Below are 103,382 nucleotides of genomic sequence, written 5' to 3'. Positions count from 1 at the left end.
GTTTAATTTCCTACCCTAAGAACCAGATCAACTAGCCCTAACACATGTTACAATTTGGTATTCTGATAAACAATAACCGCGACAAAAGCGCCGCTCAAATGAGATTGTTCACATTTGGAACTAAAATTTGGCACTGCTACACTTACGCTCCAAAATTGTTGGTATTTGGTATTCTGATACATACCATTTGACATCTCATCTCACTTAAATGTACATTTTGTACATCAAATTAAAAGTTGCTCTTCCCTCGCTGAAATCGTCATTTACCAGTGAGTTAGCCATTTTTAGCGAAGTTAAAACTTGTTTTATGTGAAAATATTCTAACATAGGACAATCTATATGTATCTTGGGGTATGTTTATAAAATAATATTTATAATACAGCATTATTTTACGAAAAAATTATATATATAAACATTAAGCTTCGTGAAATAGAACTTTGTTATTGTTACAGAAGGCCCGTTTCCACTTTAAAAGTTTAAACCTCTATTTCAAGAAATAAATGATGTAAACCACTAAAAAATTCTTAATATAATATCTATAGATGGCGAAGAAAATGTAGGCACGAAACGACCAATTGATTTCTCGGCGTTGGTTACTATCGCTCTTTTCCAATACTCAAGAAATTATATGATGTTGACGAAACCTAGAACATATGCTGCTGAGATGAACGAAGAGTCTAGTAAATAGATGATCTAAGGTAAACATTTTGATTATTTTAGCATTAAAAATATAAAAATCTTGTCTCCAGCAGAGATAAGTCGAACAGAAAACGATAAATATGTTAAGATAGGTAAATTTTGTAATATATTTGTATTTTTCTACTATACTAAAATTATAAATCTAATAATTTCAGAGATCCCCAAATGTTCAAAATTCCTGATAGAAAAATACATTCTGCCTTTGAAGAAGAAGAATATTACATTTGTATCATACAACAAGGCCCCTGGATATAAAAAGACACAATAGTGCAGACATTTTCAAATTATTGAATTTCGACTACTTATCCTTCAATTTATAATAAATGATAACACAGTACAATTTCGGTTCCTATATTTTTATAAAATATATTGATATAACATTAAGGTTTTGGATAAAAACATTATTCTGCTTTACACAAGTATGAAATACCATCATTACATACATGATGGTTTAAGTACTTATTAAGCTTTTTTAAATTTATCGTTCATAACTATTACTTTTTACAAACTAATTAGGAAATATATTAAAATAAATATATTTGTCTACAAAATAAAGTAGATGTTATTGATTAGCTCTATGTGAGGCTGGGTTTGAATTAGTTTTATTAAACTTAAGTTTGTTTTACTGAAAGTTATTTTGTAGTGTGTTAAAAGTTTACTATAATCATTAAATTAAATGTGTAAGTTATTATATTGTTCTTTTATTAACCTATAAAGTAACATGGCTTATATATTTTTCATTTCGGCTTAGCTATGTATTTAACTCGGTTACTACGTTTTCTATAGGCAGTCATTAAATAAGTGGTAGATTTAATTAATCATTTTATTAATATAACAATATTATTAGATACAAAAAAATTATTATGAAGTACACAATTATCTTAAACACGGTAATACAATTTTTCATATAAAAATCATAGTTGTCCAAACTGCATTCAAAATAGATTAATGGTCTCGGTTTAATATCTCTTCCTCTCCCCCCTTGGATGTCTGGCTGACTAGACGTGTTTTACGGCTACACCTTATAAAATTATTTTAAAAATATTTTTAAATTTAATATATTCAAAAATAAGTGATTCGAGTACTAGGCGCACATAACTCCCGAGGATACTCAAGACAAGCTTCGTGCACTGCGAGGTGACTGACGGCTCTCCCACCAAGCTCGGAGGCCACTCAAGTAACGCAGCATAAGAGTGAGTGAGATAATTATATTTGGCGCATCTCGTCGTTACGCATCCCGCAATTCGAGTGGCTAATTAGCAGTAACGCCCACCTGCGTACGAGCAAGTTAAAGGAGGCGTGGCTAGTACTGGGCCCAATAGTGATTTATTAATTATACCATAAGATTAATAGTAAATCGCACATCACTTTAAGTGTTGTCGCCTTTATATTTTTGCACTGACACGGATAGCTTCTTCTGTTTGCGATCACAAAATGATTAGAAGTCCATGTAAACAAGATGTACAGTATGGCTCCGCTCCAAACTTAAACTTAAGTGATACTAGCACTATTGATGACAACATTACTCAACGTTCGAAGCGAAGGCGGTGCGAATGTGGTGGAGTTTCGGAAGAGTCAAAAATCGATAAATTCTTAAACACGATTAATACGTGGCGACAGGAAACTGATGAGAAATTGTCAGAAATAAAAACGTACGTGCAGGATGTTGTGCGACAAAACACAGAAATTCTGGCTACGCAGAGTGAAACAGAAAAATCTATAGAATTTTTGTCGCAAAAGTATGATGACTTGCTGTTACAATTGAGTTCACATCAAAAACAAACACAATCTTTCCTTGAGCGTGTATCTAAGGTTGAAGACACAACAGAGGATATGGACCGTCGTTCTAGGCTGAGCTCCCTGGAAATTCGTAACATCCGGCTGGCAAACAGAACTCTGTCTCAGGATGAGCAGATATCTGTTGTCACTCGGCTTTTCAAGGAGATATCGGTGGAAGTCTCGTTGTCTGAGATATTTGATATCCGCCGTGTCCCGTCAAAGTCTGATAGTATCACTCTGGTATGCACCCTGAATTCAGTTATTACGAGGGGAAGAATTCTGAAGGCTTTCAAAGAACATAACAGAGGCAGTAACAAACTCAACTCCACCATCGTCGGTGGTCCGCAACATCCGATTTACATCGCCGAGCATCTGACGGCACAGGCACGCCGCCTATACTATCTAGCTCGAGAATACGCCAAGACGGAAAAATATAAGTATTGCTGGACTTCCGGAGGCCGAGTGCTGCTGAGGCAGACAGACCACACCAAACTCATTGTTGTTACTAATGAAAGTCAGCTGGTTGGCCCCCAGCCAAAAAACTAGATCCTTGCGACGTATTTCCGTCTTTGTTTATGATTAGATTTAGTTTTTTAATTACTATGATATTAGTACTAGGTAAAATCATTGTTTGTAACTGTGCTATAGTGCCGACGCGCCTTTACATATGTATTATATTATATTTTATATTTCCTCATATAATATACCTATATAATTTAGCATTTCTGATAGTATTTGGTTCCTTAGGCTCAATTTTCAAATATTATTCTAGAGTTGTTACTCACGTAATTAATTTCATACCTCTTTATTCACACACAAATATTGTAGACACTTTTCTCGTATACATAATCTATGACTATCTCACTGATATATACTATTTAAATTGTACTCTAATTCCAATGCGTGCATATATCCTTAAGTTTAGTAAACCTGTGCTTGCACTCATTGACCTTACACTGCTATTCCCATTTAATAACTGTATTGTGCTAGCAAATTGGTTACTTTTAGTTACTCAAGGCTTCAAAATTCGATCGTAATAATAGACAATTATTAAACAACATCGATAATGTATCGGTTGCTTCAAGCCATTGCTGTGATCCACATGAAGTCCGAAACTATTTACCTAAACATAATAAAGTCCTAAATATTATAACGCAAAATATTCGGAGCTTATCGGCAAATTTCGCGAACTTTGAAATTTTACTTACAAATTTTCATACTATCCCGGATATTATCATTCTCACTGAATGTTTTCTAGAAAGCAACCCGGTAATACCAACCATAAAAGGTTTCTCCAGCATCTCTTCCTGTAACCCAGTTAATAAAAATGACGGAGTCCTGGTTTACTATAAAAATTGTATTACAGGCATCTCAATTGAAGAACCCACTGTAGCAGAAGCCAGCGTTCTCTTAATTAAACTTAATATTGATACTGCAATTTTAGGTATTTATCGACCAAGTGCTTTCAAAAATAAAACGAACTTTATTAACTCTCTAAATACCTTGCTAGAATCTTTTAAAAGTTTCAAAAATATAATAATCTTAGGTGACATAAATATTGATATTACTCCAGAGAATCTTAACCAAGAAGCTGAAGATTATCTCAACATGTTGGTTTACCATGGGCTTCTCCCAACTCATACCTTCCCTACTCGTTTTCCTTCTTCTACGTGTCTTGATCACGGTATTCTTAAATCACCTCTTACTGCTCTTACTCTTGTCATCAATTCTTCAATCACTGATCATAGTTCAGTAGTAATGTCCTTAGATATAAAGAAACGCTACTCTGCTCCTACTCGATCAAAAAAGTGGATCATGATAGCCTCTCACAGTCTCTCCTGAATACAGATTTTTCATCTGTTCTCAATAACACTGACTGTGAAGAAGCAACCAACAATTTGATAGAAATTCTTCAATCAGTTATCTCTATGCACACCTCCGTAATGACTCGCTCTCACCGCACTAAAATCATCAAGCCGTGGATGACCCCAGGCTTACTTAAATGTATACGTAATAGAGATAGAATGCATTACAAACTAAAAAAGCAACCTGAAAATGATATTCTGCGTAAAACATACTACAGATACCGGAACTTCTGTAATAGTCTACTGAAGAAATTAAAAAAGAATTATGAAAAAGGTCTACTACTAAATGCAGGAACTAACACCAAAAAACTTTGGACAGCTATAAAAGACGTTAGTAATCTTAATAAAAAACATGATAGACCAAGTGACCTCCTAAAATGTAGAGCGAATCCAAAAGACTCAACAAACCATGTTAACTCTCACTTTGTGGGTATCGGAAAATCGCTTGCCTTAAATATACAATCCAATCATCAACACGACTCTCCACCTCCATTACGGCCAAATCCTCCTTTTCCTCTCCAATCATTCGTCATGCTCGACACTTCTATTGAAGAAGTCGAAATCACTATAAATTCCTTGAAAGAAAGCTGTGCTGCACGTTGGGACAACATCACGTCTGCCATACTTAAACGCAACCTTAAAATATTAGCTACACCAATCGCCCATGTATGTAACTTAAGTATGCGTACGGGAATCTTCCCATCCGCTTTTAAAAAGGCAATAGTGCATCCCATTTTCAAATCCGGCAACCGTGGCAGTGTCGACAACTATCGCCCCATCTCTATTCTGTCAGCACTGTCCAAGATCCTTGAACGCCTAATAAACAAACGTCTCGTTAGTTATCTGGAAGATAAACAATTACTTTCTCCGAACCAATTCGGTTTCAGAGCTAAAAGATCTTCATCGGATGCCATCCATGAATTAACCGATCACATAGTTAGGAACTTGGACAGCCATAGGAAGTGTCTGGGCATATTCTTAGACCTCGCGAAGGCATTCGACACTGTCTCGGCCCAAATCCTTCTATAGAAACTGGAAGCGCTTGGAGTGAGAGGAGTTCAACTTTCCTTATTTAAAAGTTACCTCAGCGGTCGGAGTCAATGTGTAGTGGTAGATGGCCATGTCAGCTCTTACCTTCCAGTGGAATTCGGAGTCCCCCAGGGCAGCATTCTTGGTCCTACGCTGTTCCTAGTGTACATGAATGATCTGTGTTCCCTGAAAATACCTAATTGCAAATTGGTCTCTTACGCCGACGATACTGCTCTTGTTTTCTCTGCAAAAAGCTGGAGGGAAGCTTTCTCTTATGCACAGACCGGATTTGATATCGTTTCGTGTTGGCTGCGCCAAAATTTATTAACTCTTAATATAGAGAAAACTTGCTATCTTACCTTCTCCATATATACTCCTCCCATAGCCTTAATCCCGTATTCCTTAACTGCCCATGCACATTCTTCTGTTCCTTCTGTTCCATGCTCTTGCGCTACATTGAAGAGAGGTTGTACGGTTAAGTATCTTGGCATCACACTAGATAGTCGACTCACGTTTCAGGCCCATCTTATGAATATGTGTGGTAGAGTCCGCAAACTCATGTTTATCTTTAAGAAAATTCGTCATGTTGCCGAGCCTCATATAGTCAGAATGATGTATTTAGCATTATGTCAATCTGTTTTATTATATGCTATCACCACTTGGGGTGGTGCAGCCAAAACCCATCTGCTGTCCCTGGAACGTGCCCAGAGGGCTCTTCTAAAAGTTTGCTTATTCAAACCCATTCTTTTCCCTACTTTCACCCTCTATCAGGAAGCTCAGATGCTTACAGTACGTCAACTGTTCATCCTAAACACAGCCCTCAAACAGCATCACGAACATAAACCTAGTCCTTCTTCCTCTTGATCTGCTCGCCGCCCACCCCCTGTTCACCTTCCTTCTCTCTACACTGCCTTTTCCCACCGCTTCTACTGTTACCTCGGCCCTTTTATTTACAACAAACTAAATCGCAAGCTGAATATTCACTTACTCTTATCCTTCAGTTGTAAAAAGAAGGTCACTGCCTACATACAAGGTCTCAACTATGATGAGACTGAAAACTTAATCCAACCAATGGTCTAACTTACAATTTATAGCTTATTTTTGATTTACTATTTATTTTTATACTTATTTATGTACTGTTATCTATTTATCTAAGTACTAATATATATATATTTATCTAAGTACTAATATATATATATATATAATAATATATATAATAATTAGCACGGATGTTATATCGGCGCGATTGCACACCTACATATTTTAATTAGGTACCTCTTTTCTCCATGTTACATCTGTAAAATGTCCTTATTAATAATTTACTCTTGTTACTGGTTACTTTTTACACCATGTGGGGAGAGGCTGGTGGTCTGAGATACAAGCCCTGCTTAGTTCAGTCACCAGTCTCTCACAATCTTATAATGTTTCCTTGCGACAATATATCTGTTTCTTAATATTTAGTTAATATCAATGTAAGATTGTGGAGAAAAATAAAGATTTTTTTTTTTTTTTTTCTTAACATTTCAATAATTGGTCATTTTCTTCCTCATTCTTGACAACTACCGCTGATGGCTGTAATACAATGGTTATCTGTTAAAATTGTAAATAGGGAGATGTGGTAGGTCACTGTACTGACACAATAATATTGCGTAGCAATTGAATTATTGTAAAGTTAAGGAAAATAATAAAAAAACTTGCATAAAACACACAAAAACTTATATATGGGATATCTTTGTATTTCTAAGTAAAGTATCTTAAAAACATGTTTGATAATATTATAACTAAGCCAAATATTATTAAAAGTTTTATGGTAACAAGGCTTAGTAATTTCGCACACAGTATTTGATTCAGTACTATGAATAAAAAAATCTTGAGCACACCTATATTTAGACTCAAAAATCCAAATCCAAGTACATATGTACTTTAAAAACAATTATTTATTAATGAAACAAATCCAGAACCCATAAAGGCTATGTTTAGTGCTAAAGTGTAGTCAGCAGCAATAACTATCTTTTGATTGCTTCTATGTTTATTAAATAAGTTATGGCAATGTCATTTCCAACATTTAAAATTAACATTGATCACTTGAAATGGTATGAATTTGAGCAACTGAAAGCTTATATATTTGATCCAACATACCTAACATGATTATTTATACTTGTGTTCTGAAATCTGAACAATTAAATTAAATTCAACTTGATCAATTAAAATAAATACTTCTTATATTTCATGAATGGAATTTGAAGTTAGAAAACCTAAAAATATCTTTTATATTTGACATTTTTAACCAACAATTTAATTATTCTTTACAATGTCGCTTCGATTTAACCTATTACATTTGACTTCAAATTTGCCATCAAACAAACAAACTTTGTTAGCTATTTTTCTAGACACTGCTTATTCCTATTTATTTACTATGATAGTTATTATATTTCTAAAATAGTGTTAAACTGAACGCAACCACTTAATATTATGTAGTCTGTATCTGTCAATGTAATCTGTATCTGTCAATGTAGTCTGTTATAATAATTGTATCGCCCCTGTCTTTTCCAAGAAATTGAGCGGTTCGCACCATTGTCTAACTCAGCTGTTTTATTTATTTCTCTTTACTAAATTCCTACTCTAAATTCTAAAATAGTTTGTAACAGGTTATGGGCCCAGACGCCCGGATAGAAATAGGGAAGTAGGATTTATAAAGTGATAGGCATCACGTTGATGCAAATTGATTTCGTGATACGTCGCGACGTCATTAACTTTTCAGCTTACAATGGCGGACCCCCGTTTTGCTCAAATTGATCGTTTGGCGGGCCGTGATAATTATCCTACATGGAGTTTCGCGGTGAAAACCTTTTTAGAGCATGAAGATTTGTGGAAATGTGTCGAGACATCGGGCATGGCTTTTACGAAGACCGAAGATACGAAGGCAAGGTCAAAAATAGTCCTTCTAGTTGACCCTATGAACTATGTTCATATCCAGGATGCCACCACGGCTAAGGAGGTATGGGATAACCTGAGAAAGGCTTTTGATGACTCCGGCTTGTTGAGGAAGGTAGGTCTTCTGCGAGAACTAATTACAACAGATCTGGAAAGTTGTGGTAGTGTTGAGAACTATGTCAACAAAATCATCACATGTGCACACAAGCTTCGTAATATTAAATTCATTGTAGATGATGAGTGGCTCGGCACATTATTATTAGCCGGGTTACCAGAGTCATATAGTCCTATGATTATGGCTATGGAAAGCTCAGGTGTGTCCATCACTGCTGATTTAGTTAAAACAAAGATTTTACAGGATGTAAAGTCTCCGGACAACTCATCTGTTTTTTTTTCAAATTTCCACAAAGGCAAGGCAAAGAATAGTAAATGTTCAGGTTCTAAAGCAAATAGTAAAGGTCCCAGGTGCTTTAGGTGCAATAGGCATGGTCATTTAGCCAAATTTTGTGCCTCAAACAGCTCAAATCAAAAGAATAAGTCTGAAACTATTAATACTTCTTCTAGCTATGTTGCAGCGTTTCCAGCCTCACCAGGCCTAGAGAGTGGATGCTGGTACATTGATTCAGGAGCTGCAATGCACATGACAAACAAGAGAGATTGGCTTTATGACTACGGACCTGCTTTAGTAACAAACATTAAAGTTGCAGACAACAAAATATTAACAGTAAAAGGCTGTGGTAAAGTAAATATAGAAACATATGATGGTGAAAGTGAATTAAAAATTGGTACAATACAAGTAAAAAATGTTTTATATGTGCCAGATTTGGCTGTTAATCTTCTGTCAGTCCGCCAAATGACACAGAATAACTGTCAAGTAAAATTTAGTAAGAATACATGTAATGTTTATAAAGAGTCTAAATTAATTCTCACTGGATATATAAAGAACAATTTATATGTGGTTCATAATGAAACTTATGCTTTGATGTCATCTGTACATCTATGGCATCAAAGGATGGGTCATCTAAATTATAATGATCTTCAGAAACTTAATGAGTCTACAGAAGGAGCAGATATAGAATCAAGTAGAGAGGAGCATGTGGTATGTAATACTTGCTTAAAAGGTAAGCAAACAAGGCAACCATTCAAACATGCTGGCACAAGGGCTTCCGCCCTCCTGGAGTTGGTGCATTCAGACGTATGTGGGCCAATGGAGGAAAAGTCTCTCGGTGGTGCCAGATATTATGTCACTTTTGTCGACGATTGGTCTAGAAAGGTATTTGTTTACTTTATCAGCTCTAAATCACAAGTACTCGAAAAGTTTAAAGATTTTAAGCTACTAGTAGAGAATCAATTAAATGCTAAAATTAAAACACTAAGATCTGACAATGGAAAGGAGTATGTCAATGAAGCATTTGATAAGGTTTGTAGGGATTCTGGTATCAAACGTCAACTCACTATACCCTATACCCCCGAACAGAACGGCATCAGTGAGAGGATGAACCGAACTTTAACAGAACGTGCTAAATGTATGCTTATTAATTCTGGCCTACCTAAGAAGTTTTGGGCTGAGGCAGTAGCCACTGCTGCATATGTTATCAATCGCTCACCAACAAAGTCTTTACAATATAAAACTCCTGAGGAATTATGGTCCGGCATTAAACCTAATATCAGTAACATTAAAGTGTTTGGTTGCAGAGCTATGATGCATGTGCCAAAGGAGAAGAGGTTAAAATGGGACTGTAAGTCAAAAGAGCTTATATTTGTAGGTTATTGTTTAGAGTCCAAGGGTTATAGATTGTTTGACAAAACTGAAGGAAAAGTAATGAGAAGCAGAGATGTAATGTTCCTAGAAGAAAGTGTAAATAAAGATTTTGCTTTTCTACCACTTACTGAATCGCAAGTAGTTATAAATGAAGATAATTTAGATGATACTACTGACATGACTTTAAAGGAAATTGATAGTGCAGTCTGTGCAAGTGATGATGATTATGTCCCGGAGCATTCTATATCCAGGAGTGAATCACCTATAAACAGAATTAATTTAAGGCCTAGAAAACACAGAGCTATGCCTACCTTCCTCTGTCAGAATGAAATTGAGAAATCTATTGAGCCAGATCCTGAAACATTGGAGCAAGCCTTGCAATGTGAAAACTCACAAAAATGGATAAGTGCCATGGATGATGAATACAATTCATTATTGGAAAATAATACATGGACTCTGTCAAAACTCCCTTATGGAAGGGTTGCTATTCCCTGCAGATGGGTATTTAAAACTAAAATAGATGGCGATGGAAACGTCACAAGATATAAGGCGAGGTTGGTTATAAAAGGTTATCAGCAGAAACAATATATAGATTACAATGAAGTCTACGCACCTGTTGTGAGATTAAGTTCCATTAGATACCTGCTTGCAATAGCAGCTAAATATCAGCTCAAGATAGAACAGCTGGATGCTGTCACAGCATTTTTACAGGGTGACATAGATGTGGAGCTATACATGTCACAACCATCCAGATATGATAATGGGACAAAAGAAGTTTGCAAATTGAATAAATCAATATATGGTTTGAAGCAAGCCAGTAGAACTTGGAACAAAAAGCTTGATAATTTTTTGAGTAGTATTGGATTTTCAAAATCGAATGTAGATCCTTGTGTCTACTATAAATATGAAAATGAACATGTTATGTTTATAACTATATATGTTGATGACATTTTGTTGTTTCACAACTGTCAGGAGTCAGCAAACAATATAAAAGTAAAAATGAAGAATAATTTCAAAATGAATGAGCTTGGAATTGCTTATTGTTATATTGGACTTTGTATTTCATACAGTTCAGAAGGAATAGCCATTGATCAAACTAGGTACATAGAAAATACATTAAGACGTTTTGGTATGGAACAATGTAACTCAGTAGGAACTCCAATGGAACCGAATATAAAGTTTTCAAGTTCTGAAAAATTTGAAAGTATACCTTACCAGGAAGCCACTGGCTGCTTATTATACATCTCACAAGGAACAAGGCCAGATATATGCTATGCAGTGCATACATTATGTCGATATAATAGTTCTCATACAGAAGAGCATTGGAATGCTGTTAAGAGGTTATTTCGATACTTACAAGGTACAAAGTATCTACAGCTTGTATACAAAAGTAATGTTGATGAAGAAATTACTGGATACTCAGACTCTGATTGGGCTTCCTGTACTGAAGACAGAAAATCATGTACTGGGTACATTTTTAATTTCCAGGGTGCAGCGATATCTTGGAATTCAAAAAGGCAGCAAACTGTTGCCTTGTCTACTACTGAGGCAGAGTATATGGCGCTCTCAGCTGCTACTCAAGAAGCTATGTGGCTGAGACAGTTGCACTGTGAACTGTGGCCTTCTTTAAAGGTTACACCTATTACTTTGTACTGTGATAATCAAAGTGCTATTAAACTTACAGGTACTTACAGTTATCATGCTAGGAGTAAACACATTGATGTTCGTCACCACTATCTGAGGAACAAAGTTGAATGTGGTGATGTCAAGATTGAATATGTGGGCACTGATTCGATGGTTGCTGACTGCCTCACCAAAGCCCTACCGAAGCCCAAACACCAGCACTTCCTCATCGCTATGGGTTTGCGTTCAAGGGAGGATGTTAAACTGAACGCAACCACTTAATATTATGTAGTCTGTATCTGTCAATGTAATCTGTATCTGTCAATGTAGTCTGTTATAATAATTGTATCGCCCCTGTCTTTTCCAAGAAATTGAGCGGTTCGCACCATTGTCTAACTCAGCTGTTTTATTTATTTCTCTTTACTAAATTCCTACTCTAAATTCTAAAATAGTTTGTAACAAATAGTTTTAATAGAATTCAGTGTTTAAGAGTGTTAGTAAAAACATAGGTAATATTGTTGTTGTGTGTTTGACCTCTGAATCACTTAAAAAGGTTGCAATAGTAGTTTCGTGGCATCTAAAAAGTACCAACACTTGCACTTACACAAATGAATAAATATATAAACACTAATTTTTCTTCTTTATTATTCAACAAAATATTATATGAAAACATTGGTATTCACCTTTAGTAATATTTTGAAAATTGAAGATACCTATCCATCCTGTTTAATTTGAATCCTTAGACCATTTGCTGAGAGAATCACTTTTAGCGAGACATAATAATCTTTTTGTTAAGATAATATTCTTAAATTTTTTACAATATATCCACATGTTAGGTATACCTTGTTTCGTGCTGAAAAATAATTAATGTTTTTAAGTTGCTTTCGCTCATATAGGTACACCACGGCTGGTCAGTTGTCGGGTAAATACGAAGTATAAACTCTTAATTGGAAGTCATAAACAAAATACGTAACTTACGATTTACTAATAAATAAACTCACTACTTACCTTTAAGCGGCCCCATTGCCAGATGGGTTTTAATAATTTTCCTCGCTATTCTATTATTTTCCATCAGATAAATCATTTTTGAGATATTTTCAGTTTATCTTTTTGTTAATATTCTTCATTCGTCGTCAACCATTTTGTTTTATTAAAAATATTTTGTTTATGTATGATGAAAATTTTGACAATTAACTCTTTTATATATAATAAAATGAGTCAATTGTCACGATATTAATAGACAACAACTCACTAGGTTACCTCCCTCCACTTATCAAGACGTAATGTAAAATTTCTTAACAGAATACCATGAGATTCCAAAAATTACGTCAGTGACGAAGGGAGCGCTGTTACTGCGTAGTGGACTCACGGAATAACAGTGAGTTACAGAATCGCAGGGCTGAACACTTTAGGAACTCAAGAAAAGTTTATCAAATATTGAATCAAATGCTAGGACGAAGGACGCTGTCTATCGATGAGGCTATCATGAAAGCTTTCGACTCGCAAGGTATCTCGGTTAAACAACTAGCTGATAACTTTGCCCTACATTTCAGCACTGCTGTTGGAAAAAGTGTCGTTAACTGTGATACAAAATTAGCTATCACGGACATTATGTGTGACCATACGAAACAAAGCATACGATTCAAATTCGCGACCGAAGAACAAATTAATAAAATTATAGAAACTCTAAATGCTCGGAAAACTCCAGGCCTTGATAGCATAAAAGTATCTGACCTAAAGTTAATAAAAAACGAAGTTTCTCCTGCAATAAAAAATTTAATTAACCAAAGTCTTAAATACGGGCTTTATCCTAACGACTTAAAACAAGAGTGTGTAAGACCTGTCTTTAAAAAAGGAAAGAAATATGATTATGCCAACTACCGTCCTATAACGATACTATCTTCTATAAATAAGATAGTAGAGAAATATATTGGGGAACAAATTAAATCTTTTTTTAACAGACATGACATAATATACAAGAACCAATTCGGGTTTCAAGCAGGCAAAAATACCTCGGGGCTGCTATCGCGTTTCACGGACGAAGTAAATAATAACCTTGACCGTAAAAAATATACTCTTGCTTTGTTCATAGATTTTTCCCGCGCTTTTGACACCTTGGATCATAAAGAACTTGAGAATAGACTTAATCATGTAGGAATTCAGGGGCCACTAGGCACTTGGTGTTCAAATTATTTAAAAAATCGTACTTATGTAGTGAAAATAAACAATACACACAGCGAGGTTGTTTCAGTATCAGAAGGCACCGCCCAAGGCTCGGTCCTCGGTCCTCTCCATTTTTTGACTTACGTAAACCAAATGCATAATCAAGTAGAACACTCCACTTGCTACCAGTTCGCAGATGATACGTGTTTGTTAGTTGGAGATAGGGACCCTCATATAGCTATTGAAAGGTTACAATCAGATTTTAACAACATACTAAAGTGGTGCCATGATGCTAAACTAGTACTTAATATTGAAAAGACAAAACTACTTATCATACAATCCAATTCCATAAAAGAAGCTACTGGTATAGCATTGGTGGCTCACGATCACGCTTGTCTCCACAAATCAACAGTGTGCAAGTGCCCTTCTATACAAATAGTCGATAAACAAAAATATCTCGGATTAATTATAGACAAAAATATGCATTGGAATCAACACATAGAATACGTCTGCGATAAACTTCGACAGTTTTTGGCACAAATAACAATACTCAAAAAGCGTATCCCATTTAAAACCAAACTTTCACTTTACAACGCGCTTTGCGAATCAGTCATCAATTACGGTCTAAGTAGCTACGGGAGAACTTATCCAACGTATCTCAGCCGAATACATAACCTCCAAATGCGAATCCTCAAACACGTTGTCTCGAGAAATGTGCTCGACTCATATAAAAATGAAGAAAAAGGAGTTTTCAAACACTGTAAAATATTGCCCGTATCAGAAAAAGTTAATAAATGTCTTCTAGTCGAGCACTTTTTTCGAGATGACTTAAAAAAACGAGTAGAGCATGAAGTACAGACCCGAGCGGTAACGCAAGTCCGGCTCTGTACAACAAGAGCAAACAACGTATATGGCGAGAGAACGTTGAGGTATTTGCTACCGCGGCTAATAAATGGTCTACCAAATCACATATTAGATTGCCTAACGCCAACCAATATAAACAGCAAACTAAAAAACTACTTTTATATGCATTTGTCGCGCTCCTAAACAAGATTGTTATGGTTACATGAATATAAACCACAGCGGTTTGCTAATGTAACTTGTTATGATTGTATTATATTTTTTTTTGTAAAATAAAGAAATTAAAAAAAAAAAAAAAAAAGATGTCATTAAAGTTATCTTCTGTTTTTTTTTATTATTTTTGTAATATTTTTTGACTATTCTCATTTAACTAAATTCGTCACATTTAGTTACTAAGATTTACATTTTTATAAATTACTTGTAATACTAACGAAAAAGAACAGCTTATTCTTTTCAGCCATAAAATGACATCGAATTTCAATAGTTTCGTAAGGATTTGTTGTATAATTGTAAATGTTATATAATTTATCCGAATATTTTTTTTTTATATTTATAGAAATCGATGACGAGTATAATAATTGTTCTAAGTTTTTTGAAGTAATTAATGTTTCCAGCTATGTTTGAGCTAGTTATTTATTTAGTTAGTTATTACATAAAATATGGTTGAATTAAAAAACGAAACTAGTGATTCTTACTGACAACGGCTCATGTTTTAATTATATAGGTACGATATAAACATTAAATAATAAAGTACGTATTTCTGCCTTCTTTGTCTTCTCATTTCAGTCTAAAGTGTGTCTAAGTGGCTTTTATAGTTTTTCCTAAATTACTGTAAACTAGTCTATTTCCATCGACTGTTATTCTCAGTAGACGATGTAATACAAATGTAGGCGAGTGTTATACTTTAAATAGGTAGAGCTAGGGGCGGGCGGTCCATTCATCGATGTAGCGCAGACCGCGGGGCGCAAAGCGCAGGGCGGGCGGGTAAGGTTCCAGATCACTCAGTACCTTCCCCGTTACGGAGAGGATCGCATCAGTCTAAGTGTCCGAATAACTTGGATTCAATTGTTACTAAAAAACAATATTTCAGTGATTCTGAAACTGGAAAACTATTTTGTGATTTTGTGTGGAGAATGTTTTACTTGTGCTATTGTGGCTAAGGGAAAGGTATGTACCGTGGACCCAACATGGACCGACAAGTTTACAACGGAATGATATATCGTTATAAATTATAGACATAGACATATCATTTATTACAAACAAATTGATCTAATTATAATCATAATCATTAATGTCAGAGACTATTTAGATGATCCGAGATAAACTATGAATATTGTATACTTGTAAAAAAATTGTCGGCTGTTAGACCATAATATGTGGGAGTTTCCCAGTGGATAATTCTTAATATTTTTACACGCTTTATATTAGCTTCACCTGTATGTATGTATGTAACCGACTCCTTCGGACTCGATTTTGACCCACTTTAAACGGACAGATTTAATTCAAACTTTGTACACTTATAAAGAATCAGCGACAATATAATAATTTCATAGGTTTATCTCGAAAAAACAATGAAATTTATTTAAGTCCACAAAGCAATACGATTAAAATGAGACAACGCGTATTGCTGCTAGGACTAAAAAGTGGAAAATAAATATAGTTAAAAAAAACTATAAAACACGCTTTTAAAGCACATCAAACTAAAAAGTGAAAAATAATTTCTAATTTAGGCTGCCTAATTTAGCGCTCTGTGCCATATTTTTCGTCTATCGAGCAACCCACGCTTTTTCACAATAAAACCAGTAATTTTTGTTCATTACCATTTTCAGCCTAAATTAGGAATTATTTTTCACTTTTTAGTTTGATGTGCTTTAAATGCGTGTTTTATAGTTTTTTTAAACTATATTTATATTTATACATAATTAATTTTAAAATTGGCGCCGCATAAAATTTTCACGGTCACATCCGTGGGTGGCGGGGTTCGGGTAGCTTAGGTACGGAGAGGAGGGGGATGGACACACGCGCAGCCTCTGAGCCGTATTGATCGACCGGTTTGCTTGTATTTAAATGATGCCATTTCTTATTACATTGTTTCGATATAATAGAATATGAGTTTGCAATTCCAAATTTAGAAAACTATGCAAAAACCTGTTCACCACGTCCTGGTGGACAGAAAAACTGTGTCCAGTTTTTGTTTCCACCACACCAACTTATTTTCTATTTAAGATCATGTATATTATAAATTAATAAAATAAAAAATAAATACCCACAAAAATGTAAATTAACATTTTATTTACGAGATCATATCAATGCTTATTTTATTACGTATAATAAATATAACGTGTATGAGATATCAAATATGAAATATTGCTAAAATACAATATGCTATTTTACTCATTTCCTTGTTTAATCGTATTCTGATACAAATCTAGAATAGACCTTAGACGTGCCCACAAAGACATCATTACCAAAATGTTTTAGACGGTTCGATTCTTGAAGAAGAATGCCCTATACATGTTAATGTTACATTAATGAAAATTTACGTTAATCGACTTTATTTTTACATAGATACATATTATTTCTTATTTACGCCTTGTCAACCCCCGAAAAGAATGTTATGAAGTAAAATTTGTTACGAGCAATTATGATAGGAAGAATAATGTAATCAATTAGAAAAAACGTGAGATAAAAATTTATGGAAATTTGTAAGTTACGGCGTAGAATGCGCAAGGCTGTGCGTAGTGAATGGAATCGGGATCAACAAGTAGTTCGGAGCGCTTATTCCGCGCATGCCCAGTCTCGAGATTCAGACTTTCAATCTTCAAAATGGCTGCTTACATCTTAGGCTTATTATATAAGCATTTTAATTAATCTAAACTACCATTTAAAGTATTTTTGTATTGACCTTCCGTTCTCAGGTACAGTTGAATTTTCTAAAGCTACACTATAGCTACGCTACATTTCATATGCATGTGGATCTACTCAGTTCTAATAACGTATAAATAATAAAAATTTACACAATGCTATATTTCTGCATCTGTTTCTTTGATTATTTTCTTTAAAGGCAAATAAAGAAAGGCTGACTTATTTTGTCCATTTTTGTGTCCAAGTTAGCGCTCTTATTATTATTACCTTCACGACTACTTCACGACAAATTCAAATTTAATGACGTGGAATAAGTGATACATGTATCTTATGTTCCTTAATAAACATATTTTATTTTTTATTTTTATTTTACTGTCTCTCGAGAGAAGAATGTTTAACCGTGAGACTGAAACTGTGATGCTATTTTAATATTTATAATACGAGAAGTCTAACACGATACTAGAAATGAATATCTATCGATTACACATTCAGTCCAACTTTCCCGGCCACCACCTCAATTTACTAATCAAAGGGCGGAACACAAATGTAGGAGGAAAACAAAACATGATTATATTAGTCAAAACCATTCAAAGAATTTCTACGCAGTTCATACTATAATAAATAATATAAAAATGTTTTTTCTTATCAAATTAATACCGACCTTGAAGAAGGTCCATGGGCTGATCTATTTATATGCAATATATATGTCACCGGAATATAACAAAATCCGCAATAAACTTACCGAACTTACGCGTAAAATAATAAATAACTAAAGAAAATTGAAAATTGTATAAGTCACTAACCTAACCTTACCGAATCTAAACGGATTTCCGATAGTTTATAAATTTACCACGAGACATTGCAAATTGACAAATTTGCGAAAATGTGGGCGAAAATAATAAAATTTATTTCTCGTTTAGAATCTTACGACAGTTAAGTATTTGTAAACTTGCGGATTTTGTTATCTTATGATATACATATTATATGCTTACATATACATATATTACTTCTATCTATATCCAAAAAAACGTGTATCAGGTATTACGTATCAATAAAGTAAATCAACCAACGAAACAGGTACGAAAATGTAAGTGCATAATATATACTATGCTAACTCGAAGTAGATTAAGGTGATGAAGGTTCTATGATGGCATCCACTGTATACATACTTTCTATTCAATATATAAGACAATCTCATTATACAAATTGACTTGATATAAATTCAGTTCACCCACACATTGACGTCAGTATCGCTATTATGAATTAAGTTACAAGTTATTTTTGTCTTCGACATCAATTTAGATACGTCGATAAAAATAGAACTATTGTGTAACTAAAAGGATAATGAAAAATACCTTCTTTTAGCCACCTTGGAATTTCATAGTGCTAATTGGATTTTGACTTTAATTATATTAAATTTTTGGTACATTGTTAGGTTTAGTTAAGATACCTTTTATCGTTTATATTTTCGATTTCCTTCCGAAAATTTCCTTAATGTACAAGTAAATTTAAATTTAATTTAAAGGTGTAACATTGGTGTGGCTGCACCTGCGCTGCGCATCTTGGCTGATCATACGAGTTTTTTTTAACGATTAAAATATGAGAAGGGCAATGTCTGATAAGTAGTTTTTCGTTGAGCACAAATGTTATTTTGTGATCGTTATTATAATTTTCCGGCACCGGGGCCAATGAATCCTAGACCTAGAATATTATATTTCAGTAATGAGTATAATATTTTGTATTTTCCAATAGGTGGTCCGAAGCATTGGAATACAGCGAGCCATGTTAGACTCCCCGAGACCTAGATTACACAAAATCGATCACGACTAGGTCACCTAAATGGCGCCCTGTGTAATAGTCGAATTCACAGATTTTACAATGCTGACCCAACGAATGTTAATTCTCAACATAATTGCGATATACGTCCTTCATACCGGTGAGTTCAAATATTTATCATATGTTTTAATTTACCTGGGTTTGATCACCGGCCAAGGTGCTTCGTATCGGAAGGTACAGCTGATGTTCAGGCATCAATGAAGCATACGTAAATATTGCTAAATGCGCCGCATTTTATACACCATTCCATGTTCTCATTATTAACCATGACGGTAAATTTGTTAATTAGGATTTTGTGATGACGCGATACCACACAGTCGTTACACGAATGGATCTTTGGAGCCTCCGGCGCCGGACACTCGTTCGGTGGGGCGTGTGCCACCATACCAACCGCCCATTATTGGAATACCGGGGCCCATGCAGGTCCCTGGAATTAGACCTCACAACCCATATACGCGAGTGGATGCTTGGCACCGTGAGTATGGTTTATCGACGCCGACATAAGAGCATCAATTTAACAACAAGAGTTCTGTAGTCAAGATTCTGAAGCAAGTCGATTTTATTATTATAATAAAAAGTATTTATGCAGCGTAATAATTTGATGTGGTTCTTACGTAGTGGCTGATGATATTGATGATGGAGGTGATGACGGCGGATGCCATGTGCCATGTACCAAAGAATATTTCGCTTGTCAGGTATGTTTTCAGTCCTTATACTAATAATAATAATAAAAAAACTATGTTATGTAATCCTTATACAAAACATTCATGTTTCAAAAATATATCGTATACTTATGTTACGTGTTTATGTATTTTTAATAGTTATTCGTGTTGTTCCCATGAGAATGTAAGTGCGTGCTCCTATTTCGCCATGCCTCCTGCTGATAGAGGAAAAATGTTTTTAATTTATTTAATTTATGAACTATTTTATTATTATTAATTAACTATCAATTTATTATTATTAATACTTAAGAAGTCATGTGGAACATGGTGTAATGGTTGCAGCTCAGTACAAACATTGTGTAAAATAAAAAACTTGGCGATTAAAAATAGTGGCGGAGAGTTTATTGCCAGTTCTTCTCTTCCGTTCTACGTCCTTGATTTGAGAACTGGCAGTAAATGTAATATTATTTGTACATAGTGTTACCTATATGAATAAACGATTTCGGCTTTTGACTTTGACTTTATGCCTGTACTTTATGAAGTACATTTGCAATTATCTCCATATTCTTATACCATGTTAATTTAATTGTGCAAAACTATTCACAAAATATTTTCACTTATAATAGAATTATTGTCGTTTAAATTATCGATACTTAAGTCGTGATGCGATATAAGTTAATGGTAGTTATGACTTGAACAGATGTTTACTGTTCTAGGCATGTTTGTCTTTAAAACGTTGATATACGGTTTATGATGTCAGGCATCCTGTACATGCATCGATCTTGAAAAGTGGTGCGATGGCAATACGGACTGTAAGGACAACGAAGACGAAGCCGACTGCAGCAAGTCATGCGATGAACAGGACAGCCACACGCTCTGCCACGGTACCAATGTCTGCATCTCCTTTGACTGGATCTGCGATGGGGACAATGACTGCGGTGACTTCTCCGATGAGGCTCATTGTGGTGACTTTTATTTACTACTTTTCATTACATAGGTATTAACACTGTCTTCTACAAATAAACTCTTAAGCCGTCGACTTCTTGCATACTTGTACTACCAAGATATATATACGTAAGTATAACTCGCTCGTTATTGAACGTCTTAGATTTTACAAATCCAACTTCAGCTTAATGGTTCTGAATTAGCATATATTGTATCTTAAGCTACCTCTGTACATAATTTATTCATTTGACGATATCTAATTCGAAGACGTTTTTGAACTACTCAAAACAAACAAAACGTAGGACAGTGCTATTTGTTTTGGTTAATATGGGAAGGCAATTGCTGTCCATAAATTTCTATTACCACACCTTCTTTGTCACTGCGTACTTATTGAAATTATAAATGTTTAAATGCTTTTTTACTTACACTAGGTTCTGACTTGAACTGTACCGAAGCGCAGTTCTCGTGTGCCAACGGACTGTGCATTCATAAAGAGTGGATGTGCGATGGAGATAACGACTGCCGCGACAACACTGATGAAATTAACTGCTCAAAAGACAAGTAAGAAAATTATCGGGAATAATAAAGAAAAAAGGTTACCGACCACATCTAATCGCATAAAGGTTTCTTATTAGTGTAGCGAGAGAGAGAGAGAGAGAGACCGCCCTCCTCATAATGTATCGGTTATAATAATAAAAATTCAAGTCCGCGGTGGACTAAAGTCGGAACAACCTCCAGTCTCATGTCAATAAAATTACATGTGGTATAATTTTGTTCACGTTAAAAAGAGTATTTGACACAAATAAATCTTGTGAATACCGTTAACGTATATACTTTGAGTAGCAAAGTCATTAACCGTAAGTGATGAATGCGTAAATATTAATGAAGAATACATTTTATTTCAATGGTTGATGAATACTAAAACTATCCACTGTACTCTGTAGTATGGTAATGGTTGCCGAGATGGAAATAATCCCATTGATGGGGATCTCGTCGACGTCGAGTTACGTCAATAGATTTATTTTGCATACATTACGTGATATCATCCTTCGTCGCCTTCGTGAGTTACGTAACATTATGTAACGAAATTTCACTAAATACATTTTCAATTTCTATTTTAACGGAACGATCTGACCATATTATGATATAATTTAGCCTCTATACCTATATGGAATCAGGTTAAACGTTAAGATTAAATATTATTCTGTACATAAACTGTGTATTGTCTTTTTCTTAGTAAAAAATAATACTCAAATAAAATACTAAAGAAGTTTCAGAATGAGTTCGGTTATTCGCTATAAGGCTGTTGCACTGAGCGACTTATGTGCTTGTACAAATTAATAGTACTCTTTAAGTACGGAATTCGTTTTGAACAAATAGATAAAAAAAGCACGGATTCGAATCCGTCGACACGACAGTCGCAGTTTGGATAAGTGAATAATTGATTTCGTGAAATTAATTAAATATTTTGTTTAAAATAATCAAACTTTACCAGATCTATTAAAGTCTGAATCTGAAGGGTAATAAGATGATTCTGAAACCGTTTGTGAGGTATCGTTAAAATCGAGGCTAGCCTGCACCGGGCGGATCGATATTGTGTCGGGCGGCGAGGGGAGCGCGCCGGGGCGGGCGGGTTTTCCGTCACCATGGCAACGCGCCCACACAAGCCTTGTGCCATCCACGTGCGACCCAATATACCCATTTCCGTGGGCGACCGATGTATTGAAACAAACTGTTTTTAATTATGTTATTTCTTAGCAGCTCTTGACCTTAACGTATTATCCCATTTTAATTGAATAAGTCTTGGTCGGAAATAGAATTTTCTCGACTTAGCAATAAAATTTCTTGACGGTCGCCGAGCATAGTACCACTTATTTTTAGTTAAACAACAAGTAAAAAACTTACTCATATTTACCTACATAAGTCTAACGGTAAACACCTCGTCGAATAAAAGATAATTTAATTCCAAAATTTACACAGCTTCGTACAATTGTTGCAATAGTATTATGCAGTTATATCACAATAACCTTGTTTTAACTTTTTGTAGATTAGGAATGTATTTCCATTTTCTCAATGGCCGCTTTATTCATTTAAATGTCTTTGACGAAGGTCGAAGCCAGAGCGTTAGGACAAGATTATAGTAATCGTTACTTTTGTGTTGTATCTAGATGCAGAGACAATCAGTTCACGTGTATATCAGGCGACTGCATACCTCTTCACTGGCGATGCGATAAGGAGGCCGATTGCCCTGACGGCTCGGACGAGATCCATTGCCGTAAGTGTGAAAAGCAACGCTCATATGTGATAGAAATAAAACAGAACACCACCATTCATACCATCTGTCAAAATGTTTTAATATGTCTATCCCGTTATGGGACTGCGGATCTTAAGAAATGTTTTGATTTAATTAGTATTCGTATCAAGACCGTCTGTAGAAGCATAGATAAACTAGATTTTACTAGGCTTTTTGGTTCGGACATATACTAGCCTACTTCTAAACCGCGATAGTTAGATAGTGGTTTTAAAAGGTTTCTGCGAAACGGACGTAGTTTTCATCTTAATACGTACTAGAATAATTTATAATGAGCACATTTTACCAGTTTAGACGGCATTCCAAGATAATGCTTTGAAAATCAACAAACGCACAGGATGTTTTTGAAGTATAGGGAAAAAGAGTAAATTTTTACGATGCGCGCGCACACCGTCACAAAAAGCCGACACCCGCACACCGTCACAAAAAACCGACACCATGAATATCTGTTCAAACTTCAGTAAAACAGTCTGGGCCGATAGTAGTGAGCGCTTACTCTGTTTTTTCGACAAGTTGCATAGTCTGTCATGGCGTAGAGTTTTTTAGAGTCGTGTTTATTTATACCAAAATAATGATTTCTATACGAGAAAACCCGTTCTAATGTGATAAAAAAGAGTGTTTATTGTAAAATATCATGATAAGTAGGTACATATTATATAGTTTCGATTGACCATTAAAATGGACAAGAAAAATGCAATTCGAAGAGGGAAACGTCCCTCTAAAGTACTCGAAGAAAATTATTACGCCAAAGAAGTATAAATTCTAATGCGTGTACAATCGTGGATTCGTACAATTGTGGATCTGGGTTTATAGGATTTATATAGGGTATCTTAAGACAAGGTTAAGCACGCTTAAATTCCATGATGAAAGACGATGCTGCTCCACCCCATTGAGAGATGCAGTAAGATAATATCGGAGTCAGAAGGAATTCCAAATATGCTCTTAAATTATTCCCAAGTATATGTAATACATTAATTAATGAATATCTACTTTTACGCAGTGTTATTGTAATATGTACAGCTGTCGATCTCTTACGATGCGGCGAAAACGAAATTCAGTGCGACAATGGAAAGTGCGTGCGTAAAGACTTCCGGTGCGACGGTGACAACGATTGTGGTGACTGGACCGACGAGGACTCTTGCCCTCTTCTGCCTGGAAATTGCAAAACCACCGAGTATAAGTAAGTTGACTAATTATTTCTTTAATCTGTTTCACTGATCGTTCGGTGATCAAAGTTTTTTAATTGCATAACACTGTCTTATTCCTTTTTTAAACGTAAAATATGAAATATCAAACATGAGAGACAGAGATTGTCTTACATTAAAATTTACTTTTACAAATAATATAATATAGATGCAACGACGGAAGATGCATTCCTAAGAGTTGGCGATGCAACATGGACAGAGACTGTGACGGTGATGACGAACTCAACTGCGAAGCACTCGGAATACGGAATTGCACTGCAGATGAGTTCACGTGTGAGGACAGGCGTTGCATATTGGTAAGAATTGAAGTATTCCTAAGAAACATTTAAGTATTTCACGACTTAGAATGTAACCAAACACGGCTTTGTAGAAAACCTGGTTATGCGACGGCGTCCGCGACTGCTCCAACGGTGAGGATGAAACAAATTGTGAAGTAAACTGCGAAGAAGACCAATACATGTGCAAATTACAAACAAAGTCAGCATTCCGTAACTGTGTGAATAGAAAACACGTCTGCGATGGCATGAACGACTGTCCTCAGGGTGACGACGAAGAAAAATGTCCAAAGAAGCGAAAATGTTCCGGAAGAGATAAATGTGAGAGGGAGTGTATCACCACACACGATGGAAAACCGGCGTGTTCTTGCCCGATAGGTTATCACCTGAATGACGACGGTTACAGGTATGAAGTTTTTATGGTATTTTTAGCAATTTGGTTTAATCATTTTTTGACGCTTCATTCTTGTATCACTTGTTTGACTCAACCTAAATTACGCTTTATTTTTTTAATTTAATTGTTTAATTCAGAAAACAAGGTTCCATAACAATGTTAGTAAATTACAGCTTAATACCTTAAGACTAAGTGTTAGTATGTTTACATTAATTCATACCGGAATAAATCCGCATGAAATAGAGGAACAGTGATTCATGTATGGGCAATCGACTCGGTCCGCGATAATGCGGAGGATACCGTTACCGCTATCTCTCACCCTCGGCACCAAGGATGCACATCTCTTGCGTATGGTGGCGTAAAAACAATCCACCCGCGCCTCAGCAAACATCCCCGATGCGCTGCAGAATCGAGGCAGCCGCAACAGCACCCTGAACGCATTATTATATTGGATACGGAAAGCGTTGTATGACAATCGAGTATATTTCGACCATAAGGCGCTCGTATAGAATGATGTGCAGAATGCTCTAAACAAGGTTACTTTCACATCAATTGAGCATCGTGCAAACCTGCGGGCGATCATGTTCGCCCTGACACACAACGCTCTCCGTTCCCTATCTATATCAGCATCGTCCCTGAGGTCGGGTGTCAATATGTGTCCAAGATATTTAAATGTTTTTAAAATTTTTAAAGGGACCCCATATAGCGACATGGGGGGTATACTGGACACACCCTTCCAACCGGCCCCAAAGACCATGACTTCACTTTTATTTACATTATATTTCAAACCATGACTAGCCGCATATACCTCACAGAGCTTAAGGAGACGTCTAACCCCGCAAACCGACGCACTCAGCAGCACCATATCGTCTGCGTAGCTGATATTGTTAACGCACACACCGTCCACGTGACAGCCGATACGCTCGCTGCTAAGCGTCTCAATCAAAGCGTTTATATATAAATTAAAGAGAGATGGAGAGCTCAGTCCACCTTGTCTTACTCCACACTGCATCGTATAGGGCTTAGACAAGGCACCCATCCATTTAACATTATTGATTTGGTTACCATACCAAAACTTAAATACGTTAAGAAGTTCTTGAGGAACACTTATATCCTCTAGTTTCTTCCAAAGTAGATCGTAGCAAACCAAATCAAATGCCTTGGAAAGATCAAGGAAACAGGCATACACCGCCGTCCTCCGACGCAGATAGTATGAAACGGTGTGCTTAAGACTCAGTATAGCACCATCTGTAGACAGCTTGGGTCGAAACCCAAACTGGTTATCGTGCAAATGTATATATTTTTAGCAACCAGAAGTGATAATCAAATAAAAGAAAACAATTCGAAATAACGTAAGAAGTGATTTAAATAAAAATAACTTTATCAAAGAACAAAACACGGTATATTCGAAATCACACTAAATCTACCTTAAAATTAATCTTATACAATCAAAACAACACGACTTTGGGTATTTTAAAAACAACCGTTAACCTTAAAACTATTACACAAAAACCACCGAATAAGAATAACATAGAACGATATCACAGTATGCGGCCTCGATACCAACAACCTTACTTGTTTACGTCCGAGCAACCAATGAGCCCGTGGCACATTGAGGCCTTTCCTTTTTAGAAGGCGGGTGGGTATCGAAACTACCCACTGCAATTTCTGCTTATACGGCCTCTCCTGACCGTGCACCGTCCTCGGATGCACTGTTGATCTCTTCTTTGGAAGAACTGGTGGAAGGCACGCCGGTATCTTGGTCGCCATGTTCACCCATATGTAGTTCCAGTGTTGTTGAGGAAGCCGCAGGACTAGTACACGCAGCTGAAGGCTCACCAACGTCATTGGGGTATTCGTCATCGCAATCTGTGCAACAATTATTCTGTTAGTTAATCATGACGACATTACGTTAGTGCCTAGTCTGTCATTCATCCCTCATCCAAGGCCCTGATACAAAAGCACACTTCCACAACTTTAGCTAAAACACTTCGCTTTCAAAAGTATGCATACATCATCTCACAAAACATCTCACACATTCTCATACTTAAACTTGTACAAGTTCCCCCGTTAGCAACGTGAACCAGGACTGCGCCTGAAGTGCGTTCAAAGAACACACCACCCGGGACAGCGCCCGTAACACTCTCAAAAGAGCACCAGCACTAAGGCTGCCAGGACTGCGCCTGAAGTGCGTTCAAAGAACTCACCACCCGGGACAGCGCCCGTAACACTCTCAAAAGAGCACCAGCACTAAGGCTGCCAGGACTGCGCCTGAAGTGCGTTCAAATAACACACCACCCGGGACAGCGCCCGTAACACTCTTAAAAGAGCACCAGCACTAAGGCTGCCAGGACTGCGCCTGATATGTATTCAAAGAACAAATCTTCCGGGACAGCGCCCGCCACGCGCACAGGATGCACGTCAGCCGAGGCCCGCTTCTCAAGGTTGCTGGCCTCAGGAACACACCATGACCGCACCACATTGGCAGTCCGTTTCAACCAGGAAGGCACACACTTGCCTCACACTCGCACGCAAGCCAACATATCACGCGCGCATCTTTAACATAAGGAAATAACACATTAGTAACAAGGTTGAAACTTACTTTCGAAAAATGCGGCACAACTCTCAGACCAAAAATAATAATTAACACAACTAAAGACCGAAACTAATACAGAGAATAACCACTAAAAACCTAAGATAGCCGTTCCTGACAGTGCAGCGTCCTCGACCGCAGCATCACTTGCAACCTGCTCATAATTGTCTAGCGCAGTCTCTGTAAGGGAACTTATAGTAATCTACCTAGCTTCGTGTCATAGCCTGAAGTGTATATCTTGAATTGTAGGGACGAAAAATGACATTTATCTCTATTTCTCCATTACCAGAACCATGTGCGCAAGCGTGCACTCAAGCGCACATAGATAAGGTCTATCAAAAAGCAAATATTACAGAATTAGATAGCTTCAGACTTAACACGAATAAAGATAAAACTCAGTATATTTATTTGCAATACACTGTCACAACGACAGTGGCTCCTAGTGCTCTCCTAAGCGGCAATTTGTTAAAACAGAGACCCATACATTTTGCATGTTCTCTAAGTACACATTACCACCACAAAAATTTGAAACAGAGACCCATAAACTCAAACTCAAAATATCTTTATTCAAGTAGGTAACCAAGTACACTTTTGAATAGTCAAGTTAAATTAATCGTAAATTTACATTTACTACCAGTTCGCAAGTCAAGGGCGTAGAGCGGGTAAGAAGAACTGGCAAGAAACTTTCCGCCACTCTTTTTAATCGCCAAGTATTGTCATACAAATTGTTTGAACTGGAGCAATTCAATCCCAAGGATTAGGATCATTTAAGTAGTCCTCAAATTTATAAAAAGCTTTGTTGATTAATTTTCGTTTAACGAGGACTGGAGGCGCGGGATGTTACTTTATAAAACTTTATACCTATAAGCTAAATATTTGAAGTGGTTATATAGTGGACTGTATTTTTTTCTTATTGATACCTAATATGATTGCTCAATAATGGACAATGGGAAAAAGAAAGAAAGGATGTCGGCACAGTACCTTCAACCTCGTGGCTTCTTCTAGTGGCTTCTTTCCTTTGTTGTACACCAATGAACAATCACTTTCACAAATTATACTTAATCAAGTTAAAGTTAATTGAATTTAAGTATAGTTAAAGTTTATAATAAAAAAGTAAATGTTTAAAAGAAAAAGGAAGCGTTGCGAGCGTGCGGCGAATAATCAACCATAACGCGGGTCATCAAAATTGTCACTAATTAATTCTTATTAGAGACTCATCGTCGTGCGCGCCACCTATAGCCCGTTCCGGAACTAGTACCGTCATAGGATTGGGACATAAAATAGGTGGGTGATGAGACATGCGTCTAGGAATTATTAGGATGGGTATATGTATTGAGCAACCATTATTTAAAATCAAAAATTATTATAAAAATAACAATCCGGCGCAACCATTCCCCCGGGTTTGAAGGGTTGCCTTCAAGAAAAACTAGAAAGTAAATGAATAGCGATATGAAAAGCGATCTAAAGAAAAGTTTATTAAAGTAACTAACTTAACTAACGACTTATACAAATGTAAACTAACTAACCTAACTAATGACCTATACAAATGTAACTATTCGCTAGGTAGGGGACAGAGACGTACTACAGGACGTAGATAGGTACCTGACGCCGTGCGAACGCGGACCACACGTGTAACACCGTTTGAACCAGGGAAAACTTCCTCCACTATTCCTAACGGCCAGTGGAGCGGCGGTGCATTGTCAACAATAACTATTACAACATCGCCGTTAGAAATTGGCTTAGCTGGCGTGTTCCACTTGTTCCGCATTTGCAATGTATGAAGGTAATCAGACTTCCAGCGCTTCCAGAAGGACTGCACTAGCTTGTCAACTAACTCATGACGCGAAAGCAAATGTAATCTATCTTCTTCGATTTCTCTAGCTGGTAGATACTTTAGCGGTGTTAAGTTTAAAAAGTGAGCGGGTGTTAACGCGAGAGGTTCCGATGGATCATTGGATAGCGTGCGACACAGTGGCCGCGAGTTCATCACTGCCTCGATCTGTGCAAGTACAGTGCTGAACTCCTCGAAAGTTAGAATTTGATCACCTATCACCCGGTATAAATGAGCTTTAAGGCTTTTAATATTGGTCTCCCAATTGCCACCAAAATGACTAGCAGCAGGAGTATTTAATGACCAATCAATGCGAGTTTCAGCTAATACGTGACCAAACTCAGAGTTAAAGTGTTTTGAAACTAAGAAGTCGTGTAACTCCGAAAGCGTGCGCTTTGCGCCTACGTAATTAGTGCCGTTATCTGAGTACACGCGAGCCACGGGACCACGGCGTGATAGAAAACGCTTAAAAGCTCCAAGGAAGCTAGCTGTGCTCAAATCACCTGCAACTTCTATGTGAACAGCGCGGGTGGTTAAGCACACAAAAAGACATACGTATGCCTTGAACGAGCGAATTCCGCGTCCACGCGAACTACTCACTTTAAAGGGACCCGCGTAATCAGTGCCAGTATGTACGAAGGGTTTAGCGACTGGTGTAACTCGGCAGGAGCGATGATCGGCCATTTCAGGAAAATTTGGTTTAGCGCGGAGTCGAAAACAGGGTAAACATTTGTGAACCCGGCTTCGAATTAAATTTCGAGCGGACAAAATCCAATATTTTTGACGCAGTATGGACATCAATAGCTCCGGACCTACATGGCAATTCAATTTGTGATAGTAATCCACTATAAGATTCAAAATATGACCTTTCCGAGGAAGTATGAGTGGATGCTTACTATCAAATTTTATATCGGCGTTACTCAACCGTCCTCCGACTCTAAGAAGTTTGTTCTGAAGGAATGGCTTGAGACGCTGAAAAGCAGGGGTACATCGCTTGCCTGTACGTAAGCTAGCGATTTCGTTGAAGAAGTGGGACCGTTGAAGGTCACTCAGTATTAAATTCTCAGCGTAATCTAAATCCGCTGCGATTATAGTACTACGCCGAGGCAATAATTTAACAAAACGACAGATATAAACGACAATGCGTAAAAGCTTTGACCAAGATGAAAAACGATTTGCAAGCGTAATTAAAAAACTTTTCTCAACCTTTTCACAGTCTTCAGCAGTGAAAAGAGTTACATGCTTCTTTACTTCTGGAGGCTGAGACACAGTAGATGGATTAAAATCCGTAACAGGCCAAAAACTTGGATCTGATAGAATCCATTGAGGACCGCAGAACCAAAGCGGATGATCAATGATTTGTGCGGGACTAAGGCCACGAGATAAACAATCAGCGGGGTTTTCATGGCCAGCGATGTGATAAAATGTTCGCGGTGGAAATTCATTCTGAATCTTAGAGACTCTATTAGCAACGAAAGTATCCCAACGATGGGGCGAAGAATGCACCCAACAAAGAGCTACAGTCGAGTCTGAGAATGCGAAAACACGATCTATATTAATGCGATTGTTACAAGTATTAATTACATTAGCAATTAAGTTGCTTAGGACTAATATTGCACAAAGCTCGAGACGTGCTAGCGAAACCACCTTACGAGGTGACACTTTAGATTTAGCGCTTATCAGACTAAATGAGTTTTTGCGAAGACCTTGACTGTCTCTTACATGAAAGTACACAACTCCTCCGTAGGCCCTTTCACTTGCGTCCGCGAAGCCCACAACGGTTACAACATCACCGGACGCGATGCCAACATGTCGTGGAATTTTAATTTTTCCAAGAAGAGGAAGTTCCTCCTTAAAACGGGACCACTGTTGAATGATGTGGTCGGGTGGTATATCATCCCAATCACATTCACACAACCAAAGTTGTTTTATGAGAAGTTTTGCGTATAAGACCACTGGTGCAACAAATCCCATGACGTCCCATATCCTAGCGACACACGACAGAATAGTACGCTTTGTACATGATTCAGCGGTTGTACAGATTTTAAGACTAAAATTATCTGTTGCGGGTGACCAACATAGTCCTAGTACCTTATGCGAATCAGAGTCATCAAACTCCTTTACAGCAGAGAGACGATGCGACGGCGTAATAGAATCCAAGACTCTTTGTGAATTGCTTGTCCATTTAACAAGATCAAATTGTCCGGCTTTCATCAAAGCGATTACTTCCGCAGCGGTGGAAATAGCCTCATCTTCGTTGTCAATGCTGTAGACAAAATCATCCATATACAAACCAGTGTTGACTGTTTGCTGTGCTCGCGGATAAGAAGCACCTTCATCCAAAACTAGTTGCTTTATGGTACGAAGAGCGTGAAACGGGCTAGACTTCAGTCCGAAACAAACGCGGTTAAATTCATAAACCTTCAAGGGTTCTTGCGGCGAAAAGCGATACAGAATGCGTTGGAACCTTCGGTCACATGGCCGAACTCCAATGCAAAGAAACATTTGACGAATGTCAGCGGAGAGAGCGATACGAAATAAGCGAAAATTAACAATAATATGAAATAAGTTTCCTTGCAGATTTTGCCCATTATATAAAATGTCATTAAGCGAGATTTGGGAACTGGACTTTGAACTACCGTCCAGGACGATGCGTAATTTAGAAGTAAGTTTATCTTCTCTTATTATACCATGGTGAGGTATTGTATATGAGGGTAAATTCCGAGTTTCTTCAGTGTCTAGAGGAGCGGGAGAAATATAACCCTTATTTAAATATTCACTAATCACGTTATCATACGCCTCCTTTAATTTAGGTGATGCCTGCATTTTACGTTCTAAACAAAGAAAGCGATTTTTAGATTTCTTAAACGAATCACCTAATGAAAATACATCCCCTTTAAATGGAAGCGCGACCATGTATCGACCATCCGTATCACGGGTAGTCGTGCTGCTATAGATATCTTCACACGCCTTATCATCTGGACTCAATAGTTGCGGGGCGATTACTTCTTCTATCTGCCAGAATTTACGTACAGCAGCGTCAAGCGGGTCTGTAGCACAACAATATGAGACAGACGCGTGATCATCAACTAGAGCAGGAGCAGAGCCGACAATAACATAACCTAACACGGTTTCTAAAGCGAGCGGTGAGAGACAATCAGACTGACCTTGAACTTTACGGGATAAGAGAAGGTGAGGAAAGATTGATGCTCCAATCAACAAATCAATATCTCCAGAGGCAGCGTAGGTATCGTCAGCTAAAGGTAAATTATTAAAATTGATCAACGACGAAATGTCCACAGACACAGTGGGCAAGCGCTCCGTGACCTTGTCGACTACGAGCGAGTCCATGCTAAAACACACACTGAGATCAAAGCGGGAAAAGAATTTCACCGAAACCGAACTTAGAATTGGCTTAGTAGTGCCTCCAATCCCTTTAACCACTGAACATGAGGGTTTCTGGTTTGTCTCTAAACCCAACCGCTGGCATAAGCTGCGACTGGCGAAATTACTTTGCGAGGCACTGTCCAATAAAGCGCGCACATTATGTTCCCTACCTTGCGAATCGAAAACAACAACGCGTGCGGTAGCGAGTAACACCGTAGTAGGTGTGCGGGAAGCATTACAATTAGATAAGGAACACAATGTGACGTCATGGGGTTGCGTGGGTATCACCGAAGTTCGCCCTTTATTAGCGGTACTACTGTCAACCGAAGTGCTGGCAGTGGCAAGGCGCACAGTGGAAGCGGCATTGCGCAGCGTGGCAGCAGGTAAAGTGCGTGAAGTACTGTCACCAGACGTGGTGCCCGTGGCTGCGGCGCTGTTATTGTTATCAAAGTGTAGCATGGTGTGATGTAAATTATTACACCGGCGGCAGCGTGAAGAAGAGTTACAGGCAGTTAATCGGTGCTTCCCTAAGCAGTTCACGCACAGATTATTCGCCTTAACAAATTTAAAACGATCGTGAGCGGTCATGTTATGAAAAGTTGAGCATGTATACAAATGTTCGTGTCGCGTATTACATAGGGAACACACCGGCTGCGTAGGTGCAGTCGCCGTATTTAGGTATGTATGCGTTGGTTTTGAAATTTTGCTTGTCGTATCATATTTACGTTCCAAAGTTTTCTTAGCATCATATTTACCTGAAGTGCGTTGTAATATTTTTAGGTGTTCGCGAATAAAACTTATAAACTCGCTACATGTTGGTATATCTGAACTGCGTTTATACAGTTCGAATAAACGAACTGTTTCAGTATCTATTTTTTTTAAAGCCATATACATAAATATGAAATCGGCTAGGTTATCTAGCTTTAAATGCTCAAGAGCGGCAACTGAAGAAGAAAATGTTTCTAAAAATTGCTCAAGGTTATTTGCGTTTGCTATAGACATCGCCTTAATATCGTAAATTTGATCTAAATACGAGGTTGCGAGATAACGCTTGTCTTCAAATTTATCAATAAGTGTTTTATAAATTATTTCATAATTTGCGGCGCAAGGTGTAAACCCGGCGCAAGCCGATTTTGCTTTGCCTGTTAGTTTTCCTAATAGGTAATATATCTTTTCACCGTCCGTAAGTGATTCATTTTCGTGTATGGTGGTCTTAAAGTTATTATAGAACAAAGGCCAAGACTTAATATCCCCGTCAAAAGATACCAACTCGATAGGAGGCAAATAGGGCTTAAGCCTCCGCGGCGTATCCTTATCAGTTTTATTAGCACTACAGCTGTACAGTGAAACTAAGCGCTTGACGCGGCTGTAAAGCCGCTCGAATGCAATTAAACTTTTAAATTCTGAAGTCGCCTTAGGATTTAAAGATAACAAGCGATTATTATAATCATCTAAGATTTTAATAAAGTCTGAGCGTAACGTTTCAATATTACTACTCGCGTCGAGAAAGTTTTCCCTCATCAAAGGGTCACAATCCGCATCTTTAGATAGGTCAAATACCTCTTGTAAACAAATGAATATTGTATTCCGTTTTTGTTCTAATAATACGAGTTGTATATCTACAGCTAGATCTGTAGATTCCGAAAGCTTATCACTCTTCGGCATTTTTAATTTAAAATAGCGGTAAAATTATAGTTATTCAATATAATAGAATAGAAAAGCAATTAAGAATAATTAGGTATAAAGTTTACTGAAGTGCAAATATGTTGCAGTGACCGACAAACTATGCCAAGGTCACGCGTACGTTTAACAAAGCGATGCAAGTAATGATCGAAATGTTATAAGCATAACATTACAATTGCTTAGCTAAATTATTATACTAAGCGAAAATAAGCGGAGCGTAGGTAAAACTATAAGCTAAGAAATATATCTCGGCTCGTTTGGACCAACTTTTAATGGAGGCGCGGGATGTTACTTTATAAAACTTTATACCTATAAGCTAAATATTTGAAGTGGTTATATAGTGGACTGTATTTTTTTCTTATTGATACCTAATATGATTGCTCAATAATGGACAATGGGAAAAAGAAAGAAAGGATGTCGGCACAGTACCTTCAACCTCGTGGCTTCTTCTAGTGGCTTCTTTCCTTTGTTGTACACCAATGAACAATCACTTTCACAAATTATACTTAATCAAGTTAAAGTTAATTGAATTTAAGTATAGTTAAAGTTTATAATAAAAAAGTAAATGTTTAAAAGAAAAAGGAAGCGTTGCGAGCGTGCGGCGAATAATCAACCATAACGCGGGTCATCAAAATTGTCACTAATTAATTCTTATTAGAGACTCATCGTCGTGCGCGCCACCTATAGCCCGTTCCGGAACTAGTACCGTCATAGGATTGGGACATAAAATAGGTGGGTGATGAGACATGCGTCTAGGAATTATTAGGATGGGTATATGTATTGAGCAACCATTATTTAAAATCAAAAATTATTATAAAAATAACAATCCGGCGCAACCAAGGACTTTGAATTTATTTAGTGATAATTCTCTAATTGCGCTTGGGAGTTTGTTATAAAAACGAATACAATTTCCATATAAAAAGTGGTTTATCTTTTGGAGCCTGGTTGGTCGTACACTCAAATTAGTTCTATTTCGCGTATTATACTGGTGAAAGTCACCATTTGTTTTAAAATCGTTTATATTTTTTTGGACATACAACAAGGCTTCAAGAATATATTGACCAGATAGTGTCATAATATTTAATTCCTTAAACTTATTCCGTACCGACTCCCTCGGAGAAACACAACAAATACCCCGAACAGCCCGCTTCTGCAGCACAAATATGGATTGAACCTCTGCAGCAGCACCCCACAATAAAATGCCGTACGACATAACGCTATGAAAGTAGCTATGATACACAATTTTAGCCGTGTCCTCATCAGTAAACTGTCGGATTTTCTTTACTGCATATGCTGCAGAGCTCAGCCTATTCGAAAGAGTCTCTATGTGTGGGCCCCATTGGAGTTTACTATCTATTGTTATGCCTAGAAAAACAGTTTTGTCAACAAAGTTTAGTTCACTGTCCTTAATTTTCAGGTTACCAATATCTCGCTTTACGCTAGTAGTTGTAAATCTAATACATTTTGTTTTGTTCTCATTAAGCAGTAAGTTATTTACATTAAACCAGTTAACTATACGACAGATAGAATTGTTTACATCGTCCAATAATACGTTATTCCTATTCACTTTAAATAGAAGTGAAGTGTCATCAGCAAACAATACCATCTCATGAACTTCGTTGACAAAGAATGGGAGGTCATTTATGTAAATCAGAAATAAGAAAGGCCCGAGAATCGATCCTTGGGGGACGCCCATTGATACCTGCGAACCCGGAGAGGTGACTCCATTGACATGAACTCTTTGGATCCTTCCCTTTAAATATGAATTCATCAGGCTGGAAGCTTTGCCATCAACGCCATAGTGTTGAAGCTTTCCAACGAGTATATCAGGATGAACACAGTCAAAGGCCTTTGACAGGTCACAAAAGACGCCGACTCCATCATATGATTCTTCCCAGGCGTTAAATATGTTCGAAATCAACTTCACACCGGCATCGATTGTGGAGCGACCCTTAGTGAAACCATACTGTTTATTATGTAAGAGTTTATTTTTATTAAAATGTAAATAAAGCTGGTCTAGCATTATCTTTTCAGAAACTTTGCTCAACGCAGGGAGCACGGAAACAGGTCTGAAGTTTGACGGATCAGACTCACTACCTGCCTTGAACAACGGTGTAATCTTACTTAATTTCATTTCGTCCGGAAAGACTCCACAATCGATACAGCTGTTAAAAATTATAGACAATTCAGAGCTTATTACATTAATAACGGAATTTAAAATGACTGTTGACATACCCCATATATCTTTACTTTTTTTTAAATTAATAAGCTTAAAAGTTTTAACGATATCATTACAAGTTATATGTTTAAACTGAAATTTAATATTACATTCAGGTACACATTTTTCTAGCAATGAGATCGCAGCAGCAGGTGAAGAATCTAGGGACTTGGTCGTATTTAGTGGTACATTTGTAAAGAACTCTTCAAAAGAAGAAGCTACCTCTGGGTCAGATTTTATTAACTTCCCTTTAACTTTTAACATATAATCAGTTCGTTTGTCAGACGTTTTACCTGATTCTTCATTTATTATTTTCCAGGTAGCTTTTACTTTATCCATGCTATTTTTTATTTTTGAACTTAAATATTGAGACTTTGCAGTTTTGCAATCTTTTTTGAAATTATTTGAATACAACCTAACATATTCCCTAAATTCCACACTAGTGTTATATTGCATTTCGTCATAGATTTCATATAATTTTAACCTTTTCCTGTGTAACTCCTCATTTGCCCAGTCACAGAAACTTGTTTTCTCAGAGACCAATAAAGTCTTTTGAGTAAATACTTTCTTGAATTCATCAATAAATGATCCAAAAAAAGTATTGTATAAATTATTAGGGGATGAGTTGCCACACAGAAATGGCATTCTATAGACCAATGCTTCTCTAAATCTGTCCAAACGGTCATTTGTAATAGGAGTGATCACAATTTTCTTCTTTTTACATGTTTTTTGTTTCCTTAATTGGAATTCAAACCATTGACCAGTGTGATCAGATTTAAATCTATTGAAAATACAAACATTCAAAGGGGCTATGTCACTATATATGTTATCTATACAAGTTGCGGTGCTAGCTGTTATTCTTGTGGGTGAATGAAATTGATTTATTAAATTGTATGAACGAAAAAGACTAAGTATGCGTACACTTGAATTAGAATGACAAAGTAAATTGACATTAAAGTCCCCACACACAATTAGCCCTTTATTACACTTTACTAATTTACACAATATCTCCTCTAATACATTTTCAACATTATTATAGACAGCTGATGGAGGACAATATAGACATACAACAATGAATTGCTCCAGTTCCACACAGGAGATTTCAATAGTTAGTTCTACAGAGAGGCTGATAATATCCTTTCTTTCTTTGCATTTAAGTTTTTTACTTATTAGGATTAATGAGCCACCATGAATTGCATTTTCGCTGCAAAACACACTACCAACCCTGTGGTTACAAAAATTAAACAAAACTTCATATTTTTTTAGCCAGTGCTCTGTTATGCACAAAAAGTCTATTTTTTGACTATTCAAGAATAGTTCAATTTCTAATTCTTTATTTTTCATCCCCTGTATATTTTGATGAAAGACAATAATTTTTTGGGAATGAATTTTATCACATAATATACTTACCTTATTATTGCAAGAGTGGTGCTCTGTTGTCCTATTATCTAATTTAAATAAATATTATTTGGAATTTCTTCCAAGGTCTTATAATCTAATGCTTGCTCAATAGAAGCAAGGGGTCTAGCCAAATTCTTGGCTGTCATCTCTATAAAATATGATAGCGAAACAGCTATCTGTCTTTTTAAGAAAGCAGGTAGGTAATAATATCTACCCTTTGTAATAAAAAACTTTTTTGTATACCTATTGGTATCTATGACACAAAATTTATCATTATACATTGCCAATGTATGCAATGTTTGATTAAGAATATATCTTGTGTCATTTTCTTCCTTAGCAAAGCTTTGGCTATAGGGAAATGTAAACATAACAATCCTCTTAGAGTCTAAACAACAAAGTTTTTCATATAATACTAAAAGATCATGTTTATTTACATTTCCCCTGTTCCCTATAAAAATTATTAAATTATTACATTTATCATTGCATGTTCTCTATGTGGCCTAAACACATTAGCACCACAAAAATATGAAACAGAGACCCATACCTTTGCATGTTTTCCAAGTGGTCTAAACACGTTAGGACCACAAAAGTTTAAAACAGAGACCCATACGCTTGTATGTTCTCAAAGTGGTCTAAACACATTAGCACCACAAAGTCAAGTCTCGAAGGAAACTGTGCACGCATCCGGCGTCCACTCGCCTTGCCACAACATCAGGAACCAGCTAGTAGCTCTAACTCATACCGGTGGCACGGTAGCGCGAATAACCTTGTAAGGCCCACGCATGCCGGAGTCCAGTTCACCGGTGATTTGTGCAGTCTTGCTCACAAACACAAAGTCTCCGACAGCAAAGGCGTGCGGCCACCGTCGACTCCCGCTAACGCAGGCATCCCGGCACCATCGACTGGTTGCAAGCAGTTCGGAAGCTCGCCACCTGCGAAGAGTTAAGAGAGCCTCCCGATTGGGATTAGAGTTAGTAATTGCCACATCTCACACTAACGATCTGATGACCAGTAACTCCACAGATCACATATCGATACCGACCAGTAACTGCAGTGGTGAAGTCTGCATGGTACTTTGCTTGGAGATGTTCCTCCAAAGTGAGCTGTAGGTATCCTCCACAGCACGTCGGACCACTGGGAACCTTTGTTGCCTACTTCAACACGTAGCTTGTTGCATTAAAGCTCCTTTTCTATAATCATAAGTAAAACTACAATCTGGTAAATATACCCACCAGCGGGCAACTCGTGGCAGAAGATCCTTCTTACGTTCGGTGGCCTTCAAGGCATTGCAATCGGTGATTATCTTAAAACTTATACCAACCAGGTAATGCCGAAAATGTTGGAAATGTTGCAAATGTTGTGGGGTCTCTCTGCATCTTCTACCGCATTTACCATGGAGAGTGTTCAGAGGAGTTGTTCGGATTAATACCTGCAGCTGAGTTTCGTCATCGGACGTCGAGGCAGAGTACGAAATTCCACCCGTATCACCTCGACGTCCGCCGTTCCACAACTGAGCGTTTTTCAAGGCAGTTTTTGCCGCGCACCACCACTTTGTGGAACCAGCTGCCCATTGAGGTATTTCCGAACCAATTCGACTTAGGCTCCTTCAAGAAAAGAGCGTACCGATTCCTGAAAGGCCGGCAACGCACTCGCGAGCCCTCTGGCATTGAGAGTGTCCATGGGCGGCGGTATCACTTAACATCAGGTGAGCCTCCTGCCCGTTTGCCCCCCGTTCTATAAAAAAAAAAAAAAAAAAAGAGCCTTGACGACCGCCAACGTTTCTAATTCATATGATTGGTACTGGGGCTCCGCAACCTGGGTGGGTTACCCAATACTAAAATAGACTACTACTCGTTTATGGCGTATTAAGGCACCATATCCTGCACTGCTAGCGTCGGTGTGTAGTTCAGTGGGAAGGCTCGGGTCAAAAATCGCAAGTATAGGCTCGCTGGTTAATTGCTTTAAGAGTTCTTGTTGGACTTGATCTTGTTCGGGTCCCCATTCAAATTTGACGTCTTTCTTAGTGAGACGCAATATACATGCGGTCCCGTAGCCTTCAATATAACGCCGGAATTATCTAGCTAAACCTAAAAATTGACGTACCTGCTTAACGTTAGTTGGAGTATATGAATTAACCAACGCTTCAATTTTATGCAGACTCGGCCTAACCTGACCATGACTGATAACACGACCCAAGTACTCTATTTTAGTTGTGAGGAAAGAACACTTTCGCAAATTGACAGAGAATCCAGCTTCTGTCAGTCTTCAAAACATCGCGTATTAGAGAAATACCGTCGTCATTAGACATACTTACAATAAGAACGTCGAACGTCAATGTACATAAGCACACTACCAGCCACCGTAGTCACCGCTGTAGTTGCTGTACCGGATATTAAAAACGAGAGAATTCTTTAATGACAGCCATCAACTTAGCAAACTCCGCACCTTCGAGAGGCGTATATATGCTGTCAAACTCGTTACTCGTTAGCATTCACAGCATTCACTCCTAGTACCCTAACTGGTGTGTGAGTTAGGTATTGTTCACGTTTCGTGCGAATAAACGTGACGCCATCACGATTGAGAACGTCTGTCCCTATTATGATCGGCGTATTCATATACAACGCGGGTACAATGAGAAAATCAACTTCAAGCGAGATATTACGTAGTTCGATAGTTAAAGTCATATATTTGTCGGGCGCCAACTCTTTGTCACCTATTCCCTTCAAAGAACAGTTAATCGGTCTGCGTGGACCAGAAAAGTAGTTTACTACCGCAGATGATATTAAAAAAAACATTAAGTGCTTAGCTAGAATTGAACAATTTCAGGCTATCAGGGTAATGATTATCGAATTTGCGGGTAGACTTAACATACGTGGCTAAAAATGAGACCAGATTTTCTGTCGTTAAGTCGGCGTTAGTTGCTGTGCGCGCACGTGTACATCACTAATACCAAAAATCACCATTTGGACCATAAGTTCTTCGCTTAATCCATTTACAAGGCGAAACAACGAACAACGCGCGTATTCCGCGTATGACAGAAACTTTTCTGACGTCATGTTAATAACTTCGTGGAGAATTTGCGCTTAGTTCACCTTTTGCGGACACAAGAACCTAAACTCTTTAACGAAATTTGACCGTGAACGCTCGTTAGTAGCCTACTCGTTTAACCAGGCTTTTGCGTCACCTCTTAGGCAATTAGCCACACGAGAAAAGCACTCATAGTCGTCCCAAGGGTTCGCCCGTATAGCCCGCTCCATTTCGTCGCACCACACCTCAAAATTATTAACAGCCGGATCAAAATTAGACACATAATAATTGCTAGGTTTAGGTCTCGTTAACATACCTAAAGCTTCATCGAATGCTTGAGTAACGGTAACGTTATTTTTATCAAGCGGAGGTGTGCTACAACGGACGGACGACGGCACGTGCGAATCACTGGCCGTATTCTCCTAAATAGCAGTCAATCGCGACATTATTGACCCTAAAGCGTCTTTTACAGAGGCATCTAGAAGGTTGGATCGAGTTTTACTAGTTCAACGACTTAAACCAACTGAGCGGGACCTCGACCTGTCGCATGAATATTTGTCACCAGAAAGGGAGTGATCTCGGCCCGAACGAGTTATATGCCGCGAACGCGATCTATTACTACGACGCGAATACGAGCTAGACATACCATGGCGCGAATGCGAACGCGACCTAACGCGACGCGAACGTAATCTAACGACGTGAATGCAACCCGTCACGACACTATTGTGACACGAATGAGAACGAGTCCTGCTGCGACGCAAATATAAACGCACTCCATCATGACTTGAACACTGCCTATTGATTCGCACAGACCGCTTTCGACGGCTACCCTTAATATCAGAGCGAGACAGCGGCGTCTTAATTGACCGTTCACGGGAAGCACGCGGCAACTTATTCTAAAATTAACGGTTGTTTACAAGGCTTATTTGTGAGCGAAATCCTATCCCACTTCTGATTTTAGCAACCAGAAGTGATAATCAAATAAAAGAAAACAATTCGAAATAACGTAAGAAGTGATTTAAATAAAAATAACTTTATCAAAGAACAAAACACGGTATATTCGAAATCACACTAAATCTACCTTAAAATTAATCTTATACAATCAAAACAACACGACTTTGGGTATTTTAAAAACAACCGTTAACCTTAAAACTATTACACAAAAACCACCGAATAAGAATAACATAGAACGATATCACAGTATGCGGCCTCGATACCAACAACCTTACTTGTTTACGTCCGAGCAACCAATGAGCCCGTGGCACATTGAGGCCTTTCCTTTTTAGAAGGCGGGTGGGTATCGAAACTACCCACTGCAATTTCTGCTTATAATATTTATTTAACTGAGTATTAAGCAAACCGTCCAACACCCTAGCCATAATAGTCGCCAGCGATATAGGCCTGTAGTTTGAACCATCCGCCCAATCTCCTGTCTTGTTTTTTACAACCGGTATAACTAATGTTCGCATAAGATCATAGGGTACCCGAACTGAGAAAAACGATATCACAGATTGGGGATGAAATTACATTAGAGCAAGTAATCACCGAAACAAATACTCTTGAAGTTGTTAATAAACAATTAGACGAGTTTAAAAACCCACTGAAATCAAATGAGATTCAAGAAGTAAACAGGATGGATAGTTAATTTAAAAGGAACTTTGATAAATTAAAGAATTTTGTAGATGGATTCATGACATGCTGGAAATGGTGCAAAATGCCCAGCAAGGAATAAAGAATGCCTAAAGTGTGGTCTTATGGGGCATTTCAGACAATACTGCCGAACGAAACAGACGTTGAAGCGGAAAGTGGAAATATTATAATAATATAGACGTGAACAAAAGAAAGGTCGTTTCGACAGGAAAAAGAACTTAAACATAGGGATATTATAGAGCCGATAGTGGGTTCTTCTAAATGGGTGTCCCCTGTAGTGCCGGTGCTGAAAGGAAATGGAGCCATTGTACGAGAAAATTACCCATTGCCGACAATGGACAAGTTGCTACCTAACATGAAAAATGCAAAAGTATTAACAAAATTGGATACTAAAGACGCATTTCACCAACTTGAAATAGATCCTGCTTCAAGAAACAACCACCTTTATAACCAGTAAAGGCTTATTCAGATACAAGAGACTCATGTTTGGCATATCATGTAACCGAAAACTGGGGACCAGAACAAAAGGGGTATTTTAAGTCGTTGAAGGAAATCATGACAAATATTCCTAGCTTAGGGTATTATAATGTTAGCGATCGTACGATTGTTGTTCGGGATTGGGATAAATTATTAAGATATTTAAAGATTATTATTTATTTAATTAGCAATGGACTAAACTAGTGGGGTGAGATGAGATTAAGAGTCGCGCCCGGTACGAGGTCTGAATGCCGACTAACTTTAGTGAATATAATAAGATATAATGGAAATGAACATACAAGCAAATCATATTGCATGGTGTCATTTACATTGCAATACCTGTACGGTTGTAAATCGTACATGTTCCCGGGGGAGGAAAAGATGAGGGTTAGTAAAATGGAGGTTGAACTTAAGACTAACAAGGTGATACACAAATTTTAATATTAAATGTTTATATAGTGTTTACTATATGTTATGATTAGTTGTGGGTGAGAAAATGAATTACATTTATCAATCTAGCTACAAAGATTCACTTATATTTTATTTCGTAAGGAATAACACACGAAAGATCGGCGAGGAAGCTCGATCTTGTTTATTTACACTTTCACTTGATTGACTTTTCGAATTTAAATTACTCTTGAAAACACTTTTATTATTATGATAAAAATGCCTTTTTTCCCTAACTTCACACTCACTCACAACACTATCACTTTTCACGGGTTGTGGAGATGGCAGAGATGTGGCTTCTTTTCATCGACCTTCTCATGGTTTAAAGATTGATTACTATTATTTGTAGGTAGAAGGGATAACTTAACGACTGAGCGTTTAATAGAACCGTTCTTGGTTTTAAGCGTGACGACTCTTACCAGCCCGTCACTTCCGGGATGTAGCTCTACAACACGCCTTAAAGCCCATTTACCGGGCGGAAGATTTTCATCTTTTATGATGACTATATCGTTCAAGTAGAGATGTTTTTGAGGTCGTTTCCACTTTGATCTAATAGATAATTGTGAGAAATATTCATTCTTCCATTTGAACCGAATATTATGATAGATTTTCTGAGTTAAGTGCCATCGAGTTCTAAGATCATTTTCTTGTTTTTGTAACCATCGAGGTATTTTAAATTGCGTTCTATAGGATATGTCAGTTTTTATTTTATTCCATTCTAAGACTAATTTATGAGGTATCGGCTGATCCCATCCGAGATCAGACTTCCAAGTTTCTTGAAATAAAATTTTAAGTTTTGTAGTGACTGGTGCCAGCCAGCCCAAGGGGTCATAAAGTTTTGAGATTTCGGCTATTAATTGTCGCCATTTTAAGATAAGTGTTTGAAGGTCTTGTTGTAGATTTGGCCCTCTACACATAAGATCATTGAGGCTAAATCCACTCGAAGTTTTCGAAGAGGCATTAAAAACAACTCGCAATTTCGTAGTTGATGATTCCGCTCGTTGTACACAATGGTGCGATAAGTAGCAACCCGACTCTACGGCGGCGCGTGACACAACGGGTATCATGTGTCCGAGCTCTCTGTACTCCGATATAAATAATTTATAATCACGAGCTAAATAAGGTTTTTTAATAAGTTTATTTTCCAATTGAATAAATTGAGCGATAGACTTTGACTTCGATTCGCCCAATTTTTCCTCGAGATTTTCTTTAAAAGGTATTTTCACAACGTAACTGCCGTCGTCACGTCTTGAGGTTGTATTCTGAAAAAACTCTATACAATTTTGATCTTCCTGTGACATATTTAAGGGTTCATGAATATCTTCCACTTCCCAAAACCTTTGGATATCGTTATTAAGGATTATATTACACTGATAGGTTTTATAATTACCGGCTATTATCCATCCCAACTGCGTTTGTTGCGCAATCGGAAACCTTTCTTGAAATCTACAAATACCGTCCAAGATAATATCAGAATAAACATCAGCGCCGAATAATATATCAATAGGGCTACTTATATAAAATTCTGAATCAGCTAATTTTATATGATTAAGCTCAGGCCAATTTGGTTTTGGCAGGGTATAGCTCGGTAAATTCCTTACAAGTTTTTTCATAATAAATACATCCGTGTTAAAGGTATAATCATTGACTAATGATAAACACTTGATCGAGATTTTGCAATTGCAATTGTTTTCTGTATTTCCTATCCCAGAAATATAACCATTACATTTTTGTCGAGGTATTTTTAATAATTGAGCAGCATTTTCACTGATAATTGAGATTTGTGAGCCCTGATCTAAAAGAGCTCTCATATTTTTATAAGATCCATCCGCTGCCTGTATCTTAATAATTACAGTGGCAAGTAATATTTCGGCAGGGTCACTTGGAAGAGATACTAATGTGTTAATTTCTTGTTGTTGAGGTAAATGTTTCACAACCCGGGGCACGTGTAACCTAGATCGTGAAACGTCCGGTGTCATATTATCTTTTGTAAAACATTCATGTAAAATTGTATTATGATTTTTATTACATTCCTTGCACATTAATTGCGAAAGGCATTTTTTACCTTCATGATAATGTAAACAGTTGATACAAAGGTTCAATTTTGCAATAGCATTTCTTCGTGCGATAGGCTGCATATTCAATAATTTTTGGCATAAATGTATATTGTATACGATGATCGCTTGAATTACACACCGGACACAGCTTGCGTTTTTCAATAATTTTATTACTGGAATGTGTCGGTTGCGAAATAACCTGATTTGTAGAATAAGTATACTTAGGATTATTATAACTTTGTCTAAAGTTATGATTAAAATTTTTCGAAGATGATGATTGATTATTTAAATTTTTTGAAGGTTTATATAGATTGAAGTTTTGATATGATACTTTTGGGGTGTGATTTTCTTGCTTCTTCCGTGAAGTTTCTAGGGTCATAAACTTAGTTTCTAAAAACTGCAAAAAATCTTGTAATACGGGTAATTCTCTCGGCGATTTCAAAGACTGTATATATTCATTGTACGTGTCTGCGTCTAACTTCTGAGACAATATACATACAAGGAAGGGATCCCAGGAAGAAACATTAATTCCAAGATTTTTTATCGCATTTATACTCTCGTTTGTAACATCTTGAATGCGTTTGATATGATTATATGACTGATATTGAATATTAGGAATATTTAAGAGATTGTTAAGGTGAGATGTAAAGATTAGGCGCTTATTATCATATCGATGGCTGAGAATATTCCAGCTAATGAGATAATTATCTGAGCTTACCTGGAGATGTTGAATCAACTTCTCAGGTTCACCCTTTACCTTACTTTTGAGAAATTGTAATTTCTGCGCATTTGATAGAGATGGGTTACTATGAATAGTTTCCGTAAAGAGATCTTTGAAGGAAACCCATTGGTTATAATTTCCCTCGAAGGTTGGTAACTCCATTTTAGGGGTTGTTTTCTCGATGTGTGATACCGACCACATCTTTTTATTGATATCCTTCTTAACTTTAATGTAATAATTTTCGTAATTTGTAAATTGCTCTTCATATTCTCGGTTGGAACCACAAAGTTCATGGTCCAACTCCCAATGTAAGCTATCAATCGCAGTCCAACGGACTTGCAAGGTCTTTAGGATGTCCTCAAACTCCCACTTTTCCGAGATAAGGTCAAGTTCTATACTCGAGGCAGTTCTCAGAAAAGCTTTAAAATTTGTAGTTTGTTTTCTCATGAGCTCTTCTGTTTTACTCATATTAGAGTTATTTTTGAGAGATATTTCCTGAGATTCATTAGAGGTCGATGCGTTAGAGGTAGACGGGGCTTGAAACGTTGGAGGTTGTAATTCAGGGGATTTTGTAATGCTTGCCAATGGCTTATAATTTATTAAGGTTGTCTTAATATTACCATATTTTTTCTTAATTTGCTCGTATTTATTAAAAGTAAAGTTTTCATGAGACTGATCACTAAAAGTTAAAAGTGTCATATGGTTGTTATGAATATCTGTAAAATATTGTTCTAACGTTTCTTAACGACGACGTATATAATCGGGAGTCTTTCGCTCCGCTCCATCCTTCTTAAAGTTGATATAAAGCTTATCCAATGCGTCCACCAACTGTTGTTGGGTTGCTAAAATATCTTCCATTGTGGACATAATTAAAGATTATCAGAGATAACAATATAACCTTACTTGTTCAGCTGATAAGTTGCTCAAGATATCCTCGCAATACCTGCAAGGTTGTACTGAATCCGAGATGTAGTGTGCCTTCCTAAGGCACCGAAGTCACGAGGTAAAGAGATGTAGTGCCTTCCTAGGGCACCGAGGTCACGAAGTGAAGAGATGTAGTGCTTTCCTAAGGCACTTAGGTCACGAGGTGAAGAGATGTAGTGCCTTCCTAAGGCACCGAGGTTACGAGGTGAAGAGATGTAGTGCTTTCCTAAAGCACCGAGGTCATGAAGTGAAAAGATGTAGTGCCCTTCTAAGGCACTGAGGTCACGAGGTGAAGAGATGTAGTGCCTTCCTAAGGCACCGAGGTTACGAGGTGAAGAGATGTAATGCTTTCCTAAGGCACCGAGGTTACGAGGTGAAGAGATGTAGTGCCTTCCTAAGGCACCGAGGTTACGAGGTGAAGAGATGTAGTGCTTTCCTAAAGCACCGAGGTCATGAAGTGAAAAGATGTAGTGCCCTTCTAAGGCACCGAGGTCACGAGGTGAAGAGATGTAGTGCCCTTCTAAGGCACCGAGGTCACGAGGTGAAGAGATGAAGTGCCCTTCTAAGGCACTGAGGTCACGAGGTGAGGAGATGTAGTGCTTTCCTAAGGCACCGAGGTTACGAGGTGAAGAGATGTAGTGCCTTCCTAAGGCACCGAGGTCATGAAGTGAAGAGATGTAGTGCCCTTCTAAGGCACCGAGGTCACGAGGTGAAGAGATGTAGTGCCCTTCTAAGGCACCGAGGTCACGAGGTGTACAAATGTTGAGGTATATTGCCTTTCTAAGGCAATGTGATTAGGATAAAAGAGATGTATCCATAAATCGTAGTTCTAGATGTATTCTTTTGATACGCAGGTATCAGTATAACACACACACTAAGCAAAAAAATATTGCGAAAGCACACGCGCCCTGATCCTGCCAAAAATACGACTAATGGCTCGAAGGACCAATGTTCGGGGTTGGGATAAATTATCAAGATATTTAATGGGATAATTATTTATTTTATGAGCAATGGACTAAACTAGTGGGGTGAGATAAGATTAAGAGTCGCGCCCGGTACGAGGTCTGAATGCCGACTAACTTTAGTGAATATAATAAGATATAATGGAAATGAACACACAAGCAAATCATATTGCATGGTGTCATTTACATTGCAATACCTGTACGGTTGTAAATCGTACAATTGTCATAGCAGATGCTATGGCTCCTGTGGATTTAGGTGGAGTTTTAGTTCAAACTAATTCCAAAGGTGAGCCCAGGATTAGTGGCCATATGCCACAAAACTCTGACTGACTGTGAACTCCGCTATTGCCAGACAGAAAAAGAAGCGTTAATTCTCGTGTGGGCGATGGAACATTTCCAGATATTCCTTTATTGTAAAAGATTTGAACTTATAAGAGATCACAAGCCGTTGAAGGTAATATTTGGTCCTAAATCTAGACCATGTGCAGGGATAGAGAGATGGGTTATGCGCTTACAATCGTACGACTATAAAATAGTTTACCAACCAGGGAAAACCAATATCGCCGACTCATTGTCGAGACAACAAATAAGCAAAAATGCGGAGAAATGGACGATAGGGAAATACTAAACGTGAAAGAGGGTTTATATCGGAACATATGGAACGACGACGTGAAGTTCTATAAAATCTTACAAAATGAACTTTGTTTTCATGAGGGTATATTATTGAGAGGAATGAGAATTGTGGTTCCCTCGGCACTCCGTAAAAGAGTTTTGGATGCGGCTCACGAGGGACATCCCGGTATCGTGTCAATGAAGGCGAGACTTCGTACGAAAGTCTGGTGGCCTAGATGCGACAGAGGATGATAAAATTGTTAAAGCCTGTAAAGGATGTACTCTTGTATCTGCACCATGTCCACCAAACCCTATAAAACGGCGTGAGTTTCCAGAAGTGCTTTGGATTGATATCGCAATTCATTACAAGTGGTGACCAAATATTATAAAGAAGTAAAGATTTGTCGCAAAATTACCTCTACTGAAATTGTAGCCAAACTTAAAGGAATATTCAGTCGATTAGGAAATCAATAACTGCAGATAATAGAAGACAGTTACTCAGCGAAGAGTTTAAATCATTTCTAACAGAAATAAACATTATTCTTTTCAATACAGTACCATATTGGCTGCGACAAAGCGGAGAGGTCGAAAGACAAAACTGTGTCATACTTAAACGTCTTAAAATAAGTATAGCTGAAAATAAAGACTGGAAGGAAAGTTTACTGGAATATTTAACCATGTACAACACATTCTGTTACTGGAAGAACCTCATCAGAACTTTTCTTCAAAATGAAGTTTAGATATAAATTATTACCTATGGTAAACGATACAATAGAGAGGACAGCACAAGACACTGAGGTTAAGGATAGGAAAAAAAAAGAAAACAAATGGGAAAAGAAATCGGATACGATAAACGGAAGGCTGGATAGTGTGATTTAATACCAGCAGACATCTATATATATAATAAAACTAAGTCGATAAAATGTGCGTGCCGATAAAACTTAAAAAGGAGTCCCGACACGATAAAGGGACTTATGTGGTGTGATAGTCCTTTATCCCCCCTCGAACAAGAAAGTTCCCGTTTTAATCTAAAGGGCATGTTTTTAAAGATATAAGGGACTTTCCGACCCTTCAACTTGGAAATTAAGTGCAGTGGCGCCATCTGTTATCGAATATTTGAACTTCATTCAGGATTTGGAGTTAAAGCGACATAATTTTAGTTATCCAAATTAGTTCTCAAAATATTTAAAAATTTAGGTTTTTAAATTTCGCGCCTTTACTACATACGCTACCGCTACAGAAGCTAGAAAGTTCCCGTTTTAATCTAAAGGGCGTGTTTCTAAAGATATAAGGAACTTTCCAACCCTACAACTTGGAAATTAAGTATAGTGGCGCCATCTGTTATCGAATATTTGAACTTCATTCAGGACAACGATTGTTTGGGTTGCATTTCCAAAAGCGTTGCGAGCAATTGTAGCATGTGTAGTAGTGACACGAAATTTAAAATTCCAATTTCAATAAAGTCTTAAATTTAATTTGTTGCTATAATAAAGTTATTAAATTTTGTGTATTTATACGTCATTAGCTAACTTATATTTTGGAGTTAAAGCGACATAATTTTAGTTATCCAAATTAGTTCTCAAAACATTAAAAAATTTAGGTTTTTAAATTTCGCGCCTTTACTACATACGCTACCGCTACAGAAGCTAGAAAGTTCCCGTTTTAATCTAAAGGGCGTGTTTCTAAAGATATAAGGAACAAGAATTGCGAAAAAACTCTGAAATAATGGGAGGAGCTCTACTCATACTCTCAGGAGATTTTCGACAAACACTTCCAGTTATTCCCAAGTCAACATCAGCAGACGAGATCAATGCATGCTTGAAAAAATCACATCTCTGGCCACAAGTACAAATACTGCAATTAACAAAAAACATGAGAGTTGAATTATCAAGAGATGAAACAACAGGACAATTTGCTAAAATACTTTTACAAATCGGCGAAGGTACATATCCTACTGACCAAACGACCGGCCTCATTGAACTTAATAGTGATTTCTGTAATATAGTCACTACTGAAGACGAACTAATCGACAAAATTTATCCAAATATTATTCAGAACTATACTAATGCAGAGTGGTTATTTCAAAGAGCAATTTTGGCCACTAAAAATAATATTGTTGACGATATCAATTTTAATATTCTAAAGAAAATACCTGGTGAAGAGAAAATATATAAATCGATCGACACGAAGGTATCCATTGAAGAAAGTGTCAACTTCCTTACTGAATTTCTAAACTCTTTACAAGGTTACCAGGAATGCCATTACACTGCCTTCGTCTGAAAATTGGAACTCCAATCATACTACTCAGAAATCTCAACTCCCCAAAATTATGTAATGGAACTAGAATGATCGTAAAACAGCTATCGAATAATATCATTGAAGCTGAACTTATTTCTGGAAAGACTAAAGGACAGACAGTATTTATACCTAGAATACCTCTGATCTCTTCGGAATTGCCATTTCAATTTAAAAGACTGCAGTTTCCAATAAAATTAGCCTTTAGTTTTACAATTAACAAAGCGCAAGGACAAACTTTAAAATATTGTGGCATTAACCTCAAAGAATCCTGCTTCTTTCACGGTCAGCTATATGTAGCTTGCTCAAGAGTAGGAAATCCGAAAAATTTATGTATATATTCTCCGGACAATAAAATGAAAAATGTTGTTTATAAACAAGTATTGTAAATAATGAGAAAACGTTTTCAATAAACTTTTTTTTTACTTTTTACGTCATAGTTTATTTTTTTATTTCGACTCTAGCACGTCATCTTATATCAACTCCCGGGCGAAGCCGGGTTTTTTAGCTAGTAGTGTATATAAAAATATGAATAAAGGAAATAAATAAAATAAATAAATCCAGAAACACACACGGTGGAAATCACGAAAGGAGGAGATATCACGGTAAGAAACGATGAAACCGGTCAAACTCGAAGAAGGGACGTTGTATATTTGAAAAGAGTTCAAGGGGAATGGAATGTCTGAAAAGAAATGAAGTTAACGACGAGGAAATCCATGTCGGAACTTAACCCTAGTGTAGCTGCATAAAACTTTAATTTCATTAATTATGTTTGATTCATGTAAAATCCATCACATTACATCCAAGTTACATTAATGAGTAATCAGAGAGATATAATCAATAAAAACAAATAAAACAAAAAAGGGATGTAGTGTATTGACTAAATAAAGTGTTACCTAGTGGTACCTTTTGACATTCAACATCTTTTGTCTTCAGTCACCGTGACCACGCACGCTGTAAAGCACGCGAAACGTCGGATAAATTTAAAATTATGTCAAATAGTTGTAAATTTATAATAATAATACATAACTTTAATCCGGTAAAAAGCGTTTTTCTTTAAAAGTGTTGCTTGGTTGTCTCATGCGCCTACGACACTTGTCAGACTGTCAGTCGTAATCCGACACCCGAACGGAGCGGTTGTGTGTAGGACGTTTGTACAAGTGTTGTGGTGTTGGTGAGCCGTAAAACACTCCAAGAAGCAGGACATTACAGTATCTTTATGTACATTGCTTATAAAAATAGGTATAAACCTTTCCGCCGCCTTGAAATTAACACCGTCACTGGCTTGACCCGTCATTCCTGTAAAACGTTGTTTACATTTTGTTTTACGTCTCGTAACGGTTTGCCACGCACCATCCGTGGGCTCGACATTATCAACTGGAAAAACCGTCTCGATCAGTTGTGCAGAGCTCATTTGTTGAGTTACGCTTGTCTCCGCTGAAGCCACCGCATTCCGTCGCCCCTGTCGTCATGGTATGAGTCATAATACCGGTCCCGGCCGACATAATCGACGAATGCATGTTTTCGCGAACCACACTACCCTCACTGATACTTCGATAAAGTGGGTCTTTATTGTTTGACTCGCAATTGGAGTTAATTGAATTGTGCGAGTCATTTAATGACGAGTTAATGCTCTGCGATGGATCTCTAGGGCCACCATTTCTAGCCCATGCACCACGTCGATTGTTTATATTGTGACAGGACGTGGTAGCTATCGGCGTGTGTTTCAATCTATTAACGTCTTGCTTTAAATCTTCTAAGTGGTTTAGAGTAGCGTAGTTATTTTTAATAGTCTCAATCTCCGCTGATATTGTAGTTAAATCCTTCAATAATTTCGTGCAGTCAAGATGATCAAATGTAATAGGAGGTAGTTTTTCCAGTTGTCTTGCAGCAAATACTGGTAAGATATCAGGTTCTGTAGATTTAAACAAGGAAATGATGTCATCCATATCTCGAGATTCTTTTCCCTTTTTTTTTCGCTGTATTTGTCGGCGATCTGCCGGTAGTGCACTAAACAATAATGATTTCGAGTTACTAATTTCTTCACTCGTAAATGCCGACACACAAATTTTAACTAACGACACTTCATCCATTATCGATATTTTATTTTGGATATACGATAATAGCTCATCTAAAACAATGTTGCAAAAGTTACATTTCACAACGTCCGTCATATTTGTAATAACGAAATTTACGTCGCTGCGATAGCTCCGTAACGAAAAACACAACACACCTCAATGCGCGCACGCGTGAGACTCGATTATGATTAAATATAATAAACAATACTATACTCTGATTTTTAATTCCGTAGAATTCTGACAGCTAGGCCAGGCACATTTTTCAATTTTAGTACGAGTCTGAACATCTGAGTCTATACATACATTTTATTTGTCAGTGAATGTATATATTTTATTAAGTCCGGTGCTCACATTGAAAGTGGTTTTAACGCGAGTGATTATTGCGTCCCTTTTCAAAACAAAGTAAAAAACGCACAAGTAAAGATAACATTTTTTTTAAGGTTTACTAAGCCTGGTATTAGTAGGCAGTCATGCCAGCTAAAGAATAATTTAAGATCATTTGAAATATTGTTGGTGATATTGAAATATTTGTTATTTTTGTATTAGATCACTTGAATAAGTAAATATTTAGATTTACCTTTTTGTAGATAAAACATAAAAATACATAGTATTTTATTTTTTATTGCCCTGAAATGGGTCACATTTGTCCCTTTTTCGGTGGAGAACTCGGTTAGTAGCAACACTAAGGAAATGTCAGAATTCTACGGAATGAAAAATCAGGCTATAAATGTTTATGTTTACAATACAATATATTCAGTTGCCGAGACATCGACGAATGTATGTACGAGCACGACCCAGTTTGCTCCCAGACGTGTTCCAATACTCAAGGCAGCTTCCGTTGTGGATGTATGACAGGCTACGTACTGCGACCGGACGAACGTTCCTGTAAAGCAACCGGAGAATCACCTACATTGCTATTTTCAAACAGTATCGGTGTCCGTAAGGTAAAATACATTAAATATCCCAGATCATTAGAATAACATTAAAATTCAATCTAAAAATTTACGCTTAAAAATAATACCACAAACTTATTTATTGAAAGTATCGAGTAGCTTTTTAGTCAGTTTATTACTGGTTGCGAGTGAATGTATAGAACATTCAAATACACCTAACAGATATAAACGCTAAATTCGGGGTTTAAGTTAATGTAAATATTTCCACTTTTAAAGGTGTGGTTATCCGGAGACAATTACGTGACGGTTCTAAAAGGACTGCACAATGCAGTTGCTTTGGACTACCATTATAAAAAGAAATTACTCTTTTGGACTGAAAACAACATGAAGCTCATTCGAGTGGCGCCCTTAGAGAGCAACAATATGACAGGTAGCTTTACAGAATATTTATCATTTATTTATTTATGTGCAGCGTAATTATGAAATTTTATGTTTGAATGTTCCACAGTGCAAAAGAGGTTTTATTGTCTATTTTTTACTGCAAGTAAGTCATCGGCGTTCTGTACAATCCAACCTGATTCTACCATTAGGATATACGAGATAAAACTAAATAAATCTGACTAATAAAATCTTAATTTTAATTAAATATGAGTAATTCAACAGATGTGATACGATGGGGATTGGAAACACCAAGCGGGGTAGCGGTAGATTGGATTCACGATCTTCTCTTCTGGACGGATTCGGGGACGCGAAGAGTTGAAGTGGCAACGTTGAATGGATTACAGCGGGCGGTTTTAGCGGCCAGTGATTTGGACAAACCCAGGGCCGTCGCTGTACATCCAGGAGATGCTCTAGTATTCTGGACGGATTGGGGTAAGTCGGTATCACCCTGATTTGACTTCTTCTGGACTGGTTGTGGGGGTTTCTTAATATCCATAGGGCTGATGTGCAAGCTCTAAATTGCGTCTCACAAAAAGACAATATTCAACTTGGAATTAAGTGGTACTTCTAAATAAATACTCTCCATTATCAGGGCCAAATCCTAAAATCGAGCGGGCTGATATGGACGGCAGTAGACGTAAGAGCGTCATCGTGGACGAAATCTTTTGGCCCAACGGTCTCACTATTGACTACACGGAGTCCAAGATATATTGGGCAGATGCTAAACACCACGCTATCGAAAAGGCTTCGTTTGATGGCAGAGATAGGAAACTGGTCAGTTTTTATTATTTATAGAAATTAGTTACATTTACCTTTAAGAACACACACTTTCATATATATAATAAGAAATCTACTCTTAGGAATCATTTAATGAACGACTCTAAGTACGGCTTCCGGTATCGTTTAATAAGCACATTGTTCTTGAGTATATCACTTAATGACAATGACATACTTTTATATTAAGATTAATACTTCTGGTTTCTCGTTCCGCACATTAGCTATCTTATAATATAAAATTCCTAATTAAAACACTTTTTATCGCGTAGATAACAAGCAAAGGTGTACCTCATCCCTTCGCACTTACGGTATTCGAAGACGCCATCTACTGGACGGACTGGCACACCAAGAGCATATCGACTATCAATAAGAAAACCGGCATGGGCATGCAGACAATACACGCGAGCTTACAAGTGCCGATGGACATACAGAGGTTAGTACAAACTATAAATCCCCTAAAAAGGCGGACAAACGCGGCTGTAATACGTCTCTTCTATTCCAGTTTCCACCCTTTACGACAGTCGACCACCTACAAGAACCGTTGCGGCTCAAACAACGGCGGCTGTTCACATCTTTGTCTCCCAAACAGTAGCGGCTGCACTTGTCGATGCCCAATCGGTTTTAATCTTAAATCTAACGGGTGCGTTGTTAATAGTATTCCCTGCATTCTTCCTGTTTGGAAATCAAGGCAAAGTGCTGATTCCTTTTTTGTTTCAGTCGCACGTGTGAAGATACGCCTGAAAAATTGTTATTGTTTGCAAGAAGAAAAGATATAAGACTGAAACTTCTCAATCCACGTAAACAGATGGACACTTTGGACATGGTATGAACGGCTTTTTAGCTAAGAACCGAATGTACTTGTCTTTATTATATATACTGGTTTCCCGTGGCAACAATATCAGTAAAAAAATCTCGCTCCTTGCTAACTATTTTACTATCAGTTCCTTAATAATTTTAGGTAATCCCGGTGGATTCGATCAAATCGGCGGTCGCTCTCGACTGGGACCACGCCCGGAATAGAATATTCTGGACGGACGTGGAAAAAGACACCATAAACAGAGCTTACCTTAATGGATCGAATCAGACTGTAGTCGTCAGCACAAATTTAAGTAAGTACGAAGATATCTGGAACATCGTACTTGAAAATTACACGTTCAGATAAAAAACCCGAACTTTTTAACAAAATTATATTATCAAAACGATATATTTCAAAATTAGAAATTGTGCAAATTATTTTTAAGTATTTTTTCACAATGACAAGGAATCCGGAACAAATATTTTCTTCAGAATATTAAGTGGATTGAAATTAGTTTATCGGTAAATAAGTATGTACACTACGTTATGTTTCCGTTGTAGTATCACCGGCCGGATTAGCCTACGATTGGATAACAGACAAGTTGTACTGGACAGATGCAGGCACTAATAGGATAGAGGTTTCCAACTCAAACGGTACCATGAGAAATCTCCTGGCTTGGGAGAACATTGACAAGCCACGAGACATCGTTGTCGATCCTAAAGGTATCTTCCTCATGACAATATAATATTATACGTAAAGTATTACACGACAAAAATGCAGAGCATGGGAAATGGTATTTTTTATAGGAAAACGTAGCGTGACTTTGTAGTCGTTTTCGAAAACGGAACAAAATAGTTTAAAATTAATTTTTGTGTCATTACATTATACTCAATTCGGAATCTGGAATATAAGAATCTGCACGGAATTTGTTTATTTCACTTTACTTTGATCCTAAATTGATTATCTCTCTTTCTAACTATCAACAAGATAATTATATCTGTCATAGATAAAATCATAGCTTTCCATATTATAAAAAAAATATAGTCTTGCTTATTTATAACAAACGATAAATGTTTCATTTTCCCTTCCCTGAAACGAAGCACTTGTTCTAAATGTAAATTCACACTTCTTTTTAAAATTCACAATACACACACGCACTTAACGACCACCTAGATCTTATTCAAATTATTTAATTGGTATACTCGGACCATTGATAGAGTTAAGCGAATTCGTACTGACGATTGATTTTGGTGTCACAAATTAATCGACCTGATTGCGCACGGGCCTCCGCAGGACTAGAGAAAAGGCGGAGGGGGTTGCAGAGGTTCGGGGGCATATTCTTAGATAGAGGAGCACCCAGCGCGCCAATGACGTGAAATCACTAGTCAGATTGATTCAAAGTTCGCGGCTTTCAATAACGTCATTTTCACGAAAGAAGTCGGAATTACTTTTGTCAATTTTGCCTACTTAGTAAGTTACAGTGCAGTATTGCGGGAAGATATTATTTTTTATGGAAACAAAGTAATACGTAGTAACGTTACATGGAATACGGGAATTTCTTGGATTTCAACACAAAGATGTCAGTCTAAAAGAAAATAAATTATTGCGCAATATACATTAAAAAATAAAAGAAGGTAAGTACATTAGAAACGAACCGCACTTTTCAAAAAAGGCCTGTCGTATATTTAGATGAAAGGGTTATCCATAACACTCGAAGAAATGTTTGCAAAGTGGCAACGAGTCTGCTGGGAGTTGATGAATTATTAATTGCTCACGGTCAAGAGACAGCTTCGTTGATGATTCATTATTGATTTTTAAGTCTCAACCCAAATCCTCTGATTACCACGATGAGATTAATTCATGAAATTTCCTCAAGTGGGTGTCGGAAGAGAAGAGGGAGCGATATCGAATTTATCAGAAAATCTCTTGCGATAATAAACAACGCCTCCTACTACTCGAACGAATGAAACTCCAACTATGGCATTTTTTTTTATTTTTTTATTTATTTTTTTTTTTTATAGAACGGGGGGCAAACGGGCAGGAGGCTCACCTGATGTTAAGTGATACCGCCGCCCATGGACACTCTCAATGCCAGAGGGCTCGCGAGTGCGTTGCCGGCCTTTTACGAACGTACGCTCTTTTCTTGAAGGACCCTAAGTCGAATTGGTTCGGAAATACTTCAGTGGGCAGCTGGTTCCACATAGTGGTTGTGCGCGGCAAAAACTGCCTTGAAAAACGCTCAGTTGAGGAACGGCGGACGTCGAGGTGATACGGGTGGAATTTCGTATTCTGTCTCGACGTCCGATGATGAAATTCAGCTGCAGGTATTAATCCGAACAACTCCTCTGAACACTCTCCATGGTAAATGCGGTAGAAGATGCAGAGTGACCCCACATTACGCAACGCCAAAGGATCAAGCCGCTCGGAGAGGGATTGGTCGTCGACGATTCGAACCGCTCTGCGTTGTATACGGTCAAGTGGAAGGAGCTGGATGGATGGAGCTCCATGTGGGGCCGAATTTGCGCTTTATATAGTTGCATGCGGTGGCCCGGAGTGAAGTACCGCCTCGCCTTGCTGAGCACACCAAGCTTTTTGGAGGCTAATTTAGCCTTTCCCTCCAAGTGACCGCGAAACTGAACGTCGTTCGATATGTCAACGCCAAGTATTCCAATGCTGGCTGTGGCTTTAAGAAGAGTGTTTTCGAAAAGAGGAGTAGCGACAAAGGGTGTTTTTTTAGCGGAAAACGCGCAAACTTGTGTCTTCTTGGGGTTAAATTGGACTAGGTTTTGTCTGCCCCAGTCTGAGACTCCACGTAGTAGAGTTTCGACTTCAGACACAAGTTTGTTCCGGTACTCATCAACAACTGCCCGAGAAATACCTGCCCGGCCAGTGTACAGAATATCCCCAGTGCTGTCATCCGCATAGCAGTGAATGTTGCTAAGTTGCAACATATCATTGATATGCAGAAGAAATAGGGTCGGGGATAGAACACAGCCTTGTGGGACCCCAGCGTTCACGGGTTTAAGGTCGGAACATGCTCCGTCGATGACGACCTTGATGCTCCGATCGGCCAGAAAGCTGGAGATCCAATCGCATAATTTCTCGGGAAGCCCATAGGCTGGAAGCTTCGAGAGCAGTGCTCTGTGCCACACCCGATCGAAGGCTTTCGCTATGTCCAAACTTACCGCCAGCGCCTCCCCCTTGGACTCAATTGCCTCTGCCCACCTATGGGTAAGGTATACAAGGAGGTCACCAGCTGAGCGACCACGACGAAAGCCGTACTGAGAATCGCTAATCAACTGGTGGCCTTCTAGATAACTCAAGAGCTGGCAATTAATAATGGTTTCCATTATTTTGGAGAACAAGGAGGTTATACCTATTGGGCGATAGTTGGACGGATCAGAGCGATCGCCTTTTTTTGGGATCGGATGTATCGAAGCGGTCTTCCAGCACTTCGGGACAGTGCCGAGCGAGTACAGGTACCGGTAAAGGCGCGTTAAGACCGGAGCCAACTCAGGAGCACAAGTACGCAGCACAATTGGGGGGATACCATCCGGCCCGCTCGACTTATGAATGTCCAAGGAAGATAGTGCTTTGCGGATAGCACGTTGCCGGAATGTGATTTCCGGCATCGAAGAATCACACCGCGAAATGGTCGGTGGTGATCTCCCTCGGTCATCCAAAGTCGAGTTGGACGCGAAGAGACAGCCCAAAAGATCGGCCTTCTCCTTCGCAGTGTGGGCCAGAGAGTCATCCTCCCTGTGCAGTGGCGGAATGGAGGGCTGACAAAAATTCCCCTGGACAGCTTTGGCGAGAGACCAGAAGGCTCGAGTCCCTGAAGGGAGTTGGGCCAATCTCTCGCCAAATCTGGCAATGTGCTCTGACTTTGCCTTAGTGATTTCCCGTTTGAATGACCTGGAGGCTGAGTTATATGCTGTTTTAAGTTCGCTGGTATTGGCATCACAAGATTTCGCCGCTTCCGCCCATGCCTTAAAGCATTCTCGCTTTCGACGCGAGGCCGCCTTGCAAGAACGTTTAAACCAGGGCTGAGACTTGCCACCGATCGGCACCGCAGAAAATGGAATAAAGAGTTCCATGCCCTGCAGAACCACTTCGGCGACAGAGGCGGCGACGGAATCTGGAGCTTCCGGCGAAAAGCACATAGGCCCCCAAGGGTAGGACGCAAAGAAAGACCGCATCCCGTCCCAATCTGCAGACTTATAGTGCCAAATACGGCGACAACCCATAAAGCGGGGCCGTGAAGGGCGCGTAGATGGCACAGTACTCCGGACCACACAATGATCTGATGAACCCAATGGCGGGTCAACAGAGACTTGATAGTTCTCCGGATGTGAAGTCAGCAGAAGGTCCAACAAAGAGGGTTTATGACCATCCACATCTGGTATTCGCGTAATCGCAGTGACCATTTGTGTCAGGTCGTAGGCTAAAGCAAAGTCGTGAAAGGATCTTCCCGCGTGATCGGTAGTTTCAGAGCCGAGCCAATCGGCGTGGTGGGCGTTAAAATCGCCAAGTATCACGATTTCAGCGGTAGGAACCCTTTCGAGCAGGGAATCTGTAGCCATTTGGATGTGCTCGATGAGTCGGTCAGTTTCGGTATTTCCGCTATGGGACCTATACAGGCATGCGTAGAATCGCGGATGGTCATCGCAGTCTACGCGCAGCCAGAGGTTAGATAGGTCCCTTCCTTCAAGCGTCCCGAGGCGACGAGAACAGATATCCTCTCTGACGTACACGCAGACTCCCGCCCGTGGCACAAATGAATGTTCCAATTTGTACCCCGGGTAGGAGAGGTAGGAAGTATCAGCCGGGGAGGAAATCTGAGTCTCGGTAAGAAAGAGCAAGGCCGGCTTCGCAGTCTCTAAATGGTAGTGGACTGCGTTGATATTGGTGGTATTTTATTTATATTACATTTGCATGCCTATTTATATATGGCTGATTGTGCGGATTTTTCTTGTTGTTCGATCTAATTGTACCACTATCTTGGCAAATAAACGATTTATTTATTTATGAGCAGTTAAAAGCTGAAATGCCCAGTTCTGGTTACGAAAAAATGGCTTATTTATATTTCACACAAATTTCACAAAAAAATACAAACAAAATCTTACTTACTTAATTTACTTAATTTAATTTAATTAATAATAATAAACTTGACAATAAGCTTAAAGCTATGTATTATACTGAGAGACTGGTGCTTGAAAAAGGTTGGGAAAACCTGTTATTACAAGTCACCAGTCCCTCTTGAACATAGTGTTTCAAAAAGTATTGCTAATTGCTAACAAGTCTTTAAAAACGAACGAAAATAAATAATTTATAAAAATATATATAAAAAATAAATAAAAATAAAGAAATAGTAAAAAGTAAAAGCATTTGTGAGTGTGTGTGTGTGAGTGTACGGGTCAGTGTGAGTGCATATGCGTGTGTGTGTGGCTTATTTATATATACGAGTATATTATCATTGGACAAAAGCATTGTTGACTTAATGAAACAAAATAAAGAGCCACCAATGTAGGTACACCTTAAAATTTCACCATTGAGAAGTTTTAAGATTACGTCAAAAAGTTTCCCAAGACCGAAGAGAAAAAGTTTAATTGACGTAAGTTACATTGCAACCAATTACACTAGATAATTGGCAAAATCAACATGTGGAACATCTAGAAATGGACCTGTTCATAATTACCATAATACTTAATGCGACTGCGTATGAAGAAGAGAAGCGAAATGAGTATGATCTACTATACTTACTTGGATTAATCATATTAGTGATTGCAGTACCTCTAGAATACATCCAATTGATCATAATTACGCTTCACTAAACAAAATGGCTAGAATGTGCAATTTGCTGCATATGCAATAAATCAATTGAACTCAAAATATATGTTTTATTTCAACTTTACCTATTACTTTTGAAATTCCATGCATTACTTTATATTATTCTAAGTTCGAGAGTCATCGTTACATTTGCAGAAGAATTTTATATAGTACCTCGCGCAATCATTGTGATTGCTGCGTCTGAGGGACTTCTTTGATCTTTCTCGACGGACGACTTCACAAAGGGCGTTTATGATTCGCGGCTCGGGCGTCGGTTGTTTATTTAAAAATTAATGAAAATCGCTCTAGATAATACGCAAAGTACTACTGTATGTGCAATGTACTATTCAATAAATGATTATTTGCATGAGACACTGTAGTTAATATAAATTTAATAAAGTATGATATGATATGTACGATACAAATAATATAAGAATTGACTTTGACTAATAATGTAAAATTCCTTAAGACAAATTTGCGCGCCATTGTGTGTGGCAGAGTATGCGAACTTACGATTGTACCACCTTACATTTTTGTACAATATTCTTGCAATAAATAATTTAATATAAAGGGTTTTTCAACAAGAACTTTGTTTTCTAAAACAAAATAAAACAAAGAATTTAGAGGAAAATGAATAAAATTTTTATTGTATTACAAAGAGAAAAGTTTGGCAATTATGAATGAAAAATAATATCTGGCAAATGTCCACCACGACCACGCTGACAGATGTTGATTCTTTCATCAAAATTTTTAATCACTTTTTGGCAAAATGGAGGGTCTATTTCGTTAATGACATCACGGATTTTGAGTTTTAAGGCTGCAATCGATTCGATTGGCTCCGTATAGACTCTGTCTTTAACATAGCCCCACAAAAAATAATCCAGTGGTGTTAAATCACACGATCTGGCTGGCCACTTAACAGCTGAACTTCGCGAAATTATGCGCTCGGGAAATTTGGTTTGCAATAAATTGATCGTTTCATTGGCTGTGTGACATGTGGCACCGTCCTGTTGAAACCACATTTCAGTGATATCCATGTCATCAATAATAGGCCAAAATTTAGTGGTTAACATCTCGCGATACCGTGATCCATTGACTGTTACCGCATTTCCAGCCTCATCTTCGAAAAAAAACGGCCCAATCACGCCTCCAGACCACATAGTGCACCACACAGTAACACGTTGAGTATGCAAAGCCTTCTCAATAATTGCTTTAGGATTTTCAGAAGCCCAAATGCGACAATTTTGCTTGTTGACGTACCCTGACAAATGAAAATGGGCTTCGTCTGAAAAAATGATTTTTTCAGAAAAACCAGCAGGTTGTTCCTGAATGAACTGAGCGAATCTGCGGCGATTTGAATGGTCGATCAGCTTTAATTCCTGCACCAGTTGAATCTTGTAAGGCTTCAAAGCCAAATCCTTTCGCAAAATTCGCCATGTTGTGCTTTTGGATAACCCCAATTGTTGAGAACGTCGTGAAATTGACAAATTTTGATCTTCTTCAACACTGTGGCTCACGGCGGCGATGTTTTCTGTTGAACGACCCGGTCGAACACGTGTTGATGTTGGCACATTTTGTACCGAGCCTGTCGACTCAAATTTCGCGACCAAATTCTTAACAGCGGTCTCAGAAGGACGATTATGCTGGCCGAAAATATCACGAATTTTACGAAATGTAACTTTAACAGAACCACCATGTTTATAGTGGATTTGAATTATTTTAATGCGATTTTCGAGCGAAATTGAATTCATTGTAATAATTGCCAAAGCACCTGCTACGAATACCGCCAAAAACTAAATGTCAAAACTATCACGTTCTCGGTGTGGCCACAATTGAAAAACAAAGTTCTTGTTGAAATACCCTTTATTATTATAAAGTCTAGAACGCAATAAGCTAATACGCTAACAAACACGAATTCTTACTTCGTTTAATACATTACATACTTACTTGACATTTAATACATGTAGTTTAAAGGAAACATATCCTGAAAAAACATATTATTATTATAGAGAACAAATGCTTATTTTCCAAAACGATTATAAAGTCTCGGGGTGTACATAATTATTGTTAACTTAGCATTGTGTGTTGAATTAGCACCATATTGCAAAATATAGTTTTGATATTGCAACATCTCTTCTATCTATCTGTTATTTCGTAAGATATAAGAATTAGTTTACACTTTACATTTTTTAAATATTCTGTTAATGTTTAAGCATTAAGATAATATTTTTATAGGTGGCGTGATGTACTGGTCAGATTGGGGTCTAAACCCGTGCATAGAGAAGGCTGACATGGATGGTGGTAATCGAAGGCGCTTGATATTCGGGGATATGACGTGGCCCAACGGCCTGGCTCTGGACTTGGCGAACAATCGAATTTACTGGACTGACGGCAATCGCACCATTGAATACGCAAACCTTGATGGCACCGGCCGTGCTGTATTAATTGGTAAGCCGTTTACTAAGGATAGATTGTACCTAGTATTAACCGACAAACTTAATAGGAACGTTTTTTGTAGGTCAACACCTCCTACATCCCTTTGGACTCGACCTCTACGGTGACGAAGTATTCTGGACGGACTGGGATACGAAGTCAATACAAGCTGCGAATAAGTTCACCGGAAAGAACCGCAGAACGCTGGGTGCAGGCGTCGAAGGACTGATAGACGTTAGGGTGTTCCATAAGGACAGGAAGGGTGGGAGTAACCGGTGAGGACATACTACAAAAACACGTGCGAAAATGTGGTACAATTTTTATTATAACATTAAGCGTTTCTTACAGTTGTAGCAGAAATAATGGTGGATGTTCACATCTCTGCCTTCTGAAACCCAACGGAAGAACGTGTGCGTGTCCTACGGGAGTTAAACTTATGGTAATTTCGTCTTATTGTACTGGAGATTGTGTACTACTAACATCTTTCTATCTTTTTTATTTATTACATTTCCCTTAAAAAAACGTAATTAAAAATAGCTTCGTTTGACAGGAGGACGGTAAAAGATGCGCGGACGGCCCAGTGAATTTCCTGATATTCGCTCATCGCCTCGACATTCGTTTCGTCTCCTTCGATGTCCCGTACCTGGTCGATGTCGTGTTCCCATTCCGAGGACTTAAAAATGTTCTTGGAGTCGATGTCGACCATCAAACTGGTAAGATATTGTTATTACATAATAAAAATGTATTACCAACACTAATATATTGCAAACAAATCTTGCGATTTTTATATTTTTGTTTTTTATTAATCGTTTCGAGGATAACTCAAAAAATATTTTTAGCTAGGAATCAAACCCAGTATCTGGCCGTCCATTACGTGGCGTGCATTTCCTTAATTAAAAAATATTTAATTTTGTAAGCTCTTATTTACTGGACGGATACGGCGGAGCGGGTTATTCGTCGTGGGGATAGATTTGGCTCCCAGATCAAGACTATCATCACCCGAGGACTGCAGACAGCTGAAAGCCTAGCCGTCGACTCTACTGGTAGGAAGGTGAGTGGAAAAGTCAGGGCTTTTATTTGCCTTTAAAGTAGAACACGCCTGATTTGGTCTAACAGAAGATTAAAACACAATATACACTCGCGAGCAAACAAATCGACTCAAGCGCTACTTCTGCATTCAAAGGTTGTTTTAAGTGAAGGTATACAATATTTTAATAAAAATTATATGTCATTTGAAAGCTTGAAACCTAAGCTTTAAAAAAAACATCAACACGAATAAATAAAACGACTTCCAAGATGTCAATTTGCGAAATTAGGGCGTATGGGACAAATTACTCACTACGCTACCAGCCAGTTGCGCTACCCTCTACCCCTATAAAACCCCTGTTACCCTTCAACCTTTATCAGTTGCTTATCAACAGTTGACCGATACACATCTCCGCTACCTGCATTCATTGTTTTCAGGAAACCATGGATACCACACCTCAAGAAGCCGCTCAAGTTTTTGCCTTATTGCAACAAGGACTCAGTCAGCGAGTAGTCGCTTCCCAGCTTCACTTGAGTCAATCTGCTGTATCCCGAGTATACATACGATAGACAAGAGACTGGAGCATTAACTTGGAGACCAACAACCAGCCGCCACTGTTGTACTTCTGAACGAGACGACTGTTTCAGTGTCTCATCCTCCCTGCGAAATCGGCACCTTACGGGTGTCGACGTGCAAAGCGAGCTGGGACGTGTTCGAGGTATAGCTGTCAGCGAGTGGATAGCAAGAAGACGTCTGAAGGAAGCCAACCTGACTCCAAAAAGACCTGCAACGGGCCCCAAATTGACTGCAGGCCACCGGCAAGCTCGGCTACAGTTTGCTCGAAAGCATCTTAACTGGAACATTGGGCAATGGCGGTCGATCCTGTTGACTGACGAGTGCAGGATGTGTCTGCATGGCAGTGACAGGAGAGGCCGGGTCTATAGGCGTCCGGGAGAGCGATTTTCCTAATGCTGATTCGCAGAAATCGTTGCCTATGGTGGCGGTTCTTGCATGATGTGGGCTGGTATCTCGTTGGAGGGTATAACCCAGCTCGTTTTCGGGCCTGGAGTAGGCCGAAGAGCAGGACTGACAGCTAATGGGTACATCACAAATATTCCCCTGGAATATGTTGTGCCCTACGCAGGATTTGTTGACAAAGACTTCATCCTAATGCATGACAATTCTCGATGCCACACAGCGCGCGTTACTCAGCAGTTTCTTCGAGAAGTCGATTTGCGCACAATGGACTGGCCTGCGCTCAGTCCAGACATAAATCCCGTCGAGTATTTATGGGATGAGCTCAAACAAAGGGTACGAGCAAGAAATCCAGCCAATTAGAGCCTTGAAGAATTGAAAGCAGCTTTGTTAGAGGAGTGGGAAGGTATTCCTCGAGACACCGTCAAAAAATGAATAAGGTCAATGAAGAACACAATAATAGGGCTGTAATAAGGGCTAGGGGGCAATACCAATTAGTGAACCAATAAATATTATACTCTTTAAGAAAAAAAAAACGTGTTTTATTTGTCAATTCTGAACACAACTCCTTTACCCAAAATCCCATTTTTCCCCCATTTAAGTTCAGACACCAATAATAAAAAAAAGGAAAGATGGATATTAATAATGATGACATCTCATAAAAGCTGAAGTTTTAAGCTTTCAAATGACATATCATTTTTATTAAAATATTGTATACCTTCACTTAAAACAATCTTTGAATGCAGAGGTAGCGCTTGAGTCGATTTGTTTGCTCGCGAGTGTATATATCGTTTTGTTTGGCTTTATCTTTTACCATCTATATTTTGTTTGTTAGATCTATTGGACTGACGGAGGTCGAAACAGCATTGAAGTAGCAGAACTAGATGGCTCTAATCGGAAAGTGCTCGTGTGGACAGGATTAGGTAAATGATGAAATGTTTTTGAATATGCTGGTACGTAGAAAGGACGAGAAGGAATGGCCTATTATTTTATAGACTAGTAAACGATCCGCAGCCTGTGCCTGACATACTAATAATTCAGAAAGTGCTTATTGCGCACATAGAAATAAATGTACACAGCTAGGATTAAAACGCAGGACCTCGAGCTTGAAAGTGACACGCTCCAATAACTGAGTCAACAACGCTTAAATATATTAACAATATTATATTTCAACTTTTTCATAAAAGAACTGGCTATAATTTTCCCAGATTCTCCTCGCGGCATCGCCTTGCATTACGAACGAGGCTACATGTTCTGGTCTGACTGGGGAACAGAGACTAAGATTGAAAGAGCTGACATGGACGGAACTCATAGGTATGTTAACTCAAAAGCTTCGTAGTGCGTTCATCCGAAAAACAATAAGAATACTAGGTTTCTTTATCAAAATATTACTATCCGGCAAACATTCATATTTAGTTTAAGATCGTAATATTCCATTTCTATTCTGAGTCTACTTCTTCCAGGCATGTTATTGTATCCCAAAGTGTGGAATGGCCCAATGGTCTAGCCGTAGATCGCTTAGAAAACCGAATCTACTGGAACGACGCTAAAGCAAACACTATCGAGAGCGCGGACTTCAATGGATGGGCCCGAAAGACTATTCTTAGTAATGTGCCATATCCGTACGGCATCGTTATTGTGGGACAGTACATCTATTGGACTGACTGGAAAACTAAGGCTCTGCATAGAGCCGATAAGAACAACGTGCAGGACCAAATCATTATACGCGAGAATCTCGAGGGACTGATGGATATTAGAGCGATTCAAGTAATTTTAACTAAGATTTATTAAAACCTAGTTTCCTTAACTTAAAATGTACTACAACCTTTTCTGTTTTATGTATGTATGTATGTTTTGTATATTATATATTATTATATTTCCATAAGCAAATGCATGCGCCGCTAAATTTTCTTTTAGACGCAACGGTAATTATTCAGTGAATGTTTTTTTTATTTTATACCCTGTTTCATTTTGCGACATTGTTTTATTTAAAGAGCGACTACAAGCTAGAAAATGTCTGTGGCACAAACAATGGCGGATGTTCACATCTCTGTCTACGAAACTCTCGAGGGTTCTCCTGCGCATGTCCCACTGGATTGCTCTTTGAGAACGACACGACACCGGAGCCCAAGATGTGCAAGAAGCACCCGGAGAACTTCCTCACGTTCGCCACCCGTACCAGCATGACGATAATTTCCCTCGACACGCCCGAGTTGAAAGATATCAATATTCCCGTACAACACATGGAGAGCTCTATAGCGATCGACTTTCATTGGGATAAGAAACTTATATTCTACACTGATGTTAAGCTTCATGAGATCAGGTGTGTCTAAGTTTCAACAAAGCTTAATCTACATCAGCAATGCATTGTTAATATGAACTATGGGTATTAATTAGATTGTGATATTCGATAAATGTTTACAGGACATTGAATATGGAAAACATGACAGAAAACAAAATGATAGTGAACACGACCCTGGAGACGCCGAACGGTCTCGCCGTCGACTGGATCGCTGACAATTTGTACTGGACCGACAATAAATATAAGGTATGTATTCGTATTACTTAGATTTATTAAAAGTTTCAAAAGATGTTACAATAATTGCTACTCCAGTTAACGTTTGCTGACTTGCTTGTGTGATTTTGCAAAGGTGGTGGAGGTGGCTAAGCTGGACGGAAGTTGTAGAAAAGTCTTAATATCAGGCCTCGATGATCCGCGATCTGTTGCTGTGTTTCCAGCGAAAGGGTTTGTTGTTTGTTATCTTATTAAATATCTGAAGAAAAAATAAACCTATATTTCCTATTTTTATAATTTGCTGAAATCTTCTTTTAGCTACTTATACTGGAGCGATTGGGGAGAGAATCCTAGCATAGAAAGAGCGGCGTTGGACGGAACCACGAGGAAAATTATCGTCAACCATGATCTAGGTTTTCCGAATGGACTAACCATTGACTACGTAGAACGCAGATTATACTGGACTGACGCTTTGAAGAATAGGATCGATACTTCTGACCTGAACGGCCTTCATCGCGTTCAACTTGTGCCAGATGCAAATAACCCTTTCGGAATGACACAGGTAGTCGTCGATTATTAAGTGAAATTTTAGTCGCAGCTATAAGATACATCTACTTACTCAACAAAAATCCCACGACGTCTAGTTTTTAATCCGCCCAAAGAAAAATTATTTATCTACTTCTTAACAATTATTCTTAGTTTTTACTTTTACTATACACCTTTACACAAAACTTCATTACTTACACTGCTAACTTTTACTAATATTATTTTTTTCTACTAAGTATTATTACATTCCTTTTCTTTCTCTTTTTGCGACTGAGGCGCAAACTAGCTGCTGTGGTCTCACGCAGAATGACCAGCGCTGCTCCTCATCATAATTCTGAGCCAGGGCCAATTACAACCACAGCACACACGCATTGAAACGAATCGAATGGGAAAAGGGAAAAAAACATTTTTTTGGATATCTCTCATTATATTTTTTATTTTATTTATTTCTTTGAGTATTGTTATTTTGTGTGTGTGTTTCTTAGTGATAAATGTTATGTCCATTATTTTATCAAACAAGAAAAAAACACATTCATAAAATTTACTCATTCATTTCTGATAAATTATGTTTACGAAGAAGAAACGCAAGACAGAAATCGTAAAAAAGAAATCGTTTACAGTTTGGCGAATTCATCTATTGGACGGATTGGAACAAAAAGGCCGTGATGCGCGCAGAAAAGAACACAGGAAAGAACGTAACAGCAGTTAGCTCAAATTTTGAAATGGCCATGGAGATAAAGGCAGTGTCGCACCAGCGACAGCACGGCTGGAACCCGTGCATGGAGGACAATGGCGGGTGCACACACTTCTGCTTCTTCAAAGGGCACGACTACGTGTGCGCTTGTCCCGACCACTCCGACGCCGTTTGTTCTACAAGTACGTTCAAAATGTTAATAAACCACTGAATTAATAACTTTCAGTTGAGACTAATCAATATTATTAAGGGTAGCTAAAATATTAAAGTGACCATTCACTTCTTAAAATCTAACGTCCGTTGTGTCTCAAATAAATGGGAAAATACATTCTTAAACTACTTGAGACTTAGGTATTATGTATAAGATTTGCTGTTTATCAAATTGAACGTAAAACCGTTATAGGAAATAAACATAAGCATCTGTTACGAGCCATGTTAGCGAAGCATAGACGAGAGTTTCTATAAATGTTACTGATGAGCATACATTTACAGCACCGAAACAGAAGGTGGAACTCCATATGCCCTCCCACTACCCACCTAACTACGATTACATGGACTACGAACATATCGAGTTTTTCGCGTCTGGCTACTCTGGTAGTAGGTTGTAAGAAAACAACCTCTACATTTAATTTTAAAAAATAATAATTTTAAGGGTTTAAATTTAGTTAAATTAGGGTAATATAGTTGGTTAGGTCGTAAGGTCTAGTTTGTATCGTGCCGGCGGATCGTTTAGAGAAACACGTCTTTACTTCATAAATGTATATTGGCAACTAAATTTCATCGTAAAAATAATTGAGACTACTACTATTTAGGTTTAAAATCGCAAAACAGAATCACCAATAGTTAAAAATAAGATTTGTGTATAATATAAAGTGATTGTACAGTGTTTTTTGTCGCGAGAACTTGGCAAAACAGGGATCTAATGGCCGGTTTACATTATTTTAGTGTTTAGGAGAGTATTTTAGTACAAGTTGAAAGGCAAGTTCTTTAGTGCTTTAGTGCGTTGCGAGTGAACGTTTACATTTCTTCCAGTAGAGTATCATTACAGCGCCACAATGAACGCGCAACGACGTCGGCAAATACGCTCTATTCTACGCAAAATACTAACTGTAGTTATGGAACAAATAGAAGACGAGATTTTATTCGAAATAAATAAACTAAATATGAATAATAAATAAAATAGCTTCTTTTAAGGCAGTGTATGCCGAATGCCTAGCCTGTTTAATTTTGTATAAATTGTTTTTAACGTTCCACAAAAATTCGTGAACAACATATTCAGACACAAATTTGATAGTTGTATCTTCCGACCATTTAGCCATCTTTAAAAATCAAAAAACACGGACACGTTTCACGGCACTTGTGCACTCTCCTAAAGATTGTACTAAATTACGTGTTTACACACAACGAGGGAAGATCTCGGGGGTTGCGCGGGCGCGGGAGGGGTATCACTTGAAACAAAAATAAAAAGCGATTCTATTTTGATTCAACTTGAAAGTCAAGTAGAACCGTACTAAAGCAAGTAGCGTTTACATGTTTTAACTAAAGTACTATCCTAAACACTAAGATAATGTAAATCGGCCTTTAAACCGGCTGTCAAATCAACGCCTTAACGGTAACGAAGTTTAAAATATCGTCAAACCTGGGGAGTATTTTGTTCTATTTAAGTTATATTTACTGACTACATAAGATCATAAAATACTGCTCAGTTTTTGGAGCTACGTCCATCACACATTGGCACGGTTTATGTCTAATTTTGCTTGACAACTAGTGGAAGCAAAATTGACGACGAAAACAATCGCCCAGACAATTAATACTACATAATTTACTTGACAAATAAGCCCATTTTGTGTGTATTTAGGTTTCATTAGATATTTATAGGTAATAAATAGTACAACCACCACCACACACATACAAGTTACCTATATATACATACCTTTTTCGCTTGTTCATTGCATACAGTCTCTATTATACAATATGATGACTCGCAGAGTCTTGGCTTTGTAAGAAGAGTCTAAACTTAAATTAGCACTGACCGAATTGCAGTCTTGCAGGGATTTATGTACCCAGTTAACAAGTGAAAGAACATAAAATGAAAAAGAACTCTTAAGTGTGCTGGAAGGCAACAGGTAGCTCAAAAATGAAATGTCCTTGCTTTTTCAAGAAAATAATTCACTTAAAGATCAGTGTGATATGCTTCAGCAGGAATTAAATAAACTTGATAGTTATGGTAATGAGTATGAAGTTGCTTTGCTGCGCATAAGAAGTCTTGAAAAACAGCTATTGGAGGCTCAACAATATATTAATAACCTGGAGGCAGTCTCACAAAGTGTAAAAGATACACACACAAACATTTTATACAATACATTAATTCATGATTCAGGTTCTACACCAACTCATAATGTAAATAGTTTAGGTAAAAACAAAATAAGATATAAGTATATTAAAATTAATAAATACATTAAAAAGACACAAAAGCTAGTAAAACAATATAGAAATGTAAACAGTGTGGATTTAAAACTTCAAAACACACAACTTCAAAATGATCTTGACTTGCATTTAATTGAAACTGAAAATGCTAAATTAAAATATGAAACTGACACATTAGATTTAAAAACAGAAATTTTAAAATTAAAAGAACTTACAAACAGTCTCACTTCTAAATTTGAAGAATAACAATGTATGGTAGAAAAATATTCTTCTGCGATGGAAGATCTGCTTCAAATTTCTAATTACACCGCAGAATGTTATGAGCAGTTGCAGAATAAAACTTATGGTTGCAATTATAAAAGCCAACCCAGTCTCCAATTGAGGAGTGTCCACGCAAAAGGTTATATCTACAAAAATAGAAATATGTTTTTTTTTTTCTTGATTCTGGGTCAGTACATTAAAAAGTACAACCCCGACTAAAAAAAATTGTCCAAAACGCTTTCTTTATTATATAAAATGTGACTTAAAGACAGCATGACTGACCAAAACGCTGTAACTTTTTAACTTTTTTGCAAAAGATTTAAATTTTGACCAAAAAGCTTTTAATTTATATACAAATTCATAAACTCGCAAATAAAACCGTACAAAAGGTTACATTTGTCTAAAAAAACGTATTGCTAAAACACATTCAAACAATATTTATATAACGGTCGTTTTTTTGAGTTTTTTGTACTCATTTCTGATTGAGCTAGACATACCTGACTATGTAAGAACACTCAGATTATTTTGTGATGGCTGTGGGGGCCAGAACAAAAATAGTCATTTAATTCATCTTTTAATGTACTGGCTCATGAATAGTAATAACAACATAAAGGATATTGTCATTGTTTTTCCAGTTAGGGGACACAGTTTTCTTCCAGCTTATAGGGTCTTTGGAAGGTTAGAAAAAGAAATCAGAGAAATACCCATCATCATAAACAAAGAAGAATACTATAAAATATTTGCAAAACATGGAAAGCACATGATCCTGGGAGAAAACTGGTTCCTCTTTGATGTCAAAGGTTTAGAGAGTTATTATAAAAAAACTAACTGGTATACAGTCTCTTAAACGCATACAATTAAAAAAAATTAAGAGTTCCCAGGGTAGAACTCTTGATTGTAAAATAAAACCTTATGAACACTATAGGTTTGAGAGTAATGAAAACTTTTTGTCATTGTGTAAGAAAGCTAAAAGACATTCTACCGCACTAGAAAAACTAAATGTCGGTGATTCTATACTTAATTCTAATAAAAAAAAAGATGTCTCTAATATTTTAACTAAAAAGTTTGGTGATGATTGGATGACTGTACCAGAATTAGAATGGTATAATCGTTTAATCAATGATAGTAGAAGCAATGTCAGAGAAGTTAATGAACATAGGGATGATGATAATGAATCTTGTCATTGTTTGGAACAAGATATAGGTCAATTGTTGGTGCATAGCGCCTGAAACTATCAAGTGGCAACTAGGCGTTAGACGTCGTATCTGCTACATAAGGAACAAGGCGTGCTTTAGTTTGTAGTATTGCTGTCATTCATGTCAATTCATTCCGATTACACCTCTGTTCAAGGAAACATCTTTTTTGATTTATAATCCTTTTTTTCAAGAAAATAAATTATTCTTAACTTTCATACTATCCTGCATTAACATTGGTCCTTCGAGCGCGGATAATAATTGAAATAAGGAATTAATTAATTACTTAAATCAAGGTCAGTGGAGGTAATCAAGAAGAAAAAAGGATTTGTACAGGAGTGTGTCGTGAGTCGGTATAGTTTTTTCTTACGTTATTTAAATGATTTAAAAACCTGATTTAATTATTGTTATGTATAAAAGTGATTTGTTTCAATTATTATAGTTGTATATTATTATTTTTAATAAAATTGTAGGTGTTACGTACTATTTTACATACCACGTTTTGAATACTGCTACCTACTACTTATGTTCAAAAAATATATTTCTTTTAGTTTTTTTGAAGTAGATAATTTAATTCTGTTTTATTTTGGTTGATTGTGTGTGTAAGTTTTTTTTTTTAATTATATACCTTAGAATATTGACGACAGTTCCAGGATTTAACTGCTGGCTCTGCAAACATGTCTGAAAAAACCGAAGTAGCTGAACTTATTAAAAAGCGCAGCAGTTATAAGGGTCAAGTTACCATTTTCAACGGGTTTTTATCTTCATTTGAATCGCCATCACCACCCGATGTAAGGGATTATGAGGAGTTGGAGTTGCGCATTAGGAGGTTTGATGCATTGTATAATAAGTTCGATGAGGTGCAAACACGATTAGAATGTTTACAGGACGATGAGAGTCAGGTGTTTGGGGAGCGTGAGGAATTTGAAAATAGATATTATAAGGCATTAAGTAATGCTCAGAAAATTCTTTCAAATTATAAAAAATCTCACATTCCTCTTCCATCTGATGGCGAAGGTAGTGTCATACATAGTGTTAAACTGAATCCTGTTAAATTGCCCACGATCCAAATACCGAAATTTAATGGTTTAATTAATAATTGGTTGGAGTTTAGGGACACTTTTACGAGTCTTATTCATAGTAATAATGAAATTGATGACATAAATAAATTTCATTATTTGAGGTCATCGTTAGACGGGTGAGCTGCTGTTGTTATTTCGTCGATCGAATTTTCTTCGTATAATTATAACACTTCGCTTCACAACAATTCGCTTGTCTGATGGTCGTTTTTGTGTTAGAATTCCACTAAAAGAAAGTCCCACTATCTTAGGTTTTATTATCTTAGGTTTTAGGTTCCATTTCAGCGAGTGGAACAATGTTTTTACTCATTAGAACGTAGACTTCGGACAAACCCACAACTTTATAATATGTATCGCGATTTCATGACTGAATACGAATCGTTGGGTCATATGACAGAATGTGAGGTAAATTTGAATAAAAATGCATATTTTATCCCACATCACGGGGTATTGCGTGAAAGCAGTACCACCACTAAGTTAAGAGCAGTTTTTAACGCGAGCTAACTTACTTCAAATAATATTAGTTTGAATGATATTCAAATGGTAGGTCCGATGGTACAAGACGATCTTTTGTCTATTCTTTTAAGGTTCAGACAACATAAGTATGTTATCGTCGCTGACATAGAGAAAATGTACCGAAAAATACTTGTTCATCCTGATGATAGATACCTGCAGCATATATTATGGCGTGATAACCCATCTCAATCCCTTAGAGCTTTCCAATTAAATACTGTAACATATGGTACCGCGAGTGCACCATTTCTCGCTACAAGATGTCTGAAACAATTGGGACTCGAATGTCAAGACCACCAGATAGCAGAAGTCATTCTCCATGATTTTCTCGTCGATGATTTGTTGAGTGGGGGGGATGATCTGAGTGTAGTGAGGAATATTCGCGAAAAAGTAATAACCACACTAGGCTCAGCTGGTTTATTCCTACGAAAGTGGAAGTCTAATGAGCCTCAATTAATTTCAGAGTCTGCAACAGAAGCCTCGCATAATCTTAATGTTGGGGGGAATGAGCCAAGTAAGACCTTAGGTTTAGGTTGGCTACCTGTTTGTGATGATCTTTATTTCCCAATTGGGTTCTCTACTGCGGCTAACACAAAACGTACCTTGCTTTCAGTGATCTCACAAATATTTGATCCTTTAGGTCTTCTCTCTCCTGTTGTCATTAAATTTAAGATTATATTACAAAGTTTATGGTTGCAGAATCTATCATGGGATGAACCTCTTCCTTCGCACATCCAAGCACTCTGGATGGATGCTACTAAAAATTTAAATGTGTTAAATAATTTACGGGTATCACGTCATGTAATGATTAACTCGTATGAACAATTAGAAATTCATGTGTTTTCGGACGCTTCTGAAAGGGCATACGGTGCCTGTTTATACATACGTAGTAGTGATCGTAGCGGTAATGTATTAGTACGTTTATTAACAGCTAAGAGTAGGGTAGCACCGATTAAACCAACTACAATACCACGGCTCGAGCTTTGTGGATCTCAAGTGGCTGCAAAACTATATAAAAAGGTTTGTAGTTCGTTAAGAATTAAAGTTACGAAATCATTTTTCTGGACTGACTCTTCCATTGTATTAGGTTGGCTTAAGATGTTGCCAAGTAAATTAAATACGTTTGTAAGGAATCGCGTCGGAGACATTTTAGAAATAACCGGTGATTGTGAATGGCGTCATGTTCCTACCGCTCAAAACCCAGCTGATTATGTTTCTCGAGGAGTTAAAGTCGATGATATTGAATCACTAAACATATGGTGGTCAGGACCAAACTTTTTACAGAAGTCTTATACTGATTGGCCTTCCATTTTAGTACAATGTGAACCATTGCCAGAAATGCGTAATGAGGTATGTTTACTTAACATTGCTCATCCAATAGAATTCATTCAATTTGAACGCTTTTCAAATTTAAACAGACTACGACGTGCTATAGCTTATCTACTTAGGTTTATTGAATCGTGTAAGGGTCGACGTGCTGTAACTAATTACCTTACTGAAACAGAATTAAGTAATTCACTTAACGTTATTATTCGTTCTGCTCAGAGAGAATCTTTTCATATGATAAAAAACATCCTTTACTATTAATGTCCACACATCGATTAACACAATTAATATTTCAACATGAACATTTGAAACTTATGCATGCTGGGCCACAGTTATTGTTATCTTCAATAAGAGAAGTGTATTGGCCTATCGGTGGTAGAAATTTAGCAAAGACTACTTATAGACGATGTATCAGGTGTACACGCATGAAAGGAAAGATTGAAGCTCCTATTATGGGTAATTTACCCCAGCGTCGAGTAACTCCCGGTAACTATCCTTTTGAGTCTGTTGGCGTGGACTATGCAGGTCCTATTGCTTCTGTTAGTCGTCAAGGTCGAGGCTCTCGTATTGTCAAAGTTTATATAGTTATATTTGTATGTTTTACGACTAAAGCATTACATCTGGAATTAGTGGGTGATTTGACAAGTAACAGTTTTATTTCTACTTTTCGTCGATTCAGTGCTCGTCGGGGTAAACCATTGCACTTATATTCAGATAATGGTACTACATTTGTTAGGACTTGTAAAGATTTAGCTAATTTCTTAATGCGTAACTCTGACTCTCTTGCCACTGATCTCATCAATGATGGCATAAACTTTCATTTCATACCTGCTTCTTCACCACATTTTGGTGGGATTTGGGAGGCAGCAGTTAAATCTACGAAATACCATTTATTAAGAGTATTAGGGAACTCTAAATTAACTTTTGAAGAATTGTATACAGTTTTAACGCAAATAGAAGCAATTTTAAACTCTCGACCACTCACTCCCTTATCAACGCACCCTGAAGATCTGACCCCACTGACCCCTGGACATTTTTTGATCGGACGTCCACTCACAGCTATTCCAACTGAAAGTTATGTGGACCACAATTATACTCATCTTTCAAGATTTCGAAGAATTGAACAGCTTCGTCAACATTTCTGGACACGATGGAGCAAGGAGTATATCTCAGAATTCCAAAAACGGACAAAATGGCAAACCCAAGGAAACCCTTTGCAAATTGACTCACTTGTTTTGCTAAAGGAGGAAAATCTGCCACCTATGAAATGGAAGCTGGGTCGCATCGTGGCGCTCTTTCCTGGTGCAGATGATGTTGTTCGTGTCGCAGAAATTCGAACGTCTACTGGAAATGTGAGACGATCATTTTCGAAAATTTGTCCATTGCCGAGTGGATTGGTTGAAGCCAAGCCTTCAACGCCTGGGGGCATGTTGGTGCATAGCGCCTGAAACTATCAAGTGGCAACTAGGCGTTAGACGTCGTATCTGCTACATAAGGAACAAGGCGTGCTTTAGTTTGTAGTATTGCTGTCATTCATGTCAATTCATTCCGATTACACCTTTGTTCAAGGAAACATCTTTTTTGATTTATAATCCTTTTTTCAAGAAAAGAAATTATTCTTAACTTTCATTCTATCCTGCATTAACATCAATTGAGGGTGTAGATTTAAGTATGCTGCCTGCACAGATTCGCTTTTATTCATTTGTAGAAGAATACATTGTACCTATTAAAATAATTTAGAAGGATTTATTAAGTTACCAACTTAGTAGTAATTAGGCTTAGTTTATAATATGTTTAAGTAAATTTCGTTTGATAAGAGAAATAAATACTTATTAAGCTTAAATTAAGCTATATTTACAAATGAGTCCAATTATAAAGTTATATTTACAAATGAGTCCAATCATAAGGTTATATTTACAATTGAGTCCAACCATAAGGTTATATTTTATTAGGTGTCTGACCAAAAGACAATAAATACAAGATACTTTTTTTTATCTCTTAAAATTCTGTGTGTAGAGGGTAAAAAATTGTACTACGGGTAACTTAGTTCCCTGCTTCAAACATAGAGAAAAAAAAACGATTACATTTATAGCTTGGTTCTTTATTTCACTATTCTATTGTTTCCTGAAATTTTACTTAACATGTAGATATAACCTTTTGGGTAGACACTCCTCAATTAATACAGACATCACAACATACTCACAGCCTCACCTACACCACAACAAACACTCAGTTAAAAGAAAAAATTAAGGCAAAAGAAAGGAATTTAATGTATTCCGATGAAATGGGTCAGGACATGGGTTCTATTGTACAATTAAATGATGGCCAAACATTTATAAACAGCTGCTATCCCAATGCCACTTTTAAAAACATTGTGAAAAATCATATTATCAAAAACAATGATAATTGAAAATGACACAAGATATATTCCTAATCAAACATTGCATACATTGGCATTGCATATAGTTTTTTACTACAAAGGGTAGATATTATTACCTACCTGCTTTCTTAAAAAGACAGATAGCTGTTTCGCTATCATATTTTATACAGATGACAGCCAAGAATTTGGCTAGACCCCTTGCTTCTATTAAGCAAGCATTAGATTATAAGACCTTGGAAGAAATTCCAAATAATATTTATTTAAATTAGATAATAGGACAACAGAGCACCACTCTTGCAATAATAAGGTAAGTATATTATGTGATAAAAGTCATTCCCAAAAAATTATTGTGGTACATCAAAATATACAGGGGATGAAAAATAAAGAATTAGAAATTGAACTATTCTTGAATAGTCAAAAAATAGACTTTTTGTGCATAACAGAGCACTGGCTAAAAAAATATGAAGTTTTGTTTAATTTTTGTAACCACAGGGTTGGTAGTGTGTTTTGCAGAGAAAATGCAATTCATGGTGGCTCATTAATCCTAATTAGTAAAAAACTTAAATGCAAAGAAAGAAAGGATATTATCAGCCTCTCTGTAGAACTAACTATTGAAATCTCCTGTGTGGAACTGGAGCAATTCATTGTTGTATGTCTATATTGTCCTCCATCAGCTGTCTATAATAATGTTGAAAATGTATTAGAGGAGATATTGTGTAAATTAGTAAAGTGTAATAAAGGGCTAATTGTGTGTGGGGACTTTAATGTCAATTTACTTTGTCATTCTAATTCAAGTGTACGCATACTTAGTCTTTTTCGTTCATACAATTTAATAAATCAATTTCATTCACCCACAAGAATAACAGCTAGCACCGCAACTTGTATAGATAATATATATAGTGACATAGCCCCTTTGAATGTTTGTATTTTCAATAGATTTAAATCTGATTACACTGGTCAATGGTTTGAATTCCAATTAAGGAAACAAAAAACATGTAAAAAGAAGAAAATTGTGATAACTCCTATTACAAATGACCGTTTGGACAGATTTAGAGAAGCATTGGTCTATAGGATGCTATTTCTGTGTGGCAACTCATCCCCTAATAATTTATACAATACTTTTTTGGATCATTTATTGATGAATACAAGAAAGTATTTACTCAAAAGACTTTATTGGTCTCTGAGAAAACAAGTTTCTGTGACTGGGCAAATGAGGAGTTACACAGGAAAAGGTTAAAATTATATGAAATGTATGACGAAAAGCAATATAACACTAGTGTGGAATTTAGGGAATATGTTAGGTTGTATTCAAATAATTTCAAAAAAGATTGCAAAATTGCAAAATCACAATATGTAAGTTAAAAAATAAAAAATAGCATGGATAAAGTAAAAGCTACCTGGAAAATAATAAATGAAGAATCAGGTAAAACGTCTGACAAACGAACCGATTATATGTTAAAAGTTAAAGGGAGAGTTCTTTACAAATGTACCACTAAATACGACCAACTCCCTAGATTCTTCACCTGCTGCTGCGATCTCATTGCTAGAAAAATGTCTACCTGAATGTAATATTAAATTTCAGTTTAAACATATAACTTGTAATGATATCGTTAAAACTTTTAAGCTTATTAATTTAAAAAAAAGTAAAGATATAATGGGTATGTCAACAGTCATTTTAAATTCCATTATTAATGTAATAAGCTCTGAATTGTCTATAATTTTTAACAGATGTATCGATTGTGGAGTCTTTCCGGACGAAATTAAATTAAGTAAGATTACACCGTTGTTCAAGGCAGGTAGTGAGTCTGATCCGTCAAACTTCAGACCTGTTTCCGTGCTCCCTGCGTTGAGCAAAGTTTTTGAAAAGATAATGCTAGACCAGCTTTCTTTACATTTTAATAAAAATAAACTCTTACATAATAAACAGTATGGTTTCACTAAGTGTCGCTCCACAATCGATACCGGTGTGAAGTTGATTTCGGACATATTTAACGCCTGGGAAGAATCATATGATGGAGTCGGCGTCTTTTGTGACCTGTCAAAGGCCTTTGACTGTGTTCATCCTGATATACTCGTTGGAAAGCTTCAACACTATGGCGTTGATGGCAAAGCTTCCAGCCTGATGAATTCATATTTAAAGGGAAGGATCCAAAGAGTTCATGTCAATGGAGTCACCTCTCCGGGTTCGCAGGTATCAATGGGCGTCCCCCAAGGATCGATTCTCGGGCGTTTCTTATTTCTGATTTACATAAATGACCTCCCATTCTTTGTCAACGAAGTTCATGAGATGGTATTGTTTGCTGATGACACTTCACTTCTATTTAAAGTGAATAGGAATAACGTATTATTGGACGATGTAAACAATTCTATCTCTCGTATATTCAAATTCAAATTCAAATTCAAAAATCATTTACGTAGGTAACACAATGTACACTTGTGATTCGTCATTAAAGAAATAAATATTAATGCTTCTAATTTTACATTTACTGCCAGTTCTCAAATCAAGGGCGTAGAACGGAAGAGAAGAACTGGCAATAAACTCTCCGCCACTCTTTTTAATCGCCATGTTTTTTTTTTTTACACAAAGTTTGTAAGGAGCTGCAACCATTACACCATGTTCCACATGACATTTTAAGTAATTAATAATAATAGCATAAATAAAAACAAAGACTTGTCCCCTATCAGCAGGAGGCATGGTGAAATAGGAGCACGCACTTACATTCTCGTGGGAACAGCACGCAAACACATAGTCAAAATAATTAACATCACCGCATACACGAATTCAAGTACGACCAGTCACCACAAGTAGCACCCGTTCACGAGTATGACGCATGGCCAGCCATCGGCCCCCTCGCCATATTTTAGGGAGAGAGACAACCCGACGCATGGACGCCGCCACAAGCAATGACATTTAAGCGAGCATGACGATCCTTGAAATGTGGACTTGGCTACATAAGAAAATAATAATAATACTGAAATAATTGGATACCACATGGATCACGGTTTGTTCCCACTTTACATTAAAACAGTCGTGGATGTTGACGATCGCCCCAGAGTCTGGAAATGCAGCCGAGAGATTCAGTCGTGTTACCTATAATATATACTGGAGCAACTCATATCCAAGCACTAGGATCGTTTAAATATTCATTTATATTATAATAAGCCTTAGCAAGCAGTTTTACTTTAATGTACGATTTAAATTTATTTATTGACAACGCTTGTATCTCACTAGGGATTTTGTTGAAAAAACGTATACAATTGCCTTGGAAAGAATTACTCGTTTTATGGAGCCTTCTGGTTGGTGCGCTAATTTTGTCTTTATTACGAGTACTATAATTATGGAAGCTACTATTCTTTTTAAAGATATCTATATTTTTCCGCACATACAAAATATTCTCATAAATGTATTGACTTGCCAGTCAAAATATGTAATTCCTTAAATTTGCTTCGGACCGACTCCCGTGGGGACAACCCACAGATCGCTTTTATAGCCCGCTTTTGCACTACAAATATCGATTTAATGTCAGCTGCATTACCCCACAAAATAACACCAAATGACATAATACTATGAAAATAGCTGAAATAAACAAGCTTTGCTGTGTTCTCATTCGTAAGATCGCGTATCTTTTTTACTGCGAACGCTGCGGAACTTAGCCTATTCGAAAGACCTTCTATGTGTCGGCCCCACTGGAGTTTACTATCTAAAGTAATTCCCAAGAACACCGCATTATCAACAAAGTCTATTTCCTCGTCTTTAATTATTATTTGAGAATGACTACTTTTTACATTTGTAGTTACAAATTTAACACATTTTGTCTTCTTTTCGTTTAACTTAAGATTATTTGTATTAAACCAGTGAACTACACTGGAGATGGCACTGTTTACGATATCAAGTGATGGATTTTGTCGTTTCACTTTAAATAAAAGCGAAGTGTCATCAGCAAACAGTACTATCTCGTGAAGCTCCTTTACTAGAAATGGCAAGTCATTTATATAGACGAGGAATAAGAAGGGACCAAGTATGGAGCCTTGCGGTACTCCCATAGTAACAGAGGATCCCTGTGATATAACTCCATTTACATTTACCTTTTGAATTCTATCGCTCAGGTATGATTCCACAAGATTTAGCGCTTTTTCGCCAATGCCATAGTGTTGAAGTTTCTTGATTAGGATTTCGTGATGGACACAGTCAAAAGCCTTTGATAAGTCGCAACATACTCCAATGGCATCATGAGAATTTTCCCAAGCATTTAAAATCTCGGAAATTAATTGAATGCCAGCATCTGCTGTGGAGCGACCTCTTCTAAAACCATACTGCTGGCTATGCATAATTTTATTATTATTAAAATGTATCAATAATTGTTCAAGAATGATTTTTTCAAAGATTTGAAGACTCAAAGCCGGCAGCACAGATATGGGTCTAAAATTTGTGGGGTCCGAAGTGCTGCCCGTTTTGAATAACGGTGTAATTTTACTTATCTTCATCTGGTCTGGAAAGACTCCACAATCTATAATCAATTTTCCTAGTGGGAGTGCCATGCTGTTGCCTTCGGGCTTCAGCCAAATGGGCAGGCACGACCGGGGCAGTACCACTGTCTCTTAGAAAACCGGCGTGAAGTGATGCAATAGGCTCGCCTTATTGTACTTGCATTTCGTGCGGTGAGAGAGACTCCCGGAGCCCATCCCCCCCTTCCCCATATGTAATATGAAGGTGCAGAAAAAAGAGAATCTACTCCAGGGGGGTACCACACGCGCTCGCGTTGGAGAATCCCCCTCTGGGCGTCCAACACCGGGACACGGAGCACCCGGTGGTGGACGCACAGGCTGCCCTTCGTATTCTGGGGGGGGCAATTCTGCGCTCAACAACAGAAACAGTTATCGTTCTCGGGGCAAATGGAGCAATTCAACGCTCGCCGTGGACTTCACGAATGTTAGGGGGCTCAATTCCAATATCAACGCAGTCCACTACCATTTGGAGACTGCGAAGCCGGCCTTGCTCTTTCTTACCGAGACTCAGATTTCCTCCCCGGCTGATACTTCCTACCTCTCCTACCCGGGGTACAAATTGGAACATTCATTTGTGCCACGGGCGGGAGTCTGCGTGTACGTCAGAGAGGATATCTGTTCTCGTCGCCTCGGGACGCTTGAAGGAAGGGACCTATCTAACCTCTGGCTGCGCGTAGACTGCGATGACCATCCGCGATTCTACGCATGCCTGTATAGGTCCCATAGCGGAAATACCGAACCTGACCGACTCATTGAGCACATCCAAATGGCTACAGATTCCCTGCTCGAAAGGGTTCCTACCGCTGAAATCGTGATACTTGGCGATTTTAACGCCCACCATGCCGATTGGCTCGGCTCTGAAACCACCGATCACGCGGGAAGATCCTTTCACGACTTTGCTTTAGCCTACGACCTGGTCACAAATGGACCCTGCGATTACGCGAATACCAGATGTGGATGGTCATAAACCCTCTTTGTTGGACCTTCTGCTGACTTCACATCCGGAGAATTATCAAGTCTCTGTTGACCCGCCATTGGGTTCATCAGATCATTGTGTGGTCCGGAGTACTGTGCCATCTACGCGCCCTTCACGGCCCCGCTTTATGGGTTGTCGCCGTATCTGGCACTATAAGTCAGCAGATTGGGACGGGATGCGGTCTTTCTTTGCGTCATACCCTATGTGCTTTTCGCCGGAAGCTCCAGATTCCGTCGCCGCCTCTGTCGCCGAAGTGGTTCTGCAGGGCATGGAACTCTTTATTCCATTTTCTGCGGTGCCGATCGGTGGCAAGTCTCAGCCCTGGTTTAAACGTTCTTGCAAGGCGGCCTCGCGTCAAAAGCGAGAATGCTTTAAGGCATGGGCGGAAGCGGCGAAATCTCGTGATGCCAATACCAGCGAACTTAAAACAGCATATAACTCAGCCTCCAGGTCCTTCAAACGGGAAATCACTAAGGCAAAGTCAGAGCACATTGCCAGATTTGGCGAGAGATTGGCCCAACTCCCTTCAGGGACTCGAGCCTTCTGGTCTCTCGCCAAAGCTGTCCAGGGGAATTTTTGTCAGCCCTCCATTCCGCCACTGCACAGGGAGGATGACTCTCTGGCCCACACTGCGAAGGAGAAGGCCGACCTTTTGGGCTGTCTCTTCGCGTCCAACTCGACTTTGGATGACAGAGGGAGAACACCACCGACCATTTCGTGATGTGATTCTTCGATGCCGGAAATCACATTCCAGCAACGTGCCGTGCGCAAAGCACTATCTTCTTTGGACATTCATAAGTCGAGCGGGCCGGATGGTATCCCCCCAATTGTGCTGCGTACTTGTGCTCCTGAGTTGGCTCCGGTCTTAACGCGCCTTTTCCGGTACCTGTACTTGCTCGGCACTGTCCCGAAGTGCTGGAAGACCGCTTCGATACATCCGATCCCAAAAAAAGGCGATCGCTCTGATCCGTCCAACTATCGCCCAATAGGTATAACCTCCTTGTTCTCCAAAATAATGGAAACCATTATTAATTGCCAGCTCTTGAGTTATCTAGAAGGCCACCAGTTGATTAGCGATTCTCAGTACGGCTTTCGTCGTGGTCGCTCAGCTGGTGACCTCCTTGTATACCTTACACATAGGTGGGCAGAGGCAATTGAGTCCAAGGGGGAGGCGCTGGCGGTAAGTTTGGACATAGCGAAAGCCTTCGATCGGGTGTGGCACAGAGCACTGCTCTCGAAGCTTCCAGCCTATGGGCTACCCGAGAAATTATGCGATTGGATCTCCAGCTTTCTGGCCGATCGGAGCATCAACGTCGTCATCGACGGAGCATGTTCCGACCTTAAACCCGTGAACGCTGGGGTCCCACAAGGCTGTGTTCTATCCCCGACCCTGTTTCTTCTGCATATCAATGATATGTTGCAACTTAGCAACATTCGTTGCTATGCGGATGACAGCACTGGGGATACTTTTTACACTGGCCGGGCAGGTATTTCTCGGGCAGTTGTCGATGAGTACCGGAACAAACTTGTGTCTGAAGTTGAAACTCTACTACGTGGAGTCTCAGACTGGGGCAGACTAAACCTAGTCCAATTTAACCCCAAGAAGACACAAGTTTGCGCGTTTTCCTCTAAAACAGCACCCTTTGTCGCTACTTCTCTTTTCGAAAACACTCTTCTTAAAGCCACAGCCAGCATTGGAATACTTGGCGTTGACATATCGAACGACGTTCAGTTTCGCGGTCACTTGGAGGGAAAGGCTAAATTAGCCTCCAAAAAGCTTGGTGTGCTCAGCAAGGCGAGGCGGTACTTCACTCCGGGCCACCGCATGCAACTATATAAAGCGCAAATTCGGCCCCACATGGAGTACTGCTCTCACCTCTGGGCGGGGGCTCCCCAGTACCAGCTCCTTCCACTTGACCGAATACAACGCAGAGCGGTTCGAATCGTCGACGACCAATCCCTCTCCGAGCGGCTTAATCCTTTGGCGTTGCGTAGAGATGTGGGGTCACTCTGCATCTTCTACCGCATTTACCATGGAGAGTGTTCAGAGGAGTTGTTCGGATTAATACCTGCAGCTGAATTTCATCATCGGACGTCGAGACAGAATACGAAATTCCACCCGTATCACCTCGACGTCCGCCGTTCCACAACTGAGCGTTTTTCAAGGCAGTTTTTGCCGCGCACCACCACTATGTGGAACCAGCTGCCCACTGAAGTATTTCCGAACCAATTCGACTTAGGGTCCTTCAAGAAAAGAGCGTACCGATTCCTGAAAGGCCGGCAAGGCACTCGCGAGCCCTCTGGCATTGAGAGTGTCCATGGGCGGCGGTATCACTTAACATCAGGTGAGCCTCCTGCCCGTTTGCCCCCTGTTTTATAAAAAAAAAAAAAAAAAAAACATTCATTAAATATTATAGCCAACTCTGAACTGATAGTATTGATTACTGATTGTAAAATGAAAACAGATACATCCCAAAGATCTTTAGTTTTTTTTATGTTTAGCTGTTTAAATGTTTTTATAATGTCATTGCAGCTAATGCGGCTAAATACAAACTTATGATTGCATACAGGAACATTCTTTTTCAATAATAAAAGGGCGGCTGATGGTGAAGAATTTAAAACGCTGGTTGTATTTAAAGGAATGTTAGTAAAAAACTCTTCAAATGCAGAGGCTACTTCGAGGTCGGAACTAATTACTTTGCCGTTTATGTTCACTTTAAATTCAGTATCCTTTCTGGAGGTTCTTCCAGTCTCCTCGTTTATAATTTTCCAAGTAGCCTTTATCTTATCAGAGCTGTTGTTTACTCTAAGACTTAAGTGTTTCGCCTTAGCGATTCTACACTCTTGCCTAAAACTTTTTGAGAATATCCTAACATAAGTTTTAAATTCTTCACTGTCATTATACTGTTTTTCATCATACAACTCATACAATTTTAGCCTTTTTTTGTGTAGCTCCGGAGTTGCCCAGTCACAAAAGGTAGGTTTCTCCGAGACCAAAAAAGTCTTTGGAGAGAACACATTTTTGAATTCACCAATAAATGAATCAAAGAATGTGCTATATAAATTATTAGGGCATTGGTTACTACGCAAAAATGGCATTTTAAATATCAAATTTTTCCTAAATCTGTCTAACCGATCGTCTGTTATAGGAATTGTGCATATTTTCTTTTTTTGATCTTTACATTTTAGTATTTCAAATTCAAGCAATTGACCAGAGTGGTCAGATGTAAGTTTGTTGATAATACAGGCGTTGAGAGGAACTATATTACTATAGATATTGTCAATACATGTTGCCGTGGTGGCTGTTACCCTAGTTGGTACAATAAAAGTATTAATTAAACTATATGATTTAAACAGATTTAACAAACGTTTACTTGAACTACAGTTGTCAAGCAAATTTACATTAAAGTCTCCACTAACGATCAATTTTTTCTTGGATTTTTGCAATTTGTACAGAACCTGCTCCAATATTTTTTCTAAACTATCATATTGAGCTGAAGGAGGGCTATACAAACTAACAATGATAAATTGCTCCAGCTCCACACAAGATACTTCTATAAGGCGTTCCACAGAGAGGCTCACTATGTCCTTCCTTTCTTTAAATTTTAATTTTTTACTAAGCAATATTAATGAGCCACCGTGTATTGCATTTCCTCTGCAGAACGAACTACCAATCTGATGATTACAAAAATTGAACAAAAGTTCACATGTCTTTAAACAGTGTTCTGTAATACACAGTATGTCAACATTTTCACTGCTCAAAAACAACTCAATTTCTAGTAATTTACTTTTCATGCCTTGTATATTTTGGTGAACCAGATTGATAGTATTGTTCTTAAATTTACTTAGCTTACTTTCTAATTCTAGGCCAGAGAGACTCTCTGTTGTCTTAGTGTCTAATTTAAATTAGATATACTATTTCTTGGAATATCTTCCAAGGTCTTACTAACTAAAACCTGCTCAATAGAAGCAGGTTGTCTAGCCAAATTCTTGGCTGTTATATACAATAAATATGATAGCGAATCAGCTATCTGTCTTTTAAAATATGTAGGTAGATTATATCTATCCTTTGTCAAAAAATAATTATTACAACTAATGTACCTATTGGTATCAATTAGTGTAAAGTTTTTATTGTACAATGTTAATGTGTGCATTGTCTGATTTAAAATATGTCTCGCATTATTTTCATGCTGACTAAAGTGTTTACTATAAGGGAATGTAAACATAATTAGATTTTTAGTATTAAGTAGGCACAATTTTTCATAGCAGCTAATAAGCTCCTTTTTGTTTAGATTCCCTCTATTGCCTATAAATATAATTTGATTATCCGCTTTACTGGAAGTCTCTCTTACAATGTTCTTTAAAATATATTTAAAAGTAGCGTTTGGGTAACAGCTGTTTATAATATGTTGTTCCTTATTTAAAAATTGGCTCATTTGATGGCCTATTTGGTCTGTGTACTGTACATTAAATTTAGCTTTGAAATATATATATAGTTAACTGGTTTAATGTAAATAACTTACTGCTTAATGAGAATAAAACAAAATGTATTAGATTTACAACTACTAGCGTAAAGCGAGATATTGGTAACCTGAAAATTAAGGACAGTGAACTAAACTTGTTGACAAAACTGTTTTTCTAGGCATAACAATAGATAGTAAACACCAATGGGGCCCACACATAGAGACTCTTTCGAATAGGCTGAGCTCTGCATCATATGCAGTAAAGAAAATCCGACAGTTTACTGATAAGGACATAGCTACTTTCATAGCGTTATGTCGTACGGTATGTACGGTATGTACGGTACTGTGGGGTGCTACTTTTTTTTTTTTTTTTTTTTTTTTTTTTTTTTTTTTTTTTAACGTCAGGAAATGCTTTTACGCATATCCCTGCTGAATTTTACTCCAGCAGGGATTATGTGGGACTCAGACATAATATTTACACACCTACCCACTAAAACCTGACGGATGCCTTCGGCTCGCCAAAGGGCGGAGGCAGGTAACAGCTGTGCCCTATCCTTACCCCCGCCAAACGCGAATGCCACAATATCAACGTGACTCCTCCCACGAACAAATCATCAGCATCTTAACTTAGGGCAGACGTGCGAAGACGTGGCGTCGCTGCCCCAGTCGTCGTTTTCTTACCGGCGGAGCATCAGAATTGTTTTCGCGCTGACGCTCCGCATTCTCTTTCTCAGTCATGACGGCCTCACAAAAAGCCTTGAAGGCATTCCATGGGCCGTCATTGTCAGCTTCCACCATTCTTTGGATAATTAGTGGAAGCGACAGATTGCCAACAATGCTATCAGCAAGGACCGAGCGAAAGCCGTCCCAAGCCGGACACTCCTCAACAGTGTGCCTCACCGTATCCTCTCTACAGTCACAATGATGACAAGCAGGTGTCGCCTCTCTCCCAACGATTCGATGCAGGTAGCTCCCAAAGCATCCATGCCCAGAGAGAACCTGAACGAGCCGATAGGAAAGCGATCCCCACTGTCGGTCCACCCAGTGTTTCAAGAAGGGACGAATAAGATCAACGGTTTGTAAACCAAACCGACATTCACTTAACTCATCCCTCCATTCTAGCAAAATAAGGCGGCGATACTCCTCCTTCCAGACCTTGACTACCTCCAGAGGTGGGTCAAAACCACCACTCCTGGCTTCAGCTCGTCGTTCAGTGGGGTGCTACTGCAGAGGTTCAATCCATATTTGTGCTGCAGAAGCGGGCTGTTCGGGGTATTTGTTATGTTTCTCCTAGGGAGTCGGTACGGAATAAGTTTAAGGAATTAAATATTATGACACTATCTGGTCAATATATTCTTGAAGCCTTGTTGTATGTCAAAAAAAATATAAACGATTTTAAAACAAATGGTGACTTTCACCAGTATAATACGCGAAATAGAACTAATTTGAGTGTACGACCAACCAGGCTCCAAAAGATAAACCACTCCTTATATGGAAATTGTATTCGTTTTTACAACAAACTCCCAAGCGAAATTAGAGAATTATCCCTACTAATATTATAAATGCGAAAGTAACTCTGTCTGTCTGTCTGTCTGTCTGTTACCTTTTCACGCCTAAACCGCTGAACCGATTTTGATGAATTTTGGTATAGAGATAGATGGAACCTTGGGAAAGGACATAGGGTACTTTTTATCCAGATCCCGATCCCGATCCCGGAATTATACGGGTGGAAACGCAGAGTGCAGTTGTGTATCGTATATCCCTACTAAATGAATTTTGGTATAGAGATAGATGGAACCTTGGAAAAGGACAAAGGCAACCTTTTATCCCGATCCCGATCCCGATCCCGTAATTATGCGAGTGATAGATAACGCAGGGTGCAGTTATGTATCGTATATGCCTACTAAATGAATTTTGGTATAGAGATAGATGGAACCTTGGGGAAAGACATAGACAGTCTGTCTGTTTCGTTTTCACGCCTAAACCGCTGAACCGATTTTGATGAATTTTGGTATAGAGATAGATGGAACCTTGGGAAAGGACATCTTTACTTTTTATCCCGATCCCGATCCCGGAATTATGCGGGTGAAAACGCGGGGTGCAGTTATGTATCGCATAATTCAAATACTCCTAGCCAGCTTTTAGAATACTTTCTGCCTGACATGTCCATCAGGCCCATCGGCCTATACACTATGAATGTGTGAGTGTGACGATGCATGGTGTGGTGTGGCGGGGCTGGCGGGCGCGGGCGCGCTGCGCGGCGCGGCGGCAAAGACGTGCGGGGGACGCGGATGGCTCGGTGGGAGGAGTGTAGATCACAAAGTATGCTTACCCGAACGGGCAGACACGTGAGGGCAGACGTCGTTGGCGGACGCATGCGATATCTACAATTTTGAGCTGCAACGTATTCGCTTTCTTTACGTTTTCATTGGTGTTTAGGGTTTCTTGGATAAGCATTTTGTGTTATTTACTTAGTTGTTTTGGTTGTTATTATTAGTTTAGCATAAGTTAGTAGTAGGTAGAATTATAGTTAATAGGTAAAATAAATACTTTAATTCATTTTTTAGGATAGGTATAAAATTGTAGTAGATTAGTAGGCAGGTTTTTTTAAGTTTTTTCACATTTAGTAAGTAGTTACGGTACCTAAGAAGGTCAGCATAGTTTTTATTGAGTATTAATAGGTAAGTAATGTTGTTTTGTGAATAAAATAGTTCCAGTAGTTTCGCATATAATTTTATCGATTCATTTTGTTTTTATTCCATGTGGATAGTATATTTTTTTTAACATTTAGTTTTAGTTTAGCAATTCGTTTTGTTTTTGTTTTATTTCATGTGTATAAGTACCTACCTTAAGTATAGTTTCGTACTCAGTACCTTTAACTAAATTTTTTTGTCAGCTAAAGAATTTTTTTTTGCATAAGTACTTACCTGTTTTTATTACTTTAGGTAGGTAACTGGTTAAGTAATATGCCTCGCAAGCGTAAATCTAATTTAGCGCGTAGCTCTAAAAGAGCTCGAACTGCGCAAGTAGCTAGATCCCAAGAATCTGAGGAGCAGACTCAGGCCCGGCAGATTTTAGATGCTGAGCGACACGCAACGCAAAGAGCTGCCGAGACCTATGAACAAACTCAGGCCCGGCAGATTTTAGATGCTGAGCGACATGCAACGCAAAGAGCTGCCGAGACCTATGAACAAACTCAGGCCCGGCAGATTTTAGATGCTGAGCGACACGCAACGCAAAGAGCTGCCGAGACCTATGAACAGACTCAGGCCCGGCAGATTTTAGATGCTGAGCGACACGCAACGCAAAGAGCTGCCGAAACCTATGAACAGACTCAGGCCCGGCAGATTATAGATGCTGAGCGACACGCAACGCAAAGAGCTGCCGAGACCTATGAACAGACTCAGGCCCGGCAGATTTTAGATGCTGAGCGACACGCATCATTGATAGCTGCAGAGATGCCAGAAGAATCCCAAAGACGACGTGTGTTAAATGCTGAACGGCAGTCAGAAAGGAGAAATGCGTTTACAATGTATACATGGGGAGCATTCCACAATGCTGCTTTTGATTATGACCCATCGATTGAGTATAATAACCATCGATTACTTCTCATAGGTGGAATGGATAAAAAATGTATACATTGTGAAGCACTCAAGTGGAAAGAAGAAACTCCGGGTATGTGTTGTTCTGGTGGCAAGGTTTCAATTCCAATACTTGGAGAACCAGAGGAACCATTGAAGTCTTTACTTTTAGGTGATAACAACGAATCGCGGCGTTTTTTAATCAAAATAAGGAAATATAATTCATGCTTTCAAATGACGTCATTTGGTGTAGAAAATGAGGTGGTTATGCCTGGGTTTTCATCTACTTTTACAATCCAAGGTCAAATCTATCATAGGATTGGTTCTTTGCTTCCTACAAATAATGAGCAACCAAAATTTTTACAGATTTATTTTATGGGAAATGAAAACGACGAGGTTGACCGCAGGTGTCAAAACATTCAATTAGTAGAAAAGGATATTGTCTTAAAGATTCAGAGAATGTTGCATGAACATAACCGCCTAATAAACACTTTCACAACAGCCTTAGAAAGAATGCCGGGAGATGATTATAAGTTGGTGATTCACCCAGATCGTACACCAAGTGGGGAACACGAAAGACGATATAATGCACCTTTAATAAATGAAGTCGCAGCCATGGTTTGTGGTGAACAGTTTGCTTCCCGTGATATAGTTTTACATGCCCGTGATAACACACTAACTAGGGTGCCGGATACACATAAATTTTACGATGCGTTACAATATCCGCTAATATTTAGCAAAGGGCAAGAAGGGTATCACTTTCAAATTCCACAAGTCGATCCTGTAACTGGCCTGCCCTTGCCTAACAAAAAGGTATCATGTATGGACTTTTATGCCTTTCATATCATGATTAGAGAAAATGATTTTAATATTATATCACGATGCAGGCAACTGGCCAATCAGTTTTATGTTGATATGTACGTTAAGGTAGAAAGTGAACGATTACGATACATAACATTAAATCAAACTAAATTAAGAGCAGAAAATTATATCCACCTTCAAGACGCAGTAGCGAATGACGCTAATCTAAATCCAAATGATATTGGTAGAATGATAATTTTACCGTCTTCATTTGTAAATAGTCCGAGGTACTTACACGAATATACTCAGGATGCGTTTGCTTATGTACGTACATATGGTCGCCCTGACTTATTCGTTACGTTTACTTGCAACCCAGCATGGCCGGAAATAGTAAATGAATTAATGCCGGGTCAAAGCGCGATTGATAGGCATGATGTAGTCGCAAGAGTTTTTAGGTTGAAAGTTAAAAAACTTATGTCTGTTATTTCCAAAGGCAGAATATTTGGAGAAGTGATCTGCTTTATGTATTCCATAGAGTGGCAGAAGCGTGGCCTACCACATGTCCACATATTATTGTGGTTAAAAGACAAGTTGAGACCCGATCAAATTGATAATATTATCAGCGCAGAAATACCCGATCCAAGCACTGACAAGACACTTCATGATATTATAGTTAAAAACATGATTCATGGTCCATGTGGACCTGAAAATCCTCAGTGCCCTTGCATGAAAGATGGAAAATGCACAAAGAAATTTCCTCGCAAATTACACAAAGACACTGTCCACAGTGAAAACGGATACCCACTCTATCGTAGAAGAGCACCAGCAGACGGAGGTCGAACGGCATCTGTGAAACTACGAAATGTGAGTTACGTCACTATTGATAATAGTTGGGTGGTCCCTTATTCCGCTATTCTATTAAAAATATTTAACGCCCATATAAATGTTGAGGCTTGCAGTTCAGTGCGCGCTATCAAATATATCTGCAAATATATTAACAAAGGCAGTGACCCCACCGTTACACATCTAAGTGTACACTTAGAGAACGGTGAACGAGTTTATTTTACAGAAGATAATTTCCACGAGCGACTATCTACTCGACCAAAAACCACCCTTACAGCTTTTTTTGAACTTTGCATAAGAGATGAGTTTGCAAGAACTCTTATGTATGCTGAGGTACCGAGATATTACACATGGGACGCAACCAGAAAAACTTGGAAACGCCGAATTCAAGGAACTTCGGTTCAGAACTGGCCTGGTGTCAAATCTGGAGATGCCTTAGGACGGGTTTACACAGTCCATGTTACTAACATGGAATGTTTTTGTTTAAGGATGCTTCTACACCATGTGCGTGGGCCAACCTCTTTCAATGATCTCAAAAAATACAACAATCAAGAATTTTCAACATTTCGAGAGGCATGTGAGGCAAGAGGATTATTGGAGGATGACAATCATTGGAATATAACACTGGAAGAGGCTGCACAATGTAGATCAGCGGCCAAGGTGAGAATGCTTTTTGCTATACTAATAGCGACATGTGGGCTTTCAAACCCTCAACAACTGTGGGAAAGGTACAAAATTCAAATGGCCGACGATATTTTACACAGAGTACAACATCATAATTTTTAACGTCAAACGTTACATACAATGATTTCATTTTTAATGAAGCCCTAACAAAGATAGAAGACCAAGTCATAACTATAACTGGGAAAGATTTGTCAGATTTTGGGTTGAGCAGGCCGCAAAGAACTGGGGAAGTTTGCAGTGATATAATAAGAGAATTGAGTTACGATGCTGCTTCTTTACAACAACAAATAACTGAGTCTGTTCCGCGTCTAAATCCAGAACAAAGATTAGTTTTTGAGAATGTTGTGCAAAAAATCGAAAGTGGCGAAGGTGGTTTATTCTTTTTGGATGCGCCAGGAGGCACGGGTAAAACATTTCTTTTAAATTTACTTTTAGCCCAAATTCGTAAAGATAAAGGAGTTGCTGTTGCTGTAGCTTCTTCTGGAATAGCAGCTACGTTACTTAATGGTGGCCGAACGGCACATTCAGTACTTAAACTGCCATTGAACTTAGCTCATGAGGAAATGCCAGTTTGTAACATTACTAAAAATAGTGACCGTGGACGAATGTTACAGCAATGTAAGCTGTTGGTTTGGGATGAATGTACCATGTCCCACAAAAGAGCGATAGAAGCACTAGATCGGACCATAAAAGATATTAAGAGTAACCAAAGTATCATGGGTGGTATGGTGGTACTTTTAGCTGGCGATTTTAGACAGACTCTGCCGGTAATTACTAGAGGCACGCCGGCAGATGAAATAAATGCATGTTTAAAAGCGTCTCCATTATGGGTGCATGTAAAAAATTTTTGTCTGACTACAAATATGCGAGTACAACTGCACAGTGATACACAATTGGTGCAATATGCGGATGCTCTTCTGAAAATCGGAGAAGACCGTATGGAAACAAATAGTGACGGAATGATTACATTGAATCGTGAATTTTGTAATGTTGTCTGTAACATGGATGACTTAAAGAACAACGTCTATCCCGATCTTGCAACCAATATGAAGAACAGACAATGGCTGTGCGAAAGGGCAATTTTAGCACCGACAAACGAAGTAGTGGGGCAGATCAACGAACAAATCATGTCAGATGTGGAAGGTGATTTTGTTGAGTATCTGTCCGTAGACAATGTCATGGACACTGAGCAAGTGACATCGTTCCCTGTAGAATTTCTTAACTCCTTAGAATTATCGGGGGTGCCTTCCCATAAGTTGAGGCTAAAAGTAGGTGTCCCGGTCCTGTTGATGCGAAATCTTGACGCACCAAGAATGTGTAATGGCACACGTCTACAAATTACACACCTGGGACGCAATATTGTGAGAGCAATAATTATGACAGGAACAGCAAAGGGAGAAGAAGTGTTAATTCCCCGTATTCCAATAATCCCTACCGATTTGCCATTCCAATTCAAAAGAGTACAATTTCCCCTGAAAGCAGCATTCGCTATGACGATAAACAAAGCTCAAGGACAGACACTCAAAGTAGCTGGTGTTCATTTAGAAAAAAACTGTTTCTCCCATGGGCAACTGTATGTGGCGTGCTCACGAGTATCGAGTCCACAAAACCTACATGTTTTGACCAAAGAAGGAAAAACAAAAAATGTCGTATACAAAAACGTATTAAACTAAGTTAAGTCAGGGATCAGGGTCAGGAAAAGTCTACCTATGTTAATCTCAATAATTCAATGTGCCGGCTTCATTAGAATCGTTTCATTATAGTTTCAGAGCCTATTCAGTCCAAACAAATTTACACGAAGTAGTAGTTCTACGCAGACGAAGTCGCGGGTAACAGCTAGTCACTAAATAAATTCAAAGCCCTCGTTAAACGAAAATTAATCAACAAAGCTTTTTATAAATTTGAGGACTACTTAAATGATCCTTATCCTTGGGATTGATTTGCTCCAGTTCAAACAATTTGTATGACAATACTTGACGATTAAAAAGAGTGGCGGAAAGTTTCTTGCCAGTTCTTCTTACCCGCTCTACGCCCTTGACTTGCGAACTGGTAGTAAATGTAAATTTACGATTAATTTAACTTGACGATTCAAAAGTGTACTTGGTTACCCACTTGAATAAAGATATTTTGAGTTTGAGTTTGAGTTTGCTACTCCCACTCCAGAATCACAATCTCACACCGGAGCAATCTTCATCGGGGCCTCTGTTGTGGTCATCATCATCATCATCGGAGCTATGGCTATTGGCTTTGTTTGTCGTGAGTATTCTCTCTCACCGAGATGATATTTACAGTCTAATATTCTAGTAAGTCCATAAAGTATGTTAAAAAAGTTTCTGAAAGGAAGCAATACCGACTATACGATTAGGTGTTTTATTTTATGTTTTGCATTACAGTCCGAGTGCTCAAGGACCGTGACGGCGAATTGAAAGAAACCCACCGAGAACCGAGCTACTACATCACTTTTCACAATCCGAATTATGAACCGAATTCACAAGGAAAAAAGAGTTACCGCCTCCACGAAATCCTCAAATACGATAAACAGGAGGTAAAGCTTTGACTTCTAATTAACCTTGTCTCTTATAGGCACGGATGGGAATTAATCTTCAAAATAAACTTAATTAAATTTTGTTGTAGAATCGCGTAAAAAACGTGTACATCCAGGAAGGGACTAGCCTCTTGGCGCCGCCTTCTTCCCAGGAAGACTTGCTAGTCAGGCCGCCCACACACAACGACTTTGAACCCGTCACCTTACACACATTACATTAGCACTTCAATCGCTTGATACTGTAGTTAAAGAGGTGTTAACGAGTCTTAGTGTTTTGCGGGAGATTGTCGAAAATAATTGTCTACAGAGCAACTATTAGTAATTTTATTAGGTTAAAGGTGTTGCCGTCTCGAAGTCATCTCCTGCAAAACTAGCGCTGAACACCTTTAGAATTCCAAAACAGTAAAGTTCCTGACTGGATACATCGTAGTACGTGTAGAACTAGGCAGTACTGCTGTGAAATACGTCAAAGATTGACTGGAAAATAAATCTACGTATATTTGAATTCCTTGTTACTAAATACCTAGGTATATCGTTAAATATCTGTGTCAAAAGTTCGTATCAATTAACCAAGTCCGACGTCCCACAGTACAGTTTAGCCTATGAAAATGGAGTATTTTATGTACCTACTTAGAATTATCTAACTGAAACGATGATCTCACGTTGTAGTCCGTTTCGTAGAAGACGTGTTTAGGCATAATATGTGTCGTTAAGCCTACTTCAGACTGCGATATCCGCCAGCGAAGCTTAAGAATTAACGCACAAGGCGGACCTTGTCGAGGGTGAGTTTTGTAAGTGCGATATCGCAAGTCCCTAAGTGTATTAGAGTATCTCTGTTGTAAGGTATGGTGAAATAATTGGTGTTATTTTTGTACAAGGCGCTTCTCATTCGACTCTCCCTGGCTCACGGGGAGCGAGCGACGAGCCGTATTGTTAGAATTTTACCTTTTTTAATCTGGTGAACAGAAATTGATGGGGATCTGCGATTATTTCTTCCTTTTTGTACATCCCGGTCTTACAATGTACGACACATCGGTGATTATTTTACATTGTTGATGCTTTTTCACTCGGCGCTACTCAAATTTCTCCAAGTCAATATAATAATACTTCATCTATGACAAAATTTATTACCGGTTCTACATATTCAGAAATAAAACTGTTAAAAACTCATCCCCAACTGAATCTTAAACGCTTTAAATATAATTATTTTATATTAATTACGTATTAAGTGAAATAATCGGCATCTTTAGTTCAAATACGACTAAAGTGGCGTCGCGTGGAAGAAGTCTTAGTAATAATTCACCACGATAATATGGTGACAATAAAATATCAATTGTAAATAATTAGTTTTAATTGAGACATTTTTGTCAACCTGTGTAAAATTCATGTAAATATTTTATTTGTATATGATTTTGCTTGATTTTTTTAAAATAATGATCCTGTGTAAGATTTGCAAGCATCTTGCGAACGTTAACTTTCATATCACAATTATTTGTTTAGTAAATAAGATTTACGTGCAAGTTCAAATGAGGATTGATTTCTGATGCGAAGGTGTGACATTCCACAGGGTGATTATAATAAGATAGATAGATTTTAGGACGGATGTCGATAAAACGGATTTACTATTTATTTCATTAATTACTTGGCTACCTCGTTGCTTCAAAGGCTTCTATAGGTTTAGCTCAATCTGTGACTCACGCTTATAGGATTTCCTAAACGTTGTACATAGAAAGGTTAATATATTTTCATGGTAAGAGATATTTATTATTAGATAATTTATAGAACTACCATCGTCTGACGCTCGACGAGCGATCGATTGTTTCGGACGGTAAACTATGATAACTTTGCTATATAAATACGAAAAACTTCGAATCGATCCGCCCCTCTTGTTTGTGACGAGAAATCAATTATTTAGAATTTCCAATCTCACTATGTCGAAGTGAGAAACGGTCGTTTACTTACCTAGAGTTTTATATTATCATGTTTCTATTAGTTTTATGTGGAGATTTTAATCGTTTTGTTATCGTAGAGTGTAAGAGGGAAAACGTCGAGTGCTGTGATACCAGATGCCAGGAAAGAGATGACGGAATTTACGTTTTAATATTTCGAACGTTTTTATCGGTTTCAGACGAGGTGCTAAACGCGCACACAATAAGTTCCCAATTTTATTTCAGCGCATAGTAAGTGCGTTCCGTGCCAAAAAAATCTTCGTTTTTAGCGTCGGTATGAATTCGATTATTAGTCTTAAGTAAATAAACAGCTTTTACACCTTTAAGCCTCCTACAAAGAGGTGTCAAAACTGTTGTCCAATTTATTATTGTACTGAAAGTAATAAATATAAATTATTCAGATGTACTCGTGTTTCATTTGGGACTCTTGGGGGGGAGAGGAATCAAACGACTATTCAAGACATTTTTATTGAACATTCTATGTTACAGACAGCATGAACAACGAACATGTCTCATACACCTAAACAACTTCAACAGTTAATAAAGCCTCAGGTCGTCAAAATTTAGTAAAAAGATGTTTAAAGCATTAGGGTGAGCACAAGAGTCTTCGAGATTTATTTATTTATTTATTTATTAACAGCTCAATGGCCAAACTTAGACTAAAAACAATAAAATACAATTAAGATTTACAAAATTTACAGTACAGGGTAGCATTACCCTCTTATCCCCTCCAGGTACACTCTGAAAGCACAGTATACCACCCCCATAAGCTTCCCAAACAGGTCGCTCTCCGGTGAAGAGTCGAGAAACACATTAAGCAGTGAGAGTAACCGGGGAATGGGCGCTTGTTGTCGCTGGACAGTGCGAGCCGAACGCACAGCGAAAAGGTTATGTTTCCGGCAGCGGCAATATTTGTCCGGAACGTATAGCCTCATGATCTCTCCCAGCAAGTATGCGCTTTCCGTTTCATTCTTAATTACACTCAAACCATACCTGACCACCGAAAAATCCCTACAAAGCTCTAATGAATTATACCCTAACACCCCCATCAAGAACTTAGTAGGGTAGAGGTAAGGAAAGAAATTGTATCTTCTTTTATACAGATTTCTCAGGAACTTTTTTTGCACTCGTTTAATCATATCCCCATAATACCTTTCATAAGAGGACCATATGACGCAGCTGGTTTCGAGAATTGGCCTTACTAATGAAGAATATAGCACCCTAGTGGCAGTGTCCGTCAGACCAACCGAATTTCGCAGGACAAACCCTAATCTCCTAAAAGCAGCATCCGTAATCGTCCGAATATGCTCCGCAAATGAAAGATCGGGTACAAACAGGACACCCAAGTCGCGGACTCTGTCTACGCGCCTAATAACTTTCGATCCTATGCTATAGTCGCAGAGTATTTTATTCGGAGAGGCACTAAAGGTCATCACTTCACATTTGTCATAGTTGAATTGGAGTTTATTTAATTCACTCCAATGCAGCAGTTCATCCAAATCAAGTTGCATACACAGACGATCATTGTCAGTCTCAACTATTTTAAAGACCTTAACGTCGTCAGCAAATAATAGTATTTTGGAATATTTGATAACGCTTGGAAGGTCGTTAATCATTATTAAAAATAGCAACGGTCCCAGGTTTGAACCCTGGCTAATACCAGAAATTGTTGGATAAGGCTGCGAGATATATTGTTCTCTTTAGCTTTTGGGTTTCTAAGAGAACGAATATATTGCCAAAATTGCGTAGGTTTATTAACCAAATTTAATGAGATGGTATGTAAATAGTTAATGTTAGCTTTGCGAATGTCGTTCTTAATGATTGACCTAAGACGTTTAAATTCTAAACACGCGTTATTATCATTAAGAAATTTCCACTGCCAATGGAGCTGCGCTTTAGTTCTTAATTTAGCGATGATTTCATTATTAAAATATACAGGGTAGACCCTTTGTTTAGTTAACTTTCGAAATTTTCTAGGAAAACATTGATCAAAAGAGCTATATAGAATGCTATTAAAATGTTCCACCGCTTCATCGACATCATCAATAGCAAGTAATTCTCTCCAGTCTACGTCCTCTAGAATATAAAATAATGACAAAAAATTTCCTTTATCAAAGTTCCATTCATTTACGTTAGTAATATTCGATGGTTCACGGGTTTGCGCAGGCTGGTAAAATTTGTATTTAAGAGTTACTTTTAAGGGTGGATGATGAGCGTCAATTCGGGATAACTCATCACCTGAATCTACCGCTACCACATTCACACTGCTGTAACTCGACTCTTCACCGGTAAGGACTGCATCTAATACCCTGCCGTTCTTATTCAATATTTTATTGAACTGAGTTAAGCCTATTTCAGCAAGGAAACAGTTAAAATTCATTATACAACTTTCACTACAGCTATAAAAATTGAAATCTCCTAATATTAAAATCTTATTGCTATTACTAACTACCTTTACAATATTACTTACATGATCAAACCAGTTTATATACAATTTTTCAGAAGTTGAAGGTGGTAAATAGACAACACAAACGTATACGTACTGGCCCATAAAATTAAACCTAGCCCAAATATCTTCAACATCGCTGCTTTCATATTCAGGTAAACGCGTCAAATGTAAGGGTGATTTTGACAAAAGCATAACACCTCCTCCACGACGCCCACGGTCTCTGCGAATAACAGACCAGTCGCTATCAATGACTTCGGCGTCACATACAGATCCATCCAGATTTGTTTCTGTTATAGCGACCAATTGAACACCGATAAGCGTTATTAGGTTCGTTCTGAATGTTAGTAATTTCGTTTCAAGGCCTCTCACGTTCTGATAATAGGCAACCAGACTTGATTTTTCATTCTTATTATATAGTGTGTTTATTAAGGGAGTCCTATTTTTCTTTTGGTTTGCCACGAAAATTAGTTTTCCAAGGCTTGACGCATATATTATCCGCCCAGCTCTCTTCCGCCATGACTAGGTTGCCACACTTGGCAGGAACTCCAATTTTAAATGATGCGTAATTTCCGCGGGCGTTAAGAGCTTCTACAGAGATATCTTTGGTCGTACAGATGTTTTCAAGGTGCTCACGAACCTGTTCAACGTTTGTCCCATATTTTAAATAAAACAAATGGTAATAACTCATTTTCTCTGAAGCCTCGAGAGTTGTTGACCCCGGCCGTGCAGTGCCTCGCACAAGATAACGAGTGCTCAACCGTCGACGATTGACCGGCAATTTTACCTCCGTGCAGTTTAAATGATTACAGGAATTCGTTGATCTCTCTGTGATATTAGGTGATTCTATATGTCTCTTAAGAGCTGCTGGCTTGGGCAACTCCTTCACTTCATCAATGGGAGAGGTATGAG

The 103,382-nt window shown here is 38.1% G+C and overlaps 4 protein-coding genes and 2 long non-coding RNA genes across 8 annotated transcripts; 4 read left to right on the top strand and 2 right to left on the bottom strand.

Moving 5' to 3' along the window:
* The first annotated feature begins 310 nt into the window (after positions 1-310).
* LOC125062058 lies at positions 311-900 on the top strand. The gene is made up of 3 exons (XR_007119151.1): positions 311-351; positions 453-698; positions 855-900. It is a non-coding gene; the product is annotated as an uncharacterized LOC125062058 (long non-coding RNA).
* Positions 901-6,896: 5,996 nt separating this feature from the next.
* On the bottom strand, positions 6,897-12,828 carry LOC125062041. Its single transcript, XR_007119141.1, has 3 exons — positions 12,700-12,828; positions 12,375-12,544; positions 6,897-6,944 (listed from the first exon to the last, which is right to left on the bottom strand). It is a non-coding gene; the product is annotated as an uncharacterized LOC125062041 (long non-coding RNA).
* Positions 12,829-15,734: 2,906 nt separating this feature from the next.
* LOC125062072 (low-density lipoprotein receptor-related protein 4-like) lies at positions 15,735-100,373 on the top strand. Of its 3 annotated transcripts, XM_047667671.1 has the most exons (35): positions 15,735-15,882; positions 19,333-19,516; positions 19,706-19,891; positions 20,035-20,111; positions 20,839-21,043; positions 21,455-21,584; positions 23,192-23,298; positions 24,355-24,514; positions 24,688-24,835; positions 24,910-25,220; positions 54,329-54,515; positions 54,741-54,894; positions 55,128-55,337; positions 55,498-55,679; positions 55,952-56,115; positions 56,185-56,322; positions 56,400-56,505; positions 56,641-56,791; positions 57,039-57,200; positions 64,543-64,755; positions 64,826-65,015; positions 65,089-65,179; positions 65,291-65,453; positions 65,658-65,791; positions 67,578-67,665; positions 67,951-68,056; positions 68,206-68,509; positions 68,737-69,065; positions 69,167-69,290; positions 69,394-69,488; positions 69,576-69,819; positions 70,424-70,679; positions 97,694-97,786; positions 97,924-98,075; positions 98,165-100,373. In XM_047667671.1, the coding sequence occupies exons 2-35, from the start codon at positions 19,420-19,422 to the stop codon at positions 98,294-98,296; spliced, it is 5,589 nt and encodes a 1,862-aa protein (XP_047523627.1). In that variant the 5' UTR covers positions 15,735-15,882; positions 19,333-19,419; the 3' UTR covers positions 98,297-100,373. The 3 variants fall into 3 exon arrangements, 2 of the variants coding, with proteins under 2 accessions (XP_047523627.1, XP_047523628.1); XR_007119172.1 differs by lacking the exons at positions 97,694-97,786; positions 97,924-98,075; positions 98,165-100,373 and adding exons at positions 70,990-71,181; positions 71,341-71,420; XM_047667672.1 differs by lacking the exons at positions 97,694-97,786; positions 97,924-98,075; positions 98,165-100,373 and adding an exon at positions 70,990-71,183.
* Positions 28,625-32,627, bottom strand: LOC125062073. Its single transcript, XM_047667673.1, has one exon. It carries the CDS (start codon positions 32,546-32,548, stop codon positions 29,354-29,356), a length of 3,195 nt encoding a protein of 1,064 aa, XP_047523629.1. The 5' UTR covers positions 32,549-32,627; the 3' UTR covers positions 28,625-29,353.
* LOC125062074 lies at positions 75,983-77,558 on the top strand. Its single transcript, XM_047667674.1, has one exon. It carries the CDS (start codon positions 75,998-76,000, stop codon positions 77,555-77,557), a length of 1,560 nt encoding a protein of 519 aa, XP_047523630.1. The 5' UTR covers positions 75,983-75,997; the 3' UTR covers position 77,558.
* Positions 77,611-78,831, top strand: LOC125062075. Its single transcript, XM_047667675.1, has 2 exons — positions 77,611-78,627; positions 78,670-78,831. Exons 1-2 carry the CDS (start codon positions 77,611-77,613, stop codon positions 78,742-78,744), a joined length of 1,092 nt encoding a protein of 363 aa, XP_047523631.1. The 3' UTR covers positions 78,745-78,831.
* Positions 100,374-103,382: the final 3,009 nt, after the last annotated feature.

Source organism: Pieris napi, chromosome W (genome assembly GCF_905475465.1).
Source record: "Pieris napi chromosome W, ilPieNapi1.2, whole genome shotgun sequence".
NCBI lineage: Eukaryota > Metazoa > Arthropoda > Insecta > Lepidoptera > Pieridae > Pieris > Pieris napi.
The sequence above is the reverse complement of the archived record's forward strand: the minus strand, read 5'-3'. Positions and strand labels throughout refer to the sequence as shown.

Bases quoted from the DNA above. Each gene is read 5' to 3' on its own strand.
- LOC125062072 (XM_047667671.1), top strand. From the start codon at position 19,420: ATGGCGCCCTGTGTAATAGTCGAATTCACAGATTTTACAATGCTGACC. The intron at 25,221-54,328 runs GTATGAAGTTTT...CAATATATTCAG, and splicing joins CTGAATGACGACGGTTACAG to TTGCCGAGACATCGACGAAT. The intron at 69,489-69,575 runs GTTTGTTGTTTG...ATCTTCTTTTAG, and splicing joins GCTGTGTTTCCAGCGAAAGG to CTACTTATACTGGAGCGATT.
- LOC125062073 (XM_047667673.1), bottom strand. From the start codon at position 32,548: ATGGTCGCGCTTCCATTTAAAGGGGATGTATTTTCATTAGGTGATTCG.
- LOC125062074 (XM_047667674.1), top strand. From the start codon at position 75,998: ATGGTAGGTCCGATGGTACAAGACGATCTTTTGTCTATTCTTTTAAGG.
- LOC125062075 (XM_047667675.1), top strand. From the start codon at position 77,611: ATGCATGCTGGGCCACAGTTATTGTTATCTTCAATAAGAGAAGTGTAT. The intron at 78,628-78,669 runs ATTCGAACGTCT...TCATTTTCGAAA, and splicing joins ATGTTGTTCGTGTCGCAGAA to ATTTGTCCATTGCCGAGTGG.